Raw genomic sequence first — 137,902 nt, 5'->3', positions numbered from 1 at the left:
GAAAGATACCCCTGAGTCATTAGGGAACATTCTTAGTCATTAGGGAAATGCAAATCAAAGCCACAATGAGATACCACTCAGACAATTAGGATGGTCATCAACAACAAGAAAAGCAATAATAACAATTGTTGCTAAGGCTGTGGAGAAACTGGAACTTCCATGTATTAACTGGCAGAAATGCACAACTGTGAGGCCACTCTGGAAGACAGTTTGGTGGTTCCTCAAAAGAGAATAAAAGACATAGAATTATTGCATGACCCAGCAATTGCACTTCTAGGTATTTATCCAAGAGATTAACGTTTTGTTTTTTGTTTTTAATTTAAGTAATCTCTAAACCCCACGTGGGGCTCAAACCCGTGACCCTAAGATCAAGAGTCTCACACTCTACCGGCTGAGCCAGTCAAGCACCCCTACATCCAAGAGATTAAAAGCAGTGCTCACTTCGGCAGCACATACACCAAGAGGTTAAGAGCGTTGTGTGGAAACAAAAACTTGTGCGTACTTACAGCGGGAGTATTCGTGATAGAAAAGTAGGAACACCAAATGTCCGTCAGGTGATGGGTGAATAAACAAACGTGGTATCTCCATCCAATGGTATCGTTCGGTCATAAAAAGGAATGAGGTACTGATATATGCCGCAACATGGACGAATCTTGGAAACATGATGCCAAATGAAAGAAAGCCAGACAGAAAATGCCACACGTCGTACGATTCTGCCTATTTGGGATGTCTGGAACAAGCAAACCCACAGAGGCAAAGCTTAGTGGTTGACAAGAGGGAGAAGGGCATGAGAATTACCGAACGCATACGGCGTTTCTTTGTGGGGTGACGAAAATGGTCTAGGATTCGATAGTCGTCATGGTTGCGAGCCATTCTGAATGTCCCCCCAAACCACTAACTTGTATATTTTAAAGTGGCTGAGATTTGCGTGTGTGTGTGAATCGATAGATGAATTTACAAATGTGGATTTTACGTTATGTGAATTCTATCTCCACTTTTGTTTATTTATTTTTTAATGTTTTATTTATTTTTGAGACAGAGAGAGACAAAGCGTGAGCAGCGGAGGGTCAGAGAGAGAGGGAGACACAGAATCCAAAGCAGGCTCCAGGCTCTGAGCTGTCAGCACAGAGCCTGACGCGGGGCTCGAACCCAGGAACTGCGAGATCATGACCTGAGCCGAAGTCGGACGCTTAACCGACTGAGCCGCCCATGCGCCCCTCTATCTCCACTTTTAAAACAAGTCAGTGACGGGGCGCCTGGGTGGCTCAGTCGATTAAGCGTCCGACTTCAGCTCAGGTCATGATCTCGCAGTCCGTGAGTTCGAGCCCCACGTCAGGCTCTGGGCTGACGGCTCAGAGCCTGGAGCCTGTTTCCGATTCTGTGTCTCCCTCTCTCTCTGCCCCTCCCCCGTTCATGCTCTGTCTCAAAAATAAACGTCAAAAAAAAATTTTTTTTTTTAAATAAAAAATAAAACAAGTCAGTGACTTTGGAGGTGAACCTGAATTTGAATTCTGTTTCTATGCGACAGCGGGCAAGATATGTTTAACCCATCTACAAATTAATTTCCTATCTCTACATGGATGACAACGTGAACTTTTCACATGTTTTTGTTAGGTATTAAATTAGAAGATAAAACAAAGCTGGTGCTCTCTCAATAATGAGCATTGCCACCCTTTCTGTTGGCAGGACAGAAAGGTAAGACACCACCCTCGACATCACGCTCTACTCCCATATCCCATCCTCCAGACTTTGTATGCTAAACACTTCTTGAATTTATTTACTTTTCTCTCCCTCCTCTACTAGTACCTAAGAAAGGGCAAAATAAACACCAAAACAAATGTAAAAATAGCCCTCGATAATTGAAAGCTGGTCCCACACTTAGAGCCAGGCCGTACTATTTTCGTATTGGACAGAAACAATCTCATAGAATACCAGCCTCAGACAAGTTCACTCGGACTGATAAAATGAGAGAAAGCAAAACCATTTCATAATTTGTCTGAGCCACCCCCAAAAATACCAAACACCGCCTCTCTGGGCTGGAAGGAATGACTGCTACTTCTTTGCTGATTACAGCTTTATCCTTGTTCCACTCAGCCCTCCCTAAAGATTTGACACACCCAGTTGTAGAATTGACCCCATTTCCTCACCATAGCTAATCTAACACAAATCCCCAAGTTCTTAGACCCTCCCTCAAATCACCAAACCAAAGCCCAGATTCTGTAATTAAATTCCAAGCCATGAAGTGGCTCAGTAAGAGAAAACACCCTCTGACTGAGAGACTTAATGGCTTCCCATGATGTGTCTTCTCCCTCGCTACAAGAGTAATAAATCCCACTGGTTCAACTTCAGGAGCTGTGTCACTCATGGTCTTTGGATGGAGGTCATTGACACATCTCAGCTGGAACTATCGACTTCTCTAGTCTATTGTAATAGTTATGATATTCACTAATTATTACATGGTAACTGAGAAGTTTCGAGGCCACTTTTAAGCCACTGGCTTGGGCAACAAAAATTTGAGTGAAGCAGTGGCGCCCAGTTGACGCAAACAGGGTCATTACGCCACCCACCTCAAAATCGCCAGAAGCCCCAGCGAACCAATCAGCTACTTACAACCAGGCAGTCTTCAAACAAGGGAAAATGCCCTATGTTCCCATACCTCCTCACTCTGCCCTCATCACTGTGGTCTCTCACCACTGCTTCGTGGCAGGGTATTCAATAAACTTCTCTTTAGTTTACCTTGGGGTGAATTCTTTTAACGTCAGTGCGGTCGGCCCCCACCCAGTTGGGATGCCTCACGAGAAGCATTCTGTGGTGGTGAAGATATGGTTGGTTTTGTTTTGTTTGAGAGAGAGAAAGAGAGAGACAGAATATCCTAAGCAGGCTCCACACCCGACACAGAGCTCCATCCCATAACTCTGGGATCGTGACCTGAGCCGAAATCAAGAGTTGGGTGCTCAACAGACTGAGCCACCCAGGCGCCCCATATGGTTGTTTTTAAGAAAATTTCATGAGAGGGGCACCTGGCTGGCTCAGTCAGTAGAGTATGCCACTCTTGATCTCAAGATTGTGAGTTCAAACCCCGTGTTGGGTGTGGAGCTCCCTTAATTTTTTTTTTCCATGAGAAATAAATGCTGGATCTGTTATTCATTCTTCCTAATATTTAGTGATCAACTACTGGATGCATAGCATTGTGACCAACATAATGGAGATTATATATATATATATATACACACACATATATATACATATACATATATATACATACATATACATATACATACACATACATACACATACACATACATATATATATATATATATATATATATATATATATATCCCTGTGTTCTAAAAACATTCCAAGGGTGCCTGGGGAGGCTCAGTCGGTTAAGCGTCCAACTTCAGCTCAGGTCATGGTCTCGGAGTTTGTGGGTTCAGGTCACGGTTCATTGGTTCAAGCCCCATGTCCGGCTCTGTGCTGGCAGCTCAGAGACTGGAGCCTGCTTTCAGAGTCTGTGTCTCCCTCTCTCTTCCCCTCCCCTGCTCACACATACTCTCTCTCTCTCTCAAAAATAAACATTAAAAACATTTTTTTTTCTGGGGCGCCTGGGTGGCGCAGTCGGTTAAGCGTCCGACTTCAGCCAGGTCACGATCTCGCGGTCCGTGAGTTCGAGCCCCGCGTCGGGCTCTGGGCTGATGGCTCGGAGCCTGGAGCCTGTTTCCGATTCTGTGTCTCCCTCTCTCTCTGCCCCTCCCCCGTTCATGCTCTGTCTCTCTCTGTCCCAAAAATAAATAAACGTTGGGAAAAAAAAATTTAAAAAAAAAACAAAAAACAAAAAACAAAAAAAAAAAAACATTTTTTTTCTAAAAAATAAAAGCTTACGTTCCAGCCAGAAAGACTAGCCACGTACATGAAGAAAATACTATATGTGGTTTTAAATGGGAGTTGGGGTACTTTCTGTCAGAGAAACTGCTACTTATAATATTTTAGAATTTAAATACATATTCAATTTATTAAAGATACAAATCGAAGCACCTAACTCTTAAACCTCTATTTCAAACTTAAAGATTATCTTATATGATTTACAAAGCTAATTTTGTATTAAATGAGAGCAACCACTTTGACTTGCTCGTTAATATTAGAGTAGCCCAAAATAGAGATTAAACTTAAATACACCATTTTTACCATCTTAAGTTACGTTGTGTATTTTAATTTCTTTTTTTAATTTGAGAGAGAGAGAGAGAGCGGTGGAATGGGACAGAGGGAGAGAGAAAAAGAGAGTCTTCAAGTTTTTTTTTTTTAGTTTATTTATTTATTTTGAGAGAGATAGAGACAGCGTGAGCAGGGGAGAGGCAGAGAGAGGTAGACAGAGAATCCCAAGCAGGCTCTGCACGGATGGTGGGCTCAAATTCACGAACCATGAGATCATGACCTGAGCCGAAACCAAGAGTCAGACTCTTAACAGACTGAACCAGGCGCCCCAGCATTATGTATTTTAATATGATGGCTTTTTAACCACTTTAAGTGCTTGACAAGGCAGGCGGACTTACAAGCAAATCTAACAGACAAAACCTATAAAATGTCAAAACAAATTTTGTCAACTATCCCAAATGTCTCAATACTCTTTACAGGCTTAACTAAATTCCCTTAAACCGTTCAGCTTAAAATGCCAAGATCTAATATGAGATTTTTTTTTTTAATTTTTTTTTAACGTTTATTTATTTTTGAGACAGAGAGAGACAGAGCATGAAGGGGGAAGGGGTAGAGAGAGAAGGAGACACAGATTCGGAAGCAGGCTCCAGGCTCTGAGCCATCAGCCCAGAGCCCGACGCGGGGCTCAAACTCACGGACCGCGAGATCGTGACCTGAGCTGCAGTCGGACGCTTAACCGACTGCGCCACCCGGGTGCCCCTAATATGAGATTCTTTAAATCACCTTTGTATGCACATTATCCTGAACTACAAACAAAGTTATTAATATAATTGGTTTGACCTATTTGATCATCTACAGATTCAAGCCTGGACTTTTATAGGGTTGCAAAGTAGTTAATCTACTTAAGATGATAGAACTTAACATCTAAGATGGGCTGGACAATGACAATGATATAGTTACTTTTCCATTACAACGTTTGAGATTCCAGACCAGCCATGGAATCTGAGAACGACATAGTTCCGGGTTTATTCTGTTACAGTAGGAATGGACCCATGGGCCCTTTTATAGGGTTGATTTGTTAACAGGAGATCTTCAGCTACTCTCAGCAACTAAATAATAGTTACCCAGTTTGGGTAGATGGAATTTGACACCCCCTACCATGTTGCAGCTAACTTCCATCACTACTTGGATTTAACTAATCTCCTCACTGATCGATTTGACTGTGAATTTTTTCCATAGTCTTGGCCACCATTCTATAATCTAATGTTTGGAAGTTAAATTAATAATGCAACTACAATTCAGCTTGAGAAATTGCCAGTCACAATATGACTTAATGACAAATAAGTGTTAACAGTGATGCTTTGGATTTCTGGAAGGAAGCGATTATTGTGGGCTGAATAAGCCAAGAAAAGATAGAGGTTGCAATTTACCTGGACCTTGGGAGAAATGTTAAATACTTCAGCATGTTTCCAAAAATCTCTGTGAATAAAGTGATGAATGGTTCAATAGTGACCTTTATAAATTCCGTTAAAAGTATCTTTTTTTTAAGTTTGTTTACTTTGAGAGAGAGCACAAGGGGGCACGCAAATAGAGGAGGGCAGAGAGAGAGAGAAAGACTCCAAGCAGAGTCCCTGTTGTCAGTGCAGTGCCCCATGAGGCTCAATCTCAGAGAACATGACCTTAGTGGAAATCTAGAGTCAGATGCACGATGGACTGAGCCACCCAGGTGGCTCATAAAAGTATTTAAAAAATTTTTTTTTTTTTTTTTTTTTTTTGGAGAGAGAAAGACACAGAGTGTGAGTGTGTGGGAGGTGCAGAGAGAGAGGGAGACAAAAATCCGAAGCAGGCTCCAGGCTCTGAGCTGTCAGCACAGAGCCCGACACCGGGCTGGAACTCACAAACCGTGAGACCATGACCTGAGCTGAAGTCAGACGCTTAACTGACGGAGCCCCCCAGGCACCCCTATAGTATTTTAAATATATGTAACCTTTAACCTTACAATTTCGTTTCTGGGAAACGAATCTGAAGAAAGAAATCCCTCTCGGGGCGCCTGGCTGGCTTGGTTGGTTAAGCGTCCGACTTCGGCTCAGGTCATGATCTCACGGTCCGTGAGTTCGAGCCCCGCGTCGGGCTCTGTGCTGACAGCTCAGAGCCTGGAGCCTGTTTCGGATTCTGTGTCTCCCTCTCTCTCTGCCCCTCCCCTGTTCATTCTCTGTCTCTCTGTGTCTCAAAAATAAATAAATGTTAAAAAAAATTAAAAAAAAAAAAAAAAGAAAGAAAAAAAGAAATCCCTCTCACTATCTGTACCCAAGGTTACATAGACAAGGGCATGTATGTATACAGCCCTGTAGTAGGGAGAAACTGTAAGTAATCAAGCCACTAGTGAGACGGTTAATTATAGAACAGTAGTAGGAGTCGGCAGCAATTGTAAAAGAATGTTGGAAAGCTACACAAATGTATATAGGCAGACAGAGGACCCCTCAGCGACAGTGGCCATCCCCTCCAGCCGCCCTCCCGGTAGACGAGGCCGGCAAGCAGCAAACAGAAACCCTCAGGTTCTTTCATATCAAAACAGCAAAACACCGAAAAAGGGAGTTGAGGGAACCCCGTTCTTCACTGTCGAAGCCACAGACAAGCCTTCCTGACACCCTGTAACCGCACCTTGCACCAAGTGGCAAATAGACTCCAAGCAGCCCTTGACATAGGAAAATATCCAAAACATATTGCTAAGTGAAAAAAAAAAAAAACACTTTTTTTTTTTATTTATTTTTTTTAAGTTTATTTATTTTTGAGACAGAGAGAGACAGAGCATGAACGGGGGAGGGGCAGAGAGAGAGGGAGACACAGAATCGGGAGCAGGCTCCAGGCTCTGAGCCATCAGCCCAGAGCCCGACGCGGGGCTCGAACTCCCAGACCGCGAGATCGTGACCTGAGCTGAAGTCGGATGCTCAACCGACTGAGCCACCCAGGCGCCCCCCAAAAAAACTTTTAAAATGCTTCATATAGTTTGATCTCATTTATGCTTTAATGGGTATGTATGTGTATATGTATACATACTTTTTGTTTTTACATATACAGATACATATCCATAAATATACACTTAAGCAAAAGGGCTGAAGAGATAAAATCCGAACTATCAACTGTGGTTATATCCAGAGAGAAAATCTGTATGGGAGGAAGAAGGCATGGGAGAGGGAACTTTTTACTCCACATATTTCAACAAAAGAAGTGTCACTGTAAATTTTTAATCATTAAAATTTAAGCAAAGAAAATACCATTTAAAACGTAGGACTGATTGGGATTCATCACTGCATATTCTCCAGCGTTTATTTACTAACATATAGAACATTCCACCACTTTAAGGAATTGAGAACATTCCAGCAAAATAAGTCTAGCAAAGGCATGGGTCTTTCTTTGACTGTCTAAAAGCTTTCCTCCTACTACCAATGATTTATGAAATGCTTTTTAGAGGGTTGAGCCATCTGTAGGAAAGAGTCCAGTAGAGTTGGGCCAGCAAAAGAGAAACAGAGATATATATTAACGGGTTGGCTTACATGACTGTAGGCTCAGCAAAGCAAGTCTGGAATCTGAGTGCTGGCTGTCGGAAAGGGCGGGCTGGGACGTTAGGGCAGGAGCCGAGATGCTTCAGTCCCCAAATGGAAGCATCTCTGTAGAAGCTCCCTTGTTCTTATATCCTTTAAACTAATTGGATCAGGCCCACCCAGATTATCTAGAAATCTAACCGTCAACTGATTATGGACCTGTAGGAATATCAACAAAATATCCCAGAGTAACATCTAGGTTAGTCTTGGAGTAACTGGAGCCTAGCCAAGTTGACTCATAAAACACACATCACACGGGGCTCCTGCGTGGCCCAGTCAGTGAAGCATCCGACTTCAGCTCAGGTCATGATCTCACGGTTTGTGGGTTCGAGCCCCGCGTCAGGCTCTGTGCTGACAGCTCGGAGCCTGGAGCCTGCTTCAACTCTGTGTCTCCCCTCTCTGCGCCTCCCCCGCTCACACTCTGTCTGTCTCTCAAAAATAGAAACATTAAAAAATATAATTAATAAAACCCCACATGTCACAGTATGTATATGTAAAAAGCAAAAACAAAACTCCTTTTCCCCCCGCCAAAAAGCTCCCCCCTGTTCACCTCCCTTATTTTTAAGATTTTATTTTATTTTTTATTTTTAAAAACGTTTATTTATTTATTTTGAGAGAGAAAAGAGACCGTGGGTAGGGGAAGGGCAGAGAGAGAGGGAGACAGAATCCCAAGCAGGCTCTGAGCTATTGGCACAGAGCCTGACGAGGGGCTCGATCCCACAAATTGTGAGATCATGACCTGAGCTGAAATCAAGAATTGGACGCTCAACGGACTAAGCCATCCAGGCGCCCCTTTAAGATGTTATTTTTAAGTATTCTCTACAGCCAACATTAGGCTCGAACTCACAACCCTGAGATCAAGAGTCTCATGCTCCACCAAATGAGCCGTCCAGGCAGGCATTCCTGTTCAGCTCCCTTATTAGCTACTTGGTGATGTTTTCAAATTCCCCAAAGAGACACAGTTTAATGGCTTTACCTATCTTTTGGGCCGTTCAAAATACGTTTCGACTGAGTTGGTATCAGTGCGAATTAGAAATGAGAGGCATAAACCAGTTTACAGACTTAGAAGGGAAGAGTGATTAGATATGAACGTTGCAAAGGGGACAGTGAATTAAAAGCAAATCACAGATTTCTACACTGACTGGAGTATCACTCCTTAATGATAGTTGTCTTTGAAAGAAATACGTTGTCTCTGAACCCCTATGTCTCACCCAGTGGCCCCAGTTCTTGCCCAACCGGCTGTCTCTCTAGCCCTTGACCCCATAAGCCTGACTTGTGCAGGTACCTCACAACACTTAAACTCTAAACTCAGAGCCCAAATCACAGCTCGTGTTTCTCGCCATCACCAGGACCCAATTGGGCTTATTTCTGTCCTGTCTATGCTCTAAACTTGGTCTCCTTGAATTACCTCAATTCTTAACTTTTCCTTTTTTTATGCTTTATTTATTTCTGAGAAAAAGAGAGACAGAGCATGAGCAGGGGACGGGCAGAGAGAGAGGGAGACACAGAATCCGAAGCAGGCTCCAGGTTCCGAGCTGTCAGCACGGAGCTCGACGCGGGGCTCGAACCCACGAACTGTGACATCATGACCTGAGCCGAAGTCGGACACCTAACCGACTGAATTCCCTCAATTCTAATCTCTGTTGTCCTAGGCTTTGAATCTGGTATTTGCACGTGGCTTCTCCTCTACTCAACCCTAGCTTAACTCTTCAGTTTCTAGTAAAAGTTGTTGATTTTGGTGGGAGCAGAATTCTATCTCAAAACTCTAGAATCAAACTCCATTTTCTGGTGACTACAATCGATCAGGCTGGCCACATTTCTTCCGAGCAGAAGGAGAGGAGTCATTTGTCTCTGTATCATCTATCTTCTGAGCACTTATTAGTTTGCCAAACACTGTGGTAGGTCCTCCTGTTACAAGGATAATGAGAAATAGTCTTTCCCTTTAAAAAGCCCCTAGAGGAGGGGCGCCTGGGTGGCACAGTCGGTTAAGTGACTGACTTTGGCTCAGGTCATGATCTCACAGTTTGTGATTTTGAGCCCCACGTTGGGCTCTCTGCTCTCAATGCAGTGCCCGCTTTAGATCCTCTGTCTCCCTCTCTACCCCTCCCCAGCTCGTGCTCCCTCTCTCCCTCTCAAAAAAATAAACACACAAAAAAAGAAAAAAAGAAAGAAAAGCCCCTAGAGGAGAGAGAGACCAATAACCCACAATTGCACACAATTTGACACAAGTACACAGACATATGTATGGAGGAGGTTATTTTATTTTTTATTTTTGGTTATTGCCTTTTTTATTTGTATTTTTTAATATAATTTATTGTCAAGTTGCCTAATATACAGTGTATACAGCGTCCTCTTGGTTTCAAGGGTCGATTCCCGTGATTTATCACTTACGAACAACACCCAGTGCTCATCCCAACAAGTGCCCTCCTCAGTGCCCATCACCCATTTTCCCCCCTCCCCCCGCACCCCCATCAACGGAGGAGGTTATTTTAATTAGCTTGAGGTGCCAAAGAAGGCTTCCTAGAGCAGAATACCCAGGAGCTTGATATTTTTAAGTTTTAAATACCTTTTTCATTAAAATATTATGCACATAGAGGAAAGCACATGAATCACAAGTGACAGTTTGAGGATTTTCCAGAATGTACGACAAACACCAAGATGAAGAAATAGAATGTTACTGGCATTCCAGAAACTCCCCTCATGCCCCCTCCCAGTCCTCTGGCTTACATTAAAAGAAGTTAGGGGGACGCCTGGGTGACTCAATCGGCTAAGCGTCTGACGCTTGATCTTGGCTCAGGTCATGACCTGGCGCAGTTCGTGGCTTCAAGCCCCATGTCAGGCTGTGCACTGACAGCATAGAACCTGCTGGGATCTCTCTCTCCTCCTCTCTCTGCCCCTCCCCTGTTCTCACTCACTCTATCTCAAAATAAGTAAATAAAATAAACTTTAAAAAAGTAAGTTAGGAGTGAAAAGTGGTGAGGATACACTTGGCAAGAAGAATATGTTTAAAGATTGAAAGGTTTAGGGGCGCCTGGGTGGCTCGGTCGGTGGAGCATCCTGACTTCAGCTCAGGTCATGATCTCGCGGTCTGTGGGCTCGAGCCCCGCGTTGGGTTCTGGGCTGACTGCTCGGAGCCTGGAGCCTGCTTCGGATTCTGTGTCTCCCTCTCTGTCTGCCGCTCCCCTGCTCATGCTCTGTCTCTCTCTCTGTCAAAAATAAATAAACATTTATAAAAAAAAATTTTTTTAATTGAAAGGTTTAAAGTAGTGCAGAAGGGGGGGCCTGGGGGGCTCAGTGAGTTGAATGTCTAACTCTTGATGTCGGCTCAGGTCATGATCTCATGGTTCGTGAAAGCAACCCCGCCCCGCATCCGGCTCTGTGCTAACAGTGAGGAGCCTGCTTGGGATTCTCTCCCTTTCTCTGTCCTTCCCCTTTGTGAGCATGCATGTGTGCATGCTCGCTCTCTCTCTCTCTCTCTCTTTCAAAATAAATAAATAAACGTTTAAAAAATAAATCAGTAAAGTAGTACAGAATGTAGAAGAAGGTGTGACTCATGTGGTGGAAGACGGTGGTTGGAGATAAAGCTCATCTCCTCCATCAGCAGGAGCCTGATTATGAAAATCCTTTCCATAAGTGGAGGAGTTTAATTTTAAACCTAAAGGCTATGGAGAGTCTCTGGAAAGTTTTCCTCAGGGGAGAAATAACTTGGTCCAATTTGCCATTCAGAAACATTCTGGGGGCGCCTGGGTGGCTCCGTTGGTTGAGCCTCCGACTTCGGCTCAGGTCATGATCTCGCGGTCTGTGAGTTCGAGCCCCGCGTTGGGCTCTGTGGTGACAGTGCAGAGCCTGGAACCTGCTTCGGATTCTGTGTCTGCCTCTCTCTCTGCCCCTCCCCCGTTCATGCTCTGTCTCTGTCTCAAAAATAAATAAACATTAAAAAAAATTTTTTTTTAATAAAATAAAATAAAAACACAATTGCAGTTAGGCCTGGATAAAGGGTTGGAGGCTTTCAGGCAAGACTGGGGTCATGGATAAGGGAGGGAGCTGGCGAATGTTAGGGAGTAGCTTCTGCCTTAGCCAATTAGTCTTGGAAAAGGTTGTAGTTGAGGATAACTGCTAGGTTTCCACTTTGAAGAATGACTTGATGGTGATCCCGTAGCGGAGAGAAAAAAATAAAGACAATGGGTTTATGTTGAGACACATGTAAATAAGAGGTGTGGGTTGGAAAAAAATAGATTTGGTAGTCATCAGCCTTATACTTTCTTTTTTTCTTTAAGCTTTTATTGTTCATTTTTGAGAGAAGAGAGAGCAGGGGAGGGGCGGGGGGGGGGGGGCAGGGAGGGCAGAGGATCTAAAGCTGGCTCTGCCCTGACCGCAGGGAGCCCGATGCGGGGCTCGAACTCACAAACTGTGAGATCGTGACCCGAGCTGAAGTCAGCTGCTTAACCAACCGAGCCACCTAGGTAACCCTAGCCTTATACTTTTTTAAATGAATTCATGCCTGTGTGTGAGGTCCCCAAGGGGAAAGTATACAAAATGCAAATGAGGACTGGGGAGCACAGACATGTAAGGTGCAGAAAGGAAAAGAAGAATCTAAGAATGGGTCTCAGAAGAGACATCCGGAGGAAAAAAGGGGAACCCAAGGGAGGGGTATCCATGGAGGCAAAGGAGTGGGGAGTTTTCAGAAAGGCGTGTTTAGAGGCAGATAAGATCATAAATACTGAACGCATTTAGCAAGATGGAAGTGAACAAGGACTTCAGTGGAATGGCGGACCTTTGGGTGGAAGAACTAAAAGTAAAGAATTAGGGATCAAGACCAACAATCAGAAACTGTTCTCTCATGGGACATCTGGGTGGCTCAGTTCGAGCCCCGCCTGGAGTCTGCTTTGGATTCTGTGTCTCCCTCTCTTTGCCCTTCTGCTCTCTGTCTCTCTCTCTCAAGAATAAATAAACATTAAAAAAATTTTTAAAAAGAAATTGTTCTTTCATAAAGTTTGTGTATGAGGGAGAATTATAGGATTTGTAATTTTTTTTTAAATTTTTAAATGTTTATTTATTTTTGAGAAAGAGAGAAGCAGAGAGAGAGGGAGACAGAGAATCCCAAGCTGGTTCCACACCGTCGGCACAGAGCCTGATGTGGGGCTCAAATCCATGAACAGTGAGATCATGACCTGAGATCATGAACCGAGATCATAACCTGAGCTGAAATCAAGAGTTAGACGCTTAACTGACTGAGCCACCAGGGGCCCCAGGATTTGTATTATTTTGTCCACTATTGTCTTAGAAGAGTGACTGAAACGCGATACTCCCTTGATGCAAGTTGTTGTGATTGACTGATTGATTGAATGATTGTATCTTACACTGGGCGGTATATAGGTCAAGCTCATCAGCAGATTCTTAACTCTACTCAGATTGCCTGCAACCAGGCTACAACTTCTCTTGCCTGGGAGGCCACAAATAATAAGTATCTGCTGTACTGTGAGAGGGCGGGGTGGTAGCCTTATCTTTTCTAGAGCAGATCAGATCAGGTGATGCCTAGTATCACAGCAGGCCACGGGATTGCACAGTGCATTAGTCAAGGGTGAATTTGTCTAGTCTTACTGAGTGGAGGGGTGATAAAATACCCATCAAAAGTTGAGACTGCTGAAGTGCCTGGGTGGCTCAGTCAGTTAAACGTCTGTCTGACTTCGGCTCAGGTCATGATCTCGCAGTTCGTGAGTTCGAGCCCCTCATCAGGCTCTGTGCTGACGGCTCAGAGCCTGGAGCCTGCTTCGGATCCTGTGTCACCCTCTCTCTCCCCTCCCCCCACTTGTGTTCTGTCTCTCTCTCTCTCTCTCTCTCTCTCTCAAAAATAAAATAAATATGAAAAAAAAAGTTGAGATTACCGCAACCAATTACTCCTAAAAAATGTGAAGGTAGATTAAGTACATCAGGCGATTTGGCAAACTAGGCTATGGTCTGGATTCTGAGCTACCCTTAGGCCTTATAAACTTTTCAAAGGTCTAAAAACTATCTGAGACCTAAAAGCAAACACCTCTAAAATACCCAGCCATCATTGCCAGATTCCTGAAAAGCAAAGTAAATAAATGTTTAATTAAATACCAACAAAACGGGGCGCCTGGGGGCTCAGTCAGTTAAGCGGCTGACTCTTGATTTTGTCTCAGGTCGTGATCTCATGGTTTGTGAGTTCGAGCCGCCCCGCACTGGGCTCTGTGCTCACAGCACGGAGTCTGCTTTGGATCCTTTGTCTCCGTTTCTCTGCCCCTCCCCCACTGGTGCTGGCTTTTTCTCACTCTCAAAAATAAATGTTAAAAAAAAAAAAACACCCAAATACTGGGGTGCCTGGGTGGTTCAATCGGTTAAGTGTCTGGCCTCGGCTCAAGTTTGGGCCCCATGTCGGGCTCTGTGCTGACAGCTCAGAGCCAGGAGCCTGCTTTGGATTCTGTGTACCCCCCCTTTCTCTGCCCCTCCCCCACTTGTGCTCTGTCTCCATCTGTCTCTCAAAAATAAATGTTAAAAAAAAATTACAGGGGCGCCTGGGTGGCTCAGTCAGTTAAGCGCCTGACTTTGGCTCAGGACATGATCTTGTGGTCTGTGAGTTCGAGCCCCGTGTTGGGCTCTGTGCTGACAGCTCAGAGCTTGGAGCCTGTTTCGGATTCTGTGTCTCCCTCTCTCTCTGACCCTCGCCCGTTCATGCTCTGTCTCTCTGTCTCAAAAATAAATAAACGTTAAAAGAAATTTTTTTAAAAATTACAAAAAAAAACAAATGCCATACTCTGGTTTTTCTTGAAAAAAAAATTTTTTTTTTCAACGTTTATTTATTTTTGGGACAGAGAGAGACACAGCATGAACGGGGGAGGGGCAGAGAGAGAGCGAGACACAGAATCGGAAACAGGCTCCAGGCTCTGAGCCATCAGCCCAGAGCCTGACGTGGGGCTCGAACTCCCGGACCGGGAGATCGTGACCTGGCTGAAGTCGGACGCTTAACCGACTGCGCCACCCAGGCGCCCCTCTTGAATTTTTAAAAAATGTTTTATTATTTATTTTGGAGAGAGAGGAACTCACGAACCTTCAGATTATGACCAGAGCCGAAGTCGGATGCTCAACCGATGAGCCACCCACCCAGGCATCCCTGGTTTCTCTTGAGATGGAATAAATCTTTCATCTTTTACTAAAAACAAAACAAAACAAAACCAAAAACCAAAAACAAAACAGCAAAAACATAGCATGCCAATTGGCCGTTACTTAACTTATATATAAATTTAATGTTACATATAAATACAAGCAACTGATACATAGTAGGGTCCCTTGTGTTGTGCATATCTTAAAACTCTTTTGTGTATTATAATATTTTGATAGCTTAAGAAACCTTTCCGGGGTGGTCTGCCTGGCTCAACTGGTAGAGCATGTGACTCTTGATCTCAGGGTCATGAGTTTCAGCCCCACATTAAGTGTAGAAATTACTTTTAAAAAATTTACATTAAACCAAAACAGAACAGGGGCGCCTGGGTGGCGCAGTCGGTTAAGCGTCCGACTTCAGCCAGGTCACGATCTCGCGGTCCGTGAGTTCGAGCCCCGCGTCAGGCTCTGGGCTGATGGCTCAGAGCCTGGAGCCTGCTTCCGATTCTGTGTCTCCCTCTCTCTGACCCTCCCCTGTTCATGCTCTGTCTCTCTCTGTCCCAAAAATAAATAAACGTTGAAAAAAAAAATTAAAAAATAAATAAAAAAAAAACAAAACAGAACAACGCTTTCTAGCTGGGAAGAGGCTGTCCCTTCCTGAGGCTTGCCAGTTCTTAGAGATAGCAAGGGCTCAGCATGTCCTTGACATGCAAACTCACAAATCCACAACCACACTTCCTTTATTTGGCCCCTACACCCCAGGAGTGAAAATTCCTCTTTCATCCCAGGAATGGTGTGGGGGGAGGGGGAGGACCAGGGACCAGTTCTATAGGTTAGAGCCCAACAAAATTATTCAAACTAGATAGTCCTCACCTGTTTACCCTACCCTGCCTTACCTTTCCCCCTGGAAACTCCAATAAAGGCTCTCCCCTAGGGGTGTCTGGGTAGATCAGGTGGTTAAGCGTCTGACTTAACTTTGGCTCAGGTCACGATCTCACAGTTCATGAGTTCAAGTCCCTCATCGGGCTCTGCAGCCATAGCAAAGACCCTGTTTGGGATTCTCCCTCTCCCTCGCTCTCTGCCCCTCCCCCACGTGCTCTCTCTCTCTCTCTCTCTCTCAAAATAAGTAAAAATAAACTTAAAAAAAACAAGACTCTCCCTTAGACCTTCTGTTTCCTGCTATCTTCTTTTTTTTTTAATTTTTTTTTTTAATTTTTTTTTCAACGTTTATTTATTTTTGGGACAGAGAGAGACAGAGCATGAACGGGGGAGGGGCAGAGAGAGAGGGAGACACAGAATCAGAAACAGGCTCCAGGCTCTGAGCCATCAGCCCAGAGCCCGACGCGGGGCTCGAACTCACGGACCGCGAGATCATGACCTGGCTGAAGTCGGACGCTTAACCGACTGCGCCACCCAGGCTCCCCCTTTTTAATTTTTTTTAATATTTATTATTTTTGAGACAGAGACAGAGAGCAAGCAGGGAAGGGACAGAGAGAGAGGGAGACACAGAATCGGAAGCAGGCTCCAGGCTCTGAGCTGTCAGCACACAGCCCGATGCGGGGCTCAAACTCACAGACCGCCAGATCATGACCTGAGCTGTAATTGGCTGCCCAACCGACTGAGCCACCCAGGCACCACTGTTCCTTCCTATCTTCTGCCTCCTGACTACTCCAATGTTCTTTCACGAGGCCCTTTGTGGTATTCTGTGCCTCCTATCTCTAGAACCTGTGAATATAATAAATTTTTCCTGAGTTTCTCAGTCTCCTCTTGTGGCTGCACTTGACTGATCGTCTCATAAAAGAATATAAAGCACCAACAGAGGACTGCCTCAGGCCTACAGATGTTAAAATAGTTCCTAGCGATCCCCTTGATCCATCCCTCATGATTCTGTCTCCTACGTGCCTCCTTCCCAAAGCCAAGAGTGCATCTAGTTGGTGAGCCTGAGAATGCCCCCACCTCCCACCCAGGTCACACACTGCACTGGTTATTTATTCTCTTTCGCCCCTGACAAGGTCTCTTGTTTTATCAAACATGGATAGCAGACTCTTGTCATTCTCAGGTTTGACATTCTCTGGTTGAAGGAGAGAGCAGAATATGCCACCCCCAAATATGCCACTTGGGCATATTGATTATTGTGAATCAAAAGGTACCTGAGAAACAGCTGGTGCAAGGACACTCTGACCCTCTTTTGTCCCCCCTGAATCAGGAGATAAATCTCCCATGTAAAAGGCACCCTTCCCACCAGAGACAGGGAATGCAGGGCCAGGAAGGCTGTATAAACAAAAACTGTTAGTTCTTCAACAATTCACTACCCCGGGCACCTGGGTGGCTCAGTTGGTTAAGTGTCCAACTTCAGCTCAGGTCATGATCTCACAGCTTGTGAGTTCGAGGCCCGAATCAGGCTCTGTGCTGACAGCTCAGAGCCTGGAACCTGCTTCAGATTGTGTGTCTCCCTCTCTCTCTGCCCCTCCCCTGCTCACACTCTGTCTGTCTCTCTCTCTCAAAAATAAATGAACATTAAAAAAAATTTTTTTAAGAAAAAAATGCCTTAAAATGATATATAAAGCTCTACTGAAGGCTGAAAAGTTTATTACCTTGTGGTATAAGGATATTTGGAGGAAGCATGTGACTGTCTATGGAAATGTGATTTGGGATAAAGCTAGGAAAACAGTTCAAACATTTCTCTCTTCAGGGATTTGGATGTTCAGGAAGGGAAATTTTCCTTATTATTTTAAGACTCGAGACTAGTCTACCTCTATTGGTCACCTGGCTATATAATCTCTCATAAGCTCTCATATTATATCATTATTCTACGAAACACTGTGCAAGCCTTCTACTTAATGACTAGTCAGAACGTGGGACAATATCCCTGCCATTTATCTCTCAGGGAATATGATTGACTCACCAACCTTACCTTCACAGAAATCCCATGGAATAATTTACTCCTCCACCAAGAGTATACCATACTGCAGCCGTTATAGCTTCGTCCTAGGAACTTGCTCAAATCACTGCGCACCATCACAAGCCCAGGAAGAGCTACAGACCATCCACCAGCTTTTCTAAGATATTTGATAAGTTGTATCATAAAGCGAGTATGGTGATTGAGTTAATAAGCCTCTTAGATTCTCTTCTCCAACAACCCCTTCTCTATTCAGAAACACCCTTGCTGAATGTGGTAGCTCACCAACTAGCACCCAGTCTCAATAAAAACGAAAAAGAGTAGATGCTTGAGAAAATACTGGCCTTGGCCATCTCTAACACTTGATACAGTGGGAAAGGCACGTGACCCAAAGAGAGGAGGGATCTGGTTGATTGCACTCCATAGCTGGGTATACAAGAGGCGTACCTGGATCCCATTCCATCCGAGCATCCAAGTTGAGGGCTGGTGTCTCCTTTATTTATTTATTAGCAAACTAATACATGCATCCACCTGCTGGTTCACAAAGACAATTCACCCAATATTGCCAATGCCTACAAACCTGGGAAAAGCAAGAAGGTATTTCCCACTGATTTTATAAAAATGCTCAGAACCCTGGCAGCAACAGATATACACTTTTAACTATTTACAAGGAGAGAACAGGGCTTAAGGGAGCCAAAAAGAGACAGTGAAGTGTCCTGGGGCTAGTGTTGAGAGGCAAGGGGAAGGTGTGATTATCAGGATCTGGACAGGTCAGCTGCGCAGAGGCCAGCTCAGGACAGAACTGGTCCGAAGTCACACACCATTGGAGACAGAGGCACAAGGCCTGGCTAGGCTTGTGCATAGCAAGCTGTTCTAATCTTTGGACCATGAAGTCTGTACAGCACAAATAACCACCTCTGAGTGTTAATCAAATAAAATCTGCCCCTAGGGTTTTAAAGCTGTCACGGTCCACGAAATTTGGTTTCTTTTTCCTTCTAATTTAGATCCCACAGGGACTTCACATACCCTTTATCGTAGATGAGATCCAAATCCAAAATGAAGCCCAGAGGTATAGAGAATATTGAGACCAGTGAGCTTACAGAAGTTTGGAAAGGCCTCCATAAAGATTGGTGACGTTGACTTAGAGTCTTAAAAACACAAAACCTGGGGCGCCTGGGTGGCGCAGTCGGTTAAGCGTCCGACTTCAGCCAGGTCACGATCTCGGGGTCCGTGAGTTCGAGCCCCGCGTCGGGCTCTGGGCTGACGGCTCAGAGCCTGGAGCCTGTTTCCCATTCTGTGTCTTCCTCTCTCTCTGCCCCTCCCCTGTTCATGCTCTGTCTCTCTCTGTCCCAAAAATAAATAAACGTTGAAAAAAAAAAAAAAAAAAAAAAACCAGTGATGGAATGATAAAATGAGAAAGAACCTGTAGTGATCATCTACTTGGAGTACAAACTCTCACACTTTTTTTTTCCTCCTAAGAAAGTTATAATACGAGGGGTGCCTGGATGCCTCAGTGGGTAGAGTTTGCGACCCTTGAACTCAGGGTGGTGGGTTCAAGCCCCATGTTGGGCACGGAGCATACTTAAACTTTTTAAAAATTAAAAACAAGAAGAAGAAGAAGAAGAAGAAAGTTACAATACTATTCCCAACAAAATGTTTTCACACTGGCTCACACAAAGATTTCATAAGTACATACTACAAAATAAATAGGCAATAACTTACATGGCAATGGAAGCTTAAGCTCAGAATTCCATTCTATCCTGTGTCCCAGGATGGCTCAGCTGTCCCATAATTTTAATTTATTCAAGTCACTGTTAACTCTTTCTTTGCCGCAGTGCCTGGTACTCTCAGTGCTCTCATTTAGGCTTCTCTTGACAACGAGTGTGTATTCTTTTTTTTTTTTTTTTAGAGACAGAGAGCCCACCGGCAAGCAGAGGAGGGGCAGAGGGAAAGGGAGAGAGAGAATCTTAAGCAGGCTTCATGCCCAGACAGAGCCTGACAAGGGCTGGATCTTACAACCGATCACGAGATCATGACCTGAGGCGGAAATCAAGAGACAGACACTTAACCAACTGAGCCACCCAGGTGCCCATATCTAGTGCATTCTTATATGAACATTTTTACTTAGTCTCTGATGATTTAAGTTTGGGAAACACTGCATTGCCAGTTTCAGAAGATGCCGGTTCTCCGCAAGTATAGGGTGAAGCCAAGTGACTATCGTTAATACAAGAAACATGAATAGCATCCTTCTTATTATATTGTGTAAAAATTATGTACGTTTTTATGGGCAGGTCAAAAATTATTATCTGAGTGTGTAACACAGGTACACACATCTGCGTGTTCTGGGATGAGAAGGTAGTTTTTCAGGAAGTGACTCCCCCAGTTTGTTGGTTCCCTTGTCTCCAGCTTTGACTTTGGCTCCTATGGCGTTCGTTTTCTCTTTAATAATTAGGCGATGAAGCAGGGCTTTCTAAGTACACGGAAATGGTTCTGTCTCGGAAAACTAACTTTACACATTAAAGAATATATCTTTCATGATAAAGGATCCGACGTTTAGAAATGTTAGATCAAGGGGTGCCTGGGTGGCTCAGTCGGTTAAGCGTCCGACTTTGGCCCAGGTCATGATCTCACGGTTTGTGAGTTCGTTCGAGCTCGGCGCTGGGCTCCGTGCTGACGGTGGAGAGTCTGCTTGGGATTCTGTCTCCCTCTTTCTCTGCCCCTCCCCTGCTCACTCTCTATCCCTCTCAAAATAAATACATAAACATATATATATATATTAGGTCAAACAATGAGTCACTGTTAGGGTACTGATCTCAGATATAATGAAAGGATATACGGTTATATTAACTAGCAGGGGGATATTTTTGAATTGTAAACTCTGGAGGGAAATAGATCTGATATGTAAAGAAAGCTGTAGGAAATGCTCTTTTTGTCACAAACAACTGCTTCCTGTTTAAGTGAGGCAGCATACTGGCATGATGACAAGGAACTTAAACTCTGGAGGCAGAGTCATTTAAAACGTAGCAGCTATGTGACCATGGTCAAATCATTTGAACTTTTTGTGTTTGTTTTCTCATTTATAAGATGGGAATAATAATAGTACTTACTTGATGGGACAGTTGCTACATATATTATGTATATGTAAATGAGTTCATATATAGAAACAACTTAGAACAGTACCTGGTACATGATGAGTCTTGTATATATTTGCTGTTTTTATTATTTTCCCCCATCCAACCCAGTACATATAATCAAATATTTATAAAATTTGTTTGCCCCTATTTATTTACGAAGCTACCTCTACTAATTATACTGAAACTTGTAGGTTTCCCAAACATCCATGGTATAATTGGGGGGCTGGGGGGAGGGAGAAACAATCTGGAACTTTGAAGCTCAAGGAGAAAAAAGTCAGGATTGGAGGCATAGTTGTAGAATAATGAATAATAATACCTTTCATCTATTGAGTGCTTATTACAGTCCAGGGTGTTCTTTTTTTTTTTAATTTTTTTTTTCAACGTTTATTTATTTTTTTGGGGACAGAGAGAGACAGAGCATGAACGGGGGAGAGGCAGAGAGAGAGGGAGACACAGAATCAGAAACAGGCTCCAGGCTCTGAGCCATCAGCCCAGAGCCCGACGTGGGGCTCGAACTCACGGACCGCGAGATCGTGACCTGGCTGAAGTCGGACGCTTAACCGACTGCGCCACCCAGGCGCCCCAGTCCAGGGTGTTCTAAATGCTTTCCGTGTAAATCTCATTCGATTCTCCTAGTGACCCTATGATATAAGTACTTTATTGTCCCCATTTGGAGGAGGGAATGGAAGCAAACAGGTGAAGTAACTTGCCCCACATCACACAGCAGGAAGTAAGACCCAGAATTTGAGCAGTCTGGAGGCTCCAGTTTGTTCTCTTAACTACCAGACATCATGTTATCATATAAAATTTATATATTATCGTTTGGGCTCATATCCAGTGAACATAACAGTGCAACCAGACGAGCTATCTGCACGGCTGGTGCTCTGTTCTGATTAACTTGGTGCTTGGATGATATCATTTGTTAATATATTATGACAATCACTTCTGATTATGGGTGGTAGTTAAAGCCATGGAAATGGATGAGATCTTCGGAGAAGTGTGTTTTTATAGTATGAGAAAACTAATATTTTGAGCACCATGAAAGCAAAGGTAGGCTCTGTTGTAGTCACTACTATGCTCCCAAATTGGTTTTACTCAATCTCTGCAAATATGTAAAGGAAGAAAAAGACCGAAGACCGTCTATCGATGTCCTTAGCGTAGGTTTTCCAAAGGAGTTGAGGAGCAAAAGATAAATAAAGTAAATAAAGTAATAAAGTAAATAAAATAATGAGTATACACTATTATTCCGAGAAACTTGGCCGGGAAGAAATGGACCAGGTGACAGCACCACATGACTGGAAAATAAAAGACGACGTGCCTTTTTTATCTGGCATTTACAGCCTCATTAATGACATTTTGAAAAATTCGAACAGACCTTTAAGAATTCCACAAAATTATCCTAAAGCTCATCTACCACTCAAAGAAACCTGTGAGAACACCAAGAAAAGTTCTGAAACCCGTAAGAACACCAACAAAACAGCAAGACAACAATGGGGGCTTACCCCTCAGTTACTTGACCTCCTCCGCCTTTCTACTTTTCTGTTCTGACTCAACCACAGGCTTGCTTGGTCACACCCTCAGCGACATTGTCAATTGCAGCTACTCTGCTTTCAAAATAGTTAATCCGTTCGGTGTCTGACCATCACATACTATTCTTCAAGCTTGATTGTTCAAATACGCCCACGATCCCTATTTAATGATCCTATCGAGATTTCCAGTTGGTTGACCATTCTGACTTTTCCCAACCTGCCAGCCTTCTCCTTAGTTTTCTTTCTCATCCAGCTAACTCAAACTCATCTGAAGCTTTGTGGCCCCTGGCTTTTTTTTTTTTTTTTTTTTTTTTACATTCATTTATTTTTGAGAAACAGTGAGACAAAGCGTGAGGGGGGGAGGGAAGACACAGAATCTGAAGCAGGGTCCAGGCTCCGAGCAAGCGGTCAGCACAGAGCCCTATGCGGGGGCTCGAACCCACACACTGTGAGATCACGACCTGAGCCGAAGTCAGTCGCTTAACCAACTGAGCCACTCAGGCGCCCCAACTTTCACAGTAGTTTTTTAAAAAAATGCTTAGACAGGCTTCACTGAGATACCTAATAAGTTCCCAGCCCCTCTTTTGGCCTCCCAAAAGACTGCCTTGTGTCTCTACACCAACCCAGGAAGACAAGTGAGCAAGTGACTGAGCCAGTCTGACTCCATTTTGAAAACTGGGGAGGTCCTAGTAACTGGTGTGTCCTGAGTGCTCAAACAAAATGTTTTAAAACTTCAGTAATTTTTTAAAAAAGCACACTGACTTTTAGCCCCACAGGGTTCCTTGTCTGACCCCGGCTAAATTGTATAATATTTCAACTTCCTAGTCTCTTCATGCGGCAAGCACTTTATATGTTCACCAAACTCCATTTTCTTCTCCTCCTGGACTGTGTTTCTGTCTTTCTTAGAGCTGGGTGGGGCCACACGATTGATTTTTGGTTAGTGGAATTGGGTCAAAAGTGACGTTTGCCATATCCGGTCCTGGATTCTAAAAACACTCTTTCGTGCAGCTTAACGCTTTCTTGTCTCTTCTCTGTCCCCTCCTGTGTATGCTGTCTCCTATAAGATGGCCGAATGTGGAGAATTCAGTAGAGAGTTCCAAGGCCATAGGAGATGGTGGAGTCACCAGATGGAAGGAATCTGGGTCCCTGAGTAACTGCAGGCAGCAAGAACATCCTCACCCGATTTACATTAGGCTTCAGTGTGAGCAAGAAATAACCCTTTTTTTGTGTATAACTGCTCCAAGTTTAAAAGGCTGCTAATTACAACAGTACGTCATCCTATAAATTTGGGCTAATAGATCGTCTGTTAAATCTTAGGATGTTCTGAGTCAGAATCAAATAAAAACTTGTTCTTTGTTTCCCTTGAGCATCTTAGGAATTGGCTTCATGAAATTGTTTGTCCTAAAAACACACAGCAAAAGTCCCTACCGTTAAAACCCAAGATGGCTTCCAATGATTCTCATCTCCTGGGATCCAAGCCCTTGTGTAGTCCCCTCCCACATTGGATCATGGCTGGCTGGTGTTACCAATAGAAGACTGCAGAAGAAATAGCGTATGATTCCAAGACTCAGGCATTAAAGATACTGCAGTTTCCACGTTGGTCTCTCTTAGATGCTTGCTCTGTAGAAAGCCTGGTGTCGGGTCGTGAGGACAGCTGAGCAGCCCTGTGGAGAGGGCTACCTACATGGCAAGGAACAGACCTCCCATCAACCACTAGCCTCTACTTTCCAGCCATGTGAATGTGCCACTCGGGAAGCATATTCTCCGGCCTCAGTCAAGCCTGAAGATGACGGCAGTTCTGGCTGACAGCTTGACAGAAACCTCACGAGAGACCCTGAGCCACAAACACACTCCCGAATTCCTGATGAAGCTGACATAATAAATATTTACTGTTGCTTTAAGCCACAAAGTACTAGAATAATTTGTGAGACAGCAGTGGATGACACGACCTGTGATGCTACTGTTTGTTAAAATTCCGAGACTCTTTTTTATTTTTTATTTTTTTTTTAACGTTTTATTTATTTTTGAGACGGGGAGAGACAGAGCATGAACAGGGGAGGGTCAGAGAGAGGGAGACACAGACTCGGAAACAGGCTCCAGGCTCTGAGCTGTCAGCACAGAGCCTGACTCAGGGCTTGAATTCACTGACCTGATCATGACCTGAGCTGAAGTCGGACGCTTAACCAACTGAGCCACCCAGGCGCCCCCCTAGATTCTTTTTTAAATCTCTTTTTTTTCCCCTTCAGCACTATTGAGACGTAGTAACATACAATGTTGTGTAAGTTTAAAGTGTACAACATAATAATTTAATATAATATATATTGCAAACTTATTACTACAATAAAGTGAGTAAACACATTCATCACCTCATAGTTACAGGTGTGCGTGTGTGCGTGTGTGTGTGTGTGTGTGTGTGTGTGTGTGTATAATACACATCACATCTTCTTTATCCATTCCTGGTGATGGACACTTAGGTTGTTTGCATGTCTTGACTATTGGAGACAATGTTGCAATGAACATGGGGTGCAGATACCTCTTTGAGATAGTGATTTTATTTCCTTCAGATATATACCCAGAAATAACATTGTTGAATCATATGATAGTTTTTTTTAAGATTTTATTTTATTTTATTTTATTTTATTTTATTTTATTTTATTTTATGGGCCCCTGGGTGGTTCCATCAGTTGGGTGCCCGACTTCAGCTCGGGTCATGATCTCACGGTTCATGAGTTGGAGCCCCGCGTCGGGCTCTGTGCTGACAGCTCAGAGCCTGGAGCCTGCTTCGGATTCTGTCTCCCTCTCTCTGCCCCTCCCCTGCTCACACTCTGTCTCTGTCTCTGTCTCTCTCTCAAAGATAAATAAACATTTAAAAAAAATAATAAAGTTTTTATTTTATTTTATTTTGAGAGTGAGAGAGAGAGAGAGAGCACACAAGCAGGGGAGGGGCAGGGAGAGAGGGAGAGAGAGAGAGAACCCTGAGTAGTCTCCTCACTGTCAGCACAGAGCCCTGTGAGGGGCTTGAACTCAGGAGCCGTGAGATCATGACCTGAGCCGAAGTCAGACTCACACCTTATTTAGCGACCCAAGGACCCCTTAATTATTTGTGATGCTCTTGTGAATGGGATTTAAATTTTTTTCGTTTTTAGATAATTTGTTGGTGGTGTATAGAAACACAAGCTGAAAATTTCTACATTCCAGTGGCATTCTCTTTTTCGTGGGGCATCAGTGCCTGCTACTGAAACAGAGTACGCAGGAATCATTCTTTTTTTTTTTTTTTTTTTTAATTTTTTAATTTTTGAGAGAGAGAGACAGACAGACAGAGCATGAGGCAGGGAGGGGCAGAGAGAGGGACACAGAATCAGAAGCAGGTGCCAGGCTCTGAGCTGTCAGCACAGAGCCCCGCGCGGGGCTTGAACTCATGGACCCTGAGATCATGACCTGAGCCGCAGTTGGACGCCCAAGCAGCTGAACCACCCAGGCGCCCCACAAGGAATCATTCCATTCATCTCCAAGTCACAGGAAGTTGTATCAATCCTGTAGCTAAAAGGACATGGGGGGGAATCATTTGGTAATGGCATTTTTGAAGAGTAAGTCTGAACAATGTAAGCTGATTCTGACATCTTCTTAAAATCTTTAAGCAGGGAGGGAGACTCTGGAAGGAAAAAAAAGAATATTTTTCTTGATACTATTGTAACCACAAACATTTCAAAACATTAGTTGGAAGTTTATTGAGCAACTTTCAAGAGAATACAAATGGGACGCCTACGTTTCTTCAATAGGATGACACACATCAATATGGGAAAAGAGAATATCTGGAATTCTGTAGAGCCAGTAAGTGTTGTAATAATAATAATAATAATAATATCAAGTTAATGTGGAGTCCATGTATATCTTAAGCCAGTTTATCTGTTCCCTTCTCTCATTTATTTCCTATAGAGATTGTCTTGCTCTTCTCGCATTTTCTTTTTTGTTTGTTTTAAGTTTACTTATTTATTTTGAGACAGAGAGAGAGAGAGAGTGGGGAAGGGGCAGAGAGAGAGAGGAAGAGAGAGAATCCCAAGCAGGCCACACGCTGTCAGCCCAGAGCCGGATGAGGGGCTTGGTCTCACCAACCGTGAGGTCATGACCTGAGCCAAAAGCCAAAATCAGGAGTCTGACTGAACCCCCCAGATGCCCCGTTCTCACACTTTCTTAAGGTACGTCAAGAAGTTAAATAACTTGGGGCGCCTGGGTGGCGCAGTCAGTTAAGCGTCCGACTTCAGCCAGGTCACGATCTCGCGGTCCGTGAGTTTGAGCCCCGCGTCGGGCTCTGGGCTGATGGCTCAGAGCCTGGAGCCTGTTTCCGATTCTGTGTCTCTCTCTCTCTCTGCCCCTCCCCCGTTCACGCTCTGTCTCTCTCTGTCCCCAAAAAAATAAATAAACGTTGAAAAAAAAATTAAAAAAAAAAAAAGAAGTTAAATAACTAAATTTCAATATAAATGACAAAGAGATGGTGAAGAAAAGACATATCAATTTATCAGAAAAGAAGTTTGAAGAAGGATGTTTCTTTTGGTATCATAATCTTTGTCCCTTAATGTGACCGACTAGAGGGGCTCCTGGCTGGCTCAGTTGGAGGATCATGCAAGTGTTGATCTCAGGGTCATAGGTTCGAGCCCTGCGTTGGGTGTAGAGATTACTTAAATAAACAAAACCTAATAAAATAATAGAAAATAAAATAAATTAACTTACCAGAATTATGCAGTGCAGTTCCAGTGCATACAGCTTCATCCATACAACAGGGTATCTGGGCCAGTGATCTTCTTCCCCAGGTGGGTAGTTGACAAAATTCCTCCAGCAGTGATCATACTCTAAGGAGACACAAATTTTGGTTCATTCAGCTAATAGAGCAGAAAGTTACTTTAAAGAGAGCCCAGCTTATAGATACACGTTATATAAAACCCGTCAGCCTATTTGCTGTTGGGGATGGACTAACCTCCCCCTGAATCCCTAAAAACAACAACATAGTTTATTCCAAGATGGCTGACGGGTCACCATGGCAGGTGCAGGCATGGAGAAGAGAGCCCTCTTTTTCATATTTTCCTTGCTGTGAATATCAGACCTGGTCCTTTCTCATGTTATTTTGGACTTTCCCTGCTTCTTCTTCTTCTTTTTTTTTTTTTTAAATTTATTCATTTTTGAGAGATAGAAAGAGACAGAGCAGCAGTGGGAGAAGGGCAGAGATAAGAGAGAAACACAGAATCCAAGCTGTCAGGACAGAGTCTGATGCAGGGCTTGAACCCACGAACTGCCAGATCATGACCTGAGCCAAAGTTGGACACTTAACTGAGCTAGCCAGGCACTCTTTAAAGTTTATTTATTTATTTAGGAGAGACAGAGAGAGAGAGAGAGAGAGAGGGAGGGAGAGAGCACAGTGGGGGAGGGACAGAGAGAGAGAGAGAGAGAGAGAGAGGATCTGAAGCAGGTTCTGTGCTGACAGCAGAGAGCCCGATGCCGGGCTCGAACTCACGAACTGCTAGATCCTGCCCTGAGCCCAAGTCAGACTTTTAACTGACTGAGCCACCCAGGCGCCCCCGGACTTTCACTTCTGAGACTTCCGAAGTGGGATAGTCACTCTTCTGGCCTAGAAACATGCTACCAGCACAGTCTCGCATCAACACGTAAGGTCCTCTGTTTGTTGTTTTTACCTGGGACTCTCATAATCTGGACGGTCACACCACTGTTGATGAGGTCCCTGAGTCCTTGCCGGTTTTGTTGATCCAGGTGCCAGAAGAGCCGAGATACATAAATAACCAGAGTCACGCTAGGGTGTTGACTCAAAAATCCTCTGATAGCCTTGGAGCATTCCCAACAGGGACTCCAGGACAGGAACCAGGTGATGGAACAGCTGACGGAGGGGCAAAAATGTCTTTCTGAAGTAAATTTTTCTATAAAATTGAGCTCAACGTGGTTGGCGGTATTTCTGCCCGAGTTTCGCCAGATCCTATGGCTTGCGCCCCACTTAATTTCATAGAGCAGACAGGCCTCTTTGCGGAGTTCTCTGGGGTCAAAGAAGACTTCAAACTCCCGGGGTTCAATTCTTCTCCTGAAACACAAAAAGCACCCCCATGCTATCAGGCAATCTTTAGAGGGACCCTAGGAGTGATTTCATGTTCCCCTCTCTTATCACACAGATCTCAAACATGACATCTCAGGACATTTTCTTTTCTAATCTGTCTCCCCAAGTTATCTAGGTGGGCCCGTCTGAATCATCAGAGTTTCTCTCACAAGCATAGTGAAGAGAGTTTTCCCACCTCACGTCATGGAGTTACCACTCTCTCTATACCGTTGCTTGGAAGTTTTGAATTCAGGCATAAATATGTAGAGACACCATGTTCCAATCCCTACACCTCAACGTTCCTCAGGGGACTCTAACTAAATTTTAGGTAGGAACCTCAAACTGCCAACAAGATTCTATTGCCAAGTCTGAAGAGAGAAGAAGCCTCAGGATTCCTCGGCATGAAATTCTGCATACTAATTCCTCATAAGAAAAAAATTCAAATTGCTCCCAGTGGCATCTTTATTTATTTATTTTTTAAAGATTTTTGTCTTTAACAGTCTCTACACCCACTGTGGGGCTCAGACTGACCACACCAAGACCAAGAGTCACATGCTCCACTGACTGAGCCAGCCAAGCGCCCCTCCCAATGACATCTGTAGATTTAATACTTTCCACGTCTCAGAGCTGTAACTCAGGGGAAACTCAAGATCGTGATGAGTACTCTTCTTTGCCATATGGTTGAGTCATCAGCTTATTACATCCCAATATTTCCACTCATCCCTAAAGTATTACATTTATTGACCACATAGATCAGTCCTCCCACCCATCGTGAGATAATTTATTCCCTGACAAAAGTCCCCCTGTTATAATGCTACGTCTGAAAAATGGGAATATAGTATAAAATAAAAAGGTGAACTCAAAGTGACAAATGAGCTCTCTGGACCTTTCGCTAATGGCTATCAAGTCATGTGATTTAAACAGAGAAGTATGAAGATAAAACAGTAACAGAACAAAACTGGAAGGTAATTTATTTAAACAGAAACCAAAAGACATACAAACAAAGATATAGGAAGCAATAATCATAGGGCGCCTGGGTGGCTCAGTCAGCTGAGCATCCAACTCTTGGGCCCACAGCAGGCTCCGCATGGAGCCTGCTTGGGATTCTCTCTGTCTGCCCCCAGCCCCTAGCTCGTGTGTGTGCCCTCTCTCTCTCAAAATAAAAAAATAAACTTTTAAAAAAGCAATAGTTATAGAGAATGAAGTTAGAAAAGGCAAAAGGTGGGGCGCCTGGGTGGTTCAGTAGGCTGAACGTCTGACTTCGGCTCGGGTCATGATCTCGTGGTTTGTGGGTTCGAGCCCCGCATCGGGCTCTGTGCTGACAGTTCAGAGCCTGGAGCCTGCTTCGGATTCTGTGTCTCCCTCTCTCTCTCTCTGCCCCTCCCCCGCTTGTGCTCTCTCTCTCTCTCTCTCTCTCTCTCTCAAAAATAAATAAATAAATGTAAAAAATAAAATTAAAAAAAAAAGAAAGAAAAGGCAAAAGGAAAGAGTGGGAACATGATACAACAAGAAAGGAAAAATATGGAAAGCTATAGTCCTACAGCTCTTAAATCCACTTTTTCTTGCTGAATTAAATGCTCACTATGGTAGTATTCTTTTCTCTTTTTTTTTTAATGTTTATTTATTTTGGAGAGAGGCAGAGAGAGAGCAGAGGAAAGGCAGAGAGAGGAGACACAGAATCCAAAGCAGGCTCCAGGCTCTGAGCGGTCAGCCCAGAGCCTGATGCGGGGCTTGAACTCACCAACTGTGAGATCATTACCTGATCTGCACTCGGATGCTTAACCAACTGAGCCACCCAGGTGCTCCTATGATAATATCAGTCTTACCTCAAGGTAGCATCTCCAGCGGAAGACCCTGTTGACCAAGAGACGATTATGTCAAATAACACACACACACATATTTAGCTCAGAAAAATACTCTGTTTTTCTAAACCTGCAAACCATATCAGAAAATGGGGTTAAGGGGCGCCTGGGTGGCGCAGTTGGTTGAGCGTCTGACTTCAGCTCAGGTCACGATCTCACGGTTCGTGAGTTCGAGCCCCGCGTCAGGCTCTGGGCTGATGGCTCAGAGCCTGGAGCCTGCTTCCGATTCTGCATCTCCCTCTCTCTCTGCCCCTCCCCCATTCATGCTCTGTCTCTCTCTGTCTCAAAAATAAATAAGCGTTAAAAAAAAATTAAAAAAAAAAAAAAGAAAATGGGGTTAAAAGAGTCTCTCCTATATTAATTGGATTGGACCCTCAAGAAAAGCCAAATTTGTAAGGGCTCTGCCAAAAATCTATTTGCCCAATCCCAAACCAGAACATCCTCCTTCAGGCTCCAGCAAGAATGATCAAGTGCAATGAGACAGTCATTCCTCAGAGGCTCCTATGTGTAATTTCTACCTGCTTCCGCAGCACCCTGTATGTCCTTCATCACAGCAATTATCATGTTACATATGTATATATTTTATGGAGCTATTTTTCTTATATTTTATTTATTTTTTAATTTACATCCAAGTTAGTTAACATAGAGTGCCACAATGAGTTCAGGACTCGATTCCAGTGATTCATCCCCTAGCTATGACACCCAGTTACACCTAGGTATCACTAGGTATAAGGTAGGTATAAGTTATATCTAGGTATAAGCACCCAGTGCTTATCCCAAGTGACTTCCTTAATACCCCTTACCCATTTAGCCCATCCCTCTCCCACAACCCCTCCAGCAACCCTCAGTTTGTTCTCTATATTTAAGAGTCCCTTATGTTTCGTCCCCCTCCCTGTTTTTATATTATTTTTGCTTCCCTTCCCTTACGTTCATCTGGTTTGTCTCTTTTTTTTTTTTTTTTCCAACGTTTTTATTTATTTTTTGGGACAGAGAGAGACAGAGCATGAATGGGGGAGGGGCAGAGAGAGAGGGAGACACAGAATCGGAAACAGGCTCCAGGCTCTGAGCCATCAGCCCAGAGCCCGACGCGGGGCTCGAACTCACGGACCTCGAGATCGTGACCTGGCTGAAGTCGGACGCTTAACCGACTGCGCCACCCAGGCGCCCCATCATCTGGTTTGTCTCTTAAAGTCCTCATATGAGTGAAGTCATATGATTTTTGTCTTTCTCTGACTGACTAATTTCACTTAGCATAATACCCTCCAGTTCCATCCACGTAGTTGCGAATGGCAAGATGTCATTCTTTTTGATTGCCAGGTAATACTCCATTGTATATATATACCACACCTTCTTTATCCATTCATCCATCGATGGACATGTGGGCTCGTTCCATACTTTGGCTATTGTTGATCGTGCTGCTATAAACATGGGGGTGCATGTGCCCCTTCGAAACAGCACCCCTGTATCCCTTGGATAAATCCCTAGTAGTGCAATTGCTGGGTCGTAGGGTAGTTCTATTTTGAATGTTTTGAGGAACCTCCGTACTGTTTTCCAGAGTGGCTGCACCAGTTTGCATTCCCATATCATGCTATATTTTGATTGGTATTTACACGACCGTAGTAACAATGAATTATAAATTATGTGAGATACGGATTATGAATATCTTGTTCTAGACTCTATCATCACACTGCCTGAAACATGTTGGCAGTAGATATTTATTGAACAAATGACTGAACGAGTCTCACTACTATCAATTATGGGATACCTAAATATATACACAGAGGAACGAAGAGACAGAGAGAGAACAATATTATGCGGAGAGAGTGGCTCTCTCATACATTGTTGGTGGGAACATAAACTGGTACAGCCACTCCAGGAAACAGGCACTTTCTTAATCGTTATTATTATTTTATTTTTATTTTTAAAGTTTACTTATTTATTTTGAGAGAGGATGGGGGCAGAGAGAGATCCCAAGGAGGGTCCGTGCTCAGTGAGGAGCCTAATGCAGGGCTCGACCTCACAAATGAGAGATCATGGCCTGCGCTGAAATCAAGAGTTGGTTGCTCAACTGACACCCAGGTATCCCAGAAGTTTCTTAATTGAAAACAACGGGGCGCCTGGGTGGCTCAGTCGGTTAAGCGGCCGACTTCGGCTCAGGTCATGATCTCGAGGTCCGTGAGTTCGAGCCCCGCGTCGGGCTCTGTGCTGACAGCTCAGAGCCTGGAGCCTGTTTCAGATTCTGTGTCTCCCTCTCTTTCTCTCTCTGACCCTCCCCCGTTCATGCTCTGTCTTTCTCTGTCTCAAAAATAAATAAACGTTAAAAAAAATAAAATAAAATAAAGGTTAATTAAAAATTTTTTAAAAAATAAAAGCAACAGCAATAATTGAAAATGCAACTGCCATATAACCCAGCAACTGCATCCTGGGCATTTATCTCAGAGACACGAAAATGTAGGCTCCCACGAAGGCTGTATGCAAATGTTTCTATCGCTTTGATTTGTAATATCTAAAAACTGGCATCCACCTAGACGTCCAGATGTTAAACAATCCGTGGTAAATGGAATGGAATTTAGCAATAAAAAGGAACAAACTATTGATACATGTAATAACTTGGATGAATCTCCAAGGAATTATGCTGGGGGAGGGGGGAGCAATCTCAAAAAGTTGCATTCTGCATGATTCCATTTGTCTAACATTTTGAGTGGCAAAATTTTAGAAGTGAGGACAGATCAGTGGTTCTTAAGAATTAAGAACAGGGGTGGGGCAGGAGGAAGGAGGGTTTGGTTATAAAAGGGCAATAAAATATCTCTGTACTGTTGGAATGATCATGGTGGTGAGAACACAGACCTCTGCAGGTGACAAAATTGCCTACAACTAAATACACACAGAGGCGCCTGGGTGGCTCAGTCGGTTAAGCGGCCGACTTGATTGCAGCTCAGGTCATGATCTCACGGTTTGTGGGTTCGAGCCCCACGTCAGGCTCTGTGCGAACAGCTCAGAGTCTGGAACCCGCTTTGGATTCTGTGTCTCCCTCTCTCTGCGCAACCCCCTCCCCCCACCCCCAACTCCTGCTCATGCTCTGTCTCCCTCTCTCTCTCTCTCTAAAATAAATAAACATTTTTTAAAAATTCAAAACAAAGAAATAAACATTAAAAAAAAGAAAGAAAAAACTAAATACACATAAATGACTACAAGTGCAACTGGAGAAATCTGAATAAAATAGGTGGGTTGCGTCAATGTTAGTATTCTGGTTGTGACATTATTCTACACTTGATCTTAGCCACAGGCTGAGAAGCCATAGGTTGTGAGATTATTCTATAGTTTTGCAAAACGTAACCATTGGGGGGAACTGAGCAAAGTGTATAAGGAACCTCTCTATTATTCTTAAAGCTGCACGTTTTTAAACTTTGATTATCTCAAAATAACTACTTAAGGAGTATTTAGTAGTATGGAGAGAAGCCGGGGCACCACTGGCTTAATATAGATGTACTTTTGGGGTGCCTGGCTGGCTGAGTAGGTAAAACGTGCCTTTTTTTTTTTTTTTTTTTAATTCTTGTTTATTTTTGAGAGAGAGAGAGAGACACAGACAGAAACAGAGCAGGGGAGGGCAGAGAGAGAGGGAGACAAGAATCCGAAGCAGGCTCCAGGCTCTGAGCTGTCAGCACAGAGTCTGACGCGGGGCCTGAACTCACAAACTGCAAGATCATGACCTAAGCCGAATTCGGACGCTCAGCCGACTGAGCCACCCAGGCGCCCCTATGCGCACCTGTACTTTTTAAACCACAAATCAAGAGGAACGAAGAAAGATCTGCGTCAGTGAGAGGAGTGAAAAAACATTTGCAAAATACATATGGAAAGATATTCCTTTTTTTTTTTTTTAAGTTTATTCATTTAGTTTGACAGAGAGTGGGGAGGGGCAGAGAGAGAGGGAGAGAGAATCCCAAGCAGGTTCCACGCTGCCAGCGCTGAGCCTGATGCGGGGCTCAGACTCAAGTACTGTGAGATCACGACCTGAGCCGACACCAAGAGTGGGACGTTTAACCAGCTGAGGCACTCAGGTGCCCAGATATGAAAAGATCTTGTTGAACCAGCAGAGGAGAAGCTGACTTCACCTGGAGCCCAGTGGGTACTGAGGGCATTGACAGCAAAATGCTGCCGCACAAAGGATCTCAAAGGTGACAAAAGTCTCCCTCTGAATCAAGTTAATGCGGAAGGAGGGAGAGAAAGAAGCAACAATCACTGCCCTTAGGAAAAGAAAAGAACAATAGAGTTAGCAGCAGAATTTGGAGCTAGGATGTAAACTGAGTCAACATGGGGCACGACTCAGTCATCTGAGTTCCCAATGTACAAAGTTTCAGGGAATGGAGATGATCCTTCAGTCAAAAGAAACAGCTAAGAGGGGCATCTGGGCGGCTCAGTCAGTTAAGCGTCCGACTTCGGCTCAGGTCGTGATCTCATGATTTGTGGGTTCGAGCCCCGCGTCGGGCTCTGTGCTGACAGCTCAGAGCCTGGAGCCCGCTTCGGATTCTGTGTCTCCCTCTCTCTCTCTCTCTCTGCCCCACCCCCCTGCTCATGCTCTGTCTTTTTCTGTCTCAAAAATAAACATTAAAAAAAAAGACTTTCTTTTTTTTAACTTCATGTACTTATTTTTTTAATTAATTTTTGACAGAGAGAGAAAGAGAGAGAATGAATGGGGGAGGGGCGGAGAGAGAAGGAGAGAGAGCATCCTAAACAGGCTCCTTACTGTCAGTGCAGAGCCCGACGTGGAGCTCAATCGCATGAACTGCGAAATCTGAACCTGAGCCCAAATCAAGAGTCAGACACCGACTAAGCCACCCGGGCGCCCCCCGCCGCTATTTTTTAAACTGTTATTTAACAGTTGTATTTTTCACTGAACTTTTTATTACGGTGAAACAAGCATCGATTTGGTGTCATTTGATCAAAATCATTTGTGGATGTGAATAGTTAGTATTAAGAATAATAATAAATCCCGTTTAAGAGTCGTATGAATATATTAATACACAGGAAAGTTGAAAAACGCTCAAGGACGACACAAGCACAGGCAGGACACACACACACACACACACACACACACACACACACACACACACACAGAATATCTGCCCTTTTCATGAATATAGAGCTTGCCAGGCCCCCCGGTCCGTTTTACCTTTGTCAGAAGCCATGGTGCTCTGTCACTGGACTTTTCCCCCCCGGAACCATATATTGTGCTGATCGCTCTTACCAACAACACGCCTGGACATCATAGGTGTGGCCGCTGATACCTGGCTGGGGCAGAGGATGACTCAGTCCTGAGTCTCCGGCAATTGCCGGGTATCTCGACTGTACAAACAGTAAGCAGATTAAGAGGGAAGGAGGTGTGGGGAATTCACATCAATGTGTTGATAAGAAAGCTTAGGATTCTGTAGAGTATATCACCGAGGATATCTGCATTTCCAAGTTTTTTCCCGGAAACCTCTGAATTTAGGAACGTTGCCCTCTTTTAAAAATGAAGGGTCAGGCAAGACTGATCAATCATGCTTCATTAGAGAGCTCGAAGGAAGAACAAAGAGAAGAGAGAACCGACGGGTTTGTAGAATCTGAAGGCTTTCAACGTTACCTGGTGCAGACGCTGAGGATTACTTACTTATTTCTTTACTTGAGCGACCATTTGCTTATATCTTTAGCGATTATTTACTTATTTCTAACTTCCTCTTATTTTGTTCTTTGCCCCCAATCTTGTTGGAACGGGGAGGGGCACCGATAGATGCAAAATCAGGAGGACTTTGGCCTCTGAGTTGGGTAATTAGTGCATCTAATTACGTCTTTGGTGATCCCTCTTCCGTTTTGAAGCTAAGGTTAAGTGTACGGCCAGGTCCACTCCTGCTTTCTCATCCTTCTTGAGGAAGTGAATACTGTGCTCCAGACTGCCGTTGCCTCCTGTTGCCTGAACCCTGGCTCATGCATCTCTGAGGCTCAGCACACCCTCCCAGAATTGAGGGCATTTTCAAGACCCAAGGCTCCCTCCCTCTAGGGTCTCACAACTAGAGCTTCTGAACTCTGAATCTCAAGGACCATCACCCCTATTATACCTAAGCCCCTACATATAAGATCTCCCTTAATTATGAAAGTCAAAGTAGAGCCTCCACAAGATAAAGCAGCTGTTGGAGTGGCGGTTAAAGAGTTATGAAGAAGAGGGGCAGCTGGGTGGTTCAGTCGGTTGGGCGTCTGACTCCAGCTCAGGGCGCGATCTTGTGGATTGTGAGTTCAAGCCCCCCTGTCAGGCTCTGTGCTGACAGCTCAGAGCCCAGAGCCTGCTTCGGATTCTGTGTCTCCTTTCCTCGATCACATTCTCTCTCTCTCTCTCTCTAAATGAATAAACATTTTAAAAAATCAAAAAAAGAGTTACGGAGAAAGGGCAGAAGTGCCACCTCATAAATGAAGGTCCTTCAGAATCCCAGTGTTTCTTTTTTTTTTTTTTTTTTGCTTTTAAGTTTTCTTTCTTGATTTTTTTTTTTTTTTTTTTTTTTTTTTTTTGAGAGAGAGACAGAGCATGAGCAGGGGAAGGGATAGAGAACGAGGGAGAGAGAGAGAATCCCAAGCAGACTCCGTGCTGTCAGTGAACAGCCCAAGGCAGGGCTCAAACTCACAAACCATGAAATCGACCTGAGCTGAAATCAAGAGTCGGATGCTTAACCAATTGAGCCACCCAGGCGCCCCAGGAGCCAAGTGTTTATAAATTTTTTTTTTCAACGTTTATTTATTTTTTGGGGACAGAGAGAGACAGAGCATGAACAGGGGAGGGGCAGAGAGAGAGGGAGACACAGAATCAGAAACAGGCTCCAGGCTCCAGGCTCTGAGCCATCAGCCCAGAGCCCGACGCGGGGCTCGAACTCACGGACCGCGAGATCGTGACCTGGCCGAAGTCGGACGCTTAACCGACTGCGCCACCCAGGCGCCCCATGGAGCCAAGTGCTTAAAAGTTACGTGGGTGCTAAGTAGAATACCAGCCCCCCAGAGATGGCCACATCGTAACACCTGGAACCTTATAATATGGTACCTTACCATGGCATAAGGGACTTTGCAGGTGTGGTTAAGTTAAGGATCTTGAGGTGAAAAGATTATCCCATCCTGTGTGGTCTCATCAAAAGTACCCTTATGAGAGCGATGCAAAAGAATCAGTCAGAGAAGGGTGCCTGGTGGCTTAGTCAACTAAGCATCTATCCAACTCTTGGTTTGGGCTCAGCTCATGATCTCATTGAAGGGATGGAGCCCCACACTCGGGATCTGCACTGATAGCACAGAGCCTACTTGGGATTCTCTCTCCCTCTCTCTCTGCCTCTCCCCTGCTCACACTTTATCTCTCTCTCAAAATAAATAAATATTAAAAAAAAAAAAAAAAAAGACGCCTGAGGTGCCTAGGTGACTCCGTCAGTTAAATGTCCGACTTCGGCTCAGGTCACGATCTCGCGGTTTGTGGGTTTGAGCCCCGCGTCCGGCTCTGTGCTGACTGCTCGGAGCCTGCAGCCCGCTTCGGATTCTGTGTCTCCCTCTCTCTGACCCTCCCCCACTCTCTCTCTCTCTCTCTCTCTCTCTCTCTCTCAAGAATCCCTAAACACTTAAAAAAAAAAAAAAAAGAATCTGGCAGTTGAATTTGCTGGATCAAGTAGGTAAGCATATATTTAACTCAAGAAAACGCCAAAGGTTTATGCCAGTTCACATTCCCACCAAGAGGGTGCGAGAGTTTCAGCCTTTGGGAGTGTCAGCTCTTAAAGTAGCGATCATTTTTGTGGGTATGGTAGTATCTAATCGTGATTGTTACTAGCATTGTCCTGATGTTGACCGTCCTTTCACGTGCTCATTAGTTATTTACATATCTTCTTTTCTAAAGTCTGAGCATTTTATCCATTTCTTACGGGTTGTTTGTCTTCTGAGTTATAAGAGTTCTTTATACATTGTGGATACAATTCCTTTGTTATATATGTAAACACGCTTGCCTTTTCCTTTCCTTAATGGTGTCCCTTCTGAAGAAAAGTTCTCCACTTTAACGAAACTCAATTTGTCAATTTTTTTTTTTTTTATGGTTAGTGTTTTGTGGATCGTTTCTGTAAAATGAGTGCCTACTCGAAGGACAGGAAAATAGTTTCCGTTTTTAGCTTTCTGGGTTTTTGAAGATTTTTCTTTTTAAGTATTTTAAAATAACTTAAGAGTAATTTTTAAGTAACTTGAAAGTAAGTTGTTTTTTTTTTTTTAATTTTTTTTTCAACATTTATTTATTTTTGGGACAGAGAGAGAAGAGCATGAACGGGGGAGGGGCAGAGAGAGAGGGAGACACAGAATCGGAAGCAGGCTCCAGGCTCTGAGCCATCAGCCCAGAGCCCGACGCGGGGCTCGAACTCACGGACCGCGAGATCGTGACCTGGCTGAAGTCGGACGCTTAACCGACTGCGCCACCCAGGCGCCCCAAAATTAAGTTTTAAGTAATCCCCACTCTCAACGTGGGGCTTGAACTCACAACCCCGGGATTGAGAGTTGCACCCTCTACCGCCTGAGCTAGCCAGGTGCCCCACTTTTATATTCGTTCTATAATCTGTTTCTTTCAGTTAATTTTTGCGTATGGTATAATATAAGGGTCAGGGTTCCTTTTTGTCCATGTGGATATTATTAGTCAGCTAGAGCTGTCGTAACAAAATACCACAGACTGGGTTGCTTAAACAACAGAAGTTTCTTTTCTCACAGTTCTGGAGGCTAGGAGTCCAAGATCAAGGTTCCAACCAATTTGGTTTCTGGTGAGAACTCTCTTCCTGGCTTGTAGACACTGCTTTCTTGCTATGTTTTCACGTGACCTTTCCTTGTGTGCACAAGTTCAGAGGGCTCAGACCCTTAGTAGGTAGCTCGCGTAGGTCTCTTCTTATAAGGACGTTGATCCTGTTAGATCAGGACCCCATTTGACTTTAATTACTTCCTTAGAGGGTCTTCTCCACATGGGGAGGATTAAGACTTTAACAGGGGTTAAATGTGGGGGGGACACAAACATTCAGTTCAAAGTAGATTTTCTATATCATCTCCCCCCACATGGATGCTTGGTTTTTAGCACTATTTGTTGAAAGGTCTGTACCTTTCCTACGGAATTACCTTGGCACCTTTACTGAAAAACCAATCAATCATACAGTGTGGAATCAAATCTCTCTTTCATGCCATTGATCTATATATATGCCTATCATTCTGCTTATATCACACTGTTATAATTATTGTAGATTTATAATAAGTCTTAATATTAGTAGTATAAATTTTTATTTTCCCAATATTTCCAAGTTGCTTTGGTTATATAGGGGTGCCTGGGTGGCTCAGTCAGTTACGTTTCTGACTTTGGCTCAGAGCATGATCTTGCCGTCCATGAGTTCGATCCCACATCGGGCTCTGTGCTGATGGCTCAGAGCCTGGAGCCTGCTTCAGATTCTGTGTCTCCCTCTCTCTCTCTGCCCCTCCCCTGCTCACCCTCTGTCTCCCTCTCTCTCAAAAATAAGTGAACATTTAAAAAAAAATGTAATAAACTAAAATAAATAAATTTCTTTGGCTATATAAATTGGAGTCTGTCGATTTTTACAAACATTCCTCCTGGGATTTGGATTGGTATTGTGTTGAGTTTCTAGATGTACTTGAATAGAACTGAAACATTAAAATATTGGGTATCCAGAGACACCTGGTGGTTCAGTCCGGTAAGTGTCTGACTCTGGATTTTGGCTCAGGCCATGATTTCACGGTTCATGCCTTCAGAGCCCAGCATCAGGCTGAGCATAGAGCCTACTTGAGGTTCTCTCTCAATCTCTCTCTCTCTCTCTCTCTCTTTCCCTCTCTGTCTGCCCCTGTCCCCAGCTCATACGCTATCTCTAAAATAAAAAGTTTTTTTTTAATTTACAAAAATATTGGGTATTCCAAATCACAAACATGGCTTATTTTTTCGGTTATTTAGGTCTTTAACTCCGCTCAGCAATGTTTTGTAATTGTTAGTAACATTTTGTACAGTTTATGAAATGTATCCCTTAAAAATGTAATGTTTTTCATTGGATGGTAAATGGTATTCGTTTTTCAATTTTATCTCCTAACTCTTCATTTACAGTGTTGTTTAAGGAAATTTCTGGATCACGATGGAGCTGTGGCCGCCCTCTCTGTCATGTCAGCAGACCAAACTCTAGGTACCTTCTGTGTCCCAGTAAATGCTCCCCTTGCCAGAAACACAGCATATCCAGAGCAGCCGATCTCCAAACCCCAAGCCCACTCTGGGCCTTCTCACCCCAAAGTGGACTATGTGACCCCAGGCAATCAGATGTTTTCTTTTTTTTTTCCTTGTTCTTTATCCTCCAAAAGCTTCCTGCCTTCTGCCCCATTTTGCAATTCCCCAAAAGGAGACCAGTTGCTTCATCAAGGTGTTAAAGTTTGTTTGCATCACTCTATTTTTTTTTTAATTTTTTTTTAACGTTTATTTATTTTTGAGACAGAGAGAGACAGAGCATGAACGGGGGAGGGGCAGAGAGAGAGGGAGACACAGAATCTGAAATGGGCACCAGGCTCTGAGTTGTCAGCACAGAGCCCGACGTAGGGCTCGAACTCACAGACCGTGAGATCATGACCTGAGCCGAAGTCGGACGCTTAACCGACTGAGCCACCCAGGCGCCCCTGTTTGCACCACTCTAAACAGTCTTCTTTATTTTTTAAGAGGTTATAGAGGGGCACCTTGGTGGCTCACTCGGTTAAGCGTCCGACTCTTGATTTCGGCTCAGGTCGTGATCTCGAGGTTCGTGGGTTGGAGCCCCACGTTGGTCTCTGTGCTGACAGTGAGGAGGCTGCTTGGAATTCTCTCTCCCTCTCTCTCTGCCCCTCCCACATGCTCTCTGTCTCTCTCAAAATAAATAAACAAACTTAAGAAAAACGCGGGGGGCACCTGGGTGCCTCAGTCGGTTAAGCATCTGACTTCCGCTCAGGTCACGATCTCATGGTTCGTGGGTTCCAGCTGGCGTCAGGCTCTGTGCTGACAGCTCAGAGCCCAGAGCCTGCTTCGGATTCTGTCTCCCTCTGCCTCTGCCTCTGCCCCTCCCCTGTTTGTGCTCAGTCTCTCAAAAATGTTTCAACAAATTATTAATAAAAATAAATAAATAAATAAATAAATAACAGTATACAGAAGTAGGATTGATTCATTTGTAGCTTCTTGTCAACTTGCTAAATTCACTTACTTCTAATGGTTTTATGGGGCGTGTTTGTAGATTGCTTAGGATTTCCCAGGCACATAATCATGTTATCTACAAATAAACAGTTTTACTCCTTCCTTTCCAACATTTGTGCCTTTTCATTTCTTCTTACCGCCTTATTGGGATGGCTAAAGATTCTTTTTTTTTTTTTTCACTTTAGTAATTTTTATTTTATTTTATTTTTTTAATATATGAAATTTATTGCCAAATTGGTTTCCATACAACACCCAGTGCTCATCCCAAAAGGTGCCCTCTTCAATACCCATCACCCACCCCCCCCTCCCTCCCACCCCCCATCAACCCTCAGTTTGTTCTCAGCTTTTAACAGTCTCTTATGCTTTGGCTCTCTCCCACTCTAACCTCTTTTTTTTTTTTTTTTCCCTTCCCCTCCCCCATGGGTTTCTGTTAAGTTTCTCAGGATCCACATAAGAGTGAAAACATGGTATCTGTCTTTCTCTGCATGGCTTATTTCACTTAGCATCACACTCTCCAGTTCCATCCACGTTGCTACAAAAGGCCATATTTCATTTTTTCTCATTGCCACGTAGTATTCCATTGTGTATATAAACCACAATTTCTTTATCCATTCATCAGTTGATGGACATTTAGGCTCTTTCCACAATTTGGCTATTGTTGAGAGGGCTGCTATAAACACTGGGGTACAAGTGCCCCTATGCATCAGTACTCCTGTATCCCTTGGGTAAATTCCTAGCAGTGCTATTGCTGGGTCATAGGGTACGTCTATTTTTAATTTTCTGAGGAACCTCCACACTGCTTTCCAGAGTGGCTGCACCAATTTACATTCCCACCAACAGTGCAAGAGGGTTCCTGTTTCTCCACATCCTCTCCAGCATCTGTAGTCTCCTGATTTGTTCATTTTGGCCACTCTGACTGGCGTGAGGTGATATCTGAGTGTGGTTTTGATTTGTATTTCCCTGATAAGGAGCGACATTGAACATCTTTTCATGTATGGCTAAAGATTCTAATAAATGTTCAATAGAGAAGATAAGAATGAGTATTCCAAACTTGTTCAAGATCTTTGGAGAAACGCATTCAGTTATTCATTAGTTGTAGGTTTTTTACAGCTGCCCTTTATGGGGCTAAAGAAGTTCCTTTCTAGTTTGTTGAGAATTTTTCCCATAAATGGCCATGAATTTTGCCATATTATTCTTTTGCATCTTTGGGGATGATTATGATTTTTCTCTTTATTCTGTTAATGTCAAACTGCCACTTATATTGTCTTATATTTTTATAATTGTCTTATATAATTGTTTTATAATTTTAAAATTGTCTTATATTTTTATAATTTTATTCACATCTGTGGTTTTTATTGCCTTTCCTTTAAGCTTGATTTTTTTTTTGTTTTCTCTTTTTATCCCTTGAACGGTGGGAGGCAAAAAATTTCCCTCTACCCTTTCACATTCTTGGCTGAGACCCCTGTAACAAAAAAACAGATTAACGGGAGGATATGTACGTACATACAGGAACCCCACAAAGATATGAGACTCGGGGCGCCTGGGTGGCTCAGTCGGTTAAGTGTCCGACTTCAGCTCAGGTCACGATCTCGCGGTCCATGAGTTCGAGCCCCGCGTCGGGCTCTGGTCTGATGGCTCAGAGCCTGGGGCCTGCTTCCGATTCTGTGTCTCCCTCTCTCTCTCTGCCCCTCCCCTGTTCATGCTCTGTTTCTCTCTGTCTCAAAAAGAAATAAACATTAAAAAAAAAAAAAAAAAAAAAAAGACATGAGACTCAAAGAAGTGACCAAGGCAGGGAAGTTTTATACCTATTATGCAAAGAAACAATAAATTTGTGAAGAATTGACAAATTGACAAGCAAAGGAATTTTTTCTGAAATGCCACTGACTCATTACTTTATATATTTTTTAATTTTTAATTTTATTTTAGAGAGAGAGAAAGGGTGAGCAGAGGAGAGGGGCAGAGCAGGGAGAGGGGGTAGGGAGAGAGAGAAAGAGAGAGAGGTAATCGTAAGCAGCCTCCACGCCCTCGTGGGGCCCAATCCCCCGACCCTGGGACCATGACCTGAGCCATAATCAAGAGTCAGATGCTCAACTGAGCAATCCAAGTGCCCCTAGACAAAGGGGTTTGAGCTTTAGATAGTGAAATGCTGAAGAGGTAACAAGACTTGTTTTTTTTTTTTTTTTAATTTTTTTTTTTCAACGTTTATTTACTTTTGGGACAGAGAGAGACAGAGCATGAACGGGGGAGGGGCAGAGAGAGAGGGAGACACAGAATCGGAAACAGGCTCCAGGCTCTGAGCCATCAGCCCAGAGCCCGACGCGGGGCTCGAACTCACGGACCGCGAGATCGTGACCTGGCTGAAGTCGGACGCTTAACCGACTGCGCCACCCAGGCGCCCCAACAAGACTTGTTTATACAGCCTTCTCAACCCGAAACTGCCTGTCTCTGCTTTCCACCCTCCTGGTACAGCAGGTTACTGTTCACATGGGAGATTTACCTCCTCCTTTCAGGGGCACAAAGGAGGGTCAGAGCGTCCTTGTGCCCACCGGTTCTCAAGTACCTTCGACTCACGATAATCAATATGCCCAAGTGGCGTATTTGGGGAAGACATTTTCTTTTTTTTTTTTTTTTTAACGTTTATTTTTTTATTTTTGGGACAGGGAGAGACACAGCACGAACGGGGGAGGGGCAGAGAGAGAGAGAGAGACACAGAATCGGAAGCAGGCTCCAGGCTCTGAGCCATCAGCCCAGAGCCCGACGCGGGGCTCGAACTCACGGACCGCGAGATCGTGACCTGGCTGAAGTCGGACGCTCAACCGACTGCGCCACCCAGGCGCCCCGGGGAAGACATTTTCTGAACCCCTATAGAAACATATGCAAGATCTACCACAGAAATAAATCCATACATCTAGAGTATGGGTAAAATTGATTTTACTCTTTTTTAAATTTTTAATTGGGTTAAAACCCACATAACATAAAATGTTGCATTTGAAGAGGAGGGATAGTAGGTGAGAGCAACACTATCAAACTTTTAGGAAAAAAATGTAGGTGGGGCCCCCAGCTGGCTCAGTTAGAAGAGCATGTGACTCGATCCCAGGGTCTAGAGTTCAAGTTGTACACTGGGCATAGGGATTAAGTAAATCAACAAACTTCTAAAAAATTTTAATTTTGGGGACGCCTGGGTGGCTCAGTCGGTTAAGCGGCCAACTTCGGCTCAGGTCATGATCTCACGGTCCGTGAGTTCAAGCCCCGCGTTGGGCTCTGTGCTGACAGCTCAGAGCCTGGAGCCTGTTTCAGATTCTGTGTCTCCCTCTCTCTGACCCTCCCTTGTTCATGCTCTGTCTCTCTCTGTCTCAAAAATAAATAAACGTTAAAAAAATTTTTTTTTAATTCTAAAAATTTTTAATTTTTTTAATGTTTATTTTTGAGAGAGATTTAATTTTTTTAATGTTTATTTTTGAGAGAGAGAGAGACAGAGTGTGAGCAGGGGAGGGGCAGAGAGAGAGGGAGACAGAATCTGAAGCAGGCTCCAGGCTCTGAGCTGTCAGCACAGAGCTCGACGCGGGGCTCGAACCCACAAACCGTGAGATCGTGACCTGAGCCGAAGTTGGAGGCTTAACCGACTGAGCCACCCAGGCGCCCCTAAACAATTTTTTTTAGAAGTAGGCACACAAGTTCGTGACTTTGGATTAGTCAACAGCTTATTTTAAACACGATACCAAACGCACAAAGAACAACAGCAGAATAGACCAATTGGACTTCATCACATCAAAAGAGGACACTATCAAGAAAGTGAAGAGACAGCTCCGAATGAGAGAAAATATTTGCAGGTTATATATCTAATAAGGATCTAGTATCACAATTATTGCAGCTCAACCATAAAAAAAAATCAAATAACCCAATTAAAATGGGTGAAGGAGTTGAATAGACATTTCTCCAAAGGTAGAGAAATAGCAAATACGTACACGAGAAGACATTCAACATCATTAATCATTAGGAAAATCCAAGTCAAAATCACAACAAGATGCCCCTTCATAACCACTAGGATGGCTTTAATCAAAAAATTTGAGGGGCGCCTGGGTGGCGCGGTCGGTTAAGCGTCCGACTTCAGCCAGGTCACGATCTCGCGGTCCGTGAGTTCGAGCCCCGCATCAGGCTCTGGGCTGATGGCTCAGAGCCTGGAGCCTGTTTCCGATTCTGTGTCTCCCTCTCTCTCTGCCCCTCCCCCGTTCATGCTCTGTCTCTCTCTGTCCCAAAAATAAATAAACGTTGAGAAAAAAAAAATTTTTTTTTTTTTTTAAATTTGAGGGGTGCCTGAGTGGCTCAGTCGGTTCAGTGCCCGACTCTTGGTTCAGGCTCAGGTTATGAGATCGAGCCCCGTGTCAGGTTCTGTGCTAAGCATGCAGCTTGCTCAAGAGTCTCTCTCCGTCTCTCTCTCTCTTTCTCCCTCTGCCCCTCTCCCAGCTCACATGTGCTCTCTCTCTCTCACTCGCTAAAATTAAATCATTAACATTACAAAAAAATTGACAATAGCACGGGGTAGTGAGGCTATGGAAAAACTTGAACTCTCACGCGTTGCTGTTAGCAATGTAAAATGGTGGGTACGACCACTGGGGAAAACAGCGTGGCAGTCCCTCAAAACATTAAACGTAAAGTAACCAGAGGATTTGACACTTCTAAAAGAATTAAAAGCATATGCTCACACAAAAACTTGTATGTGAACATTCATAGCGGTGTTACTCATAATAGCCAGAAGGTACACACAATTCAAATGTCCATCAACTGATGAATGGATAAATAAGTTGTGGTATATCCATACAGTGAAGTATTATTCAGCTCTAAAAAGGAAGGACTGACACATGTTACAACACAGATGAAGCTTGAGAACATTGTCCTCAGTGAGAGAACCCAGTCACAAAAGGCCATATATCACATTAGCGGGGCGCCTGGGTGGCTCACTTTGTTAGGCGTCGGACTTCGGCTCAGGTCATGATCTCACATTCGTGAGTTCGAGCCCTGCGTTGGGCGCTGTGCTGACAGCTCAGAGCCTGGAGCCTGGAGCCTGCTTCGGATTCTGTGTCTCCCTCTTTCTCTGCCCTTCCCCCACTCACGCTCTGTCTCTCAAAAATAAATAAACATTAAAAACATTTTTTTAAGTTAATTGGAGAAAGGCAAACAAAAGGGAGAGGAGTTTTCCAAATAGTGTCAGGGCATTGTCTTGTCTAAGGCAAGACAGAACTCAGTACCACAAGGAAGTGACATGAAGAGAACTGGGTTTTAGAGGTCCCACTGTAGCTGAAGTGTGGAGAATGGTTGAAGGGGCAGTTATAATAATAAACGTACCATAAAGATATGAATGCAAAAAGAAAGAAATGACGTAAGAAATATGTCCCTTAAAAGAAATGGAGTATTACAAAAGAGTTCATGTGCACTTCTCTCTCACACACACAGGGTCATGAAGAGACAGACAGAAAAAGAGAGAGAGAGGAAGGTTGTGAGGAAGGAAGGAAGGAAGGAAGGAAGGAAGGAAGGAAGGAAAGAAGGAAGGAAGGAAGGAAGGAAAGAAGGAAGGAAAGAAGGAAGGAAGGAAGGAAGGAAGGAAGGAAGGAAAGAAAGAAGGAAGGAAAGAAAGAAAGAAGGAAGGAAGGAAGGAAGGAAGGAAGGAAGGAAGGAAAGAAAGAAGGAAGGAAGGAAAGAAGGAAGGAAGGAAGGAAGGAAGGAAGGAGGGAAAGAAGAAAGGAAGGAAAGAAGGAAGGAAGGAAAGAAGGAAAAAAGGAAAAAGGGAAAGAAGGAAGGAAGGAAGGAAGGAAGGAAGGAAGGAAAGAAGGAAGGAAGGAAGGAAGGAAGGAAGGAAGGAAAGAAAGAAGGAAGGAAAGAAGGAAGGAAGGAAGGAAGGAAGGAAGGAAAAAAGGAAAGAAGGAAGGAAAGAAAGAAGGAAGGAAGGAAAGAAGGAAGGAAGGAAAGAGGGAAAGAAGAAAGGAAGGAAAGAGGGAAGGAAGGAAAGAAGGAAAAAAGGAAAAAGGGAAAGAAGGAAGGAAGGAAAGAAGGAAAAAAGGAAAGAAGGAAGGAAAGAAAGAAGGAAGGAAGGAAAGAAGGAAAGAAGGAAGGAAGGAAAGAAGGAAGGAAGGAAAGAAGGAAAAAAGGAAAGGAGGAAGGAAGGAAAGAAAGAAGGAAGGAAGGAAGGATGGAAGGAAGGAAGGAGGGAGGAAGATACCTGACTTAAGAAGAATGTTTTCTCACAATCCTATATAGTCTACGGCAGGGATTCCATGAAGCAACTGAAATTGTTTGCAAAATATTGTGTGTTTATATGTATTATATTCTGGGGAAAGTCTACATGGTTTATCAGGTTCTTGGCCTCACCCTTGATCCTCCAGATGGAAGGAACTATAGATTTTAATAGATTTGCTCTTCCTTCTTTTAATCGCCAGAGGGCAGAAAAGCCATACCCTATAAATAAGTCTTCAGTTTCTGCCATCTATTTCCTGCCTTTGCTATAGCTTTCTTTCTTTTTCTTTCTTTCTTTCCTTTCTTTCTTTCTTTCTTCTTTCTTTCTTTCTTTCTTTCTTTCTAAATAAGCTCTACGCCCAACGTGTGGTTTGAACTCACAACTCCTCTATCAACGTGCTCTACCAAATAAGCCAGCCAGGCACTCCTTTCTAGGCTAAAATTCCCTACCTGCCAGCCCCCTTCATCATCTATCAAAACCCTACTGTCTCTGACTGCCCATATAAAAGCAGCCCTTCTTGTTTGATTTAGATGGATTCGCTCCTTCCTTTCAGCTTCTACTTGCATTCTCCATGTCTATGGTAGTTATCATACCTTTCAAAACCGTTCTTTATTTAATTACTGGTCAGGAGACCTTGGGCAATTACCCGCATTAATCACTGCATAATTATTCTTTTTTTGAAAAATGGAAATACGGATTGTAGGTAAACCCATCACTCTCAAGTCACTTTCCAAAACATCTGTACGCATCTTTCTCAGAAAGGTAAATTTTACATTTGCTGCAACACGGCAAAGGTAATGGTTGTCAAATACGTGATAAATATTGGCCCCAGAATAATTGTACCAACTTCCTGCTTAATATTGCTAAGCAAACAATTGAACAAAAAGAGTAAGAGAAGGAGTGCCTGGCTGCCTGGCTGGCTGGGTCAGTGGAACATGGAAGTCTTGATCTCTGGGTTGTGAGTTCGAGCCCCATGTTGGGTATAGACATACTTAAACAATTAGAAAAAAAAAAGTAAGAGAGGGCAGTGCCCCCGGTGGTCCCATGGATCTGTCTCTTGCTCCAACAATGTGTGGATGGAACAGACCCAGAGATGCCCCTTCCACCAGTCTCTGACCAACCTCCAAACTTTTTTCCAGTTGAAACCTTCAGAGCTATCTTCTTCGCAGCCACCCTCTGCCTCTGGGACCAGCCAACACCCTACTTTTTAGCTACTCTAAGTATTCTACTCACAAGCACAGCACAGAAAACTCTGTGACAATAATTGAGTGTTTAATGTTGTTTTGAAGGGAGAAACAATGGGTGAGAAAATAACCCTCGAATAACCCTGGGGGTCCTGATACTCATGTCTGGCTGAACCACCCAGGCTCGCCTCACTTCTTATTTTAAAATAAACAGGGGCGGGGCGCCTGGGTGGCTCAGTCAGTTAAGCGGCTGACTTCGGCTCAGGTCCGTGAGTTCGAGCCCCGTGTCAGGCTCTGTGCTGACAGCTCAGAGCCTGGAGCCTGTTTCGGATTCTGTGTCTCCCTCTCTCTGACCCTCCCCCGTTCATGTTCTGTCTCTCTCTGTCTCAAAAATAAATAAACGTTAAAAAAAAAATTTTTTTTTAATAAAATAAGCAGGGGCACCTGGGTGGCTCGGTTGGTTAAGCATTCGACTCTCGATTTCAGCTCAGGTCCTGATCTCACCGTTTGCGCGTTCGAGGCCTACATCAGGCTTTGTGCTGTCGGATTCTCTAGGATTCTCTGTCTTCCTCTCTCTCTCTGCCCCTTCCCTGCTTGCTCTCCTCTCTTTCTTTCTCTCTCTCTCTCTCTAAAAATAAATAAACTAAAAAAAATTTATGAAAAATAAAAAGAAAATAAACAAAAGTTAGGCCTGACCTGATTTTGGAATGCCTCGTTTTATGGCAGACTATCCAAAGACAGAAACTATGCCTTTCAAGGCATTCATTAAACGTCAAACAGAAGTGAAATGCATTAAGCTGACAGTGAAATTTCAAAGCCAAGTGGCCTGTGAGTGAGTGGACAGGCCTGCCAATAAATAAGACCACTAAGTCTTGAAATGCTCTGAGATAGCGGTGTCCGTAACACAAGCCTATTTGTAGACTAACTGAACATTTATTGTTCCAGTAGAGACAGAAGGCAGTGTGTGTCCCAAAGCCACGAAGCCAGCACTCTTGTTCATTTCTAGCCATAGGCATAATGGCCTCAGGAGAAAGCTCGATTAACTCAGGAGTGAACAAAGCTGCCGACGTCCGAACTGCAAGCAGAAGGACATAGCTGGTCTCCTTTTAATAATTGCAAATCCCTTTTCCAAATAGTATAATTGGGGCACCTGGGTGGCTCAGTCAGTGGCGAGGCCGGCTTCGGCTCAGGTCATGATCTCCCGGTCTGTGGGTTCGAGCCCCGCGCCGGGTTCTGTGCTGACAGCTCAGAGCCTGGAGCCTGTTTCTGATTCTGTGTCTCCCTCTCTCTCTGCCCCGCCCCCCCACCCCACCCCCCACTTGCTCTCTGGCTCTCTCTCAGAAATAAACATTAGAAATTGTAAAAATAAATAAATAAATAAAATTAAAATACGTAAAAATAATATAAATAGACACAGAACTCAAATCAAAACCCTGAGTGGACTAAGGAAATCCAGCAGTCATGCTTCCGATCAATGCAGACGCGACTTCGGCAACGCAGCCTCAGGAATTGTGGTCAGTTGAGTTTTTGACACCTTCTTGCAATGAGCCCAAAGAAAAGGTTTAAAGTAAGAAAGGCCATGAAAGGAGGATAGATCTTCCACAGGCTGGTGTCAGGAGAGCAGGAGCATTTTCAACAATGTCAAACTCAGCAAACAGGAGTCAAGACCGGTCCCTGAAAAGCAGCAGCCTCCAAAGTCGGGTGCGTGCAGTTAGGGGATGTGCACCCTGAAACATCCCGGAGGGTGGGGCGGGGAGGGGTAGAAGATATTAGAACTCCTATCCCTGAAACATTGAGGTAAGAGAAGAAAGCATTACAACTTCTGTTTGTATTTGTTTTATCTAGGGGCGCCTGGGTGGCTCAGTCAGTTAGGAGCCTGACTCGGGCTCAGGTCATGATCGTACGGTTTGTGAGTTCGACCCCCGAGTCAGGATCTGCACTGACAGTGTGGAACCTGGAGTCTGCTTTGGATTCAGCGTCTCCCTCTCTCTCTCTCTGCCCCCCCTCTTCAAAAATAAATAAACATTAAAAAAAAAACAAAACACAGAACCTGTATTTATTTTATCTGAAAGTAACACTTTAGGGGCGCCTGGGTGGCTCAGTTGGCCAAGTGTCTGATTTTGGTCTGACCCTTGATTTCGGCTCGGGTCATGATCCCAAGATCAGGGATCAAGCCTCCTCTCGGGCTCTGCACTGAGCATGGGGCCTCCTTAAGATTCTCTCTCTCCCTCTGTCCCTCTCCCCTGCTTGCTTGCTGTCTCTCTGACATAAAAAAAAAATTTTTTTTTAACATTTTATTTATTTATTTATTTTTTAATGTTTTCTTTGTTTTGTTTTGCTTTTTACATTTATTATTGACAGAGAGAGGCAGAGCATGGGCACGGGAGGGGCAGAGAGAGAGGGAGACACAGAATCCAAAGCAGATTCCAGGCTCTGAGCTGTCAGCACAGAGCCCCACACGGGGCTCGAAGCCACGAACCGTGAGATCATGACCTGAGCCAAAGTCAGATACTTAACTGACTGAGCCACTCAGGTGCCCCACCTGTTTTTCTTCTTTTTTTAAGTTTACTAATTTGGGGGGGGTGGGGGGAGAGGGAGAGAGAAAGTGGGGGAGGGGCAGAGAGAGAGGAAAAGAATCCCAAGCAGGCTCTGCTCTGTCCGAGCAACTGAGCCACCCAGGAGCCCCCTCAAAATGATTTTTTTAAGTAACATTGTTAGCATATGAGATCTGCCAGGGAAAGTTGATGACTTTAAGGAAATGTATTGTTCAGCTGCTCTATGAAGTATAAACCGTAAGAACAGTAAGGCCCGCTTCAAGAAACAGTGAAATAATGTTTATAGGTAACATGTAGAATAATGCCTGCCATTAGACCACCAATAAATGCCAGTTTTCTTTTTTTTTTTTTTTTTTTTTTAACGTTTTTATTTATTTTTGAGACAGAGAGAGACAGAGCATGAGCAGGGGAGGGGCAGAGAGACAGGGAGGCACAGAATCCGAAGCAGGCTCCAGGCTCTGAGCTGTCAGCACAGAGTCCGACGCGGGGCTCGAACTCACAGACCGCGAGATCATGCCCTGAGCCGAAGTCGGACGCTCAACCGACTGAGCCACCCAGGCGCCCCAATGCCAGTTTTCTTATATCTAGTGTCTAATATACTGTCAATCGCATCATGCCTATGTTAGATCATTAGGGCTAGGTGTGTGTGTGTGTGTGTGTGTGTGTGTGTGTGTGTGTGTAATTAAGGATATCATTAGTTATGACGGATTTTCCAAGAAGACAAACTGTAAACATGAATACATTGATATTTCCGATCCAAGAAGTCATAGATCAAGTCATAAGTTTTATTAGATTTACCCTAAGAACACTCCTATTTTCTATTTCTGACAGCCTACCCACAGCCACATTCATCAACCACCATTTCTTCATAGTGTCGCAAAATGACATTGTCATCATTGTCCTGATACAGCATGGAAATGGGGGACAGCTTGGTGGGGATACAGACCGCCTGGGGGATCTCTGGGTCAACTGCATGCATCAGGGCTTGCATGAAAGCATAATTGGAGCTGTTGAGGGAGGTGGTCAGAGAGAAAGGACAATCTCCGTGGCAATAGTTTGCCATGAACCCTTTGGGAGCGATAATCCACTTGTGCCAACCTAAGTCCCGGAAGTTGATGAATAGCCGATGACGATGGCAGAGGTTCCTGCAAGGAGCCTTCGGGGCGGGGATGGCTTCCCTCCTTTTTCGGGACGAAGGGTGACACTGCTCAGGGTGGAGAGTCACCACCAGCAGGGAGGCACGAAGGGACTGTCTCAGTCTGGCACAGGCGTCCTGAAGCTGAAAAGTCACCCCAATGTCTCTGTTTCCTTTGACCAGTATCTCTAGCAACAAACCCAAGTTCTTCTGGGGGTCATTATTCCAATCCTTAGCCACATCCAGCAGGTTGAAGTGAACGACGCCTTGAGGCCGTGGTACTGACTGTAACACGAGCATTCTACCCGGTTTAGGGATGGGCTGGTCCCCCACCTGAGGCTCCTGAACCAGGAACAGAGCCAACTCCAGTTCTGGTCCCAGCTTATAGTAAGTGTTGGGCCCCAAATCCAGGCCCAGTTGGGCCATTGTTAACTGTTCCTTCTCTTTAATGGCAGACAGGTTAAAGTAGAGGAACTTCTGGAGGCAAGAGGAGGCCTGGGAAAGTTTCCTGGAGTAAAGAAAGAGACCTACATGGGAACAGAGACGTAAGAGTCACCATAACATAGTTGACTTCGTATCCGCCATTATGATATAAATATCAAGTGTTATATGATAGTCACATATGCCAAACAAGGGCAGGAAATGATCAGTTAGACTCGAACCCTACCGTTGGGAGGATTTGTTTCTCCCACTCCTCATTCACGGCCAGAGGTTCTTATCTTCGCATCCGCAGGTCCCCAAGGGGTCCTGGATAGAATTTAGAAGGCCCGTGAACTTGGATGGGAAAAAGAATTATATCTTTATTTCAGTGGAACTCTAAATGAAATTTGGCCTTTCTTTCAATTATGAACACAGGCAACAAACAAATCCTAATAGGACCTATGACACTGTTACCAGTAAAAATCATAGGTACGTTCATAGATTAAATTGTTGCGAACATCTTAAAATACATTTATGTTCATACTACTTTCCTTTTTTTTTTTTTTTTTTAATTATTTACCCATTTTGAGAGAGAGAGAGAGAGTGCCAGCAGGGGAGGGAAAGAGAGAGAATCTTAGGCAGTTTCTGTGCTGTCAATGCAGAGCCTAATGTAGGGCTCGATCTCGTGAACCCTGAGATCATGACCTGAGCTGAAGTCAAGAGTTGGACACTTAACTGACTGAGCTCCCCAGGAGCCCCCCATTACTTTCAATTTAAGGTAAAGATAGTCCCTTCCCTAGATCGTTTTATTGATTGCATTAATAAACGACCCATGCTAGATTACTATACACACATTTGGTTTAAAATATTTTTATAAATGTATCTCAATATTTAATTGATTTCTTTGGAAATCCTGGTTTTAGGCATATAAATCATTACTCTGAGAAGGGGTCCATTAGCTTCAACAGAATGGCCCAAGGGACCCATGGCACAAAAACGTTTAAGAACATCGTAGGCTGTCAGGCGTCGCTGTCCCAAATCTAACTACTCAGGTTGACTTCAAAACAACCTTCTACCATCTAGCCAAGACTGACCCTCCCGAAATCCCTTATGTTTCATCTTGAGATGATTCTTTATCTAAAGCCCACAGTTGTCAGTGTCAACAATTCCTAGTCTGGGGTCTCTGAAGACATCATGTTCCATTGCACTGAAAGTTGGGCTGCAGTGTGATGTCTCCAGTTTCTCCACAAGCGACCCTCCCATCTCTGTCATCTTTGGCAATTATAGATGTACTCTCCCTGTTTTCAAAGCTGACTTCTCTGCCTGGATTTTCAAACCTTACCTATTCCTTCAGAGAAAGGTCAATACTTTCATCCCCCCCCCCCCTTTTTTATCCCTTCATCTTCAGTTTTCCCCTCTCTGCAAATAACCTCTTTGGCCTAACGCCACCCTATTGTTAGGTAGCGTGACTTCACCCTAAGTAGGTATTTTCTAAGGGCATCGGCTTATGGAGAAATTACAACAGAAACCCAAACATGCTAACCATTCCTCCTTCATTCTCAAGTCTCATGCAAAAAACAACAAAATCACAAAATCAGGGTGCCCGGGTGGCTCAGTTGGTTGAGCATCCGACTCTTGATTTTAGGCTTAGGTCATGATCCAGGGATCCAGGGGCTTAAGATTCTCTCTCTCTGCCCCTCCCCGCCCCCACCCCCCACCCTCCCGCCCTGCCCCGCACTCTCTCTCTCTCTAAAACTACAACAACCAAAAATTACTGAGCATTTGAAATTATCCAGTCTCCTCTTCAAGCCTACCATATCATCTTTCCCTTTCTTCTCATTGGCCATCTTTTTACAAAGGTGGGTCTATATACGCTGTCTCTGCCTCTTACTTGGTAGTTTTCTGTTAGTTTCCAATTCTACCCTTACTACTCCACTGGAACACCTTTCTTAAACGTTGGCTGTCCAATACAGAGATGTCTTCACAGAACTTACCCCTCTCCACTTGTCTGAAAAGTTGACCTCTCCTGTTCCAGGCTAGAACTCTAACCTGCCAGTCTCCCTTCCTCTTCCTGTCACGAAATCAGATTCCTTAAGCATAAAAGAAAAGCCAAAGCCAGAATGGAAAGGATGGACAGATCGGAGAGCATGAAAATAAAAAGGGGCGCTTGGGTGGCTCAGTGGGTTAAACGTCCGACTTCAGCTCGGGTCATGATCTCATGGTCTGTGAGTTCGAGCCCCGCGTCGGGCTCTGTGCTGACAGCTCAGAGCCCGGAGCCTGCTTCGGATTCTGTGTCTCCCTCTTTCTGCCTCTCCACTTCCCCCACCCCCGCTCACGCTTCTGTCTCTGTCTCTGTCTCTCTCAAAAAAGAGTAAATAAACATTAAAAATTTAAAAAAAAGAAAGAAAAGAAAAAAAACTTCTATATTCAAAAGACATCATTAACAAAATTAAAACCACAAAGAACAACCAAGAATACTCGTAATATGCATGGGTGAAAATTCACAATTAGAACTTTTACAAATGATTAAGAGAACTTATAAATCATTAAGAAAAAGAAGACTCCTCAATAGCAAATGGCCAGAATGTATAAATACGCAATGATTTGAAAAAAGTAAAAATGAATGATTCATTATCCATTTGAAAATGCATTCCTCCTGGGGAGCCTGGGTGGCTCAGTCGGTTAAGTGTCCGACTTCAGGTCAGGTTATGCTCTCAGTTCGTGCGTTCGAACCAGGCGTAGGACTCTGGGCTGACAGCTGGGAGCCTGCTTTGGATTCTGTGTCTGTATTTCTCTCTCTCTCTGTGCCCCTCCCCCACTTGTTCTCGTGCTCCCTCTCTCTCTCTCCCTCTCTCGAAGATAAATAAACGTTAAAAAAAAATTTTTTTTAAAGAAAATGCATGCCACCTTTTTAAAGAAATAAAAATCAAAACAGCGAGATCATGTTTTCCTGCCAATTAAACAAAAATTAAAAGCTAGAAGAGTATTGTTACTCAATGGCCTTCCAGGGTAGCACACATAAGTACATTGTAATATATTCAGAGGATGAAATACTGTAAGCAATGAGAATGAACTAAAAATACACACACCAGGGATAAATCTCACAAACAGAATGTTGAGAGAAAGAAGCCAGACAGAAAAAAGGACACATTTTACATTTCCGTTTACTTGAAGTTGAGGTTGGGAAACAGGCAAAACTAATACAGAATGTTAGACGGCAGGAGAAAAGTTACTCTTGCTGAAGAGTCGGATTAACCAGAAGGGGGCGTGAGGGTCCTCTGGGGTAACCGTCTGGTCTGTTTCTTTTTTTTTTTTTAACTTTTTTTTTTTTTAACGTTTATTTATTTTTGAGACAGGGAGAGACAGAGCATGAACGGGGGAGGGTCAGAGAGAGAGGGAGACACAGAATCTGAAACAGGCTCCAGGCTCTGAGCTGTCAGCACAGAGCCCGACGCGGGGCTCGAACTCACGGACCGCGAGATCATGACCTGAGCCGCCCAGGCGCCCCCGTCTGTTCTGTTTCTTAATCCGGGCGCTGGTTATTCTGTGAAAATTCACTGCGCTGTTCTCAATGATTTGCACACCTTCTGTATTATGTGACACTTCAATAAGTTTCTATTATATTTCTATAAGGATTCCTGTCAAACTGTGGGAAAGTGAGAAATTCTTAGACACTCATGGTACCAGAAAAATGATTGTAAAGCTGTTCTTTTTTAGATTATGTCCACATTTGTCAACAGAGTACCAGTTACACAGATGATAGTATATCTATACAATGGAATATCACGTAATCCTTACAATGAGATCATCGTGACTTTTAGTTCTGATTTGTACGAGATACTCATACTTGAGTGATGTATAGTATGATCTCATTTATTTAAAAAATACAAGTTTCGGGGGTGGGAGGGCGGGAGGGTGGGTGATGGGTATTAAGGAGGGCACCTTTTTGGGATGAGCACTGGGTGTTGTATGGAAACCAATTTGACAATAAATTTCATATATTGGGGAAAAAATAAATAAAAATAAATAAAAATTAGAATCAAATAAAAAAAATAAAAAAATAAAAAATTTTAAAAAAGTAAAGAAGAAATAAAAAATACAAGTTTCTATTATAAATACACGCAAAGAAGAAAAGTCTGGAAGAATATATATGTCAACTATTAATGGTGATTTTCCCTAGGTGGAGGTTAGGGAGCGATGATGGGGAGATCATGTCCTTTTCCTGTGTCATTTGAGAGGATTATGGTCACCATAAAAACCAAAGTTTTTTCCCTGGGGGAGGAAAGGAAGTATCTTCAGCTCTTTTCTACTTTCCATGGAAAGCTCTTCAAACTAGCTTCCCACACCCCTTAACCTTCCTCCAGGAATTTTCCCTGAACCCCCACCCCCAAGGCCCTGAGTCATTTACATAATAATACTTAGCATAAAGTATGGAAGTTATATGTTTTCTATTTCCCTACTATGACCTTTTTTTTTCCTTTGACCTTCCATAAACTCTTAAAGGGCAGACTTTATCTTTAATTTCTATATTCTCATAGCCATGGACAGTTCCCAGCACCTAGTAGGTCTCCAACAAATGCTTCTTGGACAAATAAGTATTCAAATTTTATCTCCAGTTACTATAAAACTAACCAATCAGGGCTCTCAATTCCTCTTCTGATCAGCGCCCACCCCCCACCACCATGGAGGCTATACAGAAATGCAGATTACAACACCCATCTCTGACTTTGAATAAGACTTGAATAAGAATTGGGAGAGTGAGGGCAGGAACCGGGCTGGAGAGTCAACTTCTAACAACTGACCTAGGTAATTTGGGTGGGTGGTCGGTTTGACAAATTACTGAATGGCATTCACTCAGATCCTCATATAAACGGTGTGACAATGGCATATATTATTGCTCTGTACTCACAAGTCATTTGTCAGTGTTTATTTTTCAGAGAGAGAGAGAGTGGAGAAGGGACAGAGAGAGAGGGAGACAGAGGATCTGAAGCAGGCTCTATACTGACAGCAGAGAGCCCGATGCGGGCTTGAACTGATAAAAGGTGAGATCATGACCTGAGCTGAAGTCGGACGCTTAACCGACTGAGCCACCCAGGTGCCCCTGTGCTCACAAATCAATAGCCTTTTCCATCCAACAAAAGTAATGGGGGGAGGGGGGTGCGGAGAGGGGAAGCAAGAGTCCCGGGCAAACTGAACTCCCCATGTTCGCCTCCTTGCTTGCCATATCATAGGCACCAGAATGCATCAATAGTGGCCAGAAGAGTGAAGCCTGGGTCCTAATTCCACCCCACTCCTCCCACCTTAACCGTAGCACAAAAGCGTTGATTCTGAACAAACCGAATCTGAATCCTGAGTTGGTTCACGCACTGCTAGCTGTATGATCTTGGTTAGCTTCCAGATTGTCTACTGTCTGAGACTTAATTTCCTTATCGGTAAAAAGCAGATAAGAATACCTGCCTTCTGAACGTGAGGGTATAGTGGGGAGTAAAGGAAATACAATATGTAAAATACCAGCACAAGGCCTCCTACAAATCCTTCAGTAATTGGTACTGCCCCCCTTCTTTCCTTTCTTCATTATCACCCGCTGCCCGGCTTTTCTCGAGAAAGCACCCTCCCTCATTTCCTTACCTTGATCCGGGAGAAGTCGGAGTACGTTCCCGCGGATACCAAAATCCTTTATGTAGCAGAAATCTCGGGAGTCCACACTTGCTGCTGCCTCTCGATCCTGGAAAATCTTCTTCAAGATGTAAGGCACAGGTTGGAACTTCTGGGGCGAAGGCACTTTGTCTAAGCCCAGAAATTGGAGAAAGACATATTCCTGAAATTGGACCGTCTGGGCCAAAGCCACGGTTAACAGGAGGCCAACAGCCAAGAAGGGCTGGGAAGGAATCATGGTCTCTGAGCTGAGACAAAGCTGGCGGGTCAGGCTGGAGAGAGCTCTAGCACCCGACTGCCTAGCAATTCAGAGGCTGCAAACTTACCTGATGTAAGATAATCAGGTGTGAATTGCTCTCTTCCCAGCTCCTCAAAGGCAATTGGATGTGAAAGGACACAGAATTTTTTTCTCTTCCCTTGCCCTACTCTTCCTCCCCAAAAGTTCACAAAACAAAGACTACCAATGCCTGGACCGGACTCCAAAACTCTGAGGTTTGTCAGCGGGGGATAGAATGGAAAGGAGACAGGCATGTATTCATTTGACCAACATTTATTACTCATCTATTATGGGCAAGGCTCTGAGGTAGGTGCTAGAATGGTAATGAAAAATGATCACGACAAAAGTCTTGTCACTCGCGGTCTATTTAGACAAATACACAGGGAGATTTCTGTTAGACTCTATCTACAGCGATGGGGGAAGCCAAACCAGGAAGAGAGAACTCTACCCAAGAAAGGTGATCTACACTCTGTTTTCAGCTCTAAGAGGGACTGAATTGTATTCATCTAACCTTGCTCTTCCTTTTTTTTTTATTTTTTTTTTTATAACTTTTACTTATTTAAGTAATCTCTACACCCAACGTGGGGCTTAAACTCATGACCCCTACCTAGATCAAGAGTCGCGTGGTCCTCAGACTAAGCCAGCCAACTTGGCCCTTCCTGTTAAAAATCAGACTGGGTTAAAAAAAAAAAAAAAAAAAAAAAAGGGGGCGCCTGGGTGGCGCAGTCGGTTAAGCGTCCGACTTCAGCCAGGTCACGATCTCGCGGTCTGGGAGTTCGAGGCCCGCGTCAGGCTCTGGGCTGATGGCTCAGAGCCTGGAGCCTGTTTCCGATTCTGTGTCTCCCTCTCTCTCCGCCCCTCCTCCGTTCATGCTCTGTCTCTCTCTGTCCCAAAAATAAATAAACGTTGAAAAATAAATAAATAAATAAATAAATAAATAAATAATCAGACTGGGTTAATTCTGATTCGACTACTTTTTAGTTACATGACATTGGGTATGCCGCTTAACCTTTTGTAATTTTTGTTTTCTCAACTGAAAAGAAAAACTGACCTTCTAATATGCCATATGAATCTGATAAGATGATGTAGTTTTTATTTTTTATTTATTTTTTTTTAGATGATGTATTTTTTAAATCTTTTTTTAAATTTTATTTTTCAGAGACAGAATGTGCAATGGGGGAGAGGGGCAAAGGGAGGGAGAGAGAGAGAGAGAGAGAGAGAGAGAGGGAGAATCTTAAACAGGCTCTACGCTCAGTGTGGAGCCTGACGAGAGGCTTGATCCCAAGTGGAGCCTGACGAGAGGCTTGATCCCACGACCCTGGGATCACGACCTAAGCTGAAACCAAGAGTCGGATGCTCAAGTGAATGAGCCACCCAGGCGCCCCAAGATGATGTACTTAAAGTGCTCTGCACAATGCCTGCCAAATGGTAAGGACAAAAAAAGTGGTCACACAGGGGAACGATTTAAAGTTGAAGTAGACATTTTCCAGTAAGACGATCATGCATTCAAGACTGAAGGAATTACATGTGGAAAGGCATGGAGGTTATCGAGACATTGAGGTTTGGCACTATATATCAATTCCTGGTTTTGTGTTTTGTTGTTTTATCAAACTACCGGTAGATTGTCAAACGCCGTAGAAGAATTAGCTGGTTTATTGCCAAACTAATTTTCGCGCTTTTTGAGAACAGGGACTTTTTCATTTTACACGATTTTATACCACCCATTCTAAGAACTTGTTTCCCCTAAAGGAAGAACAAAATGCTGTCTTTACTATATAATCGTTTCCTATCACCTACAGGATAAAATCAAAACTCTTTAGTTTGGCATTTAAAACCTTTATTGATCTCGCACCGTATCACTAGCCTCATTTCCTACCACCCACCATCACCAATGTTAACGCCCTTGGAAGGATATTGACCTATTTGTAGATCTCCTATGACCTCATTGCATCTGAGAGTCTTTGCACGGACCAAGTTCAAAGGTTACTTCCCCTCAAAGACGTCTTGGCTCACTAAAATATATTTAGATGTTTCTTCTTTCTCCCACTGAGCTTTGAGTGAGCCCTCATGAGAGCACTCACCGCAGCGCATTTCACTGTGTCTTTTGTCCAGGTCCCTCCCAGGCAATGTACTTCTTGGGAATCAGACTCATGTGTTTTCATCTAAGTATCTCCACTGTGTATTTTCCTCTAAGTATCTCCACGAGCCAGGAAAATGTCTGGCAGGTAGCAGACATTCAGTAGATATCCGTGCAAGAAATAAAGGAACAAATGAATTGGTGCTGTTTTCAGAGGTCTCTCTCTTCTAGATAACCAAGTTTTCTCCATTCCCATGTCTCCTATCTCCTCTTGCCTGCATCCTAAAAAGTTAAAAGTTAACACTCTGGAAATTAATCTATAATCTCCACCCGTTTTCAACAGTAAGTGTGGATTGCATTTTGTTTTTCACTATTTAACGTTTATGACTTAAAGTCAGAATCAGACAAACGGGCTTAAATTCAGGTTCCACCACTTATTCGTTGTGTGATCAATGAATGACCAAGTCACTCAAATGTAAACTGAGAACAAACGTTCTTTGCTAAGGTACTGAGGAAATCTTATGCGATGATGCGTATGCCATGCTCAGGGCAATATCTACCAGTGAAGCACTTGATAAAGTTAATTAGTTTATTGAACCCACAAGATGGAGACCACCCCATTGGCCTGGTGCCCATGTCACAAACCTAAACCTAAGTTAGCCTGCATTTATGGAAACACCGATCAGGGAAATTTAACACACACCAATCACAATCCTCCAACTCAGCTTTAGCTAGCTCACCTTTCCCTGGAAAACAGGACTTGCTAACCTTCTAAGGAACTCTCCAACCTCCTCGCAGATCATGCCCTGTGTTCATGTTGCCCCTTCTAATGTTCTATAAAACTCCCATGTGCACTAAATCCCTTGGGAACAGTGTCCCTTTGCTGTGAAGCACCGTATTTAACCAATCCATGGTTGTTTTCTCTTAAATGCTTTTTTTTTTTCCACATTAAAAAAAAATTTTTACGTTCTTTCATTTTTTAAGTAGGCTCAATACCTATTGTGGGGCTTGAACTCACGATCCCAAGATCAAGAGTCACATGCTCTACCCACTGAGCCAGCCAGGCACCTCCATAGTTGTTTTCTCTTAAGTAAAGAACATCAAACTTGTTACTAAATTGTTTTAGTTTTGTCATTTGACATGCTCAACAAAAGTTAGTGGATATTAATTATTGTTATCATTTTTATTTATTAAAGGGGAGTTTGATCAAGGGAAGGAAAATAATTGAGAGTGTGCAATACGGCAATATATATATCGCAAGAAAAAGCACCAAATCCAGCAGGAGTCAGAAGATCTAAGTTAATCGCAGATCCTCCAAAGACCGTGTAATCTTGGTCATTTCACTCAGTGTCTCAGTGTCAGTGTTTTATGAAACATACCCAGACATGGAAATTTTTTTAAATAGAAAGATTTAAATGGTCTGAGATGTCATAAAGGGTTAACCTACCTGGGCCTCACTTTCTTTACCTATACAGTCACCAGGTTAAATTTGATGGTCTTCGAGGACTCTACGAACAAAAACATCCCGATTCTGGATTTTCAGCTTAAATCAGAAATTCAAAAGTGAGGCGGTATGGCTAAATAGCACAGAACTACTTCTGAAGTCAGGGACTTAGATTAAAACCCCATTTCTATCAATTTGTCCTGGACAAATTGTTTCTCTGGCTTTTGGTTTTCTTATCAATAAAGTGAAAAAGATATCAGGCCAACAGAATTATCGCGATTGTAAGCATAAAAGATATTCAACCTCACTAGTGAAAAAATAGAAAAGCAGAATAAAGCAATGAGATGTCTATCAATTAGCAAGATGAGAAAAGAATAGCAGAGCGCATGGCTGGCTCAGTTGGTAGAGCATGTGACTCTTGATCTTTGGGTCATGAGTTCAAGCCCCGTGTTGCGTATAGAGCTTACTTACACACACACACACACACACACACACACACACACAGAACAATAGCTTGTGTAGGTAAAGAAGCAAGGAAACACAGCATTATACTCAACTCTGGGGTATAAATTTTTTTATTGAAAAATTTTTTTTAATTTGAGAGAGGAGAGAGAGAGAGAGCAGGAGAGAGGGACAGAGGGAGAAAAAGGGAGAGAATTTTCAGCTCTACACTCATTGCAGAGCCTGACTTGGGCCTTGATCCCTTGACCTGGGATCACGATCCAAGCTGAAATCAAGAGTCAGACACTCAACCGACTGAGCCACCCAGGCGCCCTGGGCTATAAATTAATAACACTTCTCTGGAGGAAACATCTGCAATGTATATTAAAAGCTTTGAAACTACTCAAGGCCTTCCTATATGAGGTACTTAAAGTAATCAAATCTTAGAGACAGGAAGCAGAATGGTGGTTGCCAAGGCTCCTGGGAGGAGAGAATGGGGAATGGGGCGTTATTGTTTAATAGATACAGAGATTATGGTTTGTTTTTCTTGTTCTGTTTGTTTGTTTGTTTGTTTTTAGTAATCCCTACACCCAATATGGGGCCAGAACTCACAACCCTGGAGATCAAGAGTTGCATTCTCTTCTGACCCAGCCAGCCAGGCACCCCGCCCCCCCCCACCCCAACCATCCAGAATTTCTGTTTTGTAAGAGGAAAGAAGTTCTGGAAAGGTGGTGATGGCAGCCCAGTGTGAATTTGTTTGATATCATTGAACTGTACATTTAAGAATTATCAACATGAGGGACACCTGGGTGGCTCAGCTAGTTAAGCATCCAGCTCTTGGTTTTGGTCAAGGTCATGCTCTCACGGTTCATGAGTCCGAGCCCCCAGTCCGGCTCTTCACTGACAGTGCAGAGCCTGCTTGGGATTCTCTCTCTCCCTCTCTCTCTGCCCCTCCCTGCTTGTTCTCTCTCTCTCTCTCTCAAAATAAATACATACACGTTGAAAAAACAGAATTAAAAAAAAAAAGAATGGTTAAGACGATAAACTGTGTTATGTGCATTTTACCACAGTCAAAAAAAATATTTATGTCCTTTGATCAGCTATTCCAACTATAGAATATCATTCTAAACCACTAGAATATAAGCTAGGGGCATCTGGGTGGCCCTGTTGGTTAAGCGTCTGACTTTGGCTCAGGTCATGATCTCGCGGGTCGTGAGTTTCAGCCCTGTGTCGGGTTATGTGCTGACAGCTCAGAGCCTGGAGCCCCCTTCGGGATTCTGTGTCTCCCTCTCTCTCTCTGCCCCTCCCTCACTCGCACTCCCTCTTTCTCTCAAAAATAAATAAACATTAAAATAATAATAATAATAAAATTGTAAAAAACAACCAGTTCAAAGGACCAAGGGTATGGAAGCACCAAAACAAAGTCCTATAGGTAAAGAATTGGATACAGTGACATTAGGAACTAAGGAGAACTTCAAATATAGAATGAAGCTTCTCCAACCCTAACACACTAATCCCACTCATACCCTCCTACTACTATATATATGAGCCCCTTTTCCTGTAATAAAAAGACACTGAAACTTTTTTTTTTTTTTACATTTATTTACTTTTGAGAGACAGAGAGAGACAGGGCACAAGCGGGGGAGGGGCAGAGGCAGAAGACAGAGACTCCAAAGCAGGCTCCAGGCTCTGAGCTGTGAGCACAGAGCCCGACACGGGGCTCGAACTCACAAACCATGAGATCATGGCCTGAGCTGAAGTCGGATGCCTAACCGACTGAGCCACCCAGGCACCCCAACACTGAAACATTTTTTAAATGTTTATTTATTTTTTATTTTTGAGAAGGTCAGGAGGGGCAGAGAGAACGAGAGAGAGAGAAGGAGAGAGAATCCCAAGTAGGCTTTGCACTGTCAGTGCAGAGCCCTACTCGGCTCTTGATCTCAACACCCTGGGATTATGACCTGAGCTGAAATCAAGAGTCAGATGCTTAACCAACTGAGCCACCCAGATGCTCCTCAACTTCTTTTTTTTTTTTTTTTTTAATTTTTTTTTTCAACGTTTATTTATTTTTTGGGGGGACAGAGAGAGACAGAGCATGAACGGGGGAGAGGCAGACAGAGAGGGAGACACAGAATCGGAAACAGGTTCCAGGCTCTGAGCCATCAGCCCAGAGCCTGACGCGGGGCTCGAACTCACGGACCGCGAGATCGTGACCTGGCTGAAGTCGGACGCTTAACCGACTGCGCCACCCAGGCGCCCCTCCTCAACTTCTTTTTGATAAAGCTACCACGAGTTATCCCCTCCCTTAGTATTGTTCTCTGCATTCATTATGATTCTTTTTATGTTTTTAATATTTTTTAGTAAGGTTATTTATTTATTTTGAGATAGAGTGAGTGCACACAAGGGAGCTGGGGAGAGGCAGGCTCCAAGCTGTCAGCATGGAGCCTAACTCAGAGCTCGAACTCACCAACTGTGAGATCATGACCTAAGGTGAAATTAAGACTTGGACGCTTAACCAACTGAGCCACCCAGGTGCCCCATGTTTCTTTTTAGTTTAAAGTTTTTATTTTTTTAGGGGGCGCCTGGGTGGCTTAGTTAGTTAAGCGTCTGACTTCAGCTCAGGTCCTGATCTCACAGTTTGTGAGTTCGAGCCACGCATCAGGCTCTGTGCTGACAGCTCAGAGCCTGGAGCCTGCTTCGGATTCTGTGCGTCCCTCTCTCTCTCTGTCCCTCCCCTGCTCATGCTCTGTCTCTCTCTGACTCTCAAAAAGTAAATAAACGTTAAAAATTTTTTTTTCAAAGAGAAGAAATTAGGTCTATTTAACCTCATCAATGAAATTGCTACCTTAAATCCATAAATTTACATACTCAGAAGATTTTTGAAATTAGAATGGCCTACCTCAAAGTATTAGGCATGTGTAAAAATTAGAATTTTGGAATTGGAATTAAAATAAACATATAGCAATAGTCAATTATACATTTTAGACAGGATAAATATAATTATAAAATAAAATAAACATTTAACTCAGAGTTGAATAACTTTATAAATTAAAATCAGGTGAAAGTTTATATAATATTTCATTATAAAACTTTATATTTGGGGCGCCTGGGTGGCTCAGTTGGTTAAGCATCTGACTTCGGCTCAGGTCATGATCTTGCGGTTCATGCGTTCCAGCCCTGCGATGGGCTCTGTGCTGACAGCTGAGAGCCTGGAGTTTGCTTCAGATTCTGTATCTCATTCTGTTTCTGTCCCTCCCTGCCTGCATTCTGTCTCTCCCTCTCAAAAATGAATGAACATTAAAAAAAAAAATTAAAAATGAAATATTTTAAAAACCTTTATATTTAATATTAAGAAATTGCTTGAATGGCAATTTAAAATTTAGATAAATGTTTGTGAACAACTTCTCTTCTGGGTAACAGCTAGTGAATCTCTTTGGTTGCTACAAAGCCAAGGAAAATAAAATATTAATGCTACGTCTAAATTGTCTATCTTATCTAAAGCAGAACCCTGAATGTCTGGGCACAGAGCAAGGAAAACAAAAAATAGACCTCCTTCCCTCCAAGGGTATATATATACATTTGTAGTTGATAAGGATTGATGGGGTCATTTTTATTGCCTTGGATAACAATGTTTTGTAAGCCTTGCATTCTTAGATAACAAATTCTTAAAAGTGTTCTTGCTTAAGAGGGTCAGAAGACAATAGAAAAGATGTTGCTTTTGACCTTTACCCTTAGGATTAACCTCTTTAACCTCTGCTGAGATTCAGGAGCTCAAAGTTTATTCCTGCCTTTTCAATAATAGTGGCAGAATTTTCCAATTTTAAGGGAGAGGAAAAAAGAACAAAAATCAAAACAACCTTGAAAACAAATGTACTCATTCTGTGAATACTTGTGACTTACTATATATGAGTGTGAAATATACATGTCCATTGATTTAACAATGAATGAACGAATGATTAAACAGATATTATGATGTCTTAATTTTGTTCCAGGCCCTGCCCTAGATGAGTGTTCTTCAAGCTTTGTTTTGACTCATTAATGAATAGTGAAATGAAAAAAAAAAAAAAAAAAAAGTAAAAACCAAAAACCAAAACAAAAACGTAGACCATATCAGAGTGCATTATACACTGGCTAAAAATTCTGTTAATGCTGTTAATATTTATCTGGATCTGTTACTGGGTATATTTCTTTTCTCTTGTTTGGGGTGGGGGGGGCTTTAAATTTATTTTATTTTTAAAATTTTATATTGGGTATATTTCTCCTTTCTTTATGCCACCATACTAATGACATTCTTGAACAACTCCTTTCTTTCATGAAGTTTATACTCTGGTGAGGTGACTGAAAAGGAAACTAACAGTGATGATGCGATAGGGTGAGTACAGCATCCTGAGGCAGCAGTGTGAAAAGCACTTCACCTAGAAATGAGGCTTCCGGGCTGCTTCCTGGAAGAAGTGACATTTCAGTAAAGACTAGAGGAGCAGCTAAGAACATGTATTCTTTTTTTTTTTTTTTTTTTTTTTCAACGTTTATTTATTTTTGGGACAGAGAGAGACAGAGCATGAACGGGGGAGGGGCAGAGAGAGAGGGAGACACAGAATCGGAAACAGGCTCCAGGCTCATCAACCCAGAGCCCGACGCGGGGCTCGAACTCACGGACCGCGAGATCGTGACCTGGTTGAAGTCGGACGCTTAACCGACTGCGCCACCCAGGCGCCCCAAGAACATGTATTCTGAAGACGGACTGCCTGGATCCTACCGGGGCTCCAACACTATTTCTCGTCTGACTTTGTGCAAGTTACATAACCTCTATGTCCTAGTTTTTTATTTTATTTTATTTTATTTTATTTTATTTTATTTTATTTTATTATTTTATTTTTATGTCCTAGTTTTTTAATGTGAAAAACGTTCCCATAGGAACGCTGCAAGGATTAACTGACATAATAAAAGTAAGGCACTCAGCCTGACCCAGTCTTTTTTTTTTGACCCAGTCTTAACAAATGTTTGCCATTAGTATCACAGGATTGAGGATGGGCAGGAGTGAGAAGTGCCCACGTGCCCCCTGGTGTGAGGCCTGCTGGCACATAGGACTTATGATGAGGTTAAGAATAGAGCAGGGGGTGCCTGGGTGACTCAGTGAAGTGTCTGACTCTTGGTTTCAGCTCTGGTCATGATCTCGCGGTTCATGAGTTTGAGCCCTGCATCAGTCTCAGCTAAGAGCCAGGAGCCTGCTTCTGATTCTGTGTCGGTCTCTCTCTACCCCTTCCCCACTCGCACTGTCTCTGTCTCTCTCTCAAAAATAAATAAACATTATTATATATAATTTTTTTTGAATCTCTGTTTTTGTTTGTTGTTTTATTTTAAAAAAATTTTTAGGTTTATTTACTTTGAGAGAGAGAGAGAGCACAAGAAGTGGGGGAGGAACAGAGAGAGAGAGAGAGAGAGAGAGAGAGAGAGAGAGAATCCCAAGCAGGCTCCACACTATCAGTGCAGAGCCCGATGAGGGGCTCGGGCTCACAAACTGTGAGATCATGACCTGATCCGAAATCAAGTTCAACGTTTAACCAACTGAGCCACCCAGGCGCCCTAGTGCATATATGTTTTTTAAAGCCTTCCTCGCCGGACAGTGTTTTAGATGCACCTTCTTCTGGACTAATAGACCTCCATTGTAGGGCACGGGCTGGATTTCCCCATCACCTTTCTGCAAAATATACCCTTGATGAGAAAAGCAATGGAGGGACGCCTGAGTGGGTCAGTTGGTTAGGCAACCAATTCTTGGTTCCGGCTGTCAGGGTTCGTGCAGAGCCTGCTTGGGATTCTCTCTCTCTCCTCTCTGCCCCTAACCCACTTGTGCTGTATCTCTCTCAAAAAAAATAAACTGAAAAAAAAAATTAGAAAAAAGAAATGGATTGCAGAGGACTAGATAATACAAGGAGGTTAGCCAGGAGACAGTCTCAGTGATTCAGACTGCAAATAATGCTGGCAATGAAGATTGAAGAGAGAAACATGAATAGATAGAATTAAGTAGAATTGGTGATTGAATATCTAGGCTGAAGAAAGTGAGGGATCAAAAAATTGTTTTAATGTTTATTTATTCTTGAGGGAGAGAGAGACAGAGTGTGAGTGGGGGGGAGACACAGAGAGAGGGGGAGACACAGAATCTGAGGCAGGCTCCGGGCTCTAAGCTGTCAGCACAGAGCCCGATGCGAGGCTCGAACTCACGAACCGCGAGATCATGACCCGAGCCGAAGTCAGATGCTTAACTGACTGAGCCACCCAGGTACCCCTCTGTCTCTCCTTTCTGCCCCTTCCTCACTTGTGCTCTGTCTCTCTCAAAATAAATTAAAAAATTTTTTTAAATTGATAGCAATGCTTCACATATATGCTCAGCTTTTGTGTGAGGGGTATAAAATATGCATATAATATAACAATTGTTAATTTCTTCTTTTAATTTGTAAAAATTAAAAAAAATTTTTTTTAGAGAGCAAGAGAGTGCACAATTGAGGGAAGAGGGGCTGAGGGAGAGAGAGAAAGAATGTCAAGCAGGCTTCGTGCCCAGCAGTGGAACCGGACCCAGGGCTTGATCCCAACACCCTGGGATCATGACCTGAGTCAAAAATCAAGAGTTGAACACTTAACTGGGGTGCCTGGTGGCTCAGTCAGTTACATGTCTGATTCTTGATTTTGGCTCAGGTCATGATCTCAAGGTTCCTGAGTTCAAGCCTCGAGTTAGGCTCTCAGATCCCAGCAGAGCCTGCTTGGGATTCTCCGTCTCCCTGGGATTCTCCGTCTCCCTCTCTCTGGCCCTCCCCTGCTCATGTTTTCTCTCTCTCTCTCTCTCAAAATAAATAAACATAAAAAAAAAAAAAAAAAGTCAAACACCTTACTGACTGAGCCACCCACCCAGGCGCCCCTCATCTCAATTTACTGATGTTAGAATTCGATAATATTTGCAGCCCCTGAGTCCTAATGCTTCTTCTTGCAGCCAATAAATAAAATGCAACAATGGCAAACTGAAGTCAGAAAAGCTTTCAAGTTATATAGCTAGCTTACAAAATGATAATGACATGGGAACGACAAAGCTGGAGGGAAAAGACAAGGGGCTCATGACACTGTAGTACGGGGAGTTGAAAAGCATAGGTGTCCCAACTTCTTGCCCTGTTGTCCTTCCCGTAGAAGGGATAGGAGCTTGGCACCAGGGCTGAGGCCCTCTGCCAGCATTTCTGAGGAGCGGGAGGCTGGTGAAAGCGAAGCACGTAAGAACTATTCGGGTGAACAGCATCCTCTGAAAGTCCCTTGTCCCTCCCAAATTAGACACCCTCTTTAACAAGTGAACAGAGGACTGCCTGGAAGTTCTTCAGGGGGAGAAAAAGGAAAGACCCGGAGGCTTTGTGTCTGGGTTTCTTTTCTCAAAAAAAAAAAAAAAAAAAAAAAAAAGCCAAAGGGGCGCCTGGGTGGCTCAGTCAGCTAAGGGTCCGACTTCTGCTCAGGTCATGATCTCACAGGTTTGTGAGTTCCAGTCCCACATCAGGCTCTCGGCTGATCCCTTCAGATCCTTGGTCTCCCTCTCTCTCTGCCCCTCCCCCATTCCCACTCTGTCTCAAAGATAACTAAACATTTATAAAAAATAAATAAAAATAAAAAAGAGAAAGGGCACCTGGGTGGCTCAGGCAGTCAAGCGTCCGACTTCGACTCAGGTCATGATCTCATAGTTCGTGGGTTCGAGCCCCGTGTCAGGCTCTGTGCTGACAGCTCAGAGTCTGCAGCCTGCTTCGGATTCTGTGTCTCCCTCTCTCTCTGCCCCTCTCCCACTCACACTCTGTCTCTGTCTCTCTCTCTCAAAAATAAATAAACATTAAAACAAATTTTTTTAAATAAATAAATAATAAAAAAGAGAAGCCAAGGCAGAAGGTTAATGAAACAGGGGCAAAGACACAAGGCATTCCTCTGATCTCTGGACTGGGTTTCCAAAGCTGAAATAGAAAGTTCCACTCGGAGGGGCGCCTGGGTGGCGTAGTCGGTTAAGCGTCCGACTTCAGCCAGGTCACGATCTCGCGGTCCGGGAGTTCGAGCCCCGCGTCAGGCTCTGGGCTGATGGCTCAGAGCCTAGAGCCTGTTTCCGATTCTGTGTCTCCCTCTCTCTCTGCCCCTCCCCCGTTCATGCTCTGTCTCTCTCTGTCCCAAAAATAAATAAACGTTAAAAAAAATTTTTTTTAAAAAAAAAGAAAGTTCCACTCGGGCTGTGCCTCTCACCAGCATTATCTACTGCGCGTTCTGCCGAGCCTTACCAAAAAAAGAAAAGCCTTTCCTGAAATCTCACCTTTTAGCAAACCTGGGAATGCTGACAATATTTGCTACTCTCCTCTGATCGGCCTGATTGACTAGTCAACCAGTTACCTCCCTGGTTCCAGTATCTTCACTCAAACCTCCAATGTTGGAAATTCACCGGCCAATCCTGAGCTCTTCCCGTCAGAACCCCGTCCCGCACGCCGCTCCTCAGCGGGCTCTCACATTCTCAAAGTCATTCAACGTTTTCCACTAAGCTGTCCAATAACTGCTCGCAGACGCAGGATTCGACCCCTGGGAGCATCGATTCTCCGCTGTGCAATTTCACGAACTAAGGTGGAAAGGAAGGCAAGTGCAGGCGGTGCGGGGAGAGAAGGGGCAAAGCGAGGGGCAGTTCCGCGCACAGGCGCGGGGCCCGCAGCGACCACTGGTCCCCAGGCCGTTGCTGGTCCCAGGTGCCAGGCAGCTCGTCCCCCACCCCGCTCATCGGGCATCCAGGCCCGAATCCGGGGCAGATGGCCTGGGATGCGGTGGAAACACTTCTTGACCCAAGGCGCCGTCGAGAACTGAGTGGGCGCAAAGGGGGACAACACCTGCGGGGCTGGGAGGCCGGGGTGGGGCCGGCGGGTGAGCCAGGCAGCGGAGGGAGTCCATTAATTGTGTTTGGGAGGATTTCGACAACAGCCGCCTTCCCCTCTCCTTTACCAGGCTTGGCCTCTCTTTGGAATACTTTTCACGACCCACCCTGTATTTTGGATCTCTGGTTTGTCGTCCCTACCCACCAGAATATTTGCTCCCTGAGGGCAACGCGTTTATTTTGCCTGCGGCTCTGTTGCCCAGCCCGAAACCAACCTGGCACAGTTGAATGGAAAACATTCTCAAACCGGAGAACCTACCCGGGGGGGAAAAAGGTGGGCTCCACAGATTAAAAAAAAAAAAAAGTAGAGCCAAGATTCTGACACCATCCGTTCACACCCCCCGGGGCAGATTAGACTCATCCGATTTTAAAGACTTTCCTCCTCCTCCGGCCTCCAGCAGATTAAGCCATTGCGCTGTCTAACATTTCCCCTTTGCAGAAATGAGTCCAGGGACTGGGGGGTTCTGGGCTGTTAAGAGATTAATTTATGCAGGCAGTCCATGTGGGGAGGTGGCTGGGACGCTGCTGTGGCGCAGGGTGGCAGCAGGTGCTTGGCGGGGCTTGGGATGCTGGCCCCTGGCGCCTGAAGGAGGGACCAGCGCTCGGCCCGGCCTGCCTGACTCCTGGACTCCGGCGCGACGTCCACTGCGGCGCGTGGCCGAGGGGCAGCGGGCGTCCGGCGCCTGGAGTCAGGCCCGGCAGATCGTTCTGGCCCCAAGTTAGACATCGATATGCTGGTTTCACTTTTGAGGCTAGAAAATGCAAGAGACGTTTGTGTGATTAAGGTTCCTCCAGAAGTGAAACATACAGATTCCTCTGTGACTGATAGTGGAACTTGCTTGCACGAGACGCTCACATGCCATCGCCGACTACATGGTGAAAATGTAAAATACCCGAGACGTAAAAGTGGACCTCCTGTTAAGATAGAAAGGAAGGACGATGATGACTGGCTCTGTGTGGACTTTGGCAGCATGGTGATTCACTGGATGCCTCCAGAAAGCAGAAACCTGTAAATTAGAGAAATCAGGGACCCTGCCTTCTTATGATGACCGCTTAGCTCAGATAGCCCTTGAGACGTTACCTGAAGACTTCATTCTTGGGATGAAAGATGACACTTCATCCCTGACTCCAGTGGAGTTCAAATGTGAATAAAATTATATGGACTGCTTTAGTAAAAACAAAAACAAAAACACGTCGTGAACTTATGCATATTAAAACGTGTCAAGAGTTTATTTGAGCAAAATCAATTTGAATAGGCCAGCATCCAATCTAGCAGATAGAAAGAAACTCCAAGGGGCTGTGCAACATGAAAGATTTTTAAGGCAGAAAGGAGCGGGAACTAAGCCATTATACGTGGGCAAAAAGCAGGCTGGTTATGGCAAGGTTACGTCACTTTAGAGGATGGCAGGGGTCGATCAGATTATCTAACTAGTGCTGATCAGGTGATCCCTGAATGACTGGCTTAAGATTCCATTTCTAGGAGAGCCAAACTGTAATTAATTCTTGGTCTGGTGATGTGGGGCTTAGCAAAGGGATTCCACTTGGGGACTGTTACCTTGTTTTTAAGAATGCAATGTCGGGGCGCCTGGGTGGCTTGGTTGGTTGAGCGTCCGACTTCGGCTCAGGTCATGATCTCACGGTCCGTGAGTTCGAGCCCCGCGTCCGGCTCTGTGCTGACAGCTCCGAGCCTGGAGCCTGTTTCGGATTCTGTGTCTCCCTCTCTCTCTGCCCCTCCCCTGTTCATGCTCTGTCTCTCTCTGTCTCAAAAATAAATAAATGTTAAAAAAAAAAAAAAAAAAAAGAATGCAATGTCGACATAGTTTAACAATGCAGCTCCCCCTTATAGACTTTCCCTTCGCTTTCCTGTCTTGCCCCCGGAGGCACCCACCCTCCTGCCTCTTCTGGTTTGAGGAACTTTGCTTAATTACATTTCTCCTTCGAAGCACCTGGGTGGCTCAGTTGGTTAAGCCTCCCACTTCTGCTGATAGCACCAAGCCTGCTTCGGATCCTCTGTCCCCCTCACTCCCTGCCTCTCCCCAGCTTGCACGTTCTCTCTCTCAAAAATAAACAATAAAAAAATTATATTGCCTCTTCAAAGGCTGGAAATTAATACAAAGAATCTGAAATTTCCTCTTATCAAGAAAGGGGAAAACAAAAGGGGGTTACTTGGCCTGTCTTCCTGTTAATTTTCTCCCCTGGTCTTTCGTGAGTACTCTAGTTCAGGGTAAACTTCTGTGGTCAGTCCGTGGAGCTCTAGCCACAGCTTGAAGTTTCCTCCTAGATCTCTGAGTCTGGAAAGAAAGGTGACAGTTAAGGCTTCCAAATGGCTTTAAGAGGATCTGAAAAGAAATTCAGATCAATTAGAGCCAGACTTCCAAAAAAAGGGTAGGTGGAACTGACTTGGAAAGTCAATGCTTACCTCCTTTGAGCCTATCAAATAAGCCTATCTGGCAGCCATTTAAAAATAAATGAACCATTGACGGAGAGAATCAGGTGGGTGGCATCGAAATTGAATTAGAACAGATATGCTTCCAATTTCAATTCTCTCACAAAAACTACAGCTTCTACGATTTTACTGGAAAATCTAAAGAGCCTGTCTTTTCTAGTGGTATCTCTTCAGGCTTGCCTAAAAACCTCCCTGCTGTGCAAGCTAGACCTGAGTGTTGGAGGACAGAAGGAAAAATAATGGCAGTCTTCCCCAACACATAGAAAAAGTTTGAGCTCCTTGGACTGTTTCCTTAAAGGTTTTCCTGTCAACCACTCTGTCCACCTCCTGGGTCCGTCCTCCTTTGTCTTCTACTGAGGGTAGCAGAGAACAACATGAAGAAACAAGTACAAAGCACTAAGGTACTAGAAAAGGAAATCATGTGCAGCTTATATGTGAGTTCTCGAGTTCTGATGCACAAAGTAGTGATTATAGTATTATAATCTTCAAAATACAAAGTATATAATCTTTGTATTATAAACTTCAAAAGTTGCTAAGAGACTAGATCTTTTTTTAAATGTTTATTTATTTTTGAGAGAGAGAGGGGGCAGGGAGGAGCTGAGAGAGAGAGAGAGAGAGAGAGAGAGAGAGAGAGAGAGAAGGAAACACACTCCAGGCTCCCAGCTGCCAGCACAGAGCCCAACACGGGGCTCGAACTCACGAACTGCGAGATCATGACCTGAGCCAGTTAGATGCTTAAGCGACTGAGTCACCCAGGCACCCTGTTTGTCTCCTCATTTCAAAATAGCAAGCTTACGATGATACTTCTTTATTTTTATTTTTGTTTTTTGGTGTTAGGCATGAGTATCAAATTCCGACACACAGATTTAGTCCTTTCTTGTCCCGTACCTCACACTCACATATTTCCAATCTCCTCATTCTTCTGATTCGGTTATTTTCTGTTTTAGTTAGGTCAACATTCCTGTTAAAAGGTACAACATGCATTTGAAGTGTTATTTGAGAATATTCGATTCTGCAATAGAGGGAGAGAAGAAATAGGATGGAGATACTTTTAAATGTTAAGCCCGGCTGTAAATTAGTACTTAGGAGATAACTCATAGTTAAGTGTGGATACTCACTAAATAAGTAGCACATGAGGTATTCGTAGAGTTCATTGGGTGTTTAAAAAAACAGTAAGTTATTATTTTTGTAATATATTTTTGATTTTTAATGTTTATTTTTTTTTAATTTTTTTTAACGTTTATTTATTTTGGGGACAGAGAGAGACAGAGCATGAACTGGGGAGGGGCAGAGAGAGAGAGGGAGACACAGAATCGGAAGCAGGCTCCAGGCTCCGAGCCATCAGCCCAGAGCCTGACGCGGGGCTGGAACTCACGGAAGGTGAGATCGTGACCTGAGCTGACGTCGGGACGCTTAACCGACTGAGCCACCCAGGCGCCCCTGTTTATTTATTTTTGAGAGACAGGGGATTTATTTACTCTGCGAGCAGGGGAGGGTCAGAGAGAGAGAGGGTGACACAGAATCCAAAGCAGGCTCCAGGCTCTAAGCTGTCGGCACAGAGCCCAACGCGGGGCTCCAAGTCACCAACAGCGAGATCATGACCCAAGCGGAAGTCAGTCGCCCAACCCTCCGAGCCACCCAGGCGCCCCCAAGTATACAGTAAGTTAAAATATAAATATATACAGTAAGTCAAATAGCAACCAATAAGATTTAAAAAAACAGTTATTACTTGCAGAAAGAAAAGTAGGGAAAGAACAAGCTATGATCATATCACCTGCGGACTGGCAACTGCCTGATCCCTAAATCAGCCACCGGTTAGTGGCACCCACTTTTATCCCGTTGCGGTCTGCCTTTAAAATGCAAATAAAATTCATGGTTGCTCACCAGGCTACTCGGCAAGCTATAGCTATGGCCAGGCCTATTTCACTGGTGGAATCAGTGTACGTTATTGGTACCTAACACCTGCTCCTTCCGCACTTTCCTGAAACCTCCACTCTGGTTCTCATGACCACCCCGTCAAAGCGGAAGGAGGAGCGGTAGAGAGACAAACATACAAACACGGTGTGGGGAACGAAGCAGCTTTCCTTGACCCCGTGAAGGTCCCTGGCTGGGTCTCAAAATTAAACTGACCAAGGCAGATTAGCAGGAGAAAAGCACACACATTTACTCATCGCAAGTTTTCCTTACAGGAGCCTCCAGGAGGAAATGAAGACCTGAAGGAAGAGTTAAACCTGAGCGTTTTTATGCTAGGTTGGAGGAAGAGGAGACGGTCGTGGGGGGGAAATTTAGCAGGCGATGAAGACGTTCCCTTCCAGGTGTGGGAAGAGCACCTCTCAGCTTGAAATTGTCAATATGCCAAGACGTCATATTTTATGTGTTCATTTTTTTAAGTTTATTTATTTTATTTTTTTAAAGTTTATTCATTTTTGAGAGAGAGAGACGGAGCATGAGCGGGGAAGGGGCAGAGAGAGAGGGAGACACAGAATCTGAAGGAGGCTCCAGGATCCGAGCTGTAAGCACCGAGGGAGGGGGGGGGGGTTGGGGGCTTCAAACTCAGGAACCAGGAGATCATGATCTGAGCCGAAGTCAGATGGTTACACCGATTGAGCCACTCAGGCATCCCTAAAGTTTATTTATGTATTTTGAGAGAGAGAGCGCGCATGAGCAGGGGAGGGGCAGAAAGAGTGGGGGAGAGAAAATTCCAAGCAGGCTCTGAACTGCCAGCAAGGAGCCCAACCTGGGGCTCTAACTCCCAAACTCACATAGGTGGCTTAACCAGCTGGGCCACCCAGGAGCCCCAAGATGTCATATTTTAGGGGAGCGTGTATGAACCCTATCAACTGCATATCCCATAACTTCGGAATTAAGATCCATTCATCTAGATTGTATCCTATTTCTAAAAAACAAAATTCAGGGGAGTAAATTTTAAAGATCTTATTGGCTTTGTTCAACGATTCATGAATTGGGCAGCATCCAGTATAGCAAATAGAAAGAAATTCTAAAGAGCTACACAAGAAAAGAGAGTTTATAGGCAGAAAGGAGCAGGATTCAGGAAGTTGTTCTAGGCAAGAAAGCAGATTGGTTATTGCAAGGGTACTTTCCTTTAGGGCATGGCAGGGGTCTATTAGTTGCACAGATTACCTAACTAGTATTGATGTGGAGATTCTGATTAACTGGTTTCAAATTGCATGCTGGGAGAGCCAACATTGTAATTCAATTCAATTTCAATTTGGTGACATGGAGCTTAGCATGAGCGACTCCATTTTGGGCCTCTCGTCTTGTTTTTAACGTTCTGTCTGCCCCTTCCTTTTGCTTTGCTTTTTTGCTGTGCTCGTTAAATTGACTTAAAAAAACTGCCAAGATAGGAGTGTTTTGATTTTTAATTAAAAAAAATTTTTAATGAGCTTTTTAGTATGGTCTGTGAGCCTGTTTCATGACCTTAGGAATACTTACCTGGTAGTGTTCTCTTATCAAATTAATTTGCCACAAGACTAAGGAAACTATGCCAGTGGTGACATTTTTTGAGAAACTGAATGTTTGAGGATGTTCCACACTGGCTCAGTCGTTTGACTAATGCAGAATTCTAGGTTGGAAAGCATTTTCCTTCAGAATTTGGAAGGGATTTCTCCACTATCCTCTAGCCTTCGGTGTTGTTGTTGAAGAATCTGAAGCCATTATACTTCCTGATCTTAAATTTTCATTTTCTTATACCTCTTCTCCTATTTTACATCTGTTTGTGGTTCTGCTTTAATTATTGAGGGAATATCTTTGATTTCTTCTTCAAACCATGTTTTTTTTTAGTTTCTAACATCAAATTTCTCACTTCCAGGTATTCTATTTTTGCTGTTTTCCTTCTTTAAAAAGGGCATCCTGTTTATATGTTATATAGCATTATACGTTATACGATTCTTTTTTTAATTATTTTTAAGTAATCTCTGCAGCCAGTGTGGGGCTTGACCTCACGACCCTGTGATCAAGAGCTCCATACTCTTCTAAGCCAGCCAGGTGCCCCTGTTATATGATTTCTTATCTCTGGAGAAATTAGGGATATTTTCCTTGATGTATGCTTTTACGGTCTTTTTTTATTCTCCAAGTTGCTTTAGTCTGTTTGGCTTTTTACCTCATCTTTCATACTATAAAGAAAAAAAAAGCATGTTAAATAGAAATGTGTCATAATTTTGAAAGATTTTTTTTTTTTAATGTTTATTTGTTTTTGAGAGAGAGGCAGAGAGTGAGCAAGGGAAGGGCAGAGAGAGGGAGACACAGAATCCAAAGCAGGCTCCAGGCTCTGAGCTGTCAGCACAGAGCCTGACATGGGACTCGAACTCTTGAGCCACGAGATCATGACCTGAGCTGAACTCGGTCGTTTAACCAACTGAGCCACCCAGGTGTCCCCTGAAAGATTTTTTTAATCTCGGGGCACCTGGGTGGCTTAGTTGGTTAAGCATCTGACTTGGTTTTGGCTCAGGTCATGATCTCAGGGTTTGTGAGTTCAAGCCCCATAATGGGCTCTGCACTAACAGTGAGAGTCTGCTTGGGATTCTCTCTCTTCCTCTCTCTCTGTCTCTCCCCTTCTCAGGCTCGTGCCTTCTCTCTCTCTCTCATAAATAAATAAGACTTTTTTTAAAAAAAAATCTGATTGTTTAAAGCATATTTTGGGAGGGTGTTTCCCCAACTATCCCGTCTCTCCGTATTTTTACTTTCCTTTGCTTTTATCTCAGCTTCTGTCATGTTGAAGCAAACTGAACCTCCACCATTCATATCCTGCACCTTCTTGCAGCCAAGGCTCTCTCCCCTTTGTCCTAAACCTGGATTTCTTGGGAGTCTATACCGGCCTTTTTCACTGTCTTCTTAATCTTATACCTCCTGTAATCTGATTTTTGCCCTCACCTCTCCCAACGGAATTTTGAGAGACTGCCATGGGGCCAGTATCCAGGGCAAGGGAGGAAACAGCCGAGAACAACAGGCGTGGAGAATCAAGAATGCCATTAAGCAGAACTTCTCAAACGTTAGCACACCTCAGAATCACTACATCGATGATGGCTGGGCCGTGGTCTTTGATTCAGTACATGTGGGTTGGAGCTCGGTGCTTTCTAATCATATCTAACAAGTTACCAGGCGCTGTTGATGCTGGCTATCTGGAGGCTGCACTTTTCCAGAAACACTTGAATAAAGTATTGTGACCTAACATGTACTTAGGGCTGTTCCTCATCTCCTATACAAATATTTCTTGATCAGAACCTCGACTTGCTTTTTTACTAAAAACAAGCAAGATTGCTTTTGAGTATTTTCTTATGATTTCCAGCTAAAAGGGGAGTGGGGGAAGCTGCACATTGAGGCGGGGGAGAGGGTGGGACAGCTAGGGACTGTCCTCAAGCAGAAAATCAGCAGTTAATATTGGTGCTCTTGGCCAGAGTTCAGCACAAATGGGGGGAGGCAGGAAGGGGATTTATAAATTTAGTTAATTTCAGCTGCTCACAAATGTTAAATGCGATTCAACTAATAGTCTATAAAACAAAGTAAAATTACAGGGACCCCTGGGTGGCTCAGTAGGTTGAGTGTCTGACTTTGGCTCAGGTCACGATCTGACTGTTCGTGAGTTCGAGCCCCAATTCAGGCTTGCCTTTTTGTCAGTGCAGAGTTCTCTTGGATCTGCTCCCCCCCCCCCCCGCCCCGCCCCTCCCCTGCTGGCGTGCTCAGGCTCTCTCTCTACCTCTCTCAAAAATAAACAAACAAAAAAAGCGATCCAAGATACACATCCATAAAATATCAAGCTAGTAAAGTGTTTATAACAGACACTTTATTTCTCCTCTACTTTCCCTTACCAACAACCCCAGGTTTAAGATGCGAGGCAAGGAAAACTTGAAGGAAACTTCCTCAGTCAGTTTAATTGGGAATTAATCAGCGGTTGGGAGGAAAAGCACCCTTCACCTCTCTGCACGAGAATACCTTAAAGCCCAGTTCACAAACCAGGAGCCATCTCCCGAAGTAGTTTGAAAAAAAAAAACAAACAAAAAAAGATTTTTAAGGCAACCTTAGGGAGACACAACCTGAGGTTCTTGTAAAAATTTCCAGCCTACATGACAGAGTATGATTGTTTTAATGCAGAGCAGATGAAGAATTAGCCTCTTATTCCACTAATAGGATGACGCCCACTCACCTTACCCTTTAACCATTAGCATTTACATTAAAATAGGCTCGCTGATTGGCTTATCTGTAGTTTTAAGAGGAAACCAGATCGAAACTTTGAGGTTTGTTCTTTTTCTCTCGCCACGGTTTGTTGGAGCCTCGGTTTTTCTCGCCCTTTCTGGGCGATCTCGTTCTTTCCAGGCTACTTGGCAGCTAGTTGAGCCCATTACTTTCCACTGGAATCCAAAGGTCTAGAAGGACTGAGACTTGGCTTTCGATGGATTCGCCAACGAAGCTTTACCCATCCTGTGGCCCAGAACCTTCTCAGATGGCCAGTGAAGAAAATTCCCAGGGAGGCTCAGGTAAGCCAGATAGTGCCTTTCCGGAACACACAGGAATGCAGAGAAGTAAACCACTTCCCTGCGGGAGGGCCACGTTGTGTATGTAGGTCCCTCTGGTGAAGAAACGGGAAGAGCTAGAAGCTGGGGAAGGGGTGTCGAGAACTGCATTGCTTGCTTACTGGGCTCAGGAATACTTCAATCCTTTCTGCCCAGTTTCTGGGGAAAAGCAATCCAGAATACTCCTAGGCCGTGCCTGAAAATGTCTGCCTATCCGCAATACGTGTCAGGAATGGTAAAAAGGAAAGAAAGAAAAAAAAAACCCAAACATTAGAAGCCTAAACTCCCAAGGTAACCTATGGGCTTTTTAAATCTCCCCAACCTTTTCTGACTTGGTTTTCCAGCTAAATTTCCCCTTTAGGAATGTTAATAAACAGGGAAATGGCTTTGCGGAGGAAATTGAAGGAGGGGGCCCATCATTTAAAGCCAGCGAGTGTAATGTAAATTAGTAGGATGCATTCTGGAGGGCTTTCTTGGGAACGCTGCTCCAGGGATAGTGCTAATTAGGCCCTCTCCTTCCTGGGTTCTTCTCCTACCAGAGAAGCTCTTGGAGCTCCACCCAATCCCAGGCTTGGCCTTGGAGAACCAGACCCTTGGGATTTGAAACCTTATTACCCTAATGGTGGGGCTGGATGGCGTAGGGGATGGTGGTAGGTGGGCCCCAGCTGGAAGGGAAGCCTGACATTTTATATTCTATCATCAGCATCCCCTGCCAGGCACCACTCTCCTCCCCTCCCCCTCACCAGTCCACACCGCCACCCCACCCTGCGTCTTTGAGGGAAGAGCCTGAGTGGACATATACAAGGGGTGAAATTAATGAAGACATTTGTAAGGTCTATTCGATCCGATCTTTGCTTTTCCTCAAATCTGCCATAGACCCTGACGGTTCTGCAGCTAGGGATCTTTATTTACATGTGCACAAGTCCCTAGAAGTCAGATGGAAACTGGCTTTTATATTTAATGCTTTCACACAGGAAAGATTAAGGTTAACTGCCTTCTATGAGATGGGAGTGCGTGTGGGGTATGCATCATGGTTCGGAAAGAGGCAAGTGAGTGGCTGATTTCCCAAAACAAATGAGTTTGAGTGGAGAGAACACCACGAAAAGGCTGGGTAGGAGTGAAGGGGGGAACAGCCTGTTGACTTCTAGTTCTGCTTAAGGAGAGAGACTGTTACATTTCGGTTACTTTGTCTATTTCACTGGGTGAGTGTTTTCTCCTACCCACCCTCCCCTAGGAAAATTTAAGAGGTTTTTTATAATTATCAAGGTGAACTGCTGAAACTTGTTTACTAATTTTGACTCGCATTAATGCTTTGCTTCCCCTCCCCACCCTGCTATTAAAAATTCACACACATGAAAATAGGAGAACTGCCAATACCTGATTTCTGTCCCATATTTTTTCCCAGTTGGAATCCTATACATAAGGTATCTTTTGACACCGGGGGAAAAAAAATCTAACCTCAGAACTGCCGATAAGAGGAAGAGGGGGAAATTCTGAGAATGAACCCTTTTCCATTATAGCGGGTTCTTATTTATTTATTTATTTTTTAGCTTTTTTAAGTTGATTTATTTCAAGAGGCAGAGGGAGCAGGGGAGGGGCAGAGAAGGAGAGCAAGAATCCCAAGCGGGCTCCCCACTGTTAGCACAGAACCCAATGTAGGGCTCAAACTCCACGGAACTTGAGATCACGACCTGAGCCGAAACCAACTCTTGGAATCAGATGCTTAATTTACTGAGCTACCAGGTGCCCTCTATCACAGTGGATTCTTTTTAATTTTTGTTTTGTTTGTTTAACATTTATTCATTTTTGAAAGGCAGAGAGAGACAGAGCACACGAATGGGGAGGGGGAGACAGTGAGGGAGACACAGAAACAGAAGCAGGCTCCAGGCTCCGAGCTATCAGCACAGAGCCCGATGCGGGGCTCGAACTCACGGACCGAGAGATCATGACCTGAGCCGAAGTCAGCCACTTAACCGACTGAGCCGCCCAGGCACCCCTATCACAGTGGATTCTTAAGCACATTTTCAAATGTATGCTCTCACCATTTGAAGTGTGTTACACTAGCACAGTAGGTAATGTCTATGTGTGATCTTAACCCTGAAGAACCTCCCAATGTTTATTGTTAACCTGTTTTAACAGGCACACCTACTTTGAGCAAGAGACAAGTGACTTCTGGATATTGCAATTCACCCTAATGGATCTTAACTTTCTTTTGTCTTTCAGCTGCCTCTCAAACCATCTCCGAAGTATTAATAAAGAACCTTAGTCAATTGACTCTCGACCCTAGTATCAAACTTCCTTCCCCTCTACCAGAATATCCACCCCAACAGCAGGACACAGAGACGAAACCCCAGGGACTTGTGGACCGAATACTCAGCAACAGGAGGAGGGGTGGAGTAAGGACTTTGTTAACTGCTCGGAAAGAAAGGATGGAAAGGCTGATGTGGTTTATTAAAAATCATCGCTACTTCAACCAGCGTGCCACGGTAGGTTCATGTGATCTGGGCCGACAGCACTGCCTAACTCTGGGCACCCAATGTCAATTAGGATGTTAAGAATGATGAGCAGCGGTCACTCATGAGTGCAGGATGTGAATAACACTTGTGTTTTTAAGATTCTTTAACTTTTAGATCACCTGGGTGGCTCAGTGGGTTAAGCATCTTGACTCTTGATTTCGGCTCGGGTCCTGAGTTCGAGCCCCACATTGGGCTCTATGCTGACCAGCCTAGAGCCTGCTTGGGATTCTGCCTCTCTCTCTGACCCTCAGCCACTCGCTCTCTCAAAAATATTTTCATTTATTTTTTATTTATTTATTTTAATGTTTATTTATTTTTGAGACAGAGAGAGAGACAGAGCATGAACGGGGGAGGGTCAGAGAGAGGGAGACACAGAATCCGAAACAGGCTCCAGGCTCTGAGCTGTCAGCACAGAGCCCGATGTGGGGCTCGAACTCACGGACCACGAGATCATGACCTGAGCCAAAGTCGGCCGCTCAACCAACTGAGCCACCCAGGTGCCCCTCAAAAATATTTTTAAAAACTAAGATTCTCCAACTTTTGTCTTATGGTAGATGTACAATGTACTCTGTAGTAAGAGGGCAATAACATGAGTACAGAGTCTAGGAGGACTTAACATTTAAGGCATTCAGAGAATGACCTTAGAATATATTTTTGACGCTCAGATGTTACAATTACAAAATGATCTGCAATCTGGCATTCTTTAGTACCCATACATTTCAATCTTGCCTCCTCTTTGCCCCACAAGTGTATTTCAAAGGCTATTCTAATAACCAGTCCTAGATTTGAGGGTTGTTACAGTTCAATTAGTGGTGCGATTAATCCATTTTATTTAAATTAATGCAATTCATCTCTCTTTTTTTTTTCCAGGATGAATCCAGAGTAGAAAGATTTAGATGTAGATGTCATTATTGCCTGTATCATAGACCTCCCGAGGATACCAGCATGGAGAATAATTATGACATGGAGTCTATGTAAACATAAACCTTATTATATGGTGTTTTCCTTGCTAGTAATTTTAGAATCATGCAGCACCTTGGGAAGGCTGCTCTATTATAGACAAAGTATAATATTTTGATAATCTATATTAGCTCTGTCTTTTCTACCTTGATAACAATAATTTGTGAGGAATCCGGTGTTTTGCATTTGAGTGACCTCAATATACTTTAGTTCCACTTTTTGATATGACCCAAGGAAACACTAGTGGGTTTTGAGTGTAGCCTGGGTGTTTGAGAAACCTGAAGTCATGAAGATCGGTTAACCTAACATGGGGCTCCTGGATGACTCAGTTGGGTTAAGCATCCGACTAGACCTCTGAAGAGTAGGGTTCTGTGCTGGCAGCTGGGAGGCTGGAGCCTGCTTCAGATTCTGTGTGTGTGTGCGTATTTCTCTCTGCCCTTCCCCCACTCATGCTCTCGAATAAAAACATTAAAAAAAAACCCTAACATCAAATTGAAAGCCACGTAACTTGTGCAGGGAGGAATACATAGAGAATATTGGGTGGTTTGGCTGGAGAGCATAATTATAATTATGGCAGGGTGCATAGGCTAGGTTTTCTGGTTTTCAAAAATTAGAGTTGTAATAAAAGTTTTTTGTGGTTGTTCAATTTTCAGTAGCAAATGTGTATGCAGAGGATCTTATTAAAATTGAGGCTTATTTGAATACGTTTCAAAGAGTCTTGTTTTTTTTTTTTAATGTGTTTTTGCCAGCTGTGTGTTGAGTGAACGATGACATTCCTAGAATGTCCACACTTGGCATTCTAATAACGTGTGATACTGTCTTGGGAAGGAACTTCACACATTTGGGTGAGGTTAGGAAGCAAGGACACATACTTGTACATCCAACTTCTGGAAGAGATCTCAAAAGAAATGGGAGGGCGCTGGAAGGGAAGTGTGGAACATGTGTTCCAAATGCTTTGATCACTGAAATGAATTAGGTACCTAAGCGAAGCTACTAGAGACCTGGGGTGAAGAAATCTATGCCATGCTGATAAGTACACAGGTAAGGAACAATAATCTCGTCTTCAGTATGGAGTGGAGGCAGAAACAAAGCATAAACTTGGGAGGATTGGTTGTAACATGGCAAGTTCAACAGTGATAAGAGAGGGATATTAAATGTTAACATCTCACTGCCAAATAAGGTCTTCAGAAATTATTCTAAGAACTAGTCAAACTATTATAGCCTACCAACATGGATAAGTGCGGGACTGTCTTAAAGTTTTATCAAACTTGTAATAAAATTAAGCATGTTTTAGTACTTTTTTTTTTAACGTTTTATTATTGAGAGACAGAGTATGAGCATGGGAGGGGCAGAGAGAGGTGGAGACAGGGAATCTGAAGATGGTTCCGGGGTCTGAGCTGTCAGCACAGAAGCTGACGCGGGGCTTGAACCCACAGACCGCTAGATCGTGACCTGAGCCAAAGTCGGACGCTCAACCAACTGAGCCACCCAGGTGCCCCCAGGTTTGAATAGCTTTACAATCTCAACTACATAGGGGTCAATTCTATCTCCTCTCATGGTATCCCTTCTTCCTCTCGTCATTTCTACGTGATTCGATTAACACTGCTTATTCTGTTACTCCCTTCTGCACCCTTTTTAAAGTATTTTTTTCCCTACAGTTCCATATACGTAATGCTCATCACTATCTCTTCTGTAGTGAATAAAGTTACTTCTCACCTGACTTGTTCTGTTCTCTAGTGCTTTCTTCAGAAAGAACTCTATGCCCCGAGTTCTTTCATGTCCAGAATTGTTCTCTTATTTCTCGAAAGACTGCTTGTCTTAACTCCTTTTGCTCAAGGATATTAAAAGTATTGTTCTGGCTCAGTCAGTTAAGCGGCTGACTTTGGTCATGATCTCATGGTTTTTGTCGTGATCTCACGGTTCATGAGATCGGGTTCACTGCTGTGAGCACAGCCTGCCTCCCATCCTCTGTTCCCTCTCTCTTCTGTTCCTCCCCTGCTTGTGCTTTTCTCAAAAATAAACATTAAAGTATCCTACTGTTGCAAATGCTGAATGTTAATGAGAACTGAGGCCAGCTTGATCCCCCCCCCTCCCCGCCCCACCCAGGACCCCCCTCCCTAACCCCTTAAGTGTCCTTCTGCCTGACTTTAAAAGGGCCTTTTATCTTTGAAGATAGCTCTTCAAATAGCTCTCTGTTTTGACCATTCTGGATCACCATTTCCTCTTTTTTTTTTTTTTAATTTTTTTTTTCAACGTTTATTTATTTTTGGGACAGAGAGAGACAGAGCATGAACGGGGGAGGGGCAGAGAGCGAGGGAGACACAGAATCGGAAACAGGCTCCAGGCTCTGAGCCATCAGCCCAGAGCCCGACGCGGGGCTCGAACTCACGTACCGCGAGATCGTGACCTGGCTGAAGCCGGACGCCCAACCGACTGCGCCACCCAGGCGCCCCCACCATTTCCTCTTGAACATGGTGTGTGCTCTCGGTTTCATTTAGTATTCTTGTGAAATGTTCTGTTCCATTATTTTTGTTTTCTCTGGGGAGACCAGTTCTGTGTATTTTGAATGGCCTTTGCTTATCTTCTCTGTATCTTTTTCTAGACTCCTTTTTAAATAATTATTTCCAATTTGTATAATTATTTCCAATCCTATAAATTATAATTTATATAATTAACTTTCTTTGTTATTCCACTTTCTATCTTCCACTTACAGGCATACCTCAGAGATCTTGTGGGTTTGGTTCCAGACCACCGCAATGAAGTAAATATCACAACAGAGGGAATCAACTGAATTTTTTGGTTTCCCAGTACCCACAAAAGTTAGGTTTATACTATACTGTAGTTTATTACACTTGATCTTAGCCAAAAGGCCAAGCAGCGATTCTATACTGTAGTTTATTAAGTGTGCAAAACCATTATGTCTAAAAAACGTAGATGCCTTAATACTTGATTGCTAGAAAATACTAAGCATCATCTTTTTACGGGTGGAGGGTCTGGCTGATGAGAGTAGTGGTTGCTGAAGGCTGGTGTGGCTGGGGCAGTTTCTTTAAGACAACAATGACAGTTTGTGCTGCATTGATTGCTTCTTCCTTGCAAGGACAATTTCTGTGCAACATGCATCAGTGCTATTTGGTATTTTACCTGCAGTAGAATTTCTTTCTAAACTGGAGTCCATCCTCTCAAACGCTGCTGCTGCTTTATCAACTAAGATCATGTAATATTCTGAGTGTTTTTCATGTTTATTTTTGAGAGAGAGCATGAGCTGGGAAGGGGCAGAGAGAGAGGGGGACAGAGGATCTGAAGCAGGTTCTGTACTGACAGCAGATAGCCCAATACGGGGCCCGAACCCATGAATCGTGAGATCATGACCTAAGCTGAAGTTGGACGCTTAACTGACTGAACCACCCAGGTGCCCCAAGATTATGTAAAATTTCACACCCTTTGTTGTCATTTCAACAGTCTTCGTGGCATGGTTGCCAGCACTAGATTGCCATTTCAATAAACCACTTTCTTTGCTCATCAGTAAGAAGAAACTCCTCATCCATTCAAATTTTATCATGAGATTGTAGCCATTGAGTCACATCTTCAGGCTCCACATCTAATTCTCATTCTCTTGCTATTGCAGCCACATCTACAGTGACTTTCTCTGCTGAGGTCTTGAACCCCTAAAAGGCCTCCATGAGGGTTGGAATCAACTTCTTCCAAACTTCTGTTAATGTTGCTATGTTGACCTCTTACCTTGAAGAATAGATCGTGGCATCTAGAATAGCAAATCCTTTCCAGAGGTTTTCAATGTACCTTGCCCAGATCTATCAGAAATCACAATCAATGGCAGCTATACAGCCTTACAAAAGGTCTTTCTTAATAAGACTTAAAAACCCTAAAATAAGACTTAAAAGTTGAAATTACTCCTTGCTCCATGAGCGACAGAATGGCTGTTGTGTTAGCAGGCATGAAAACAGCATGAATCTTGTTGGACATCCCCATCAGAGCTCTTGGGTGACCAGGTGCATGGTCAATGAACAGTCATAGTTTGGAACAAATCTTTTCTTCTGAGCAGTAGGTCTCAACAGTGGGGTTAAAATATTCAGTTAACCATATAAACAGTTAATTCTGTCATCCAGGCTTTGTTGTTCCATTTATAGAGCACAGGTGGAGTAGATTTAAAAGTTCTTGAGGGCCGTAGGGTTTTTCAGAATGGTAAATGAGGATTGGCTTCAACTTGGTTACCAGCTGCATTAGCCTGTCCTTTGAAGCATGACTTCCCTCCAGCTACAAAAGTCCTAGATGGCATCTTCCAGTAGAGGCCCATTTCACCTGCATTGAAAATATGTGGTTTGAAAGTATTTTTCCCCATTCTAGTTTTTTTTTTAGTTCTCCTAACAAGGTTTTTCATGGAGTAATAGTTCTTGATTTTAACGAGATCCAATTTATGGATTTTTTCCTTTTATGGATCATGCTTTTAGTGTCAGCTCTTAAGAACTCTTTGTCTAGGGGCGCCTGGGTGGCGCGGTCGGTTAAGCATCCGACTTCAGCCAGGTCACGATCTCGCGGTCCGTGAGTTCGAGCCCCGCGTCGGGCTCTGGGCTGATGGCTCAGAGCCTGGAGCCTGTTTCCGATTCTGTGTCTCCCTCTCTCTCTGCCCCTCCCCCGTTCATGCTCTGTCTCTCTCTGTCCCAAAAATAAATAAACGTTGAAAAAAAAAAAAAGTTTAAAAAAAAAAAAAGAACTCTTTGCCTAGATCTAGAGCCTGAAGATTTTTCTTCTGTTGCTTAGTTTTCTGTTTTAAATGTAAGTCCATGATTCATTTTCAGTTAATTTTTCTATTAGGTCTGAAACTTGCGTAGAGGTTCATTTTTTAGCCTGTAGAAAGCCAACTTCTCTAGCAGCATTTATTCAAAAGGCGATCCTTCCTCCACCGAATTCCATACCTTAGTCAAATCCACCCCACTCCTTGTTTTATTTCTGTGGTCAAAATACCATAAAGTTTACCATTTTAACCATTTGTAGTTACACAGTTCACTGTCATAAAGTAGTTTCACATTGCTGTGCAGAAATCTCCATATTCTACCTACTTCCTATAAGTGTGATTATATAATATTTGTCTCTTTGCGTCGGGAGTATCTCATTCAGGATGTTTTCCAGCTCCTCCATGTTGTAGGAGTATGGACCACAATTTGTTTATCCATTAATCCATCCATCAATCCATTCCTTTTAAAGACCCTTTTGGGAAGCCTCCTACAACAACACACCTGCTTGTCCCTCTTGAGCTGGTGCTTAATCCCACGGCCGTACCTGATCATACGAGTGGTTTGGAAATGTACGTAGTTAGCTGAGCAGTAATAGGCCCAGCTAAAAATCAGAGTCTATTACTAAGGAAGACAAAACTGATTTGAGACGCAACTATTAGTCTCCATATTTGGGTGATATCAAAAGGAGTTACCTGGTCTTCAGAATAGAATTCAGTGCTCGGGATAGTGAATTCTGGAATTGTTTTCCTTTTCTTCAGTATTTACTCCACTTTTTTTAAGTGTTATATTTTTAGGTAGTCTCTACACCCAACGTGGGGCTCAAATTCATGATCCCAAGATCAAGAATCCCATGTTCTGGGGTGTCTGGGTGGCTCAATTGGCTAAGCATCTGACACTTGATTGCAGCTCAGGCCCAGGTCCCAGTGTTGTGGGATTGAGCCTCCTATCTGGCTCTGTGCTGAGCATGGAGCCTGATTGGGATCCTATCCCCTCCCCTCCCCTCCCCTTCTCCTCCCCCTTCCCTCCCCTCCCTCCCCCTCCTCCTCCGCCTTCCCTCCCCTCACCCTTCCCTCCCCTCCCCTTCTCCTCCCCCTCCCTTCCCCTCCCCTTCCCTCCCCTCCCCCCCTCCTCTCCCCTCCCCTTCTCCTCCCCCTCCCCTCCCCTCCCCCTGCCCTTCTCCCCCTCCCCTCCCCTCCCCCTTCCCTTCCCCCTCCCCTCCCCCTCCCCTCCCCATCCCCTCCCTTCCTTCTTTCCTTCCTTCCTCTCTCACTCTCTCTCCCTCTTTCCCTCCCTCCCTCTCCCACTGCCCTTCTCCCCTGCCCACACTCTTTCTCCAAAAAATAAGAAGATAATAGTGTAAGGCTCTTTCCACTATTTAGAAGCCATGGAGGCCTGCCAGTGACAGGACGTCTACACCAAATGTCTGGAAGGTTCCGGGCTAAGGCCAATTTTGCTGGTTATAAGTAGTGTCTCTGAAACCAAAGGGCCCACACAGCTCTTAAAATTGAAGGTAAAAAAAATAAAAAGAAGGTATATTTGTTCAAGATGAAACAATTCTGTCAAAGCGAGACACAGGCTTATGTGTGCAAAGCAGAGAACACCAGAGTAATTTGAGAAAGGTAACTGGGGCCCAAAGAAACAGCGGCAGGGTTCATGCCTAATTCCTGCGAAGGCCATTGGACATGGAATCCAGGTGATGCTGTAAGTCTCAAGGCTTTAAGTCTCAAGGCGCCTGGGTGGCGCAGTCGGTTAAGCGTCTGACTTCAGCCAGGTCACGATCTCGCGGTCCGTGAGTTCGAGCCCCGCGTCAGGCTCTGGGCTGATGGCTCAGAGCCTGGAGCCTGTTTCCGATTCTGTGTCTCCCTCTCTCTCTGCCCCTCCCCCGTTCATGCTCTGTCTCTCTCTGTCCCAAAAATAAATAAACGTTGGAAAAAAAAAAATTAAAAAAAAAAAAAAACATTTAAAAAGTAAGTAATTTCACAGTATGGATTTGTCAAAGAAAACTGAGATAGCAATATGATAAAAATTACATTTCTTAATAACCTCCTGTTTCAATTTGCTACCAGAAAAAATTTTAATTTTCTTGAGGAACTATTAAGTTCTCTTATGAAACTACCTAATGAATACGTCACTGTTTCCCTTTTTGCCCTGCAGACAGGGAAGACGGGTGCTAAATTTAACGTTTAAGCCTAGTTACTAGAGATAGAGCCACTAGTTAGTGTGTTAGCTCTTTTCTCTTTTTCAAGGTAAGATATTCTCTTTCTACCTAAACTGGTTTATTGTAAATACATGTCTTATTTTAAGCCACCCGAAATCCAATTTGGAAACTGATTTCAATGATTAATATTTTTCTTACATTTTGAAGATTGGGCCGGGCGTCTTCCGCAGGGCAAGAAATCTCCCGCAGGGACCTAGAGACGGCCTTTCCCGAGGCTTGTCAGGGTCCAAAGAAGTTTGCTCACAGCCCAATCCAACAAATGCGTGTTGGCTTTTCTTGCTGCGGCCAAGGGGACATCCCAATAAAGCCTTTGCCCTGATAGGCACTGCTGGTGTTTCTCAGCCCGGATCTGGAATCTCCCACCGGCTGCAGAGTAAGTGAGCCCTAGACGAGGCGGGAGGCCAGTCCAGAAGGTCCCTCTGTCCTGACGGCTCAGACCGAGCCCTCTAAGCCTAGGGGCGCAGGGAGGCGTGGCCTCCCCCAGGGCAGGATGCTCGGCGGCTTGCACCTTAAAGCTCTGCCAACCGGAGGCTCCTGTGCCGGCTCAGAAGCTATCAGTGAGCGCCTCCAATTCGCCGGGCTGGCTGTTGCAAGAGTTTGTGGTGGCAGAAGCATGTGCTCCATGCTCTAATTTCCAGGCTAACCACGACCCCTGCCCCGAGTGTGGTTCCACAGGGTATGTGGAGAAAAGTACATGCAGCTCATCAAAGAGGAATGAATTGAAAAGCTGCCACTCTGCTCTGGTGGAACATCACTCACTTCTGGAAATCTGAAGGGTCTGTCGTGGGCGTGGCTTTGGTCTTCGCTTGACTTGTCATCGTTTGGGACAGCGGGGCAGAAAAACTCTGGGAGGGGCCCAGAGACAAATCGAGTCCAAGTAGCTACTTTCTACCCTTGCATAAGAGCCTTGGGGGTTGTACCTCAGACAGACAGTAGGATAAATGGACTTATGCCCCCTCGCTCTTGGGGACTTGTGGCTGCCCCTCCATCTCCTGTATAGATCCCCAACGAGCAAAATAAAGAGTAGAATAGTTCCCTCTCCTATTGTAATTTGGTTTGGGACAGGAATTTGGTTTGGAATGTGGTGGCAGGCATGGGAATGGGGTAGCGACTCTAGGCCTCAGTTTACCTATCATGCCTTTCTGCTGCTTACTTAAAACTTTGCGGATATACTTTCAGCAAAAAAGTTTATTTCTCAGCCCAAACATCTGTTTCCCCCTCAATACTAACCCCCAAGAAGAAGTAACATTGCAGATATACAACTAGAATACATAAAGATCTCCCACTTTAGATACTAAAGATCTCCCACTTTAGGTACTTAGAAAGAAATCCAAACTTGTCTGTATTCAGACGAGACGCATCCGTATTTCAGATACTTGAAGCTGCCGGAAAAACCATTCTTTTCATTTTTTTTTCCCCCCTGAAAATCATCCTTCGCCCGAACAAGTTTTATCCATGCGAAAAGCATGGGAAACATAATCATTGTTTGCTATCAGTGTTCCATCACACTCCTAGATCAGTGGTTCTCAACTGAGGTTGCCATTAGACTCACCCGTGGCACTTTTAAACAATACCTAATCTGGGCCCATCTCCAGACCTATTAAATCTCAGTTTTCCAGGGCAGGGTTGAGGCAGAGGCAGAGGCAGATAAATATATACATATATATACACATATATGTATATATGTGTATATATATGTATATTTCTCCCCTCCCCCTCCCCCCCCCCCCCCCCCCCCCCCCCAGCTGATTCTAACATGCGATCAAGTTTGGGAACTACTGCTCTTGAGTCTCTGCCAATATCTGTAAAGACATCCCTACCTCCCTACCTGAAGTTTCCCATCTGAATTTCCTTCTCACGAAAGGAACCGCGATTGTAGGGGAAACCGCCTATGTCGGTTGCATGTCTCAATCCCTTGGACTTTATAATCTTTAAACTTTTTTTGCTCCCCCAATCTCTCCAACTGAGAAGGCAGAATCATATGGCGTTGAGACTGCACGCAGTAAAGCTCAAGACGGATGATAAACCCCGTAAGTAGTTCTCAACTGGGGGCATTCCCTTCTCCCCCCGCCACCCCACCCCCACCCCATCTGGCAGGGGCTGGAGTGTTTGGAGGCATTTTATTGGATGAATCCAACTAAGGGAGTGCTGCTGACACCTAGTGGGTAAAGGTCGGAGATGCTGCAAAACCGCTGCAATGCAGAGCTCCCTAAAACAAAGAATTATCTAACACAAAATGTCAACAATGATTGTATTCATCGGTGTCCTTAAGTCCAGAATGTTGTACAACTTCATGTTCCCTGGGGAAATAAAGCCTGACAGTTCCCACACTCTGTTTTTACACATTTAATAGTGTGATTAGAAAGTGAATAATCACTAAAAAAAATAGAAAAGTGAATAATCACTAAGGATTAAATTTAGGAACGATAAGGGGGGAAAAAAAGCTTATTTATGTTGAGGGAGGAAGGGATGGGATCACTGATGGATACTGATACACTGTTGTACTCTTATATATATAATCCAGAGTTGTTTTTACATATTTATTGAGTTTACGGTAGCAGAGAAATAGAAATCTCCTAAATAAAAAAGCAGAGGAATAGGACTTACCATGTTTATGTCCTGATTTATTCACTCATTTAGGGAAAACAGTATGATTTCAAAAACTTAAAGGGGGCGCCTGGGTGACTCAGCTGGTTAAACATCTGCCTTCGGCCCAGGTTCTGATCTCACGGTTCGTGAGTTCCGTGAGTTCGAGCCGTAGGGGGGCTCTCTGCTCTCAGTGAAGAGCCCACTTTGGATCCTCTGTCTCCTCTCTCTCCCCTGCGTGCTTGCTCTCTCTGAAAAATAAACATTAACAAAGAAAAAGACTTCTGAGTCGGACTTCTCTAAAACCTGAGCCCGATGTGACAATTTGGGAAAATCGAGATTTTTTTCAAGGAACGGGTTTTCCTGTTCAACCTTAACCCAGAGGGGGCGACCCTGGCGCCATAGCAGAGTTCCAATCTGATTTATGAGTTCCCCCGGGCTCCAAGTTGAAAGCCTCCACAGCAAGCTTTAGGTAAGCCAAATGCCTGCCTTAAATGCCTGACAGCAGTGTTTCTCAGATTTTAATGTGCACACAAATCCCCTGAGGATCTTGCTAAGGTACAGGTTATGATTCAATAGGTCTGACATTGGGTCTGCTCCCATGTTATATCGATGCTGCTGATTGATGGTAGAGCACATTTTGACTGGCCTAGAGAAAAAAAAAAAAAAGGGTAGGGCCAGAAGGGGTCCTGCTGAGTCGCCGTCCTGGCAATAATCCAAAATGTCTGAAGAGCTCGTTAAAAGGTGTCCTTCCAAGACTATTCTGCACTAGAGGAGGGGGTCCTCCCGCGGGACTACACGATGGGGCAAAGGGATAGAAATCCAGGGGTGAGAACTGGGCCATATGTCCCCGACTGGAAAGAATACTCCATTACTCCTTGAACGTAATTGGGAAGAATGATCTTTCTCTCCTTAGGTTGGTGTTCAGGCCAATACACTGTCACAGTCTCATCAACCTTTCCTTATCAGCAATAAGGCTAGGATGATGGAAATGTTCATAATTCAAGGTCTACAGAAGTCTAACTAACCTAGAAGTCTCAGAGAGAATCCCAAGCAGGCTCTGCACTGTCAGCACAAAGCTCAACGTGGGGCTCAATCTCACAAACTGTGAGATCAGGACCTGAGCCTAAATCAAGAGTCAGATGCTTAACCCACTGAGCCACCCAGTTGCCCCTATCAAAAACATTCTTTTTTCAAGTTTATTTACTTATTTTTAAGAGAGAGAGTGTAAATGGGGCAGGGGCGGCGGGGGGTGGGGGGGCGGGGACAGAGGACCTGAGACGGCCCCTGAGATGTCAGCAGAGAACCTGACGTGGGGCTGGAACTCACGAACGTGAGATCATGACCTGAGCTGAAGGCAGACGCTTAACCGACTGAGACAACCAGGTGCCCCACTAATCAGCTGTTGTTGTTTTTTTTTAATGTTTATTTATTTTTGAGACAGAGAGAGACAGAGCATGAATGGGGGAGGGTCAGAGAGAGAGGGAGACACAGAATCTGAAGCAGGCTCCAGGCTCTGAGCTGTCAGCACAGAGCCCGACGCGGGGCTCGAACTCACAGACCGTGAGATCATGACCTGAGCCAAAGTCGGACACTTAACCGACTGAGCCACCCAGGCGCCCCACTAATCAGCTGTTTTAAAATCATCCTGGATTATCTGGGTGGCCCAATAGAATCAGAAGGGTTTTTAAACATGGAAGAGGGAAGCGGAAAAGAGTTTGCTAGAAGGAGATGTGAGAAGGACCCAACCCACTGTGGTTGCTTGCTTTGAAGACAAAGGAAGGGGGCCAGGAGCCAAGGAATGCCAGTAGCTGCTACCAGTTGGAGAAGACAAGGAAACGGATTCTTCCCTAGAGCTTTTAGAAGGGAAACCCAGCCCTGCCAGCACTTTGATTTTAGCCAGCAAGAGCTGGCTATAGAATGGCTATTTTGACCTATAGAATGAACTGCAAGATAATAAATTCATGGTGTTTTCAAGCCACTAAGTTTGTGGTGATTTGTTGCAGGGACAATAGAGCAATAACACAGGGGGAGGAGACGATAGGAATAAATCTTGGTTTTCAACCTGGGACAATTTTGTCCCCCAACGTAGTAATGTCTGGAGACATTTTTGCTTGTCGTGACTGAAAGCAGGGGGTACAACCAGCATCTATTGGGTAGAGGTCAAGAATGCTGGTAAATGTTCTGTAATGCACAGGGCAGCCCCTCAACAAAGAATTATCCGGCTCAAGATGTTACTAATGCTGCTATTAAGAAACCTGAGAGAGGGGCGCCTGGGTGGCTCGGTCAGTTAAGCGTCCGACTTCGGCTCAGGTCATGATCTCACGGTCCGTGAGTTCGAGCCCTGCGTCGGGCTCTGTGCTGACAGCTCGGAGCCCAGAGCCTGCTTCGGATTCTGTGTCCCCCTCTCTCTCTGCCCCTCCCCTGCTCATGCTCTGTCTCTCTCTGTCAAAAATAAGCAAACATTAAAAAAAATTTTTTTTAAGAAATCTGGGAGAAATGTAGATTACTGTCAAGGTCCCGGCATTTGTTTTGAACGCTGGTTTCATGAGTGCCCCTTGAATTATTAAAACTAATGACAGAGCTGATTATAAATAAATAAAGGCAGGCCATTTGTAGACTAACAAGGGCATGGCTCGAATTGTCACAAACCAAGGTTTATGATTAATCCATAAGTGTGTACCCCAGATTCCGGGAGAAAATAATGAGGAAACAGATAAATAAAAGAAGCCATGGGAAAGTTTGCCGGTTAGCTCACCATGTTCTCACTACCAAGTTATAAGGAAAGTCTGCTTCAGACCAAATGCCGAGGTATACTCAGACATTCGGTATCTGTTCATTAATAAGGATACACAAAACATTTCGTACAAACTGTTCTATAGACCCAGTGGTGTTTCAGCTTTCGGTCTTTTTAGGTCTCTGAACTAATATCTCTCACGAAAGGTTCATGCCAGGCAGATGTGACAACATTCCAGAGGCAACTACAAATTCTGTCAAACAGGGAAAGTTAGTATTCAAGCCACAAAGGCCTCAGGCCTTACAGAATTCTTCCTTTGTTTTTTTTTTTTTTTTTTAAGTTTATTTCTTCATTTTCCAGAGAGAGAAAGAGAGAGAGAGAGCATGAGTGCTTGTGGTGGAGGGACAGAGAGAGAGAGGGAGACCCAGAATCCGAAGCAGGCTCCGGGCTCTGAGCTGTCAGCACAGAGCCCGATGCGGGGCTCGAACCCATGGACCTTGAGATCGTGACCTGAGCTGAAGTCAGACATTTAACCAACTGAGCCACCCAGACGCCCTTCTTGCAGAATTCTTATTCCCTCTTCATGCAAGAAAGGAGAAGTCTCTAAAATATTTTTACCAGTGCACGTATCTTATTTTTTTTTTTAATTTTTTTCAACGTTTATTTATTTTTTTGGGGACAGAGAGAGACAGAGCATGAACGGGGGAGGGGCAGAGAGAGAGGGAGACACAGAATCGGAAACAGGCTCCAGGCTCTGAGCCATCAGCCCAGAGCCCGACGCAGGGCTCGAACTCACAGACCGCGAGATCGTGACCTGGCTGAAGTCAGATGCTTAACCGACTGCGCCACCCAGGCGCCCCTCACCAGAGCTTTTAAATGTCATTCTGGCCACTCTAGGCCAGAGACAAGCCTAGAGAGGTGTGTCCAGTCTTATATCTAGACACTTCTAAGGCTCGGTTCAAATTACCAGCAATGGCAATGATTCCATGAAGGAATTCTCTATGGGCCTTGCCATATCCTGGGAAGTCTCTTTAAAAACAGGCATGGTTTTTGAGGTGCCTGGGTGGCACAGTCGGTTAAGCATCCGACTTTAGCTCAGGTCATGATCTCACAGTCCATGGGTTTGAGCCCCGCATCGGGCTCTGTGCTGACAGCTCAGAGCCTGGAGCCTGCTTCGGATTCTGGGTCTCCCTCTCTCTCTCTGGCCTCCCCCCCCCCACCCCCCGCTCGTGCTCTGTCTCTCTCTCTCTCTCAAGAATAAATAAACATGAAAACAAATTTTTTTTTAAAAAATTAAGAAACAGGCATGGTTCCTCTCTAGTCTCAGATCTCCAAAAAACAACATTCCTTTATACTGCCACAGTTGGAACCGACCTCAGACAGAGGACAGGCTATAAAGTACCTCAAACGCATGTAGAAATCTCTATCTTCCTACCCCAAGTCCTTCCTCCACGTCTCAGTGTCCTCTGTTTGTGGGAAAGAAACCAGGATTAAGCTTGTTCTGCTTCTGTACATCTTTCAAATCTCTTCCCTCTTATTCTAGGGCTGTGCAGTCACCCAAGAAGACAGGAATCCAAACATTTGAATCCTCTGATTTTGCCGTGACCGCACTATCGGGGGTTCGAAAGGGAAATTACGCCTCCATTAATACCTCACCTATACCCCACCACAATGGGCTGAGGATATGGACTCCTTGGCATTGAACTCCGATGATTCCTGGCCAGTAGCCTCCCATCACAGTTGACAGACTGAGCCTTTAAGATAAGGGCTAAAAAGTACCTGTGGGACTTCATGATGTGAAGATAACCATCGGTGATGTGAAGTTGAGCAGTTTCTATGGAGTTGTAGGAAAACTGAGGCAACAAAATTAACACTACTTTTGAGTATTATGGATGATAGGAGGATGCAAGGTATTTGCCAAGTTTTGGATTTCGGTTGCCGGTGGGGTTCTAAGAGAAGGAACTGGAGCACGTTACTAGAAAAAAGGAACTCGCGCTGCCTGGGTGGCCTCCGTTGGTGAAGCCTCCGACTTCAGCTCAGCTCACGATCTCACGGTTCGCGGGTTCGATTTCCGCATCAGGCGCGCTGTTATCAGCCTGTCAGTGCAGAGCCTAGAGCCTGCTTCAGATTCTGTGTCTCCCTCTCTTTTTAACCCTCCCTGACTTGTGCTCTCTCTCTGTCTCTCAAAAATGAATCAACATTAAACAAAATAAAAAAAAGAAAAAGGAAAGGAAGAAGGAATTCACAAGTCTTTGTTATTTTGTTTTCTTTATTTATTTGTTTTTACTTTAGAGAGAGAGGGCATGAGCAGGGGAGAGGGGCAGAGAGGGGATCTCAAGAAGGCTCCCCTATCAGTGTGGAGCCCAAAGCAGGGCTCAATCCCACCATCCTGGGATCATGACCTGAGCCAAAATCAAGAGTCGATTGCTCAACCAACTGAGCCACGCAGGCAACCCAGGACTTCACGTCTTTGGACCATGGGGAAGAGGAACATCAGAGCTGTGGTGACTGCTTGACCCCAAAGGAGGAGAAGAAAAGGTAGAGGGTCTCAGCCTTGAGATTAGAGAGCAGGAGTTGGGATACACGGGAGCAGAGAGGACTTTATTTCTTTGTTGTTTTTTTTTTTTTTTTAACGTTTATTTATTTTTGAGACAGGGAGAGACAGCATGAACGGGGGAAGGTCAGAGAGAGAGGGAGACACAAAATCCGAAACAGGCTCCAGGCTCTGAGCCATCAGCACAGAGCCCGACGCGGGGCTCGAACTCACGGACTGCGAGATCATGACCTGAGCTGAAGTCGGATGCTTAACCGACTGACCCACCCAGGCGCCCCAGAGAGGACTTTATTAACAAGAGGAAAATAAAGTACGTGGAATCACACAACGGCCCGTTTCTCAGTGAGGTGGAAGAAAGGTCATCTGCTGAGAGTGAGGGAGACAGCAATTCTGTGGCTGACATTAGAAGTGTTGGGTAATCACAGTAATAATCCTTGCTAATTAATAGTTATACAGTGTTACTGGGTACCAAGCCCTATGCTAGGTGCTATACGCACATTTTCACATGAGTCATCGCCACAGCCCTTTGCGGTAGAAACTCTTACTATTCCCATCACACATACGAGGACGGGAGATAAGTTGTTTGCCCAAGTTCACAGCGAGTCCTTGTGTGGAGTCCTTGATTGTTTCAGGTTGGAGAATGAATCCGGTCCCTGTTACTCCATCTTGGCCAGAAGTCCTTGTAGTATGTCTTGATTTGTTTTTGTTTTTAAAATATTTTTAATGTTTGTTTTTTGAGAAAGAGAGAGAGAGAGAGAGACAGAGCATGAGCGGGGGAGGGGCAGAGAGAGAGGGAGCCACAGAATCCAAAGCAGGCTCTAGGCTCCGAGCTGTCGGCACAGAGCCGGACGCAGGGCTCCAACTCATGAACCGCGAGATCGTGACCTGAGCCAAAGTTGGATGCTTAACCAACTGACCCAGGTACCCCTAGTATATCTTAATTTGAGGGAGCATATTTCTTTTTTTTTAATTGATATTTATATGCAATTTATATTAGAATTCTTCTTTTTTATTTTATTTTTTAAATTTACGTCCAAATTAGCATATAGTGCAACAATGATTTCAGGAGTAGATTCCTTAATGCCCCTTACCCATTTAGCCCATTCCCCCTCCCACACTCCTTCCAGTAACCCTCTGGTTGTTCTCCATACTTATGAGTCTCTTACGCCTTGTCCTCCCTGTTTTTATATTATTTGTGTTTCCTTTCCCTTATGTTCATCTGTTTTGTCTCTTAAAATCCTCATATGAGTGAGGTCGTATGATATTTGTCTTTCTCTGACTGACTAATTTTGCTTCCCATAATACCCTCTAGTTCCATCCACATTGTTGTGAATGGCAAGATTTCATTCTTTTTGATTGCCGAGTAATACTCCATTGTGTGTATATGTGTGTGTGTGTGTGTGTGTACATATCACATCTTCTTTATCCATGCATCCATCAATGGACATTTGGGCTCTTTCTATACTTTGGCTTTTGTTGATAGTGCTGTGATAAACACTGGGGTGCATGTGTCCTTTCGAAACAGCACTCCTGTATCCCTTGGATAAATACCTAGTAGTGCAATTGCTGGGTCGCAGGGTAGTTCTGTTTTTAGTTTTTTGAGGAACCTCCATACTGTTTTCCAGAGGTGCTGCACCAGCTTGCATTCCCATTTTCTTTAAATAATTGTTTTAAATGTTTATTAATTTTGGGGAGATAGAGAGACAGAGTGAAGGAGGGGCATAGAGAGAGATTCACAGAATCTGAAGCAGGCTCCAGGCTCTGAGCTGTCAGCACGGAGCCCGATGCAGGACTCAAACCCACGAAGCGCAGGATCATGACCTGGGCCGAAGTCAGACACTCAACCGACTGAGCCACCCAGGCGCCCCTAAGTGAGCATCTTTCAAGTACCCAGTAGTGATATGTGGCTAATGGCTATCCTAGTGGACAGTGTGGGACTAGAAGGTCTGAGAATCTAGATGAAGTTGAAAGCCAGGAACTGATAGTAAAATACATCTTCGGTGTGATGTGACTTTCTCTGTGACTTCTAAACTGAACAGTGTGAGGCAGGTGGGACGGAAAGACTGAGATGCGGAGTAAGTAATGCTTCAAGTAAAAGGTTCAGATGTGCAACTCTGGGATCCGGACCAGTTAAGGAAGGAAGAGAGACTGGGAGGGTCCCATGGTCTGGAAGACATGAGGCGATAAGGAACTGAGGGTGGAAGGAGTTTCAGGAGGATCGTGGACCATCCTGAATTTGGGGGTGGCTCCCTTCGAGGGTTCAGCTCCAGGATGCCGAGATTCACGAGGCATAGCATTTCTGGGTCCGCCTATGCCGATATTCAAGGATAACATCCATCTACATATGAAATAGAAAACTAGAAGGTTTAGCGAGAGTCTTAGAAGCAGTAAATAAACACGGGCGCCTGAGTAGTTCAGTCCGTTGAGCATCTGACTCTCGATTTCCGCTCAGGTCATGATCCCAGGGTCACAGGATCCCAGCTCTGCTCAGCGCAAAGCCTGCTTGAGATTCTCTCTCTCCCCCACTCTGCCCCTCTCCCCTGCTGGTGCACACACACTCTCTCTCTTAAAAAAAAAAAAAAAATTAAAGGAAAAGAAGCAACAAACACATCATTTTTCGACACTGATTAGCAACATGGAGAAAAGGTGTCTCCGAACGTTTTCTAATCGAAGCAAAATCTTGCCAAATGCTGATGCCCCGTTTGCTGAATTTCCCCAGAGACACATTGATCCGGAGAATGAATCTGCTCCCTACCAATCTAGTAAGTGTGTCAGATCGGTGGGTAGACATAGAGGTTTTTGAGTATGTGCCAGAGTCCGGCCCCAGCAGGTCCAGGGGTTCCCGAAGGATGAACGGTGTCGGCGAAAGAGTGAAAATAAAATAAAACAAAAATAAAAATGGACACGGACAACAGCAGTGTGTTGGACTGGCCGCTTTATTGTGGCAAACGTGGCATTATATTTGCTAGCGATTTCCTTATGCTAGCAAATTCCTCTATGTTTTCTGGCATTCCCTAATTCTAACAATGTTCCTATGTGTGATCACCCTTTAAGGAATAACATGGTTATTTTCTCATAACGTTCCCTCCTGCCCCTTGCTGATTGATTAATTTCTTACATTATTTTCATTATGTATCTACGTTTATCTATAATCTATAAAGCATTTGCTTTGCTGTTTTCATGAAACGACATCTATCTCTCAACACCTCAGGTGGAACAGTTACAGGGACTTGATCTCTTAGTTGTTTCCCTGAACCACTTGTGGTTTAAGGAACAAAAGGGGCGCCTGGGTGGCTCAGTCGGTTCAGCGTCCGACTTCGGCTCAGGTCATGATCTCGTGGTCCATGAGTTTGAGCCCCGCGTCAGGCTCTGTGCTGACAGCTCAGAGCCTGGAGCCTGTTTCAGATTCTGTGTCTCCCCCTCTCTCTGACCCTCCCCTGTTCATGCTCTGTCTCTGTCTCAAAAATAAATAAACGTTAAAAAAAAATTAAAAAAAAAAAAAAAAAGGAACAAAAGTGTTCCCCTCGGTCTGAGGTGCCAGGAGGGGGCCCAGAGGGCCTTAGGAACCCATGCCTTATGCCTTCTCAGAGAGACAATGCACCTAGGAACCAATGAACCATTCTGTTTATCTTAACTGACTAGGTTCGATCATCATCTGGAATGCCTCCTGGGGGCCAAGCGGGCCTAGGGGTAACTTGTGCCCATAGATACACTCCTTTGTTGCCAGAGTGGGGCTTTCAAATCCGTTTGTTCCTTCCCTGGCTGGGGAAATGTATGGGGCTATCCTTCCTTTCGGTAGAGGAGTCTTTATAGGGGGTGGCAAGGGCTAAATGCAGGGCCGCACAATTTCCTTGCGGAACCTTATTTCTTTCCCCAACAGTTCTTTTTCCCCGGGGGGGCCTGTCGAGGGCAATTCCCCAACAGACAATCCCCCAGGTACTTTTATTAAGGCCAAATTACATAAAAGCGGGAGTACGAGAAGCTTCACTGTCCGTGGGCCACCTTGCAGTCCCGATCCGTCCACCCCCTGGGCCCTGCCATCAGGCTGGTTGGATAGCTCGGCTTCCGGCAAGTATGTTTCCCTTCCTTTGTCTTTCTTTTAGTAGCAAAGACAGTATAATAAGGGAATAGACTTAATAGCATGCGGTGTGCTAATACCTATCTTTCCCAGCCTGTTTCTCCACACTCCGTCCCACGTCCCAATAGGAGTTATGTAAATGGATAGGCTGTTTAGGGTAAGTGAGTCATGCTTGGTTGAGAAGGCTCTACTTATGGGGCGCCTGGGTAGCTCAGCCGGTTGGGCATCCAACTTCGGCTCAGGTCATGATCTCACAGCTCGTGAGTTCGGGCCCCGCATCGGGCTCTGTGCTGATGGCTCGGAGCCTGGAGCCTGCTTCAGATTCTGTGTCTGCCTCCCTCTCTGCCCTTCTCCTGCTCGTGCTCTGACTCTCTCTCTCTCTCAAAAATAAACGAACATTAAAAAAAAAAAAAATTCCTTCAAAAGGCTCTACTTAGGAGAGCGACGTGATGCCCCTAACAAGAAGCCACGGGGAGCATATCTGCACCTAGAACGCAATAGAACCATAACTTCAGGAGCAACACCAGTCGAATGGAATGCATGGATAGTGGGGACTATGCTAATGTGAATTGTCAGTGTTTGTAAAGTTTAGGTTTTAATTATTTATTTCATAGAGATTTACAGGGCACTTGTCATGTACCAGGCATCGTTCTAGGAACTTATGACACAAGCAAAATACAAGTGCCCCAAATCCCCACATTCCGGTGAACACGGGGTTTTTCCTGTGTTTGAATGTTCTGAAAAAAACCGTAGCACGTTGCTAGAATTAGACAAATCTAGGGCACCTGGCTGCCTCAGACGGTGGAGCATGTGACTCTTGATCTCAGGGTTGAGAGTTCAAGCCCCACACTGGGTGTGGAGATTACTTAAAAATAAAACCTCAGCCTTCCATGCCGACAGTGTTCTCGCAGCCATGGTGGACGTTCCTAAAACCCAGCCGACTTTCGGCAAGAAGTGTGGCAACCACCAACCCCACAAAGTGACACAGTACAAGGAAGGCAAAGATTCTCTTTGTGCCCAGGGAAAGCGGCGTTATGCGAGGAAGCAGAGGGGCTATGGTGGGCAGACTAAGCCGATTTTCTGGAAAAAGGCTAAAACTGCAGAGAAGATTGTGCTGAGGTTTGAATGGGTTGAGCCCAACTGCAGATCTAAGAGAATGCTGGCTATTAAGAGATGCAAGCATTTTGAACTGGGAGGAGAGATAAGAGGAGAAAAAGCCAAGGATCCAGTTCAAAGCTTCATATTTTGTTACCTTATGAAGACAATAAAATCTTTTTTTTAACATTTATTTATTATTGAGAGACAGGGAGACACAGAGCGTGAGCAGGGGAGGGGTAGAGAGGGGGAGACACAGAATCCGAAGCAGGCTCCAGGGGCGCCTGGGTGGCTCAGTTGGTTGGGCATCTGACTTCAGCCCAGGTCATGATCTCGTGGTCCGTGAGTTCGAGCCCCGTGTCGGGCTCTGTGCTGACCGCTCAGAGCCTGGAGCCCGTTTCAGATTCTGTGTCTCCCTCTCTCTCTGACCCTCCCCTGTTCATGCTCTGTCTCTCTCTGTCTCAAAAATAAATAAACGTTAAAAAAATTTTTGTTTTTTAAAGAAGCACAAACACTGCTTCCCTTAAAAGCAGAAACACTGATGACATGTTTTCACATCGGCTGGTGAAAAGTGCCCGGTGTTATAGATGCTGTTTGAGGAATTACTACAACCTGAATCCCCTGAGATCATTTTTTTTTTTTTTTAAGTAATCTCTAGGGGCGCCTGGGTGGCGCAGTCGGTTAAGCGTCCAACTTCAGCCAGGTCACGATCTCGCAGTCTGTGAGTTCGAGCCCTGCATCGGGCTCTGGGCTGATGGCTCAGAGCCTGGAGCCTGTTTCCGATTCTGTGTCTCCCTCTCTCTCTGCCCCTCCCCCGTTCATGCTCTGTCTCTCTCTGTCCCAAAAATAAATAAACGTTGAAAAAAAAATTTTTTTTTTAAATAAAAATAAAAAAAATAAAGTAATCTCTATGCCCAACGTGGGCTCGAACCTATAACTTCGCATGCTCTACTGACTAAAGCAGCCAGGTGCACTCGCTGAGACTATTCTAAAGAGAGACTAACTCCGGTGGTTTGATGACCCCGGGCTATTCCCAGTGGAGAGGGAAATTTTTGTAATAGCTTCAATCCAAGGTCTGAATGTGGAAAGGAGAAAAAGTCTTTTGGGAACTCATTCACTGTTGAAATTGCCTCATGTAGTTTCCTGAGAAAATTCCCCGCGTTAGTAATGGGAGAGGCCCTGGGTTACTGGACCAAATGCAAAATGCATGGCTCTACCAATACATGAGGACAACGCATAATTCTCCTTGACTCTGGAACATATCCTTTAAAAAAAAAACAAAAACAACAAAAAAGGTATTTATTTATTTATTGACGGCGGGGGGTGGAGGGAGGAAGGAGGGAAGAGAGAGAAGACAGAATTCCAAGCAGGTTCCACGCTGTCAGGGCAAAGCCTGATGAGGGACTTGAGCTCATGAACCATGAGATCGTGACGCGAGCCGAAATCAGGAGTCGGGAGCTTAACTGACCCTGGAGCCACCCAGGCATCTCTGGAGCGCATCCTTTTTGGTTCGAACTGGATGGTGCCGGGGCGCCTGGGTGGCTCAGTCGGTTGAGTGTCCGTCTTCGGCTCAGGTCATGATCTCACGGTTCGTGAGTTCGAGCCCCGCGTCGGGCTCTGTGCTGACAGCCTAGAGCCTGGAGCCTGCTTCGGATTCTGTGTGTGTCTCTCTCTCCGCCCTCTCCCCACTCGTACTCTGTATCTCTCTCAAAAATAAATAAACATTAAAAAATTAAAAAAAAAAAAAGGTGAAGTTTCTGCTTGACCAGCAGCATCAGTTCCTTGGGAACCAGTCAGGCGTGCAAATTCTCAGGCCTCACCCCAGGCTTAACACTCGGTGTGTGGGGTGGGGGGGGGGGAGTGGAACCCAGCGATCTGTAGGTTAGCAAGCCCTCCACGTGCTGCTACCTAGATGTGTCAAATACACCTGAAGGAGTATCAGCTATTTCTCTACGGCACCCATGACGATCCCAAAATGCATGAGGCCATGCAAGCATCATTCACACATATTAAGAGGAAATGTTTGTTCTTTTTAATTTTTTTAATGTTTATTTATCATTGAGAGACACAGAGAGACAGAGCATGAGCGGGGGAAGGACAGAGAGAGGGAGACGCAGAATCGGAAGCAGGCTCCAGGCTCTGAGCTGCCGGCACACAGCCCGACGCGGGGCTCGAACCCACGAACCGCGAGATCATGGCCTGAGCCGAAGTCGGATGCTTAACCGACGGAGCCACCCAGGTGCCTCCTGTTCTTTTCTAATAAGAAACTTTTTTTTTTTCCTTGTGCCAGTCCAAGAATTTCCCCCTTAGCAGCGCATTACCAATGGCCCCTGCCATCCTTCTTAATCATGGTCTCAGTTCTGAAAGCAAACACAAGAGAACTACAGTTCTACACCACTATTTCTAGCTGTGGTGTCCAGGTGGCTCTGGTCTGCTTTGAATACTCTATTTTTTTGCACAGCAAATGCTTTGAGCCCCAGGGACAGTCGACTAAGAGCACCGAGGGGGCACCAAGAGGCAGGGGCTGGGCGGGCAGTGGCTCCCCTCTGCCTCACCGCAACAGCCTATCTGCTGCCGAGATCCGGGTATGAGCTTTAACCACAGCAACTTTAATATCCTCTGTTCGAGCCAGAATTACCGTGGCTGCTGGCACCAGACCTGTCCTCCAAGAGGGCCTCGTTAAAGGACGTACCGTGGATTCATTCCAGTTACAAGACCTTCAAAGACTCTCGGATGGTTGGTTTCAGTCCCTCCCACCCCCAAGTCTGGACTGGGTCATCTGCACACCTGCTTGCGTCCTTTGGCCTTGGCAGTTCTTTGTCAGACTCCCTCTCCTGGAAGCAGCTCTGCTTCCCCATCACCTGTGGTCACGTGGTAGGAGAGAGAATTTTTTTTTTAACTTTTTAAGTATTTATTTATTTATTTATTTATTTTTGAGAGAGAGAGACAGAGAGAGACAGAGAAAAAGTGGGGGGGGGGGGCAGAGATGAGCGACAGAATCCCAAGCAGGCCCCACCCCATCAGCACAGAGCCCGAGGCCGGGGCTCGAACCCACAAACCGTGAGATCGTGACCTGAGCTGAGATCAAGAGTCAGGCGCTCAATTGACTGCACCACCCAGGAGCCCTAAGAGAGAGGATTTTTAAAGGGCTGGAGGAAAAAAAAAACACCCACAGTAACTCATTTCCTGCGGTGGGGTTTTTATTTTATTTATTTATTGTTATTTTCTTCTTCATTCTTTTTATATGTGTTTAAATTTTTCTGCGGTTACATGAAATGCATTTACTTCAAGGGGAAGGCAAAGTTTATGTCGAAGGCATTTGTTACATGTTGATTTGCTACCGCTGGTAGGACAGGGTTTTTTGCTCCCCAGTGAGAGTGTATTTATTAAAAACAAGGCAGGGGCGCCTGGCTGGCTCAGTCCATGGAGCGTGCACCTCTTGATCTCGGGGTTGTAGGTTCGAGACCCGCGCTGGGTGTAGAAATTACTTGGAAAAAAACCCAGAAAATCTTTATAAAAACAAAAACAAGGCGCAGGGTTGTTACCACAACAAAAATAAATACCCTGCAAGTTCCCTGTGATTGGGATGGGAGGAAGGTAACAGGAGGAAGGAAAAACACATAAATGTGATTTTTCAGCATCCGTGGACTCGCTGATTCGCATCAGCGGACCTTGGGGGCATTATGCTAAATGAAATCAGTCAGAGAAAGACACATACTATATGATCTCCTGTGTGGCGACCAAGTAGAATGGTGTTTGCCAGGGGCTGGGGGTGGGGAGAGAAATGGGGAGATGTCGGTCAAAGGGTAGAAACTTTCAGTCGTAAGTTCCAGGGATCTAATGCACAACATGGCGAATATGGTTAACCATACTGTATTGTATCCTTGAAATACAGTATTGCTGTATTGAAATCCTTGCTCTAAGAGTAGAATTTTAATGTTCCCACCATAGCGACAACAACAACGATGAAATGATAATTATGTGAGGTGAGAGATGTCATCGTCATAACCTCATTGTCATAAACATTTTGCAATATATACAATGTAGCCAATCATCCCCATGTACACCTTAAACTTACATGATGTTATATGACAGTTAAAGCTCAATAAAGCTGAAAAAAAATAAGAGATTCTGTAAATCCTTACCCTGATAAATTTGAAACGTATATAAAAATGAAAGTTTTCCTACAAAATCACAACATCCAATAATATCCGAAGAAGGAAAAAATATGGAGAGTTCCGTATGTATTTTTAGACAGCTCTAAGTAAAACCTTGTCACAAAGGAAAAAATAGGTTGGAGAACCATTTTTTTTTTTTTTTAATGTTTATTTCTAAGAGAGAGAGCACAAGCAGGGGAGGGGCAGAGGGAGAGGGAGACAGAATCCAAAGCAGGCTCCAGGCTCTGAACTGTTAGCACAGAGCCCCACGCAGGGCTTGAACTCACAAACCATGAGATCATGACCTGAGCCGAAGTCGGCCACTTAACCGACTGGGCCACCCAGGGACCCCTGGAGTACTATTAATATAACAGCAGTTGCAGACTTAAAATATAAACAAACACTGAGCCATAAACGTTACTCAGTCCTCAATCCGGGAAGATTCTGATAAAACAGACCCAGAAGGAGGCACAAGGCTCCCAATCGCCACTTTTAAGGATGAAGTAATGTTCCTCTTTCTGACAGCAGATGGAGCCAGTGAGACACGTACAACTTAACAGTGGCAAACCGCTAAACGCACTTTATTCTCTTATGAGGATTTAAGAGATGAAGGCAAGGGGCTTTTCATGATTGAAAGCGGCAGAGTTCCTGACTCTAATGTGTCAAACCTGGTAGGAATTTTCAATCCTGGTAAGTCCAGCTCCCAGGCACACGAAAGCTGGGGTACATTGCACATACTGTGGAGAAGCAAGGGGGTTTATTTAGGTTTCTAAATAAGAGAGAACTTGGGGCGCCCGGGGCATTCAGTCGGTTGAGCGTCTACTTCAGCTCAAGTCATGATCTCACGGTTCGTGAGTTCGAGCCCCACATCGGGCTCTGTGCTGACAGCTCAGAACCTGGAGCCTGCTTCAGATTCTATGTTTCCCTCTCTCTCTGTTCCTCCCCCGCTTGCACTCTCTCTCTCTCTCTCTCTCTCTCTCTCAAAAATAAAGATTTTTTTAAAATTAAATAAGAGAGACTTGAAAGTGAAGAAAACCACCTCTGATCAAAAGAGCTGGGTCTGAGTTGGTCAGATTTCAAGATATATGTTCGAAAGGATACATTCAGATTTTATTTTGTTTTGTTCTCATTTTCCTTTTTAAAATCCATTCTGTCTCTTCATTCATTATTAACAGAATAGTGGTATGTGATCTGAATTTAGGAACACCCTTACTCAACACACACACACTATTGGTAAACGCTAAGCATTACTTTATGATGATGCCATCATTCTCTGGTACTGACTGGAACCACAATATTCATAGCTTACTTTTTATTTTTTATTTTTGGAAGAGTCCTTTGATGTTGAACACATTCTAGTGGTGAGTCCAGAAAAGTTTTTAAAATTAGATCACTTCTGGGGCGCCTGGGTGGCTCAGTCGGTTAAGTGTCCAGCTTCGGCTCAGGTCAATGATCTCACAGCTCATTAGTTCGAGCCCCGAGTCGGGCTCTGTGCTGACAGCTCAGAGCCTGGAGCCTGCTTCGGATTCTGTGTCTCCCTCTCTCTCTTTGCCCCTCCCCTGCTCACACTCTCTGTCTCTCTCAAAAATAAACATGAGGGGTGCCTGGGTGGCTCAGTCAGTTAAGCAGCCGACTTCGGCTCAGGTCATGATCTTGCGGTCCGTGGGTTCGAGCCCCGCATCGGGTTCTGTGCTGATGGCTCAGAGCCTGGAGCCTGTTTCAGATTCCGTGTCTCCCTCTTTCTCTGACCCTCCCCTGTTCATGCTTTCTCTCTCTGTCTCAACAATAAATAAATGTTAAAAAAAATTTAAAAAAAAATAAACATTAAATGTTTTTTTTTTTAAGCTGAAAAGATCTGACCCTTCTCTAAAAAGCAAATTAAAAAAAATTAGATCACTTCTCCTATGCAATACTTTGTGCAGTAAATATCACCATGCCCATTATACAGATGTGCACCTGAAGATTAAGTCTTAGAAAACCTGAACGTTTGGGGGTGCCTGGGTGGCTCAGTCTGTTAATCTATCATCTATCTCTTGTTTTCGGCTCAGGTCACGATCTCACGGTTCAGTTTGTGAGATCAAGCCAGGCGTCGGGCTCCACAATGACAGCACAGAGCCTGTTGGGGATTCTCTCTCTTTTCTCTCTGCCCCTCCCTAGCTTGTTCTCTCTCTCTCTCTTTCTCTCTCTCTCAAAATAAATAAATAAATAAGCTTAAAAAAAAGAGAAAGAAAAAAGAAAACCGGAACATTTGCCTTAAGTCACATAGCTAGGAAGTAGAGAAACTAAAACCGGATCTGATTGTTAAAAAAGATTATGCTACACAAATTCATTCTCTGAGACAACCTCTAAAATATGTGTTCGGAAGTCAGGAGATGGGTTGTGCAGACACTATCTTGTCCAGATTGGGTACGTGATACCACGCAATCTCATCGCAACTGTTTCTGTGATCAGGAGGCTCTGCTATGAATTCTTCTTCTTGGAAATTAAAAGGGTCTGTCCATTCTTCAGATGCCATCTTCCAGCAGCTGAGAAACGTATCCACCTTTTCTAATCCTGGAACCAAATAGAGAGGCAGTTTCCAGTGATAAGAACCTGGATGATCTGAACGAAAGGGAGGCTTAGAGGGGACTGTTGGGGGAAACAGAATTCCAGAGACAGACTCGGGTACAGTGTGAGCCAGGAAAGTGATATCTAATACCATTAGAGAGTGCTTCTCAACTAGGGGCAGTTCCCCCCCACCCCCGCCACCACCCCCCTCCTCCCCCCGCCCCCCGTCATTTGGCAGTGTCTGGAGACACTTGGGGTACATATGGGAATGGGCGTTACTGGTACCTAGTAGGAGAGGAAGGACAGGGACTAGTAAAGGGCAAGACACGTGGAGAAGGCACTTAAAACCTCAGCATTCCAGATAAATGTTTTAAAGGGTTATTTTTAGGTGTGCCTGGCTGGCTCAGTCTGTAGAGTATGCGACTCTTTATATATATGTATATGATGTTTATTTTTTTTTGAGAGAGAGATAGAGGGCAAGCAGGGGAGGGGCAGAGAGAGAGGGGGACAGAGGGACAGAGGGTCTGAAGCAGGCTCCCTGCTGACAGCAGAGAGCCCGCTGTGGGGTCCAAACCCACAAACTGGGATCAGGACCCCAGCTGAAGTCAGATGCTTGACCGATGAGCCACCCAGGCACCCCTAGAGCATGCGACTCTTGATCGAAGGGTTGTGAGTTTGAGTCCCATGTTGGGTGTAGAGATTACTTTAAAAAAATAGAATCTTAAAAAAAAGATAAAAATAAAGGGTTATTTTTAAAGATCGAAATTAATGCAAAAATACACGATGATAGGGGCGCCTGGGTGGCGCAGTCGGTTGAGCGTCCGACTTCGCCTCAGGTCACGGTCTCACGGTTCATGAGTTCGAGCCCCGCGTCGGGCTCTGGGCTGAGGGCTCAGAGCCTGGAGCCTGTTTCCGATTCTGTGTCTCCCTCTCTCTCTCTGCCCCTCCCCCATTCATGCTCTGTCTCTCTCTGTCTCAAAAATAAATACACATTAAAAAAAAAATTTTTTTTTAAATACACGATGATAACAAAATATAAAAATTGTAGATAAAGACAGGATCGGTAACAATGCCGAGCAGAGCCATATTGGAGCCTGCGGCGGAAGGGAAAGTCAGAAATACTGATCCTTTTTTGGGGGAAAATAGGTACAGTTATGCACCATACAATGGCTGAAGGGACTAACATAAGCTCTAGCTCCTAGCTTAGAGACTCCTCGTCCGAGTTCTTTCTGCCCCGCTTGCTGTGTGGACCAAATTACTACTAATGCAGAACGCAGAAGTAACAGACTATAAATTGTCCCCCTCGCTTGTGCTCGGGACTCAGACCTCTGGAGAATGACCTCCTCTGAGCCCACCGGTATAAAATAAACCTCCTGCCTTCCAAGATCTCCAAGTGCCCCCTTGGTTCTTCTGCCAGCATTCCAGCCTGGTTCCGTAACACTTTCTTTATTTAAGGAATTTTCATTAATTAAGCTTGTAAATAGAGTTAAAGGTTGAGGGGATCTTTAAAGCATATCATTTGAAAGCTAATTCGGCCAAATAAATAAGTGCTAATTAAACATTAGTCAAGGAACAAGGGAAAGTGAATGTCTTAAATTTTATCATAAAAGGTATTAAATTTATAAATATACGATGACAAGGGACGCCTGGGTGGCTCAGTCAGTTAAGCGTCTGCTTTCAGCTCAGGTCATGATCTCACAGTTAGTGAGTTCAAGCCCCGCATGGGGTTCTGTGCTGACAGCTCAGAGCCTTGAGCCTGCTTGGATTCTGTGTCTCCCTCTCTCTCTGCCCCTGCCCCACTTGCTCATGCTTTCTCTCTCTCCCTCTCTCTCTCTCAAAAATAAATACACGTTGGGGCGCCTGGGTGGCTTGGTCGGTTAAGCATCCGACTTCGGCTCAGGTCATGATCTTACGGTCCGTGAGTTCGAGCCCCTCGTCGGGCTCTGTGCTGACAGCTCAGAGCCTGGAGCCTGTTTCAGATTCTGTGTCTCCCTCTCTCTCTCTGCCCCTCCCCTGTTCATGCTCTGTCTCTTTCTGTCTCAAAAATAAATAAAAACGTTAAAAAAAATTTTTTTTAAAGAAAAAAAAATACAAGAAAAAAAATAAACAAACGTTAAAAAGATTAAAAATAAATAAAAAAATACATAAATATAAGATGACTTGTACATTGAGATTCAAGCTGGGTTTTTTTTAAGTTTACTTATTTATTTTGGCGGGGGAGGGGCAGAGAGAGAGAATCCCAAGCTAAACATCAAGAGTCAGATGCTTACCTGACTGAGCTACCCAGGCGCCCCTTGAGATTCAAGTTGTAAGAAAACTAAGTTTTAAAAACGTACAACCACAGTAAATTGAATATTAATTTAAATAGAAGAAAATGTAAAAGTTTATTTATTTATTTATTTATTTATTTATTTATTTTTAATTTTTGAGAAACGGGCTCCATGCTGACAGCAGAGAGCCCGATGTGGGGCCCAAACCCACAAACTGGGATCGCGACCCCAGCTGAAGTCAGATGCTTAACCGATGAGCCACCCAGGTGCCCCAAGTGCAAAACTTTTTTTCTTTTTTTACTGTTTATTTATTTTTTGAGAGAGAGGGAGAGAGACGGAGTGCGAACAGGAGAGGGAGCCACAGAATCCGAAGCAAGCCTCTGGTTCTGAGCTGTCAGCACAGAGCCCGACACGGGGCTCGTACTCACGAACCGTGAGATCATGACCTGAGCCAAGTCAGACGCTCAACCGAATGAGCCACCCAGGCGCCCCCCCAAATGTAAAACATTTTAAAGCAAAAAGCCCCACTCTACCACTAAAAATCAAATACAGGTTGGAGATGTTCTCTGGCTGGGGAGTCCCAGTACTTGTAGGTATAAACTTCAAAGGGGACAGGCTCCTCACAGATGGTGGCCAACAGCAGCGTAAGCTGCAGACCGTTTTCTGGGCACGACCCGTGCGTCTTCCCTTGTGCTCTTCTGCAAGATGAATGACCGGCTCATAACCAGGTAATTGTAATTGCAGGCAAAGGTGATGGGTTACCGGCTGGCCCTCGTGATGATGTAACACTGTGGCACAACCTACATAGAACTCTCTTTCCTGGACCCTGCCAATTCAGGAATTATATTCCTGTTGAAGGTAGGTCTGGTCCAATAAGAGAGAGGAAAAAAAGCAAAATTAAGCAAACTAGAAAAGAGCCAGCAGTTCAAAGAATGAGATACCAACACAATTAAACGTGTGAACTTGGGGATAATTTCTTTGCCAAGGATAGTTTCCCTGGATGGAATCATTTGACTTAGCTAAAATCATTGATCTCTGAAAGGCACTGAAAGCATAAGCCTTCATAACTGGATAGATGATTAATAACCTAAAATAACTCAGGATAGCTTTAGTTGGTGTTTAAAAATACAAAATGTAAGAATCTTGAAACGAAAGGAGCTCATGGGGGTGGCTCAGTCAGTGAAGCATCTGACTCTTGATTTCGGCTCAGGTCATGATCTCGAGGTTTGTGAGTTCAAACCCCACATGAGGCTATGCGCTAACAGTGTGGAGCCTGCTTGGGATCCTTTCTCTCCTCTCTCTGCCCCTCCCCAGCTCTGCTCTCTCTCTCTCTCTCAGAATAAACAAGTAAACTTTAAAAAAAAAAAAAAAAGAATCTTGGGGCGCCTGGGTGGCTCAGTCAGTTAAGCGTCTGACTTCGGCTCAGGCCATGATGTCGCAGTCCGTGGGTTCGAGCCTCTCATCGGGCTCTGTGCTGACAGCTTGGAGCCTGGAGCCTGCTTTGGAGTCTATGTCTCCCTCTCTCTCTGCCCCTCCCTTGCTCATGCTCTGTCTCTCTCCATCTCTCAAAAATGAATAAATGTTTAAAAAAATTAAAAAAAAATCTTAATTCGATAATAAGAATGAAGGATTAATGATGTTCTGATTGCAGAAGAGAGTGGGAAATAGATCTGAGAAACAATCTAGACTTTATTGGCCCTAACTCTCACTCTGGGGGAAAAAAAAATACCACAATAAAAAAAGTAATATTAAAATAACTAACTTGTTTTGGTATAACATTAGCGATCAACTTTATGATCACGTGCTCGTGAATTGACTTCTTTTTTTTTTTTATTTTTTTTTTTTTTATTTTTTTTTTTTTTTCAACGTTTATTTATTTTTGGGACAGAGAGAGACAGAGCATGAACGGGGGAGGGGCAGAGAGAGAGGGAGACACAGAATCGGAAACAGGCTCCAGGCTCTGAGCCATCAGCCCAGAGCCCGACGCGGGGCTCGAACTCACGGACCGCGAGATCGTGACCTGGCTGAAGTCGGACGCTTCACCGACTGCGCCACCCAGGCGCCCCATCGTGAATTGACTTCTAACAATACGTAAAGCCATTAAGTTAGTCCAATGTATCAGCTTCTAGAAAGCTGATTGACTTGGGAGGAAATTTGATTTATGAGACCATAGCTTCATCATTTATTGGTGCTATAAATAGTTTATAAACATTTAGAGAAATACACTCAAACTGTCCCACATGTGGCCAGTGAGAGCCAGCTCAACCTTCATACCATCTCCTTTCGACATGTGGCCATCGTTCTTTGAGTATTTCCTTTTTCCTTACTTTCTGGTACCACTCGATATCCCAGGCTCATCTTTTGACCTATAATTTACGGAATTACAGAAAGTAAATCCATCCATGGTAATTCTTGTTTCGGTACGTTGTTTTCCTGCTGGTGCAGTTAGAAAGCTAGATCACAACGGGATATGCCAAAGGGAATTTATCAGCTACTGGTACTTTTTTTTTTTTTTTAATATGGAACACTCTACAAATTTGCATATCATCCTTGAGCAGGGGCCACGCTAATCTTCTCTGTATCTTTCCAATTTTAGTGTATGTGCTGCTGAAGCAGGCACAGTACTTGTTACCTTTCCAGAAGATAATTTTAGTCAATGTCACTCGGCTTTTTCCTATTTTGCTTCCTAACTTAATTCCCTAATTAGTTCTTTTTAATTTTTTTTTCACATTTATTTATTTTTGAGAGACAGAGAGACAGAGCACGAGCAGGGGAGGGGCAGAGAAAGAGGGGGACACAGAATCTGAAGCAGGCTCCCAGCTCCGAGCTGTCAGCCCAGAGCCTGACGCGGGGCTCAAATCTGTGAACCTGTGAGATCATGACCTGAACTGAAGTCGGACCTGTGCTGGAGCCAGACGCTTAACTGACTGAGCCACCTAGGTGCCCCATTCCCTAATTAGTTCTTAATCATTTCTAGCATCGAGGTCATTTTTTAAATCTCCCTGATATTTGAAATGCTTTTTACTGGGGCGCCTGGGTGGCTCAGTCGATTGAACATCTGACTTCTGTTCAGGTCACGATCTTGCGGTTTGTGGGTTGGAGCCCCACATTGGCCTCCCTGCTGTCGGCACGGAACCTGCTTCGGATCCTCTGTCCCCGCCCCCCCACCCCCCACCCCCGCCCCTTTCCCACTCACACACTCTCTCTCTTGCAAAAATAAATAAAAAAATAAGAAGAAATAAAATGCTTTTTACTAAAGTATTGGCTAGCACAAAGAAGAAGCACCCAGACTCATGGAAAACAGGAGCGTCTCAGTATTTTGGAATCAGTGAGGAAATGAAAGGCAATCTCAAAAATGAGAAGCAGAAACTTCCTGTTTGGATTGTGGCTGAAGAGCTTGTGTCAGGCCCACTGTCTGCTGAGAACCTGGAAAGCTAGATAAACATAAAAACAACTACCTGAAGTGTCAGAGAGCTTTCTGTTTTACTTTTTGTAAGATTTAAAAAAATATGTTTTGGGCGCCTGGGTGGCTCAGTTGGTTAGGCGACTGATTGAGCTCAGGTCACGATCTCACAGTTCGTGAGTTCGAGACCCACGTCGGGCTCTGTGCTGACAGCTCGGAGCTTCGGATTCTGCGTCTCCCCTCTCTCTACCCCTCCCCTGCTCACGCTCTCTCTGTCTCTCAATAATAAATAAATGTTAAAAAAATTTATTTTTTTATTTTTTTTTTCAACGTTTATTTATTTTTGGGACAGAGAGAGACAGAGCATGAACGGGGGAGGGGCAGAGAGAGAGGGAGACACAGAATCGGAAACAGGCTCCAGGCTCTGAGTCATCAACCCAGAGCCCGAGGCGGGGCTCGAACTCACGGACCGCGAGATCGTGACCTGGCTGAAGTCGGACGCTTAACCGACTGCGCCACCCAGGCGCCCCAAATGTTAAAAAATTTTTTAAAAAATATGTTTTGTTATTTTAGAGAGAGAGAGAGAAAGTGCACGCACTCTGGGGAGGAGTAGAGAGAGAGGAAGAGAGAGAATCTTAACGAGGCAGCGCAGAGCCCGACTCAGGGCTCAATCTCATCACCCTGAGGTCATGACCTGAGCTGAAATCAAGAGTCAGTCCCTTAACGGACTGAGTCACGCAGGCCCCTGCATCAGAGAGCTTTCAATGCAGTGGGGAATTTAAGAGGCCAACACCTCACAGAGAAGGGAAGCTTGGACACATTTGCTGACTCTTGGCAGCGCCTGTAAGACTGGGTCTCGGCTCAGAAAGTGGCAATCGGCGGCTGGTAAGCTCCATAGTTTTAGGAGACTCACAGGGCAAGAGGGGGAAACTGGAGTGTAGGACGGACCCACCCAGAACTGCCCTACGAACGTTGGAGGGCTGAAACGAGACTCTGACCTCACAGGTACAAAAGTAAAGTTTTCTCTGGAAACAGGTAAGACGAGCCAACACGTTTCTACAATTTTTTTTTAAATAAACTTAATTTTTTTTTTTTAATTTTTTTTTTAACATTTATTCATTTTTGAGGGTGAGAGAGACAGAGCATGAGTGAGGGAGGGACAGAGAGAGAGGGAGACACAGAATCCGAAGCAGGCTCCAGGCTCCAAGCTGTCAGCACAGGGCCTGACACGGGGCTGGAACTCATGGGCCTTGAGATCACGACCTGAGCCGACATCAAGAGTCGGACGCTTAACTGACTGAGCCACCCAGGCTCCCCTAAATAAACTTAATTTTTAGAATAGTTTTAGATGTATATTGAGAAAATAGTACTTAGAGTTCCCTGTCTATACCACATACCAATTTCCCCTCCTATTAACATCTTACGTTAATATGGTACGTTCGTCACAACGAATGACCCAGTAGTGATGCATTATCATTATTATTATTTTAAGTAGGCTTCATGCCCAGTGTGGAGCCCAATGAGGGCTCGAATCCACGAGGCTGATATGAAAACCCGAGCTGAGATCAGGAGTCAGACGCTTAACCCACCGAGCCACCCTAGTGCCCCAGTGACACATTATTATTCACTAAAACCTATACCTCATTCAAGTTCTCTTATTTTATAACCTAACGTTCTTTTTTTTGTTCCAGATTTTTGTCCACTTGACACTGTTATCAGGTCTCCTTAAACTTCTTCAGGCGATGACCATCCAGGAATATTGGTCATGTATTTTGGAGAATGTTCCTGTATTGAAATTTGACGTATTTCTCCCGATAAATTGGGTTGCGGGTTTTTTTTGGAGCAAAGCCAGGTGCAAAGTGCCATTTTCATCATATCATATCAAGGGTGCATACCATCAACAAGCCATTGCCGTCACGGCAGACCTTGATCACGGCACTGAGGTTGTGTTTGTCCGTTCTCTCCACTATGAAGTTACTCTTCTTTCCGCCTTTGTATTGGAAAAGAAGTTACCATTCACAGCCACAGTTAAGGAAGGGGGAGTTAAGTTTTTATACATAATACCTAGTATTCAATGGACAATAATTGGACATACGAAAAAAAAAAAAAGAGTTGACCTAAAACAGAAAATCAAATTAATTAATTAATTAACTAATTAACAAAAAATTAATAAATGATTTTATTAAATTATAAATAATTATTAAATAATTATAAATACAAATTATATTTATAATATATTTATAAATTATGTTTATAAATATAAATTAAATAGTAATAATAAATATAAGTAATTATTAAATAAATAAATGATTAAATTAATAAAAAATTAATAAAAAAATAAAATAAAATAAAATAAAGCCCAGGTTAATAAAGCTCAGTTAGAGTTTTTAGAATCAGACTTAAAATACCTCTGATTAATATGCTTAAGAATGGAAGTAATAAGGGGCTCATGGGTGGCTCAGTAAATTAAGCGTCCGACTTCAGCTCAGGTCATGATCTCATGATCCATCAGTTCGAGCCCTGTGTCAGGCTCTGTGTTGACAGCTCAGAGCCTGGAACCTGCTTCAGATTCTGTGTCTCCTTCTCTGCCCCTCCCCTGCTCATGCTCTGTTTCTCTCTCTCTCTCTCTCTCAAAAATAAAGATTAAAAAAAATTTTTTTTTAAGTTTCAACAGAGCACTAGAAACTAAAAAAGTTAAATATTTAGAATTGAAAAAAAAAAAAAGAACTTTTTCTTTTCTTTTTAATTCTGTGCCCAGTGTTGGGGCTTGAACTCATAACCCCAGATCAGGAGTCGAATGCTCTACCGACTGAGCCAGCCAGGCACCCCAACAAATTAAGAATTTAGTAGATGAATTTCACAACAGATTAAACACAGCTGAAGAAGAAATTAATTGGGGGCCTGGCTGGCTCCGTCCGTAGAGCATGCGACTCAATCTCCCTGTTGTAAGTTCGAGCCCCACATTGGGCATAGAGCTTCCCTAAAAAAAAAAAAAAAAAAAAAAAAAAAAAAAAAAGGATAAAGGAAATTAGTTCACTGAAAGAGAGGTGAGAAGAAAATATCTATAAAGAAGAACAGAAAGACAGACAGAAGGATAGGAGACATTCTAGAGGATCTAGTCTCTTCAGCATTTCAGTGTCATGAAAAAAAGACTGTTCTAGATTAAAAGAGTCTTAAGGGATATGACAAACAAATGCAATGCATGGTTTTAGATTGGATACTGGGCAGGGTAGTGGAGCTACTGGACCAAGGATTCTAAGCAAGGCCAAGCTCTAAGAAACAACCAATCTTCTTCAAGATCAAAGAGTAGTCCGATTTCTCATTCTTTCCTGACTCAGTAAAACTAATATTTCAGATGAGTCAGAAGCAGTAACTAGAGGGGTGCCTGGGTGGCTCAGTCGGTTGGGAGTCCGCTTCGGCTTGGGTCACGATCTCACGGTTCCTGGGTCCAAGCCCTGAACTGGGGCTCTGTGCTGGCAGCTCAGAGCCTGGAGGCTGCTTCGGATTCTGTGTCTCCCTCTCTCTCTGCTCCTCCCTCGCGCTCTCTCTCTTTCTCTCTCTGTCTCTCAAAAGTGAAGAAACATTTTCTCAAAATTAAAAAAAAAAGAGTAGTAAGTAGAATAATTATTAAAAAATCATTATATCCTGCAGCTTCCATGAAACACTCCATTTCTTGGGCAAGTGAAATAGACATAGGAGAAACAGTCATCTATTAACCTTTGCAAACCACCCTAGGAGATTGGTAGTTATTCCCCTCTGCAACCCCAGTGGCCACCATCTACTCTGAGATCTTCCTTCCCACCCCACCCCCGCCCCTCCCCACCTCATCTGGTCATCTGTTTCCCTGTATAGATCTTTCTTATTGTATACTTAGGCTTTATGACAGTATATTGCAGTTCATTTTGTTTAGTTTTTCAGCTTCTCATTTTTGAGACTGAATCTTGTTGACCCTCCTCTGGGCCAATCTTAAGAAATATCATTTAACATATCAACAAAGGTCTCTATCTTTTCCTGGAATCATCACGACTTGGATCCTCTTTCTCTAATAAAAGACATTGCACAGATAGTCAACCACACAGGAAACAGAAAATTCTGTCTACTCCAGTGGTTCCCGTATTTGGCTGCACATTGGTGTCACTGGAAGGAGCTTTAAAAACATAGTGACTCCTTGGGGCCCTAGCTGGCTCAGTTGGTACAGCATACAACTCTTGATCTCGGGGTCGTGAATTCAAGCCCCACATTGGGCATAGAGCCTACTTAAAAATATATCAGCCCATGGACTCCACCCACTCCCACAGAGATTGTGATTTAATTGGTTTGGGATGTCCCCTGGACATCAGGACCTCTTAAAGCTCCTCATGTGATTCCAGTGTTGAGAGCCACTGGTCTAGGTTGGGGCTTTTCAAACTTTTCTGCAGCACATAGAGATCTTGCTAAAAAATGTAGATTCTGCTTCAGTGGCTATTCGACGGGAGCCAATTTAAAAAAAAAATTTTTTTTTTAACATTTATTTATTTTTGAGACAGGGAGAGACAGAGCATAAACAGGGAAGGGTCAGAGAGAGGGAGACACAGAATCTGAAACAGGCTCCAGGCTCTGAGCTGTCAGCACAGAGCCGGACGCGGGGCTCGAACTCACGGACCGCGAGATCATGACCTGAGCGGAAGTCGGCCGCTCAACCGACTGAGCCACCCAGGCGCCCCGACGGGAGCCAATTTTGAGACCGAGTTTCTTATGAACACAGTTCCATTAAAATTTCAATTCTCAGGGTGCCTGGGTGGCTCAGTCGGTTAAGCATCTGACTCTTGGTTTCAACTCAGGTCCTGATCTCACGGTTTGTGGGTTCGAGTCCCACATCGCGCTCTGCGCTGGCAACGCAAAGCCTGCTTGGGTTTCTGTCTCCCTTTCTCTCTGCCCCTTGCTCGCGCATATACACGCTCTCTTTCTCTCTCTCTCTCTCTCTCTCTCTCTCAAGAATAAATAAACAGCAACAACAACAACAAAAAGAATTTCAATGCTCTTGCTTTTTAGAGCCAACGAGGAAGTTCTTTACAAATAGATTAAGGAGTTTTAATGATCTATCAGAGATCCCCAGACGGGTCTAGAATTCTGCATTTGTAGTATGTTTGCATGCTTGACGGGAAAGATCAAGTACTGAGAGAAAGAGTAATGATGCAATAGAGGGCGGTAAGAATTCCCGGAGTAACAGCTGTGAGCAGTCCAAGAGATGAAATCAAGCACCAAATCGGAGGTACTGGCCTTAGAAAGGAGCAGGGATATTTCAAGCGAGGACAGTTTTATGATGTCAAACGGTAGCAGCTTTTCGTGTAGTTTCAGGGGAAGAAGAATACGTTCTTCTATTTCTATTTTCTTTCTTTCTTCTATTTTCCTTCCTAACTTCTTGTTCGGAAGACCTGCGGTCTCCAAGCTGAACGCAGGAAAAGAAGCAGTTCTGAGACACTCAAAACGGACCAGAGGAAAAAAAAAATTAAAATCGAAGAGAGTGTTTGAACAACCGGAACCGAGAAAGAAAATGTTCGTCCCTCGCTAAGAAACGAGAAAATGGTGGTTCTGCGTTTTACACTGAATGCTGAGACGATTTATTGATAATTGAGAAAAAAAGGAAGATTCTGCACCTCCGGGAGCACAATTCTCCTTGGCACTGTGTTCGTGTTCTCTGGGCTGAAACAAGCATCTAGGCAGGGGATCAAACCTCGCTGCTTGGAACTGACGAAGACCCGCAGATCAATTTGCTTGAGGCTTGCTTCTCAGATACATTACTTGCTATTTCTGCTAATGGTATTTCTGGGAAGATAGCTCCAACTTGTGTCCTAAATTCAATCCGTGTCAAGCAATAAAAAACATGACGTCTTTATGACTATAAAAAAATAAAACAGCAGCAGTCAATAATAATCTGTACATCGTGGGGAAGCTTCCTCGAGGTGTGCAAACCTTCTTTCCCAAGTCACCGCGACAGTGGGTACTGTTATCTCCTTGAGAGATTCCTCACAAAGGAGTAAATTAACTTTGACAGGTGCGCAAATGCAATAGGTCTGAGAAATTCTGCATTAAAAGGAATAGGAGCCATTAAACAGTCTGCTTTTACAAGTTTTACCTGGTGGGATTAAAACAAACGAAATTTGTGTATAAGCAAAATATATACACTTTTTTTTAATCAAATGCATGTGTCTATAACAAGTCATAACTATTAACATTTTTTTTTTCAACGTTTATTTTTATTTTTGGGACAGAAAGAGACAGAGCATGAACGGGGGAGGGGCAGAGAGAGAGGGAGACACAGAATCGGAAACAGGCTCCAGGCTCCGAGCCATCAGCCCAGAGCCCGACGCGGGGCTCGAACTCACGGACCGCGAGATCGTGACCTGGCTGAAGTCAGACGCTTAACCGACTGCGCCACCCAGGCGCCCCAACATTTTTATACTAAATAAAAAGTATATTCTAAATCCTAACTGTATCTAAGGCAATGAGTAAAAACAACATGGAGATAACATAACTAATGTGTTTGATAAGTAGCTCTTTTACTTTGTCACTCATTGTTTCAGTGAGGTTGGCCTTCGAAGATGTGATTGAAAGAATGGGTCTTGACCTTTCAAAGAATTAGGTCAGCTTGGGATCTAGGCTTCTGGTCCTGTCTTCTGTGAATTCAAAGCTGGGAAAGACAAGGGAGATAGCTCCCCAACCACCAACCCCCACCCCCCGCCTTTATTTTTAAGTAAAAGTGAAGAGAGTATAATCAAAGGGAGGAAATCTACTATCAAAATCAAGTAGGCACAACACCTACTTTTTAAAAATTAAAAAAAAAAAGTGGGGACAGGGGCATCTGGGTGGCTCAGTCTGTAGAGCATCTGACTTTTGATTTCAGCTCAAGTCAGGATCCCAGGGTCGTGGGATGGAGCCCCATAGTGGGCTCTTCACTGATCATGGATCTTGCTGAAGATTCTCTCTCTCTCTCTCTCTCCCTGCCCCTCTCCCTTAGTCATGCTCTCTCTCTCTCTAAAAAAAAATTTTTTTTAACTTTTTTTTAATTAAAAAAAAATAAAAATAAAAAATAAAACTAAGGACAGGGTACCTGACTGGCTCAGTCAGTAAAGCATGTGACTGTTGATCCTAGGGTGGTGAGTTCAAACCTCACATTGGGTGTAAAGCTTACTTTAAAAAAAAAAAAAAAAAAAAATTGAATTTAATTTACTTATTCTGAGAGAGAGCACATGTGCATGGGGAGGGGCAGAGAGAGAGGGACAGAGAAGAGAATCCCAAGCAGGCCCTACACTGTCAGCTCAGAGCCCAATGCAGAGCTCGATCTCACAAATCGTAAGATCATGACCTGAGCTGAAATCAAGAGTCAGACACTTAACTGACTCTTTTTAAAAAAAAAAAAAATTTTAACGTTTATTTTTATTTTTGAGACAGAGAGAGACAGAGCATGAACAGGGGAGGGGCAGAGAGAGAGGGAGACACAGAATCGGAAGCAGGCTCCAGGCTCTGAGCTGTCAGCACAGAGCCCAACGCGGGGCTCAAACTCATGGACTGTGAGATCATGACCTGAGCTGAAGGCAGACGCTCAACCGACTGAACCACCCAGGCACCCCTCGAATCTCTTAATAAACACAAATGTTAGTAAGGCCCTAAGGCTTAACTATTGTACTAATGATTTTGAGAGCCACACCAAATATGAAAACGAGATTAAGATTTTTTTTTTTAATTATAGATATGAAATTGCTTGCTCCTGCCCCATGACTTTCATCAAGTTATAGAATGAGTAACCAGTGATAATATCTGATATTATCAAGCTCTTATCTGCCATTTTTTCAAAAAATTTTTTAATGTTTATTCTATTTTTGAGAGAGAGAGAGAGAGAGACAGAGCATGAGCAGAGCAGGGCCAGAGAGAGAGGGAGACACAGAATCTGAAGCAGGTTTCAGGCTCTCAGCTGCCAGCACAGAGCCCAACGCGGGGCTTGAACTCATGAACCATGCGATCATGACCTGAGCCGAAGTCAGACTTTTAACCAACTGAGCCCCCCAGGGGTCCCTCTGCCATTTTTAACTTATTTCACAGAACACGTCCTCCTTCCTGTGAAGCCCTGCACAACTGTGTCCCCAGTCCTAATGTATCAGGACTAGTCAAAGCCTTCTTCTAAATGAACTGCAGAACCTCACTGCGTGGGCAAACGTTCGTTATGACTTATCCTGTCCGAACTACCAGGAATGAGAATCGAGACGACAAAGACACTGCAAAAAGGTTCTAGTACCAAGGATAACCCAGTGGACCGCACCTTCTTGAAGCATAAGGCAGTCATAATCATACAGCCAACACAGGCAGCACTCACAAGGGCCTGTGCACGCTGGTTACCGTGCAATTTCCTGGCATCTGGTTTACACCCGGGCTTTTCTGCGGTTTTCACTTCAGTCCGGGAAACAAGGGTATGCAGTGACATGAGCTGTGTATGGAGTGTTCCTGCTACTGTGTCAGTTTGGACCATGTCTAAGAGAATGTGATGGTTAAGCCCAGGAACGCTGTCAAATCATAGAAAACACCTTTCATTTGAATTATAGATTCAGATAGCGGTGCCAGGCTGGCTTAATCAGTGGAGTGTGCAACTCTTGATCTTGGGATGGTAGGTTCGAGCACAGGTTGGGTGTAGAGATTACTTAAAATATATATATATTTATTTTAAAAATGAATTATAGGGGCATCTGGGTGGCTCAGTTGGTTGGGCGTCCGACTTCAGCTCAAGTCATGATCTCATGGTCCATGGGTTCGAGCCCTGCATCGGTCTCTGTGCTGACAGCTTAGAGCTTGGAGCCTGCTTCGGATTCTGTGTCTCCTTCTCTCCCTGCCCCTCCCCCACTCGTGCTCTCTATCAAAAAAAGAATAAACGTTAAAATTTTTTTTTAATTTTTAATGAATTATAAATTCGTATAATATAGACAGCAATGCATGTGATGGGTAATTATATTGTTTATTAAAAATTGTAGATAACACATGTCATTATAAGGAACTAATGGACGATGCTAGAGATCTACAGAATAAATTATTATGCTCCTATTAAAACTCATATATTTTGAAAAATGTTTAATAGGAAATATACTTGATGTAAGAGGTGAAAAAAAGAGAAAATTGCTAGAGGGTTTAAGAAAGTAAAGAAGTAAGCCCTCACTAGTATTCCCAAAAAAAGAATTGAAAATTTTCTCAAAAAGCAGTATATAAAAAAGCATATACGTGGTTTTCATAACTTTGCTTATATTGTGCATACCAACAAGTGTATATATATTAAAAATAATATAAAACCCACAAACGTATGGCTAACTAATTTTTGACAAAGCAGGAAAGAATATCCAATGGAGGGGCGCCTGGGTGGCTCAGTCGGTTAAGTGGCTGACTTCGGCTCAGGTTATGATCTCGCAGTCCATGAGTTCAAGCCCCGTGTCGGGCCCTGTGCTGACTGCTCAGAGCCTGGAGCCTGTTTCCGATTCTGTGTCTCCCTCTCTCTCTGCCCCCCCCCCCGTTCATGCTCTGTCTCTCTCTGTCTCAAAAATAAATAAACATTAAAAAAAAATATATCCAATGGAATAAAAAACAGTCTCTTCAGCAAGTGGTGCTGGGAAAACTGGACAGCGACATGCAGATAAATGAACTTGGACCACTTTCTTACACCACACACAAAAATAAACTCAAAATGGATGAAAGACCTCAGTGTAAGACAGGAAGCCATCAAAATCCTCGAGGAAAAAGAGGCAAAAACCTCTTTGGTCTTGGCCGCAGCAACTTCTTACTCAACACGTCTCCGGAGGCAAGGGAAACAAAAACAAGAATGAACTACTGGGACCTCATCAAAATAAAAAGCTTCTGCACAGCGAAGGAAACAATCAGCAAAACTAAAAGGCAACCGACAGAATGGGAGAAGATATTTGCAAATGACATATCAGATCAAGGGTTAGTATCCAAAATCTATAAAGAACTTATCAAACTCAACCAACACCCCAAAAACAAATAATCCAGTGAAGAAATGGGCAAAAGACATGAATAGATACTTCTCCAAAGAAGACATCCACATGGCCAACCGACACATGAAAAAATGCTTCACATCACTCATTATCAGGGAAATACAAATGAAAACCTCAATGAGATAGCACCTCACACCTGTCAGAATGGCTCACAGTAACAACTCGGGCAACAACAGATGTTGGCGAGAATGTGGAGAAAGAGGCTCTCTTTTGCATTGTTGGTGGCAATGCAAGCTGGTGCAGCACTCTGGAAAACAGGATGGAGGTTCCTGAAAAACTAAAAATAGAACTGCCCTCCGACCCAGCAATTGCACTACTAGGCATGTATCCACAGGATACAGATGTGCTGTTTCGAAGGGGCACATGCACCCCAATGTTTAAAGGTATGGAAAGCCACAATAGCCCACAATTGCCAAGGTATGGAAAGACCCCAATTGTCTATGGGTGGATGAATGGATAAAGAAGATGTGGTCGGGGCGTCTGGGTGGCTCAGTCGGTTAGGCGGCTGACTTCGGCTCAGGTCATGATCTCGCAGTCCGGGAGTTCGAGCCCCGCGTCGGGCTCTGTGCTGACAGCTCAGAGCCTGGAGCCTGTTTCAGATTCTGTGTCTCCCTCTCTCTGACCCTCCCCCGTTCATGCTCTGTCTCTCTCTCAAAAATCAATAAATGTTTAAAAAAAAAAAAAAAGAAAAAGATGTGGTAAATATATACAATGGAGTATTACTCGGCAATCAAAAAGAATGAAATCTTGCCATTTGCAAATACGTGGATGGAACTAGAGAGTATTATGCTAAGTGAAATTAGTCAGAGAAAGACAAATATCATATGACTTCACTCATATGAGGACTTGAAGAGACAAAACAGATGAACATAAGGGAAGGGAAACAAAAATAATATAAAAAACATGGAGGGGGACAAAACATAAGAGACTCATAAACATGGAGAACAATCAGAGGGTTGTGAGAAGGGGGATGGGCTCAACGGGTAAGGGGCACTAAGGAATCTACTCCTGAAATCATTGCTGCACCATACGCTAATTTGGATGTAAATTTTTAAAAATAAAAAATAAAATTAAAAATAAATAAATACATAGATAAATCATAAAAACAATGTAAAGAAAGGAACTTCTGAATTAATATTTTTGTATCTGAGTGGGGTAAAGGTGATTACAGAATTTTCTTTTCCTTTTGTTCTCCCCATTTCCAAATCCCATTTCCTTTAACACCCACTTATTATTTTTTAGCCAGAAATATGTTACTACTTGTTTTTAGAGCTCTTGTCTGACCTAGACCTGGTCTTTACCTCAAATAATTCCATAACTGAACACACCCCACTTTGCAGCCACAACCTGGGCATAACAGTTCTCAGGCAGTTATTTCAGTAATTTTTCTAACGAATCAAGGTATGCGAAAACAAATAAAGAACACAAATTATTTTAAGATAATTTGTGCAGTGCAGGGCACCTGGCTGGCTGACTGGGTGGAACACGCCACTCTTAAACTCGGGGTGGTGAGTTCAAGTCCCACTTCGGGCATGGAGCCTAAATCATTCATTCATTCATTCATTGAAAAGAAGATGTGCAGTGCTTTACCTCTGCCTGTCCTCCATTCTTGACGACCTTGTCAATCCCTTCTACCTCCTGGTCTCAGTAAAGCCTCAGTATTACCCTCTAACTGATCTTCTTCGGATCAGGGGTTTCTTCCCCTTGAAGCCAAATCCCTCACTCACCTTTCTAAACTGAATCGAATCTCCCGAGTCTAATAACTGAGAAAGGGGGGCTGAGCGGAAACCACTCCGAGGGGCTGGGCATTGCAAGAAGAAAGTGCTACAGTGCTTTGAGGGAGATGTGTCTTTAAGAGAGAATTGCACTTTCAACAGATGAGACATTTGAGCATGTTTAAATACTTGTGGCAATAGCCCAATATTGTTGCAAGTTGCCTAAACTCAATGTACAGTGAAATAAATTGTGGTATGTTGCATTTTCTTATTAGTTCCATAGACTATCACGATCCCAACCCAACCCTAAATAGCTACGTTAGAACAAATGTGGGGCACCTGGCTGGCTCAGTCAGTAGAGAGTGTGACTCTTGATATCTGGCATGAGTTCGAGACGTTGGGCATAGAGATTATTTTTAAAAAAAGTGGGGCGCTTGGGTGGCTCAGTCGGTTAAGCGTCTGACTTCAGCTTAGGTCATGATCTCATGGTTGGTGAGTTTGAGCCCCACATCCGGTTTTGTGCTGACAGCTCAGAGCCTGGAGCCCGCTTCGGATTCTGTGCCTCCCTCTCTCTCTGCCCCTCCCCCGTTCACACTCTGTCTCTCTCTCTCAAAACTAAATGAACATTAAAAAAAAAAAATTTTTTTTTAAAGAACGAAAGAAAGAAAGGAGGGAAGGAGGGCAGAAGGAAAATTTTCGCAAGGACTTGAGCACTAGAGCCGCTAAAGTCAAAACACCGGTTTCTTGAAAATAGCATTTCCTAAACAAAATTGTTCTCAAGGTTTAAGCCTTAAAACAAATACATGTCTCTGTTATTCACACATGATCACAGTGAAAATATGTGATAGCTATAAGCAAGAAATAGGCAGGAAAAATGGAAAAGAGCGATAAATGTTTTCATGATTTCACATTTAAAATGGTGACAGTTTTGTTTTTTTCTTTTAAAGTTTAGTCATTTATTTTGAGAGACAGAGTGAAAAAGCACCAGTGGGGGAGGGGCGGAGAGGGAGGGAGAGGGAGAATCCCAGGCAGGTTAGCACCCTTAGCGCAGAGCCCCGTGTGGGGCTCAAATTCACGAACCTCGAGATCATGACCTGAGCTGAAGTCAGATGCTTAACTGACTAAGCTATCCAGGCACCCCCAGTGCCAGTTTTCTAGAAAAAAAAAATCCCACCTATTAATTTAATTTTTTTAATTTTTTTTTTTCAGCGTTTATTTATTTTTGGGACAGAGAGAGACAGAGCATGAACGGGGGAGGGGCAGAGAGAGAGGGAGACACAGAATCGGAAACAGGCTCCAGGCTCCGAGCCATCAGCCCAGAGCCTGACGCGGGGCTCGAACTCCCGGACCGCGAGATCGTGACCTGGCTGAAGTCGGACGCTCAACCGACTGCGCCACCCAGGCGCCCCTCTCTCTCTGCCCCTCCCCCGTTCATGCTCTGTCTCTCTCTGTCCCAAAAATAAATAAACGCTGAAAAAAAATTAAAAAAAAAAAAAAAAAAAAAAAAAAAAGAAAATTCTCAGGGTGCCTGGGTGGCTCAGTGAGTTAAGAATCAGACTCTAAATATTGGGTCAGGTCGTGACCTCTCAGTCGCGAGATGGAACCCACATTGGGTTCTGTGCTGAGTATGGACCCCGCTTGCGATTCTCTCCCTCTCTCTCTGCCCCTCCCCTGCTTGTGCTCTTTCTCATATATATATATATATATATATATATATATATTTTTTTTTTTTTTTTTTTTTTTTTAATTACTTAGAAACTTCTCACCAATTTCTAAGGGTTAACTATGTTCCTATGCTTGTCATTTCCTGGAGGAAATCTCATAGTCTTGCAAACATTTCCCTTTTCTCAATACAACGTAAGCTCCCCCAGTTCTGTTCCTGGTCTGCTTTGTTCATTAATGTGTCACAAAGCCCTAGACGACCACGGAGCACATAACAGGCCTTAGGGAAGGACTCGATGAATGAATCTCTCAACAATGACTTCCAATGCAACTCTCCCCTCCTTGCAACATTTAGAAATCTGCAAACGTGGCACGATCAACCACTAGGTTTTTCCTGGGACTTTCCTTCACTTTTTAGTGTCAACATCACGTACACAAAAGCTCTCTTCTTCCCTTTACTTCTCCTTTTCAGGCTTGGGGAGGAGTCGGGACTAGCTTGTCAATTGGACTCGTCCAACTGAGCTTAGACTAGCAGGTATGCTATATTGAAAAATAGGTGTAGGTGAGGGGCGCCTGGGTGGCTCAGTGGGTTAAGCGTCCGACTTCGGCTCAGGTCATGATCTCATAGTTCGTGGGTTCGAGCCCCGTGTCGGGCTCTGTGCTGACAGCTCGGAGCCTGGAACCTGCTTCGGATTCTGTGTCTCCTTCTCTCTCTGACCCTCTGTCTCTCAAAAATAAATAAACGTTAAAAAATATTTAAAGAAGAAAAGAAAAATAGGCGAGCTTCCCAGCACAGCAAAGTCCTACACGTGTGTTGCCCAGAAGCCCAACGTCCCCTCCACATACATGTTCATTCTTCTGCTCAGTTTTTGCTGTGCCCATCTTCTACTCGGTGATTTCTTAGGACGGTGAACCAACCCTACCATCCAGAAAGAGTCCCCACTCCCCACCCTCACCCCCATTACCAAATATACTCTAATAGAAAGTCTTGCCCCCAGCATTTCAGAATGGTAGCTGGAATTGCTGGTGCTTTCCCAGCCTGCATCTGCAAGAGGGATGGTGAGGACTGATATAGGGTCCTTCAACTGGGGGCCCTTTCTCAGCCTTTGAAATCCCCAGAATTTCACTACGCTAATGGCAGCTGATTACTTCCTGACACCCTACACTTATGTCCTCTCTGACAGTCTGTTTCCCTCAGGAGTTCCCCTACCCCTTTGGTCGGTTTCAGTTGAGTTTTCACACTGCAACTTGCTTCCTGCCCATCCCTTCTAGTTAGGTTAGAGGAAAAGAATTTTGTCACCTTGCATAGACTCTGTGACACTAAAATGGTGAGTTAGCAGCAGTGGTAACACCCAGGAGCTTGTTAGAAATGCAGATTCTTGGGTCCCACTCAACATTTGCATTTTTTTTAATGTTTATTCATTTTTGAGAGAGAGACAGAGAGAGCATGAGCAGAGGAGGGGCAGAGAGAAAGGGAGACACAGAATCCGAAGCAGGCTGCAGGCTCCAAACTGTCAGCACAGAGCCCGACGCGGGGCTTGAACTCACGAACCGCGAGATCATGACCTGAGCTGAAGTCCGACAACAGACTGAGCCACGGTGCCCTGAATCAGAATCTGCATCTTAACAAAACCCCTATGTGCCACATAAAAGTTTGAAAAGCACCAAACTGGGTCAGTGGCTGTCAACACTGGTATCACTCTGAGGAACCACTTCGAGAAATCCTGATTTGGGACATACCCCAAACCAATTACATCAGAATGTCTGGGGATGGAGTCCAGGGGTCAGTATTTTTAAAGCTTCTTCCAGTGACCCCAGTATGTAGTCACGTTTGAGCCACCGGAGTAAAACTTTTTCTTTTCTTATGTGGTTGACTATTTGTGTAATCTCTTTGGACAAAAGGATGATTGAAAGCATGATAACTCCAGGAAAACACAGAGACTTTTTCTGGAATACTGATATCTTATCAGGCACATGCTTTGGCCAGAAAAGACACAATCCTGACTTCCAAAGAATATTTCTGAAGATTGGACCAGGAGGTGGTAATATTGTGTAATGTTTAGATCGGGGTTCAATTTCTCCCCTAGCTATGTGACTTTATCAACACAATTTCCACTTCTGTAAAACAGCGATCATAATATGACCCATCACAAGCTTTTTATCTTGAATGATCACCTGATTCGTTTTTCTCCAGATTAGGACTCAACATCACAAGCTCATCTAATTTTCTTAAATAAAAAGATTATGAAAACGACAAAGACCAGAGCAGAAATAAATGAAACAGAGAGCAGAAAAATAAAAATGATTAACAAAACTAAGAACTGTTTCTTTTTAAAAAAGATTAATAAAATTGATAGGCCTTTATTTAGCTAGACTAAGAAAATATAAGCGGGGTGCCTGGTTGACTCAGTTGGTAGAGCATGTGACTCTTTTTTTTAATTTTTATTTATTTATTTATTTTTTTCAACGTTTATTTATTTTTGGGACAGAGAGAGACAGAGCATGAACGGGGGAGGGGCAGAGAGAGAGGGAGACACAGAATCGGAAACAGGCTCCAGGCTCTGAGCCATCAGCCCAGAGCCCGACGCGGGGCTCGAACTCACGGACCGCGAGATCGTGACCTGGCTGAAGTCGGACGCTTAACCGACTGCGCCACCCAGGAGCCCCCTCTTTTTTTTTAATGTTTATTTATTTATTTTGAGAGAGAGAGAGAAAACAAGCAGAGGAGAGGCAGAGAGAGAGAGAAGGAGGGAGAGAATCCCAAGCAGGCTCCACACTGTCAGCACAGAGCCCAGGGCAGGGCTCAATCTCATGAACCATGAGCTCACAACCTGAGCTGAAATCAAGAGTCGGGTGCTTAACGGACTAAGCCACCCAGGCTCCCCTAGAGCATGTGACTCTTGATTTCAGGGTTATGAGTTGGAGCCCCACGTTGGACGTAGAGATTACTTAAAAATAAAATCTTAAAAAAAAAAAAAGGAGACAACTTAAATATATAAAGTCATAAATAAAAGAGGAGATATTAAAATTGGAATAAATGATTTTTAATTGCTCCCTTCCCCCCAAAAAAGGCTGTGGATATTATATTTTCTTTTCTTTTTTTTTTAATTTTTTAACATTTATTCATTTTTGAGAGACAGAGTGCAAGCGGGAGAGGGGCAGAGAGAGAGGGAGACACAGAATCCGAAGCAGGCTCCAGGCTCTGAGCTATTAGCACAGAGCCCAACACGGGGCTCGAACTCACAGACCACGGGATCATGACCTGAGCTGAAGTCGGATGCTTTACCGACTGAGCCACCCAGGCGTCCCTGGATAGTATATTTTCAAGATAGGCAGTGAGGGGTGGGGGGCACCTGAATGGGTCAGTTAAGCATATGATTCTTGATTTCGGTTCCGGTCAAAATCTCATGAACTGTGAGATTCTCTCTCTCTCCCTCTCACTCTGCCTCTCCCCCATTCTTTCGCGCGCTCTTTCTCTCTCTCCAAATACACAAATAAACTTAAAAAAAGGTAGGCAGTACTGGGGAAGTGTGTGGCTAACGCCGCATCTCATTCACATGCATGTTATACACCTGCATGTCTGTTGGGTGAGGACATTTCTCTAGCCATAAAGAATTGAAAATATGCTTAGTTAATAAAGAGTTTATTGACACTATAAACTGATGCATCCTTGTTTTTAACGAAATACCTTATATGTTTTCTCTAAACTAAACAAGGATGCTCTGATCAGTTGAACTGGCTACAGTGAGTCTATACGGGAGTGATTTTCCTCTAGGGATAGCATTTATTTCATTTTCCTTCCATATCACCCACCTAAGAATGTGCATGTGTTGAAAGCAGTTGTGAAAACATCTCTTCTTTACATTGTGTATGTGTGTGTGTTCAGACTCCTTTGCTGACTCCTTTCCTGTTTGCAGGGAGCTAAAAACTCCTGGTGAAATTTTCTGGGGCGCCTAGCTGGCTCAGTTGGCAGAGCGAGCGTGTGACTCTTGATATCAGGGTCATGGGTTCAGGCCCCACGTTGGGCGTAGAGACTACTTAAAAAATAAAGTCTTTTAAAAAAATTCTACTGTTTTTGGTGAATGGATAAAAAAGCGCCCATAAGTCACAGGGTTTAGGAAACAGATGACTTCCTTGCTTCCTTCCTCTCTGGGCCCCACTGACTTTTCGTTTTTTTTTTCTTTTTAAGATGTTTATTTGTAAGTAATGTCTACAATCAATGTGGGGCTTCAACTTACAACCCCAAGGTCAAGAGGCGCCTGCTTTACTGGCTAAGCCAGCCAGGCTCCCTTGGACCCCATTTTCTAATAGACTTCTAGCTCTTGTGTGCTATTCACAAAATGTCCCAGTTCGCGTGTGCCTGTGAGATAGACGTACACAGAAGGGAGAAGTCCCATCAGGTCAGATTTCTTTTTCAATGTCTATTTATTTTGAGAGAGAGAAAGAGCAACAGCAGGGGAGCTGCAGAGAGAGAGAGAGAGAGAGAGAGAGAGAATCCCCAGCAGGCTCCACGCATCAGCACAGAGCCCGACGCGGGGCTCGAACCCACAAACTGCGAGATCATGACGTGAGCGGAAGTCAGACGCTCCACCGACTGAGCCACCCAGGTGCCCTCACGGTAATTTTAATCTGTCCTGGAAACTAACTGGCCTGAGTGGAGTTAGCTTTGCCTTCTCTCAAGGCAAGCTCTTCATGTTTCAGTTGCCAGGTTTACTGCTTGGGAATGAGAATCCGCTGAACCGTGACGCACTCCGGCTGCAGAAAGAAACAGCATTTATTCAAAAATACCTGCCCCATTCGGCTGCCGTTTACCCAGAAGCCTCTTGAATTGTATAAACGTTATTCGTGGTCAATAGTTTGCTGTTTATGTGCTGGTTTGTTGCTGTTTTAATATTTCCCAGGCCAGGGGCACCTGGGTGGCTCAGTCTGACTCCTAATCTCAGCTCAGGTCATGATCTCACAGTTCATGAGTTCGAGCGGCGCTTGGGAGTCTCTCTCTCCCTCTCTCTCTCCTCCCCCACCTCAAAATAAAGAAATAAGCTGGGGCGCCTGGGTGGCGCAGTCGGTTAAGCGTCCGACTTCAGCCAGGTCACGATCTCGCGGTCCGTGAGTTCGAGCCCCGCGTCGGGCTCTGGGCTGATGGCTCAGAGCCTGGAGCCTGTTTCCGATTCTGTGTCTCCCTCTCTCTCTGCCCCTCCCCCGTTCATGCTCTGTCTCTCTCTGTCCCAAAAATAAATAAACGTTGAAAAAAAAATTTAGAAAAAAAAAAAAATAAAGAAATAAGCTGAAAAAATATGTTTCTCAGGCAATTTTTGGTACTGAAATCTGGATGGTTATGGGTTCAGAACAATCATGGCAGTAGGGTTCTCTGAGACCTCAGATGCAGTGTGTGTAACGTTCCTGGGGGGCGGGGGGAGTGGGAGGGGGTGATTGAATACACAAGTGAAAGTGATATGGGCTTTTTTGGTTGCGCTGAGACGTGCCAATGTTTATATTTTGTCCAAAGGGTCCTTCCAAATTGCAATATTTATCAGAAGCAGTGGCACTCCTATCAAACAATAAGTCATAGCCTTAAAAAAAAACAACAACAACAGTATTTTCTCTTAACTTTAAAAGTACTACATTTTCTTCATGGAGAATTTAAATATCACCAAGAGTGAAAAAAAATCATCTGTAATTGAATTACTCAGAAAGAACCAGTCTGAACTTTTTATTGCATTTCTTCCCAGTCTTATTATTTATAAATATACGATGTAATGTTTATATCATCATATACTTCTTAGAGCTTTCAAGGGAGGGATGCACTTAGAAATGAGACTGTCCCAGGGGCGTGGAGGTGGCTCAGTCGGTTGAGTCAGGCTTTGGCTCAGGTCATGATCTCGAGGTTCATGGGTTTGAGCCCCGCGTCGGGCTCTGTGCTGACAGCTCAGAGCCTGGAACCTGCTTCGGATTCTGTGTCTCCCTCTCTCTCTCTCTCTCTTCCCCTCCCCCGCTCATGCTCTGCTTCTCTCTGTATCTCTCAAAAATAAATAAACATTTTTTTAAAAAAAAGAAAAGAAATGAGACTGTCCCAGGCACATCTGTAGAGCTACAGTCCTGAGCCGAATAAGCTATTTGTGCTTGAGACAGAAACAGAAAGTTAGAAGCTTCTCCCGCAGGGCCAGTCCCAAGGTGGAAAAGAACATTATATCTGTCCCTGGGGTTTTAAAAAGAACACTGCATTTGGCATGCAGATGACAGTCCAGTGTCTTTCATCTAAGAGGATTTTTCTCAAGGAACAAGATGGTGACATTCCAGGCTCCCTGTCCTTTTTGTTTGTTGGGGGGCGGGGGGTTGTTGTTGTTGTTAATCTCAGACGTTAGAGTATCCTCTATGGCATAGTTTACATCTCCATTAAAAAACAATATTGTAGGGGCACCTGGGTGGCTCAGTCGGTTGAACTTCTGACTTCGGCTCAGGTCATGATCTCGCGGTCCGTGAGTTCGAGCCCTGTGTCGGGCTCTGTGCTGACTGCTCAGAGCCTGGAGCCTGTTTCAGATTCTGTGTCTCTCTCTCTCTCTCTCTGACCCTCCCTTGTTCATGCTCTGTCTCAAAAATAAATAAACGTTAAAATGTAAATAAATAAATAAAGCTCTGAGGTGTCCAGAAATTTATTTTGTAGAAAATACCTAAACAGCAGCTCTTTATGATTCTTAAGGACATCAGTGTTTTAAAAAAAAAAAAATTTTTTTTAACATTTATTCATTTTTAAGAGACAGAGAGAGAGCACAAGTGGGGAGGGCAGAGAGAGAGGGAGACACAGAATCCGAAGCAGGCTCCAGGCTCTGAGCCGTCAGCACGCAGCCCTACACAGGACCTGAGTCCTACGCTTAACCAACTGAACCACCCAGGCGCCCCAGGACATTAGTGTTATGATGCAAGAGAATACTGTCGTAAAAACCTGATGCTTTCAGTTAGTTAAAATTTAAATGAGCTCAGTTCTCAGCGATGCATGTAATCCCATTACGTTTCAGCTGCTAGGATTCCAGAGTTTATCATTTTTCGCTCTCTGTTCTCGGAAGCAAACTGTAGGCAGTCCCCTGTGGCCAGCAGAGTCAACTGTCACTCAGGCATTAGCTTGCGGACTGGGACTTCCAATCTGACCCAAGAATCTACCCTTTGCAATATTTCAGATAAGCATGTGATGTGAAACAAGCCAGAGTAGTGATTCTCCAAGTGTGCTCCCGGAGGGGCCGCTTGGCCTCACCAGTGAGTTTGTCAAACGGGCAGATTTTTGAGCCTCTCCCCTGAGCTACTGAATCAGAAGCTCTGGGGATGGCCCCCAGGGGCCTCGGTTTTAACAAGGACTCCTGGGGATTATTATGCATGCAAAAGTTTGAGAACCACGGGTGGGGTAGAGGTGGAGGGGTAGGCTGGGTGGGGAGGTGATGGAAGTAGGGGGTGGTAGGGAATTTTGCCAAAGGGGTTTTGCTAATCTCATTTTGTTTGTCTGTTCCTCTCCAATAGAGGAGCGTTTGCAAGAAGGAAAAAGTACTAGAACTTCTACACGAAACCTCTGCCTCCCCCCTTTAACCAGGTTGTTGCTAAGCGGACTTGTCCTTTCGATAAATGGGTCCTACAGAGATTTTTGAAGGTTTGCTTATCTGCATTTTGTCTGGAACTGTCCCGGCACATCTCCTTGTGTCACTTACCGGTCTTGTTC

The 137,902-nt window shown here is 44.1% G+C and overlaps 3 protein-coding genes, 1 non-coding gene and 1 pseudogene across 4 annotated transcripts; 2 read left to right on the top strand and 3 right to left on the bottom strand.

Moving 5' to 3' along the window:
- Nucleotides 1-25,827: 25,827 nt before the first annotated feature.
- On the bottom strand, nt 25,828-35,663 carry APOBEC1 (apolipoprotein B mRNA editing enzyme catalytic subunit 1). The gene is made up of 5 exons (XM_045464739.1): nt 35,563-35,663; nt 30,357-30,384; nt 28,121-28,518; nt 27,165-27,283; nt 25,828-26,088 (listed from the first exon to the last, which is right to left on the bottom strand). The coding sequence occupies exons 1-5, from the start codon at nt 35,576-35,578 to the stop codon at nt 25,939-25,941; spliced, it is 711 nt and encodes a 236-aa protein (XP_045320695.1). The 5' UTR covers nt 35,579-35,663; the 3' UTR covers nt 25,828-25,938.
- Nucleotides 35,664-52,413: 16,750 nt separating this feature from the next.
- GDF3 (growth differentiation factor 3) lies at nt 52,414-59,071 on the bottom strand. Its single transcript, XM_045465280.1, has 2 exons — nt 58,765-59,071; nt 52,414-53,243 (listed from the first exon to the last, which is right to left on the bottom strand). The coding sequence occupies exons 1-2, from the start codon at nt 59,027-59,029 to the stop codon at nt 52,414-52,416; spliced, it is 1,095 nt and encodes a 364-aa protein (XP_045321236.1). The 5' UTR covers nt 59,030-59,071.
- Nucleotides 59,072-71,828: 12,757 nt separating this feature from the next.
- On the top strand, nt 71,829-73,102 carry LOC123591778 (annotated as a pseudogene).
- Nucleotides 73,103-80,498: 7,396 nt separating this feature from the next.
- Nucleotides 80,499-84,438, top strand: DPPA3 (developmental pluripotency associated 3). Its single transcript, XM_045463084.1, has 3 exons — nt 80,499-80,887; nt 83,147-83,409; nt 84,310-84,438. The coding sequence occupies exons 1-3, from the start codon at nt 80,803-80,805 to the stop codon at nt 84,415-84,417; spliced, it is 456 nt and encodes a 151-aa protein (XP_045319040.1). The 5' UTR covers nt 80,499-80,802; the 3' UTR covers nt 84,418-84,438.
- Nucleotides 84,439-115,905: 31,467 nt separating this feature from the next.
- On the bottom strand, nt 115,906-116,012 carry LOC123592270. The gene has a single exon (XR_006709668.1). It is a non-coding gene; the product is annotated as a U6 spliceosomal RNA (small nuclear RNA).
- Between the last annotated feature and the right edge of the window lie 21,890 nt (nt 116,013-137,902).

Source organism: Leopardus geoffroyi, chromosome B4 (genome assembly GCF_018350155.1).
Source record: "Leopardus geoffroyi isolate Oge1 chromosome B4, O.geoffroyi_Oge1_pat1.0, whole genome shotgun sequence".
NCBI classification, from domain to species: Eukaryota; Metazoa; Chordata; class Mammalia; order Carnivora; family Felidae; genus Leopardus; species Leopardus geoffroyi.
This window is presented reverse-complemented; position numbering and strand designations above follow the sequence as displayed.

What these genes read in the sequence shown, in the direction of transcription:
- DPPA3 (XM_045463084.1), top strand. Translation starts at nt 80,803, where the DNA reads ATGGATTCGCCAACGAAGCTTTACCCATCCTGTGGCCCAGAACCTTCT. An exon ending in AAATTCCCAGGGAGGCTCAG is followed by an intron (nt 80,888 to 83,146) that starts GTAAGCCAGATA and finishes TTTGTCTTTCAG; the next exon opens with CTGCCTCTCAAACCATCTCC. An exon ending in ACTTCAACCAGCGTGCCACG is followed by an intron (nt 83,410 to 84,309) that starts GTAGGTTCATGT and finishes TTTTTTTTCCAG; the next exon opens with GATGAATCCAGAGTAGAAAG.
- APOBEC1 (XM_045464739.1), bottom strand. An exon ending in GCTGGAGATGCTACCTTGAG is followed by an intron (nt 28,519 to 30,356) that starts GTAAGACTGATA and finishes TTTGTGTTTCAG; the next exon opens with GAGAAGAATTGAACCCCGGG. An exon ending in CCAGATTATGAGAGTCCCAG is followed by an intron (nt 27,284 to 28,120) that starts GTAAAAACAACA and finishes GTGTCTCCTTAG; the next exon opens with AGTATGATCACTGCTGGAGG.
- GDF3 (XM_045465280.1), bottom strand. Translation starts at nt 59,029, where the DNA reads ATGATTCCTTCCCAGCCCTTCTTGGCTGTTGGCCTCCTGTTAACCGTG. An exon ending in CCGACTTCTCCCGGATCAAG is followed by an intron (nt 53,244 to 58,764) that starts GTAAGGAAATGA and finishes GTTCCCATGTAG; the next exon opens with GTCTCTTTCTTTACTCCAGG.